Genomic DNA, 113,214 nt, shown 5'->3' on the forward strand with positions numbered 1-113,214 from the left:
GACACCTCTCAGCCCGGGGTCTCCAGCGATGCCGCGCAGCCCAGAGTCTTCTGAACGGGAGCTACGCCCAGAGCCACCTCCGTAGTGGGAGGATTGGGAAGGGGGGGTGTAGCACAGGGACCGTCGTTGACGGTGGCCACCCTCCCTTCCCTCCCTTTAAGTTTGGGGTTGTTTTTGTGGTGGTTTTGTTTTTGAGGTGCATTCGGGGTCTGCACCTTTGGGGGGTACTGTCACGTCCTGACCAGTAAAAGGGGTTATTTGTAATTGTAGTTTGGTCAGGGCGTGGCAGGGGGTGTTTGTTTTGTGTGTTTTGGGGGTTTTGGTTTAGGTTCTATGTTTAAATCTAGTTTTCTATTTCTATGTTGGGTTTTTGGTAGGACCTCCAATTAGAGACAGCTGGTTGTCGTTGTCTCTAATTGGAGGCCATATTTAGTTGAGGTTTGTTTCACTTGTGTTTTGTGGATGGTTATTTCCTGTATAGTCTGTGCACCTTATGGGACTGTTTCGTCGTTTGTTTCTTTTGTTTAAGTGTTGTTTCTAATAAATTAAGAAGATGAGCACTTTACCCGCTGCGCCTTGATCCTATCCTTACGACGCTTATGACACTGTTGACCAGGGCCTTAACCTCTGGGTAATAGCTTATTGTTGGATACATGTGAGACCCAATAATCTATCAAAAGTCATAAAAGTAATTATTCTGAGATCCTAGAGGAAATTACTTGTAGGTAAGAGATACACATAGAAGTAATTGAATCAGAGTTTTAAAATGCACATAGAATAAGAAGATAATTATTTGTGTGTGAAATAGATATATTGACCAGTCAAGAGTCGCAAGAAACGTCATAAAAATAAATATTATTTATGGTCGTATACGTGTGAGATCTAAATAATGTATCAGGATTCATACAAATAATTATTCTGAAATTCTAGGAAAGATTAACGGTAGGTATTTTTCAAAAGAGGTTAAGGATAATAACGGTAGAAAGCACACACATTGAAGTTAATAGCAAGTACATTTACACATTGAGGTTAATAGCAAGTATATATATTTTGTGAGAAGAAGCATAATAACTGTGATAGTAATTAAACGAACATGGGTAGTAAATCCTCTAAGGGGATCCCGGTATTAACCGGAGATGAGCGTTTTATGCTGGGAAAAAGATAAAAGAAACATCTATTTTGGCCCGAAATGGAGGAAGAAGTACGAATTTGATGGATGTTTAAATATAGAAAAACTGGAATCAATGATTAAACAAATAAAGAGGGTCTGTGGGGATAACATAGAGAAGCAATGAACAGAAGGCCTCGATACCGCTCGTGTTTGGCTGGCTGAAGCTAGAAAAAGAGCGGAGGGGGCCAAGAGAAAGGGAGCTACTAAGGAGGAAGAATTAGGTTGCCAGGAGCAGACAGAGAGGACTCCCACGGCTCCCACAGAGACACCACCTAAGCCCAAATTGTACCCCTCCCTGGCAGACCAGCGGTGGTGGGAAAACCTAGATAACGAGGTGGTGGTAGTGAGATGGAGGCAATCACACCAGGTGCCGCCGTCCCGTTACCCCCTCCCCCATATGCTAGTCCTCAGGGAGCCGAGGGAGGTAGAGAGGAAGAGATACAGAAAGGAGGACAGGATTTAGCAACTTTATTGAGAAAGTGGATAGACACAGACAAAGGGAGAAAGATGGGAACTAAGGGAAGAGAGCATGTTCGTGGTGCTGCACGACCCAGAGCCCTCAGTAGACTCGTTTCCCATAACCAAAGTCCGGATAGGGACAGACAAGAGGAAAGTGAGGATGATTCTGAATGGATAGAGGAGAAGGAGAGGACAGACGGTCAGTACCCTCTGATAGCCTTACCTAACCCCCGAGCTGGGGATGACGGACAGGGGCCGACACTAGAGGTATATAGAGCATGGACTCAGAGGGATGTAGCAAGGGCAGTAGAAGGGGTAGGACATCCCAAGACAGGAATGGATGGGTTCAAGAGAGATTTGGAGGCTCTGGCAGCCAGCTTTAAACTTAACACGGGTGAAGTAGAGCGAGCAGTAAGACAGCTGGTGGGAAAAGATTGGGCAGAAGTTCGGGGAAATTGGGTACCAGGACATGGTGATTTGGTAGTAGTGCCCTGGGCGATAGATGGACAGTATGTTGAGAAAATCACACAGCGGTGTAATAATCTGAGGGAACACTATCACCGATATGCAGATTTCTCCAAGGTCCACGAGTGTAAACAAGAAGACAGTGAGAGTATAAGTCAATACTTAGAGATATTAAAAGACGTGTTCAACGCAAAAAGTGGGTTAATAGAACCCCCGGTAGTGGATGGATTTGATGCTCCATATTATCAGCAATTAAAAATTGCTTTCCTCAGTGGAATGCGTCCCGAGATAAGCCGTGCCATCAAACAGAACCTCGTAGGGTGGGGGCTAGCAGATCTGAGGGAAGTAAAGAGATATGCAGTCCACTATGAGCAGCACGGGAAAAGTGAGAGAGAAAAGAAGGAACGGATGGGAGTAGAGTATTTGATGGCCACTCTAGGAGAGATTGCAGGGAAGGGTAGAGGTGACAGGGGAGGAAAGAATAGCAAGGCAGGAGAGAAAGGGGGAAATAGATGTTACAATTGTGGCGAGACAGGACATTTTGCTAGAGAATGTGAGGAGCCGTGTAAACACCGCAATAAAGTAGGCCATAATCACCGAGACTGTAAAAATAACAAAGACAGGAGAGGCAAGAGAGGGGGTGTTGGCAAATACAGAGAGAAGAAGGTCAGGCGCCCACATCCAGACTCAGAGGAGGATGAGGAAAATGAGGCATGACTAAGTAGGGGGAGCAGGGGAGTAGACTCTAGTGAGATGAAGGAGGATTTTCAGGATTTGGTTATAAACAGTGATTGTGAAGTTTTTGAAATGGCTACGATTGATTTGGCATTACAACAGGAACAGAAACCCTATTTAACATTAACAGTAATGGGAAAGAAAATTACATTTCTGTGTGATACTGGAGCTTGTCGTACAGCAATCTGTGCAGACGATGCTCCCAATAGGGTAAAGTGTAATGGGGAACAGATAATAGTATGGTCAGCATCAGGACATCAATTCATGGAACGGCTATCTGCTCCTGTAACACTGAAACATGAGGCATCTGGGGGAGAAGCCACTGTCCCAGTTCTAATATCCAAGCTATGCCCTGTCAACTTGTTAGGTCGAGATGTAATGACTAAACTGAATGTGGCCGTCACTCCCACTGAGAGGGGAATGAAGGCATACATTGTCAGAGACAATATGATCGTCTGTGGGGACGGGGAACCATGTTATTGGTACAGTCAAGATTTGCGGGGGGGGATGACGGATATTCCTAAAACCTTGATGGAACTCTCAGACAAAGTAGTACCAGGACTCATTAACCTGTTGGGGCTAGGGGGCAGTATTTGCACGGCTGGATAAAAAAATGTACCCGATTTAATCTGGTTACTAATCCTGCCCAGTAACTAGAATATGCATATACTTATTATATATGGATAGAAAACACTCTAAAGTTTCTAAAACTGTTTGAATGGTGTCTGTGAGTATAACAGAACTCATTTGGCAGGCCAAAACCTGAGAAGATTCATGCAGGAAGTGGATACCTGATGTGTTGTATTACCTTCAAACCTATGCCATTGAAACACACCGGGGCTGAGGAATCATTTTGGCACTTCCTATTGCTTCCACTAGATGTCAACAGTCTTTACAAAGTGGTTTGAGTATTCTGGAGGGAGATCTGACCGAACGAGAGCCATGGAACGATGATGGCCCATTAGACACCTGGCGCGCGAGTTCATGTTGGGTACCCTCGTTCCAATACGTTATAAAAGAGAATGCATTCGTCCACCTTGAATATTATTTATGTTCTGGTTAAAAAGGCACTAATGATTTATGCTATACAACGTTTGACATGTTTGAACGAACGTAAATATATTTTTTCCCCTCGTTCATGAAGTGAAGTCCGGCGGGCTTAGATCATGTGCTAACAAGACGGAGATTTTTGGACATAAATGATGAGCTTTTTTGAACAAAACTACATTCGTTGTGGACCTGTGATACCTGGAAGTGACTTCTGATGAAGAGAATCAAAGGTAATGGATTATTTACAATAGTATATTCGATTTTAGATCTCCCCAACATGACGGCTAGTCTGTATCGCAACGCGTATTTTTCTGGGCAGCAGTGCTCAGATTATTGCAAAGTGTGATTTCCCAGTAAGGTTATTTTTAAATCTGGCAAGTTGCGATTGCGTTCAAGAGATGTTAATCTATAATTCTTTAAATGACAATATAATATTTTACCAATGTTTTCTAATTTTAATTATTTAATTTGTGGTGCTGACTTGACTGCCGGTTATTGGAGGGAAACGATTTCCTCAACATCAATGCCATAGTAAAACGCTGTTTTTGGATATAAATATGAACTTGATAGAACTAAAAATGCATGCATTGTCTAACATAATGTCCTAGGAGTGTCATCTGATGGAGATTGTAAAAGGTTAGTGCATCATTTTAGCTGGTTTTATGGTTTTGGTGACCTTGTCTTTGAATTGACAAAACATTACACACAACTCTTGTAAATGTACTGTCCTAACATACTCTAAATTTATGCTTTCGCCGTAAAACCTTTTTGAAATCGTAAAACGTGGTTAGATTAAGGAGATGTTTATCTTTCAAAGGGTGTAAAATAGTTGTATGTTTGAAAAATTTGAATTTTGACATTTATTTGGATTCAAATTTGCCGCTCTTGAAATGCACCTGCTGTTGATGGAGTGCACCACGGGTGGGACGCTTGCGTCCCACCTAGTTAAAGTTCTTAAACATGTTTGTAATTTGAACCAATGAGAAGACTGAAAGGGCAAAGCCTTAGACTAAGGGTAGGCTTCCTTAAGTCTATTTTCCTAGAACCATAAGGGTACAATGATTTTTCTTTGTGGAATTGTTCAGATTAGTGATTTTGATCTGATTATGTTATTTGAATATCTTTTGACCAGTAGTAGTATTTTTATACATTATCTAGCTAAGTTTATTTTCACTTAGGTAGTCAGCTCTTGTTGTATGCAGTGTAAAAAAGTTTAACACAACAAGGCTGTGAAATTGATATAATAGTATTATTATATTTTGTTGTTGAATAAGGTTATAATCTTAGCAAGAAAAGTTTAATAATGGTAAGACTTAGATTAAGTATTTAGGACATATTCTGAGCCAACAGGACAGGGATATATGACATCGATGGTGATCCAGGATCATTGAGAGTATCAGATAAACTTACTTAACTATGCAATAATCTTGATATTACTACCATAGACATGTTGATTTTTCTAAAATCCAGGAGTGCAACCAGGGAGACAATGAGACATTTAGTCAATATTTGGAAACAACCCATATTTGATACTGACTGTTATGAGAAAGAGCGACAGACAGATAGAAGGAAGGGCAGACGGAGAAGTCCTCCCCTGCACTGCTGAGACCTTGATGGTTTGGGAGTAGCAGGAGGAGAGCATAAGCCAGGAAGAGAAGATAGAAGTGACACAGAAGGGTTAGATAACAGTTACTGAGTGGAGACCAGCATAGTTAAATTATTAACAGGATTAGATGGCAGAGTGTAAGGCTCTACCGAGAAATGGGGGACAGAAAAAAATACCGTGACAGACAGAAAAAGACAGAATAAGAATAAAAGGGGAAGAGAATTTGGTTCGCTTAGCTTTAGGATATTAATTCATGGAGAGACTATCGGCTCCATTGGTTTAAAAAAATATATATGAAAAGTTAGGAGGAGAGGCATGGATTTTTGTTTTGATTTTAAGTTTATGTTTGGTAAATTCGCTAGGAAGAGATATGATGATTTTGCTGAAAGTAGTTGTTACCCTAACTAAAAGGGGAATGAAAGCTTAGTTGGTTTCAGGCACTAAGGTGTTAGACACTGAACCATTGCCCAGACACTATTCTGCACAGCAGGCTGAAATAGTAGCATTGACTAGAGCCTGCGAAATAAGAAGGGAGAGAACGGTTACTATTTACACAGACAAGCACATAGACATTTAAAACCACACAAAGCAGCACAGATACATCTTAAAGAAGATAAGACACTTGACAGAGAATTGTTACAGGATAGCCGAGAACGAACGCCCCAGGGAGAATTGGACATGTGGAAAATGGAAGGGGCAATCCTACAAGAGAAGGTCTGACATAAGGATAATTTACTAATCTTACCAAAGACACTGTTTAGATATGCGGCAATATTGACACATGGGCGGAGCCAGGTGTCAACAAGGAGGAAGGATGGTAGAGCAGGTAAGGAAACACTGCAGGTTAGGAAAGACTTAGTGGCCTAGAGGATAATTACTTAACCTCTTACATCTAGACGTTCCGCTAGCGGAACACCTGCTCCAATATCCAATGATAGGCGTGGCGCGAATTACAAATTCCTCAAAAATACAAAAACTTCAATTTTACAAACATATGACTATTTACCAGCATTTTAAAGACAAGACTCTCCTTTATCTAACCACACTGTCCGATTTCAAAAAGGCTTTACAGCGAAAGCAAAATGTTAGATTATGTCAGCAGAGTACCCAGCCAGAAATAATCAGACACCCATTTTTCAAGCTAGCATATAATGTCACAAAAAACAAAACCACAGCTAAATGCAGCACTAACCTTTGATGATCTTCATCAGATGACACACCTAGGACATTATGTTATACAATACATGCATGTTTTGTTCAATCAAGTTCATATTTATATCAAAAACCAGCTTTTTACATTAGCATGTGACGTTCAGAACTAGCATACCCCCCGCAAACCTCCGGTGAATTTACTAAATTACTCACGATAAACGTTCACAAAAAACATAACAATTATTTTAAGAATTATAGATACAGAACTCCTTTGTGCAATCGAGGTGTCCGATTTTAAAATAGCTTTTTGGTGAAAGCACATTTTACAATATTCTGAGTAGATAGCCCAGCCATCACGGCTAGCTATTTAGACACCCACCAAGTTTAGCCCTGACCAAACTCCGATTTACTATTACAAAAGTTTGATTACCTTTGGTGTTCTTCGTCAGAATGCACTCCCAGGACTGCTACTTCAATAACAAATGTTGGTTTGGTTCAAAATAATCCATTGTTATATTCAAATAACGGCGTTTTGTTCGTGCGTTCAAGACACTATCCAAAGTGTAAATAAGGGTCACGAGCATGGCGCATTTCGTGACAAAAGATTTCTAAATATTCCATTACCGTACTTCGAAGCATGTCAACCGCTGTTTAAAATCAATTTTTATGCCATTTTTCTCGTAAAAAAGCAATAATATTCTGACCGGGAATCTGCATTTAGGTAAACAGACGAAAGAAAATAAAGCATGGGGTCGACTCGGGCACGAGCCTGAGTCTCACAGTACTGTAACCAGCCACTATCCAAACGCGCTACTTTTTTTCAGCCAGAGCCTGCAAAGCCACGATTCAGCTTTTTGCCGCCTTCTGAGAGCCCATGGGAGCCGTAGGAAGTGTCACGTAACAGCAGAGATCCCCTGTAATGGATAGAGATAATCAAGAAGGGCAAGAAATTGTCAGACAGGGCACTTCCTGCATGGAATCTTCTCAGGTTTTGGCCTGCCAAATGAGTTCTGTTATACTCACAGACACCATTCAAACAGTTTTAGAAACTTTGGAGTATTTTCTATCCAAAGCTAATAATTATATGCATATTCTAGTTTCTGGGCAGGAGTAATAATCAGATTAAATCGGGTACGTTTTTTATCCGGCCGTGAAAATACTGCCCCCTAGCCATAACAGGTTAAAGGTTAGGAAAGACTTAGTGGCCTAGAGGATAATTACTTTAAAAAATGTTTTTGTAGAATATCCATTCCAACATTTGGAAATGGACCTTATTGAACTATTCCGAAGTGAGGGGAAGAAGGGGTGTTCAACAATAATAGATAAGTATAGCAAATGGGTAGAAGCGTTACCAACTTACTTGGTGGACATGAATATGGTAGCTAAAATATTAGGTTAAGATATTATCCCTAGAGTGGGTTTACTAGGATCTATTTCTTTAAATTATGGATGACATTTTAGCTAAACAGGTAGAACAAATAGAATGCCAGCGTTAGGGAGACCAGAACAGGTAGACATAGAAGTTGAAGATATACTAGCAGAGCACATGAGAAGACTGGTTGTTAACCAAACCCGTATGTCCAGGATTTTGTCTCCAACAGGTGAATTACAGGAGAAGGTGATTCAATCAATCCAACCAGGAGACTGGGTGTGGATCCAGTCCCTGAGGAGAAAAGACTGGAAGCAGCCTCGTTGGGAAGGCCCATACCAGGTTCTGTTAAACCACTGCCTTTGCCATTAGAAAAGCTGAGAGAGTCACTTGGGTCCACGTTATCCACTGCAAGAAGGTATGTACACATATGAGCACTGCTGACCACACACAGAGTTAGGAGAAGAACCGAGTACCAACAGGGTCTGGGGGTTACCTCCTTAAAACCTCTTGGGGCTAGGTGGGACGCTAGCGTGCCACCCGTGGTGCACTCCATCAACAGCAGGTGCATTTCAAGAGCGGCAAATTTGAATCCAAATAAATGTCAAAATTCAAATTTTTCAAAAATACAACTATTTTACACCATTTGAAAGATAAACATCTCCTTAATCTAACCACGTTTTACGATTTCAAAAAGGTTTTACGGCGAAAGCATAAATTTAGAGTATGTTAGGACAGTACATTTACAAGAGTTGTGTGTAATGTTTTGTCAAGTCAAAGACAGGGTCACCAAAACCATAAAACCAGCTAAAATGATGCACTAACCTTTTACAATCTCCATCAGATGACACTCCTAGGACATTATGTTAGACAATGCATGCATTTTTAGTTCTATCAAGTTCATATTTATATCCAAAAACAGCGTTTTACTATGGCATTGATGTTGAGGAAATCGTTTCCCTCCAATAACCGGCAGTCAAGTCAACACCACAAATTAAATAATTAAAATTAGAAAACATTGGTAAAATATTATATTGTCATTTAAAGAATTATAGATTTACATCTCTTGAACGCAATCAACTTGCCAGATTTAAAAATAACCTTACTGGGAAATCACACTTTGCAATAATCTGAGCACTGCGCCCAGAAAAATACGCGTTGCGATACAGACTAGACGTCATGTTGGGGAGATCTAAAATCGAAAATACTATGTAAATAATCCATTACCTTTGATTCTCTTCATCAGATGTCACTTCCAGGTATCACAGGTCCATAACGAATGTAGTTTTGTTCAAAAAAGCTCATCATTTATGTCCAAAAATCTCCGTCTCGTTAGCACATGATGTAAGCCAGCCGGACTTCTCGTCATGAACGAGGGGAAAAAATATATTTCCGTTCGTTCAAACATGTCAAACGTTGTATAGCATAAATCATTAGGGCCTTTTTTAACCAGAACATGAATAATATTCAAGGTGGACGAATGCATACTCTTTTATAACGTATTGGAACGAGGGTACCCAACATGAACTCGCGCGCCAGGTGTCTAATGGGACATCATCGTTCCATGGCTCTTGTTCGGTCAGATCTCCCTCCAGAAGACTCAAAACACTTTGTAAAGGCTGGTGACATCTAGTGGAAGCAATAGGAAGTGCCAAAATATTCCTAAGCCCCTGTGTTTTTCAATGGGATAGGTTTAAAGTCAATACAACACATCAGGTATCCACTTCCTGTCAGAAAATGTCTCAGGGTTTTGCCTGCCAAATGAGTTCTGTTATACTCACAGACACCATTCAAACAGTTTTAGAAACTTTAGAGTGTTTTCTATCCATATATAATAAGTATATGCATATTCTAGTTACTGGGTAGGATTAGTAACCAGATTAAATCGGGTACATTTTTTTTATCCAGACGTGCAAATGCTGCCCCCTAGACCCAACAGGTTAACGAAGATTCCCTATCCCGACCGTTCATCACTGTGTGTGCTCCTAGAGGTGTGAGTATGGGGTGGTACCTAGCTGACCGACTAAGGGCAGGAGAGGGTTGGCGGTTTTTGGGAAGAGTAGGGACTCTGAGCTGCATCATAGTCTTGGTAACCTTTCTGATACATCCAGATCCACCACTTTCCGATACTAATCATCCGACACTGTTGTCATTGATAAGAAGTAAAAGATAAACTATATAATACACTGATGAGTGAGTCAAAGAAGATCAAGATGTAGGATTTAAGGTAAACATTAAACAATTCCCTAGGAAAGCAAATAACTTTACAGGGATTGGGTTGGCCAGATTGAAGTACTCGGCCAACCCACCTCGTTCACTTTAACTCCAGATGAGTACCAGTGTTATAGATACAAGAATGGCACCGAGAACTTAGATGATTTTAACCTCTTACATCTAGACGTTCCGCTAGCGGAACACCTGCTCCAATATCCAATGATGGGCGTGGCGCGAAATACAAACTCCTCTAAAATACAAAACCTTCAATTTTTCTAACATATGACTATTTCACAGCATTTTAAAGATAAGACTCTCCTTTATCTAACCACACTGTCCGATTTCAAAAAGGCTTTACAACGAAAGCAAAACATTAGATTATGTCAGCAGAGTACCAAGCCAGAAATAATCAGACACCCATTTTTCAAGCTAGCATATAATGTCACAAAAACCCAGAAGACAGCTAAATGCAGCACTAACCTTTTATGATCTTCATCAGATGACAACCCTAGGACATTATGTTATACAATACATGCATGTTTTGTTCAATCAAGTTCATATTTATATCAAAAACCAGCTTTTTACATTAGCATGTGACGTTCAGAACTAGCAATACCCCGCAAACTTCCGGGGAATTCGCTAACATTTTACTAAATTACTCACGATAAACGTTCACAAAAAGCATAACAATTATTTTAAGAATTATAGATACAGACCTCCTCTATGCACTCGATATGTCCGATTTTAAAATAGCTTTTTGGTGAAAGCACATTTTGCAATATTCTAAGTACATAGCCCAGGCATCACGGGCTAGCTATTTAGACACCCGGCAAGTTTAGCACTCACCAATATCAGCTTTACTATTATAAAAGTTTGATTACCTTTTGTTGTCTTCGTCAGAATGCACTCCCAGGACTGCTACTTCAATAACAAATGTTGGTTTGGTCCAAAATAATCCATCGTTATATCCGAATAGCGGCGTTTTGTTCGTGCGTTCCAGACACTATCCGAAATGGTAAAGAAGGGTCGCGCACATGGCGCAATTCGTGAAAAAAAATTTCTAAATATTCCATTACCGTACTTCGAAGCATGTCAACCGCTGTTTAAAATCAATTTTTACGCCATTTTTCTCGTAGAAAAGCGATAATATTCCGACAGGGAATCTCCTTTTCGGCAAACAGAGGAAAAAATCACAAAGGCGGGGGCGGTCGGGTCACGCGCCTAAGCCCAGAGTCCCTTGATCGGCCACTTGAGAAAGGCGATAATGTGTTTCAGCCTGGGGCTGGGATGACGACATTCTGTTTTTTCCCGGGCTCTGAGCGCCTATGGACGACGTAGGAAGTGTCACGTTAGAGCAGAGATCCTTAGTAAAAGATAGAGATGGAAAAGAAGTTCAAGAAATGGTCAGACAGGCCACTTCCTGTAAAGGAATCTCTCAGGTTTTGACCTGCCATTTGAGTTCTGTTATACTCACAGACACCATTCAAACAGTTTTAGAAACTTTAGGGTGTTTTCTATCCATATGTAATAAGTATATGCATATTCTAGTTACTGGGTAGGAGTGGTAACCAGATTAAATCGGGTATGTTTTTTATCCAGCCGTGAAAATACTGCCCCCTAGCCATAACAGGTTAAGGGCTGAAAGGTAATCGTTAATGTGACTGACTTAGGTTTAGAAGTACAGCAAAGGATGCATACGACAGAAACTACCAAAAAGGGTGGTTAGGAACTTGCGCCCCAGGGTTATTGGTCCAACCAGTTCAAGTTAGTCATCAGAGGCCAGTTATAGAAGGCTAAAGTAGGCACAGGAGGAGTTTTGACCAGGATGGGAGTAGCCTTGTCTAGATGGATGCTATTGGCATCCCCAGGGGAGTTCCAGATGAATATAAAGCTATGAATCAAATAGGTGAAGGCTTTACCACTACATTATTTTGGTGGTTGACAATAAATAAAAATGTGGATTGGATTAATGACATCTATTTTAATCAACAGAGATTCATGAATGAAACCGGGGATGCAGTAAAGGGGTTCTCTGACCAATTATCTGCGACCTCCCTCATGACCTGGTAAAATAGACTGACTCTCGATATGTTATTGGCAGAAAAGGACAGTGTAGGTAGAATGATTGGGTTTCATTGCTGCTCGTACATTCCTGATAACACAGCTTCAGATGGATCAGTGACTAAGGCCCTGGCCGGTTTAACCACATTAGCTCATGAGTTAGCAGAGAACTCTGGGGTGGATACTTCCCTGACAGGGTGGTTTGATAGCATGTTGGGAAATGGAAAAGTATTGTAAGTACTGTATTGTGGACTGCTTTCACCTGTATGAGTGTGTTAGTGCTGTGTGGATGTTGTCTTGTCCCATGTGTGAGAGGTTTAATCACCAGAACTCTAGAGAGATCGTTGACGCAGCAGATGGTGAGATATGGACCGATTCTGAGCTCCGACCAGTGGGATGACGAATACAGGCCTCCAGGCCTGGAAGATGGCTCCGTCTCTTTTAACCACGAGGAGCCAATGTTTGATGAAACTATTTTCAATGTTTAAACTGACTGTTCCTTTCATGATAATTATGATGAAAATCCTGAAACGAAGTGTCATAATTGGATATAGGCCTAGGACAGTCATTGATGAGTATCGGATGTATATACATGTATTGGTTTGGTTAATCCTTGTATCACAATTATGTTTCCATATAGCATTTGATAATCAATGTGTATTATTTAGTCATTTAAGGGTGGAATTATAAGGAAATTATATAATAAAGGTAAATGAATAAAGAATCCCTCCCTGAAACGTAACTGATTAGTAATTAGTAGATATGTAGTATGTGTGATGAATAATTAAAGTACTGAACGAAAGTCCCATAAGGTCTAGTAGAGGCCCGGGAGGATGAGAAATGGGTGTGTGTTAGTGGGCCTAAGGGAACTGTAGACATGTGTGTGTGACCCGACCTGAAGAGGCTTGGAAGAAACAGGGAGTAACCTTCAAGGTCCCGCTAATCTCGGGGGAAAGGAACAGGCAGTGCTGGATAGTGATTAACAGTGGTGAGAAGTCCGGGGAGGGATACTATTCACCTACTTTTCGTGTGTATGGATGTGCGTAGGATATCTATTGTTTGTGTGTAGGTATGTGCGTAAGCGGGGAGGGAGCATAAAATGAACTTCTTTGTGTAATGTACTTCAGAACGTTCTCTGAATAAACTGTACAGACCTTTTGCAGAAAGATGAGTCCTTGCCTAATTATTATTAACCCAGTGTCTTACAAACCTTGGGGATTAGTCAAGGCTTATTGATTGTTAATTATTATCATTGGGATTAGAAAATTCCCGTGACAGCGGCTCACGTAGTCTACTCCCTATTCACAAAGGAGGTGACCAGTTGTGACCAAAATAACCATTGATGTAGTGGTGGCTTGAGAAGGTGTATTCTAAGTTTGCCAAACATTTTCCAAACAGCCTGCACAGCCACGGAAAGACGCCCTGTGTGAAAAATTCTATGACAAAATATTCCACTTTGAATGACCGAAAATTATAAATCCAATATTGGTCTTTCACAGTCAGCTAATCAAAACTGTACTGTGCAAGTAGGCTAATAGAAGGCCTCCTATTAAAATCAATCAATTAGAATGTCCATAACAATGCTTAAACCACATCAGACCACATTGGAGGTCTGGAGAAAATGTACAAAATTTAGATTTTGGATTGTAGTTTCCCTTTAATTCAAGTGTGCAGGCACCTAGCACTGTTGTTTGGTTTCTGTAGTGTTTCTGTAGCAACTGGATTGATGCAAATAATCATGATATCATTCTGCCAGGCTACTTTGTAGCTGGTTAATATTTAATTGAGAAGGTGGGAAAGCCTTTCCATCTACCAGAAGACGGTTAGGCCAATCATTAGCATCACTATATTTTTCCTGTTCCTTAATTGTTTGAAACCTGGACATTTTACTTCATATTATGAGGCATGTTTTACCTTGCTTCAAAGTAGCCTATAGCCAAAATCCCAGCATAGAAACGTGGAGGCAATTATTTTATAAAGACTTCCTTATATGCGCTCTCCTGTTCTATTGGTTTTCAAAAAAACTTTATTTCATTGTCTAGCAGCCTAGTCATATTAGCAACCCATGATATTTGTTGCATCTTTAGATCTCCCCTCTTTCTAAATTTCGAATGGATATTTCCATCTCTGTTCATGAAACCGCTTGCATGTCCAGTGCGCATTTTAAAACAGTATATTCCCGCAAATTGCATTTTGGAACATTTGCACATAGACTTACCACCATGTGCACATTGCTACACTTAAAATGTGAAGAAATTATAGTTAATCAAAATGGTAAGCTAAACATTATGATCCGTTCCATGATAACAATTTTAAAACTTTCCTTCCTTGCAAACAAATTAGAATCCTTCAATTATCAGGTAAGATCTTTCTTATCTATGAAATGTATTCTGGATGTTCATTAGGCTGGTTTTAGAGCAGGTCATAGCACTATCTCGGCTGCATCCCACCTAATAAATGATGTAGTAAACTGTATGGATATGAGACAATACTGCGGTGCCCTCTTTATTGACCTTTCCAAGGCAGTCAACACGGTTGATCATTCACTGTTAGTTCAGAGGCTATCTTCAATTGGCTTACAACAGGCAGCATGTACAGTGACGGAAAAAAGTATTTGATCCCCTGCTGATTTTGTACGTTTGCCCACTGAATGATCAGTCTATAATTTTAATGGTAGGTTTATTTGAACAGTGAGAGACAGAATAACAACAAAAAAATCCAGAAAAACGCATGTCAAAAATGTTATAAATTGATTTGCATTTTAATGAGGGAAATAAGTATTTGACCCCCTCTCAATCAGAAAGATTTCTGGCTCCCAGGTGTCTTTTATACAGGTAACGAGCTGAGATTAGGAGCACACTCTTAACCTGTTAGGGCTAGGGGGCAGTATTGACACGGCTGGATAAAAAACGTACCCGATTTAATCTGGTTACTACTCCTGCCCAGTAACTAGAATATGCATATAATTATTGGCTTTGGATAGAAAACACTCCAAAGTTTCTAAAACTGTTTGAATGGTGTCTGTGAGTATAACAGAACTCAAATGGCAGGTCAAAACCTGAGAGATTCCTTTACAGGAAGTGGCCTGTCTGACCATTTATTGTCTTTCTTTGACATCTCATTCAATTACAAAGGATCTCTGCGGTAACGTGACAATTCCCACGGCTCCAATAGGCTCTCAGAGCCCGGGAAAAAACAGAATGTCGTCATTCCAGCCCCAGGCTGAAACACATTATCGCCTTTCTCAAGTGGCCGATCAAGGGACTGTGGGCTTAGGCGCGTGCACTGGTCTCCCCGTCTTTGTGTTTTTTCCTCTGTTTGCCGAAAAGGAGATTCCCGGTCGGAATATTATCACTTTTTTACGAGATAAATTGCATAAAAATAGATTTTAAACAGCGGTTGACATGCTTCGAGGTACGGTATTGGAATATTTAGACATTTTTTGTCACGAATTGCGCCATGCGCGCGACCCTGATTTACCATTTCGGATAGTGTCTGGGACGCACGAACAAAACGCCGCTATTCGGATATAACGATGGATTATTTTGGACCAAACCAACATTTGTTATTGAAGTGGGAAAACGTACAAAATCAGCAGGGGATCAAATACTTTTTTCCCACACTGTATACAGAGATGACCAGTTTACAGAGCAGTATAGAGTGCAGTGATGTATCTGTATATATAAGGAGCATTGGTGGCAAATCTGATGGCCGAAAGGTAAAGAGCATCTAACCGCTCGAGAGCACCCTTACCTGCCTATCTATAAATTGTGTCTCCATAATCTAGTATTGGTAGGATGGTCATCTGAATCAGGGTTAGTTTAGCAGCTGGGGTGAAAGAGGAGTGATTATTCTAGAGGAAACCAAGTCTAGATTTAACCTTATCAAAGCTGCAGGCTATGTGCTGAGAGAAGGACAGTGTACCGTCTAGCCATACTCCCAAGTACTTGGATGAGGTGACTACCTCAAGCTCTAAACCCTCAGAGGTAGTAATCACACCTGTGGGGAGAGGGGCATTCTTCTTACCAAACCACATGAACTTTGTTTTGCAGGTGTTCAGAACAAGGATAAGGGTAGAGAAAGCCTGTTGGACACTAAGAAAGCTTTGTTGTAGAGCATTTAACACTCAATCCGGGGAGGGGCCAGCTGAGTATTAGACTATCATCTGCATATAAATGGGTGAGAGAGCTTCCTACTACCTGAGCTATGTTGTTGATGTAAATTGAGAAGAGTGTGAGGCCTAGGATCGAGCCTTGGGGTACTCCCTTGGTGACAATGGGTGAGATAACAGATTTTCTGACTTTATACACTGCACTCTTTGAGAGAGGCAAAAACAAACAAAACGTACGCGTGAACGAATTAGACAACAAAATGTTTATTTTGGAAACAAACTTTAGAAGAGGAATTGGATCAGCAAGAAAACAGAATGAGAAGTAACAACATGACAATATTGTCCTTACCAGAACTTTCCAGTTATGTGATCAAACTGATAGAGGAACTTGATGTGGGTATGTCACCAGAGGATTTGGATTGATGCCATAGGATCTGCTTGAAACAGAAAAATCCTAAATACCCATGAATAATACCCATGAACTATCAGACCAAAGTCAACATTCTGAAGGCACAAGGGGGAAAGGAGATCAAAATCCAAGGCCAGACCATTCGATTTTTCCAGGACCTGTCTGCTAAACTGAGAAAGAAACGTAAGGAATACCTGCCAATCAGACAGCCTTATGAGGAAAATGGGATAAAATCTCAACTCCACTTCCTGGCAGTGCTGTGGGTAAGGAAGGGAACGCAAAGGATGGAATTAACAAGCGCTGATGAAGCCTTAATCAAGCTGCAAGAAACCTTTTCCAGTTGAAGGCCTACAAACATTCTGCATAATGGGGAGTGGACAGAGGAGTGGACAGAGTGGAGTTCCCTGCACTGAGAAGAAGACGGAGTGGGAAAAAGCCAGGTAGGTTACATACAGTGATACCTAAGACCTGCTTATTGTATGTTGTGAAAATATTATTTCCCCCCACCCCAATACAATCTATACTCTACTTTCCCCAGACTGTTCTTCTCTATTTACAGTACCAGTCAAAAGTTTAGACATACCTACTCATTCCAGAGTTTTTATTTATTTTACTATTTTCTACATTTGTAGAATAATAGTGAAGACATCAAAACTATGAAATAACACATATGGAATCATGTAGTAACCAATAAAGTGTTGAATAAATCTAAATATATTTTATATTTGAGATTCTTCAAAGTAGCCATCCTTTGCCTTGATGACAGCTTTGCACACTCTTGGCATTCTCTCAACCAGCTTCATGAGGTTGTCACCTGGAATGCATTTCAATTAACAGGTGTGCCTTGTTAAAAGTTAATTTGTGGAATTTCTTTCCTTCTTAATGTGTTTGAGCCAATCAGTTGTGTTGTGACAAGGTAGGGGTGGTATACAGAAAATATCCCTATTTGGTAAAAGACCATGTCCATATTATGGCAAGAACAGCTCAAATAAGTAAAGAGAAACAACAGTCCATCATTACTTTAAGACATGAAGGTCAGTCAATACGGAACATTTCATGAACTTTGAAAGTTTCTTCAAGTGCCGTCGCAAAAACCATCAAGCACTATGATGAAACTGGCCCTCATGAGGACCGCCACAGGAATGGAAGACCCAGAGTTACCTCTGCTGCAGAGGATAAGTTCATTAGTTACCAGCTTCAGATTTCACCCCAAATAAATGCTTCACAGAGTTCAAGTAAGAGACATTTCAACATCAACTGTTCAGAGGAGACTGCGTGAATCAGGCCTTCATGGTCGAATTGCTGCAAAGAAACCACTGCTAAAGGACACCGATAAGAGGAGACTTGCCAAGAAACATGAGCAATGGATATTACATCGGTGGAAATCTGTCCTTTGGTCTGATGAGACCAAATTTGAGATTTTTGGTTACAACCGCTGTGTCTTTGTGAGATGCAGAGTAAGTGAATGGATGATCTCTGCATGTGTGGTTCCCACCGTGAAGAAGAAGAAGAAGAAGGAGGCGTGATTTGTGGGGGTGCTTTGCTGGTGACAGTGTCTGTGATTTATTTAGAACTCAAGGCACACTTAACCAGCATGACTACCACAGCATTCTGCAGCGATACGCTATCCCATCAGGTTTGCGCTTAGTGGGACTATCATTTGTTTTTCAACAGGACAATGACACAAAACACACCTCCAGGCTGTGTAAGGGCTATTTGACCAAGAAGGAGAGTGATGGAGTGCTGCATCAGATGACCTGGCCTCCACAATCACTCAACCTAAACACAATTGAGATGGTTTGGGATGAGTTGGACTGCAGTGTGAAGGAAAAGCAGCCAGCATATGTGGGAACTCCTTCAAGACTGTTGGAAAAGCATTCCTCATGAAGCTGGTTGAGAGAATGCCAAGAGTGTGCAAAGATGTCATCGAGGCAAAGGGTGGCTACTTTGAAGAATCTGAAATATAAAATATATTTTGATTTGTTGAACACTTTTTTGGTTACTACATGATTTCATATGTATTATTTCATAGTGTTGATGTCTTCACTATTATTCTACAATGTAGAGAATAGTACAAATAAAGAAAAACCCTTGAATGAGTAGGTGTGTCCAAACACTCATACACACACCCATCCATAGAACAGTTATTGACATACATGCTATATTTCCCCCTTTGAATTGTCTTATCAGTGTCAATGTAGCCTGTTGGCATTGGCTACTTTTATTGTTACATGTGTGTATATAAATGGATATGTGAGAGAGGTGTGAGGGAGGGTGAATATGAATATGTGTAGGAGGGTGGGAGAGAATGGCTGTGTCGATGCATAGGGTAATGTTGTGTGAGAATGAATGAGAATGGATGTGTTAGTCGATGGATGGATATGTGTCAATTTGTCTGAAAGGAAGGGAGGGTGGGAAAAAATGTGAGGTTGGGACAAGCTTGGCTTCTGTGTATAAGGGTGGGCAAGGATGGGAGTTTTGGAGGTTGGGACAAGCTTGGCATGGGTGGCTAAGGGTGGGCAAGGATGGGAGGTTGGGACAAGCTTGGTTTGGGTGGATAAGGGTGGGCAAGGATGGGAGGTTGGGACAAGCTTGGGATGGGGGGTGGGGAAGATGGATAGGGATAATCTTGGCTTGGGAAAGGAAGGATTTATCTATACTACAATGTAAAATTCTGTGAAATGAATGAGTTCTGGCCAAATTAGAAGAGGATATCAAGTCATTATTATTCCTTGTTTGCCATTATAGCTAAGATCCAATGGTGGTTATTGGTGAGAGTGGAGATTGGCTCTAAGATTGGGGGGGGGGGCTGGGAGTACACCAGACACTTCCCTGAAGTATGAGTGGTGCCTCCACTCACCTCACTTTGTTCTTTCGGTGGACCCACTCTCCCCATGTAGAGCCCCACCAGCCACAATACTTTAATTTAATTGATAAGGTATAATTCATAAGAAGTCCTTTCTTTATGTTTTTTGTCTGTTCCCTGTTAAATGTTTGCTCAGCCTACATGTTCACACGTTCTCTATATGTAATGTATACAATAACTATGTACTCATACTATCATTCTTCTATAGCCACGGGATGTCCAACACACTCATAAGACATGTCTGCTCAAATGTTTTATCTGGTTCTTCAGACAAGGTTAACTTTGATTCTATACAAGTAAAAGCCAACAAAATCCAACTGATTACATGGTGCACAGGCTTCATGATGGAGAAAAAAAAACATAATGTTCTTGAACATTTAAAGAGATTGTCAGCAGATGTGGTTTTCCTGCAAGAGTTACACTTCCAAAAAGGAGAAATTGAACATTTAAAGAGCAGCTGGGTTGGAGAGGCCTATGCTTCCACCTACTGTGGTAACAGCAGAGGTATAGGTATCCAGATGAATAAGAATACACCCTTTTCCCTTATATCCCAGCACATGGACCAAAAAGGACGTTTACTAATTTTGAATTGTACCTTACATGGTGAAAAATACGCATTGATTTCATTGTATGTGGTGTTTTTAGATAGAATTCAATCTATATTAAAACAAACCCAGACATGAATTCTTATTTTAGCAGGCAACATAAATCAGACATTCGGCAAGTTAGACAGACATAGCAATAAAAACGGAAATTCAAGGAGCCTCCTAAGAGGTAGAAATATTGAATCTCTACAAATATTTTACAGGACCCCTGGAGATTCCCAACTACAAAATACTACTCATTTTTTTCTCAAAATAAGAAAAGCTATTCAAGAATTGACTACATTTTTATTTCCAAAAATGCACTCAACAATATACTCGGTTCAAAAATCCATGATAAAGTGATATTGGATCATTCTCCTGTATCATGCTTAAATATACAAACAGAAAATACACCTAACAACAGAATATGGAGAATGAACAGAGCGCAACTTCAAGACCCAAAATGTATTTAAAATATAAATGATATAATTAAAACCTTTACCATTACAAATGTAGACATACAGGACAGAGAAAAGCCGACCCCCAACATAATTTGGGATGCTTTTAATGCGTACATTATAGCAATGATAATCTCATACTCTGCTAAACTTACATCTGAGTTAGAAATTCAAATTAAAGGAAAATATAAATAAATCACTATCTTAGCCCATAAAAAATCTTTACAAGGTAAAGAAGAAAATGCAATTTGTGAAATTAACCAGGAATATGATCTTCTACCTTTGAAGAGAGGTAACAACTACAGGTGCAACTCAAATAAAGCATACTATTTAATGGCAAATAAACCTGGTTAACACCTCGCAGCCATCACAAAAAGAATACACGCCAAACCAGTTATAATTTTAAAAGATAAGGATACAAATGCTTTAATTAGAAACAACAAAGCTATTAATAAAAAATATAGTTTTTATGAATATATATATAAATCAGAATTAAATCAGTTGGATTGGTCCTACAGCCTTCTTAGACTCAATAACCCTGAATCAACTATCAGCAGACAAAGAAAAAATGAAATCACCCAAAAGAAATATAAGACACTGCACAACTACACTACTTCATCCCAAAATGTCAATACCGACTTTTCCCCTATTTGCTCAAATTACTCTCAATTCAGTAGTTTTTGAGTTCCATGTACCAAACTGTTATTTCAGTTATATTAAAATGAGGAAAATCTGGAGTCCACTGAGGATTATAGACCCATAAGTTTAATAAATTAAGACAATAAAATAATAACAAAACTCATAAGCAACAGAATGACAGTCTTGATACATGTTAATAATCAAACAAGAATATGTTTCAATATAATACAATACGCTAAAAAAATCAAGATGTAGATTTAACAATAATGGCTTTTGATGCCGAAAAGGCTTTCGACTGTCTTGAATGGCCTTTTCTACTCACAACTTTGGAAGCCTTCAACTTTTGAACTGAGACAATACATTTCATAAAATACTACATTATCTGATGAAATTGCTTTAGAAAGGGGCACAAGACATGGATGTACTTTCTCCCCCCTCCTGTTTGCACTGGCATTTGAACCGCTTGCTGAAAGAATTAGACAGGACCAAACCTAACAAGTATCAGTATTGGTAAGCATGAATGCCGACGATCTCTTGACATACCTGACTAATATTGAAAACTCAATGCCCCGCTTTGTAAAAAATATTTTCAAAATACCAAAAAATCTCAGGATATAAAATATACGTGGAAAAACTGAAATAATGGCAATAGGAAAAAGAAAAAGAATCACAAAAAAGGACCACAAAAAATATCAAATACTTAGGATACTTAATTAGGGACAACAAACAACAAATATATTAACATAACTTTACTCAACAACATGAAAGCTAATCTAATTAAATGGAACAATCTTCCCATAGATCTTACAGGTAGAATAAACCTCTTTAGAATGGCATGGCTCCCAACATTTTTTTCTTCTTCAGGTAATACCAATTACCCAGCTGAAGACATTCTTTAAAATATCGTTAAATGCACTTAAGAAGAACAGTGGGTACATATTGAAGATGCGCATGTTCATCCCCAGAATCTTTTCACATGTCTGTTTTCAAAGGATGGCGCTAGGAACATGAACAACTTCATAGTTAAGAACATTATAACGATATGGAAGAAAATGAAACGGATTCAACAAGAACCAATATCAATCCCTAAAAACACAACCTGATGGAACAATCCTTGGATAACTTTTCAAGAATTCACCGATAAATTGGTCCACATGGAAAACTAAAGGCATAGAAACGATAAATGACTTAGTAACAAGAAATACATTTATTTACTTTACAGAATTAAAATGCAACTTGGACTGACCAATGTAGACATTTTCATATACATGCAACTTAAAATATCAAGACATTTCGATCTGAAATCTTTGGAAAACAGAGTAATGTTGGGGGAATTCTATTTGAGTCAGAAAATAATATTCATATGACAGGTAAGATATACAAAACCTTGCAGAAAGCATATCCAACTGACAATCTCTTAGAAAAAAACTAATGGAACCAAGACCTAAAAATAACTGATATTGGCACAAGATGGAGGGAGTGTTGGAACAAAACTAATGGAATTACAGTTAACGAAAATGTTTGCTTAATCCAGTATAAATATATGTACAGAATGTCTTATATAAAAGACAAAATTCACAAATTCTACACCACAATGCTAGATAAGTGTCAACAAATCAACATGCTGGGCTCACCCATACTGAGAATGTGTCATCTAATGCGAAATTGGGTTGTTTCCTGCCATTGCATTGTTTCCTGCCATTGCGTTTTTTCCCCGCCATTCGTTCATATCTAATTATCAGCTATGTATCAGCTGTTGTCAAACACATGTGAGTCTGAAAAGACTCAATAATGTGCAGTGAATTTTAGATGAAAAGTATAAAGGAGTTTGTATTCTGGTATTTAAAGCATAAATGTTCAACATTTCACAAAGGCCTACTATAAAATCTATTTTCAGGTACCCAATTAGCCTACTATTTAGAACGCACATATGGGTACTCGGACATGGCACTTGTTTTAGTACCTCGTACTCAAATGAGATTAGTTAACATACAGTGGGGGAAAAAAGTAATTTATCCCCTGCTGATTTTGTACGTTTGCCCACTTACAAAGAAATGATCAGTCTATAATTTTAGTAGTAGGTTTATTTGAACAGTGAGAGACAGAATAACAACAAAAAAATCCAGAAAAACATGTAAAAAAATGTATAAAATGATTTGCATTTTAATGAGGGAAATAAGTATTTGACCCCTCTGCAAAACATTACTTAGTACTTGGTGGCAAAACCCTTGTTGGCAATCACAGAGGTCAGACCTTTCTTGTAGTTGGCTACCAAGTTTGCACACATCTCAGGAGGGATTTGTCCCACTCCTCTTTGCAGATCTTGTCCAAGTCATTAAGGTTTCGAGGCTGACGTTTGGCAACTCGAACCTTCAGCTCCCTCCACAGATTTTCTATGGGATTATGGTCTGGAGACTGGCTAGGCCACTCCAGGACCTTAATGTGCTTCTTCTTGAGCCAGTCCTTTGTTGCCTTGGCCGTGTGTTTTGGGTCATTGTCATAGCGGGAATACCCATCCATGATCCATTTTCAATGCCCTGGCTGAGGGAAGGAGGTTCTCACCCAAGATTTGACGGTACATGGCCCCGTCCATCGTCCGTTTGATGCGGTGAAGTTCTCTTGTCCCCTTAGCAGACAAACAACCCCAAAGCATAATGTTTCCACCTCCATGTTTGACGGTAGAGATGGTGTTCTTTGGGTCATAGGCAGCATTCCTTCTCCTCCAAACACGGCGAGTTGAGTTGATGTCAAAGAGCTCCATTTTGGTCTCATCTGACCACAACACTTTCACCAGTTGTCCTCTGAGTCATTCAGATGTTCATTGGCAAACTTCAGACGGGTATGCATATGTATTCTTGAGCAGGGGGACCTTGCGGGCGCTGCAGGATTTCAGTCCTTCACGGCATAGTGTGTTACCAATTGTTTTCTTGGTGACTATGGTCCCAGCTGCCTTGAGATCATTGACAAGATCCTCCCATGTAGTTCTGGGCTGATTCCTCACCGTTCTCATGATCACTGCAACTCCACGGTGAGATCTTGCATGGAGCCCCAGGCCGAGGGATATTGACAGTTCTTTTGTGTTTCTTCCATTTGTGAATAATCGCACCAACTGTTGTCACCTTCTCACCAAGCTGCTTGGCGATGGTCTTGTAGCCCATTCCAGCCTTGTGTAGGTCTACAATCTTGTCCCTGACATCCTTGGAGAGCTCTTTGGTCTTGGCCATGGTGGAGAGTTTGGAATCTGATTGATTGATTGCTTCTGTGGGCAGGTGTCTTTTTTACAGGTAACAAGCTGCGATTAGGAGCACTCCCTTTAAGAGTGTGATCCTAATCTCAACTCGTTACCTGTATAAAAGACACCTGGGAGCCAGAAATCTTTCTGATTGAGAGGGGGTCAAATATTTATTCCCCTCATTAAAATGCAAATCAATTTACAACATTTCTGACATGCATTTTTCTGGATATTTTTGTTGTTATTCTGTCTCTCACTGTTCAAATAAACCTACCATTAAAATTATAGACTGATCCTTTCTTTGTCAGTGGGCAAACGTACAAAATCAGCAGGGGATCAAATACTTTTTTCCCCCACTGTAAGTGGTATCACTCAGAAAAGTTGAACATTCTTAAACGTTAGGTGCCGAAGCGAAGCTGTGTTTATGCGAGCAAACATGACAAGTTGCTCCGTTTGGTGAACCACCAGAGTTTCGGCTCCCAACATCCATACGAAAATAAAAATGTGGTTGTATAACCAGAGTCAGTGTGCTAGCTTAGCATATAGCTCTGCCTCCCTCAACTTGCCTCTGACTGTCACCAAACTGGAAGTCTTCCGACTAGCTTGGAAAGACAGTACCGTGCAGTATCGAAGAGCCCTCACTGCTGCTCGATCATCCTATTTTTCCAACTTAATTGAGGAAAATAAGAACAATCCGAAATTTCTTTTTGATACTGTCGCAAAGCTAACTAAAAAGCAGCCTTCGCAAATGGAGGATGGCTTTCACTTCAGCAGTAATAAATTTATGAACTTCTTTGAGGAAAAGATCATGATCATTAGAAAGCAAATTACAGACTCCTCTTTAAATCTGGGTATTCCTCCAAAGCTCCATTGTCCTGAGTCTACACAACTCTGCCAGGACCTAGGATCAAGGGAGATACTAAAGTGTTTTAGTACTATATCTCTTGACACAATGATGAAAATAATCATGGCCTCCAAACCCTCAAGCTGCATACTGGACCCTATTCCAACTAAACTACTGAAAGAGCTGCTTCCTGTGCTTGGCCCTCCTATGTTGAACATAATAAACGGCTCTCTATCCACCGGATGTGTACCAAGCTCACTAAAAGTGGCAGTAATAAAGCCTCTCTTGAAAAAGCAGAATCTTGACCCAGAAATTATAAAAAACTATCGGCCTATATCGAATCTTCCATTCCTCTCAAAAATTTTTGAAAAAGCTGTTGCACAGCAACTCACTGCCTTCCTGAAGACAAACAATGTATACGAAACGCTTCAGTCTGGTTTTAGACCCCATCATAGCACTGAGACTGCACTTGTGAAGGTGGTAAATGACCTTTTAATGACGTCAGACCGAGGCTCTGCATCTGTCCTCGTGCTCCTAGATCTTAGTGCCGCTTTTGATACCATCGATCACCACATTCTTTTGGAGAGATTGGAAACCCAAATTGGTCTACATGGACAAGTTCTGGCCTGGTTTAGATCTTATCTGTCGGAAAGATATGGTTTGTCCTCTGACAAATCAATTGTACATTTCGGTGTTCCTCAAGGTTCCGTTTTAGGACCACTATTGTTTTCACTCTATATTTTACCTCTTGGGGATGTCATTCGAAAACATAATGTTAAATTTCACTGCTATGCGGACGACACACAGCTGTACATTTCAATGAAACATGGTGAAGCCCCAAAATTGCCCTCGCTAGAAGCCTGTGTTTCAGACATAAAGAAGTGGATGGCTGCAAACTTTCTACTTTTAAACTCAGACAAAACAGAGATGCTTGTTCTAGGTCCCAAGAAACAAAGAGATCTTCTGTTGAATCTGACAATTAATCTGGATGGTTGTACAGTCGTCTCAAATAAAACTGTGAAGGACCTCGGCGTTACTCTGGACCCTGATCTCTCTTTTGAAGAACATATCAAGACTGTTTCAAGGACAGCTTTTTTCCATCTACGTAACATTGCAAAAATCTGAAACTTTCTGTCCAAAAATGATGCAGAAAAATTAATCCATGCTTTTGTTACTTCTAGGCTGGACTACTGCAATGCTCTACTTTCCGGCTACCCGGATAAAGCACTAAACAAACTTCAGTTAGTGCTAAATACGGCTGCTAGAATCCTGACTAGAACCAAAAAATTTGATCATATTACTCCAGTGCTAGCCTCCCTACACTGGCTTCCTGTTAAGGCAAGGGCTGATTTAAAGGTTTTACTGCTAACCTACAATGCATTACATGGGCTTGCTCCTACCTATCTTTCCGATTTGGTCCTGCCGTACATACCTACACGTACGCTACGGTCACAAGACGCAGGCCTCCTAATTGTCCCTAGAATTTCTAAGCAAACGGCTGGAGGTAGGGCTTTCTCCTATAGAGCTCCATTTTTATGGAATGGTCTGCCTACCAATGTGAGAGACGCAGACTCAGTCTCAACCTTTAAGTCTTTACTGAAGACTTATCTCTTCAGTAGGTCCTATGATTAAGTATAGTCTGGCCCAGGAGTGTGAAGGTGAACGGAAAGGCTGGAGCAACGAACCGCCCTTGCTGTCTCTGCCTTGCCGGTTCCCCTCTTTCCACTGGGATTCTCTGCCTCTAACCCTTTTACAGGGGCTGAGTCACTGGCTTACTGGTGTTCTTCCATGCCGTCCATGGGAGGGGTGCGTCACTTGAGTGGGTTGAGTCACTGACGTGGTCTTCCTGTCTGGGTTGGCGCCCTCCCTTGGGTTGTGCCGTGGCGGAGATCGTTGTGGGCTATACTCGGCCTTGTCTTAGGACGGTAAGTTGGTGGTTGGAGACATCTCTTTAGTGGTGTGGGGGCTGTGCTTTGGCAAAGTGGGTGGGGTTATATCCTGCCTGTTTGGCCCTGTCCGTGGGTATCATCGGATGGGGCCACAGTGTCTTCTGATCCCTCCTGTCTCAGCCTCCAGTATTTATGCTGCAGTAGTTTATGTGTCGGGGGGCTAGGGTCAGTCTGTTACATCTGGAGTATTTCTCTTGTCTTATCCGGTGTCCTGTGTGAATTTAAATATGCTCTCTCTAATTCTCTCTTTCTCTCTTTCTGTCTTTCTCTCGGAGGACCTGAGCCCTAGGACCATGCCTCAGGACTACCTGGTATGATGACTCCTTGCTGTCCCCAGTCCACCTGGCCGTGCTGCTGCTCCAGTTTCAACTATTCTGCCTGCGGCTATGGAACCCTGACCTGTTCACCGGACGTGCTTGTTGCACCCTCGACAACTACTATGATTATTATTATTTGACCATGCTGGTCATTTATGAACATTTTAACATTTTAACATCTTGACCATGTTCTGTTATAATATCCACCCTGCACAGCCAGAAGAGGACTGGCCACCCCTCATAGCCTGGTTCCTCTCTAGGTTTCTTCCTAGGTTTTTGGCCTTTCTAGGGAGTTTTTCCTAGGGAGTTTTTCCTAGCCACCGTGCTTCTTTCACATGCTTTGCTTGCTGTTTGGGGTTTTAGGCTGGGTTTCTGTACAGCACTTTGAGATATCAGCTGATGTACGAAGGGCTATATAAAAATAAATTTGATTTGATTTGTGCTTGATCCTGGGTCCTCTACCTCGTCAACAAACGTGACATTCCGCTTGACAATGTACAAAGCGATTGAGCTATACAAAAGGATTCATTTGGATAGATCCATCTGCGATATTTCAAGCTAGCTGTGGAGTAAGTTTACGGTAAGCTCTTAACTCTGTTACATTCTCCCCCTCTAAACTCGCTCCACAGCCGTCAAGCTGAGCCCAACTGTGGAGCCAGGTAAACAGCACCAGTAAAACCAATGTCAACTGTGCTTTTTTAACATTTAACTAGGAAAGCCAGTTAAGAACAAATTCTTATTTACAATGATGGCCTAGGAACAGCGGGCTGGTTAACTGCCTTGTTCAGGGGCAGAACGACAGATTTTTACCTTGTCAGCTCGGAGATTCGATCTAGCAACCTTTCGGTTACTGGCCCAACACTCTAACCACTAGGACACCTGCCACCCCCTAACAGTAGAGCTTCCGCCGCTGTCCCTGTCCCCATACCAAGGGGAACGTTTTGGTTTTTGCCCTAACACTTACCTTACTTTAAGAGTAAAAACCAAGTATAATAAAAATCTAAATGCATTTTAAGCTAAAAGGCTACAGCAGAAATCTTCTTCCAGCAGTTGACAGGTTCTTCTAGCAAGCTCCAAAAAAGAGTTCTCATCCAAAATCATGCCTCCTTTATACCCTCCATTTTTCTTTCTGCTAACTCACTGTGGCTAACACCTACCCCAATGATGCATCCAGTGGTGAACAAACACCTAATGGGGCCATCGTTCAAAAAGGTGCTTTTTCAGCCCCCTTAACTCCCACCTTTTTCTCACCTAAGCAGGATGTCCGCTTCAACCTCTTAACAGCTCTAACCTAGGGATTTCCAAATCCAACTGACTCCCTTATTATATTTAATTACCTTTAACATTTAAAACAGTCATTTTTAATCATGAACCTTCCTCACTCCACTCAATTCTAATCTTACTCCAACCAAACGTATTACCCCACCCCATTACATCTTAAACATCCACCAACTTAAACATTTCATCATTACAACATTTCATCAGTATAACATTTCATTATCAACATGGTCTAAGGTTCCTCTAAGCTTAACAAACATGCATCGTACCTTAAAGCAAACAACATGACATTTCATTATTACCCTCCTATTGGCCCTAAGGTCTTGTTCCTCTAAGCTAAACAACATTATAAAACTGTTAACCATTTACTGCATTCCTCTAATCACCCTTTAATATCTTCCACTGTATATTTCCCCCTGTTTCCAACCTTTAACATATTTAACCTTTAATCATTATTTTAATAAATGCCAATCCCGATTCATTCATTTTTAAAATATTTTTCTTATTTTCTTTAATCAATACCAAATCCCTCTCAGTGTTCATTCTTCTTTGTGCTCAGTGTGTGTGTGTGAAAGTGAAACTTCTTCGTGAGTGTGTGTGCGTGGGCGTATGCAAGTTGTGTTTTTAAAATGTCACAGAGAGCTAGGCCTTAATCTACTACTCTTGTCAATGTGACTTCAGTAACCAAATGTTGACTCCTAAACTTATTTAGGCGTTTTATAACAAAGGGGTTAAATACTTATTAACTCAAGACATTGCACCTTTTCATTTTTAATTCATTTGTTTAAAAAAAAATTGAACAACATTATTCCACTTTGACATTATGGAGTATTGTGTAGGCCAGTGACAAATAATCTCCATTTAATCAATTTTAAATTCAGGCAAAAAAACCTTTTTTTAAAGTCAAGGGGTGTGAATACTTTCTGAAGGCACTATATAGGTAAAGTATAGGCAACAGGCAACAGGATAGATATAGGCAACAGGATAGACAACAGACAGTAGCAGCAGCGTATGTGGGGAGTGTGAAAGTGTGTGTGGTGTGTGTGGTCAGAATGCATGTGAGTGCGTGTCAGTGTGCATGTGTATATAGTGTGTGTGTGTGTGTGTGTGTGTGTGTGTGTGTGTGTGTGTGTGTGTGTGTGTGTGTGTGTGTGTGTGTGTGTGTGTGTGTGTGTGTGTGTGTGTGTGTGTGTGTGTGTGTGTGTGTGTGTGTGTGTGTGTGTGTATAAAGAGACCAGTGTGTGTGCATAGAGTCATTAGCTATTTAGCAGTATTGTTTAGAAGCCTCATGGCTTGGGGGTGGAAGCTGTTCAGGGTTATGTTGGTTTCAGACTTGGTGCGTACTGCTTGCCGTACGATAGCATAGAGAACATACAGTGTGCTCCAAAATTACTGGCACCCCTGACTGGCAATGCACAAACAATACTTAAAATAATATAAACAATATAATTATAGAGAGAAACTCAAAATACCAACATGTGAGAAATACTGTACTTTATTAATGTTTCAATGGAACCCACCAAAATCATACAATTATTTAATACAAAATACATTTCACCAAAATCAAGGTTTCATAATTATTGGCACTCCTCATTTAGTACTTAGTGCCACCACCTCTGCAGGGATACCAGCATGGTCTTTTCCTGTAATGTTTGACAAGGTTAAGGAACACATTTGGAGGAATTTTGGACCATTCCTCTATGCAGATCCTTTCAAGACCCTTCACATTCTTGGGTTTGCGCTTAACAACAGCCCTCTTCCACTCAGCCCACAGGTTTTCGGTTGGATCGAGGTCCGGCGACTGAGATGGCCATGGCAGAACATTGATTTTGTTGTCACAGAACCATTTCTGTGTGGATCTTGAGGTATGTTTTGGATCATTGTCTTGTTGGAAAGTCCACATACGGCCAAGTCCCAGCCTTCTGGCAGAGGCAACCAGATTGTCAGCCAAAATTGCCTGATACTTGGTGGAATTCATTATGCCATCAATCTTTACTAGTGCTTCTGGACCTCTGGAATTAAAACAGCCCCAAAACATCACTGACCCACCACCATATTTCACCGTGGGTATGAGGTGCCTCTCCTTGTATGTATCGCTGTTTCGACGCCGAACATGCTGATGCTGTATCTGACCAAAAAGTTCAATTTTGGTCTCATCTGACCAGAGCACCTTCTTCCAATCATAATTTAAATGACGTTTGGCAAACTCCAAGCGCTTGCGACTAGGTCTTGGGGTCATTAAGGGCTTTCTTCTGGCAACCATTCCAAAGAGCCTGTGGTTGTGGAGATGGTGTCTGATGGTCCTTTTTTAAACCTGGTGACCCCAAGACGCCACCAAGGCCTGCAATTCTTTCACAGTGATTCTTGGGGATTTTGTTGCTTCTCTCACGATCCTCCTCCCTATCCTGGGGGGAAAAATGCATTTGCGTCCTCTACCCGTGAGGTTTTCAACTGTTCCATATCTTTTGAATGTTTTAATAATTGCCCTGAGGGTGCTCAGTGGTATATTCAATCGTTTGTGGATCTTCTTGTAGCCAGTAACAGATTTATGAAGGTCTATGACCATCTGTCCCTTTTGAACTTTTCTTTTCTTCATGGTGTTGGAAGACAAAGGGATATTGCATGCGTGTTACCTCATTTTTATACCCTAGTGAAAAGGGAAGTGATGTAATGGCTCAATATAGTTCCTTAACACTTAGATAAACTTAAATAAGTGGAATTTAATTCCTGGTTTAATTTTGGTAGATGTTATTTACAATAATATTTAAGGGTGCCATTAATTGTGAAACCTTGATTTGGAGTACATTGATTTTTAATTACATCAAATGATTTTAGTGGGTTCCATTGAAATATTAATAAAGTACAGTATTTTTCACATGTTGGTATTTTGAGTTTCTCTCTATAATTATATTGTTTATATTTTTTAAAGTATTGTTTGTGCATTGCCAGTCAGGGGTGCCAGTAATTTTGGAGCCCACTGTATATGTGTATATTCCCCCTCTAGCTGATACCACAACAGCTCTCAAGGAACTACACTGGACCTTGTGCAAACTGCAAACTGCATATCCTGAAGCCCCATTTATTATAGCTGGGGACTTTAATAAAGCAAATCTGAGAAAAACACTACCGAAGTTATATCAACACATCGCCTGCAGTACTCGCGCTTCAAAAACTATCAACCATTGTTACTCTCCCTCCCGGGATGGCTACGAGGCCATCTCCCGACCTCCCTTCGGCAAATCAGATCACTACTCCATTTTTCTCTTCCCTTCCTATAGGCAGAAACTCAAACAGGAAGTATCCATGCCAAGGTCTTATCAACACTGGTCAGACTAACTGGAATCCATGTTTCAAGAATGTTTTGATCATATGGATTGGAACATGTCACAGGTTGATACTGAAAATAATTTTGACGTATGACTGAGTTCATCAGGAAGTGTATAGGGGATGTTGTTCCTACTGTGACGATTAAAACCTATCCAAACCAAAAAACGTGGATAGATGGCAGCATTCGCTCAAAACTGAAGCTGAAGCACCGCATTTAACCACAGCAAGTTGACTGGGAATATGATTGAATACAAAGAGTCCAGTATTGCCCTCCGTAAGGCAAACAGGCAAAACGTCAGTACAGAGACAAAGTGGAGTCGCAATTCAGCTCAGACACGAGACTTATATGGCAGAGACTCCAGACACTCACAGATTATAAAGGGGAAACCATCCATGTCGAGGACACCAACGTCTTGCTCCCGGGATAAGCTAAACACCTTCTTCGCCCGCTTTGAGGATAACACAGTGCCATCGACACTGTGTTATCCGCTCCCGAGGACTGTGCACACTCGTTCTCCGTGGTCGTCGTGAGTAAGACATTTAAGCGTGTTAACCCTCGCAAGGCTGCATGCCCAGACGGCATCCCTAGCCGCATCCTCAGAGCATGCGCAGACCAGCTGGCTGGAGTGTTATTAGACATGTTCAATCTCTCCCTATCCCAGTCTGCTGTCCCCACATGCTTCAAGATGTCCACCATTGTTCCTGTACCCGAGAAAGCGTAGGTAACCAAACTAAATGACTATCGCCCTGTAGCACTCACTTCTGTCATCATGAAGTGCTTTGAGAGACTAGTCAAGGATCCTATCACCTCTACCTTACCTGTCACCCTAGACCCACTGTAATTTGCATACCGCCCAAATAGATCCACAGATAATGCAATCGCCATTGCACTGCCCTATCCCATCTGGACAAGAGGAATACCTATGTAAGAATGCTGTTCATTGATTACAGCTCAGCCTTCAACACCATAGTACCCTCCAAGCTCATCATTAAGGCACCAGACTCCGAGGGCCCTCACCTCCTCCCTGTAGGCCGTCTCGTCGTTGTTGGTAATCAAGCCTACTACTGTAGTGTCGTCTGCAAACTTGATGATTGAGTTGGAGGCATGCATGGCCACGCAGTTATGGGTGAACAGGGAGTACAGGAGAGGGCTGAGAACGCACCCTTGTGGGGCCCCAGTGTTGAGGATCAGCGGGGTGGAGATGTTGTTTCGGCCCGTCAGAAAGTACAGGACCCAGTTGCACAGGGCGGTGTCGAAAGCCAGGGTTTCGAGCTTAATGACGAGTTTGGAGGGTACTATGGTGTTAAATGCTAAGCTGTAGTCAATGAACAGCATTTTTATATAGGTATTCAGTCACCCGAGCCACGGCCTGTTCACCCCGCTGTCATGCAGAAGGCGAGGTCAGTACAGGTGCATCAAAGCTGGGACCCAGAGACTGAAAAACAGCTTCAATCACAAGGCCATTAGACTGCTAAATAGCCATCACTAGCCGGCCTCCACCCAGTGCCCTGCCCTGAACTTAGCCTCTGTCACTAGCTGGCTACCACCCGGTTGCTCATCCCTGCACCTTAGAGGCTGCTGCCCTATGTACATAGACATGGAACACTGGTTACTTTAATAATGGAACACTTGTCACTTTAATAATGTTTACATACTGTTTTACCCACTTCATATGTATATACTGTATTCTAGTCAAGTCAATCCTATTCAACTATTGCTGTACATATACTATTCTATCCATCTATTCTTCAGATATACTACATATTCTATCCACACACTGTCCATAATGTCTATACGTCCCATTACATATATATATACTCCAGACTTCTCCTAATATTTTTATATTTCTAAATTCCATTCTTTTACTTTTAGATTTGTGTGTATTGTTGTTTATTGTTAGATTTTACTGCAGTGTTGGAGCTAGAATCACAAGCATTTCGTTGCACCCGCGATAACATCTGATAAATACTCAGTGTACGGAGCAATAAAATGTGATTTGATTTGAAGTCAGTGGTAGGGAAGAATGTAGAATATTGTTTGAAAGTTGCTCTTACTAGTTAGGCAGACCTGGGGAAGTTATAACATATTTAGTATTTTATCTGTTATATACCTGTTTGGGGTAGTGGTCATTTGTAATGTGATTCTCTATTTGCCCTCAGTATGCATTTCTTCAACATTCTGAATTCCATTTCGCTGCACCCGCAATAACATCTACCTATTGCTATTCTGCTTTCACACAGCTGACTTGTTTTTTTTCCTTCACTCATTTTCTCGGCAGTGTAGACCTGTGGCTCATAGAGTGGTCTTGGAATGAGGATTAAAAAGCGAACGACATGGCAGCGGTCAGAGACGAGTGTTACCCAGTTATGTTGTCAGAACCGTCTGCAACAAGCGCCCCTCACCCACTGGTGTCTACGCTGAATTCAAGGAGGCAGATGATGCCTTCAGAATCCTTTGAACAACCTTCCATCGATGGCTCATCACCTTTCCCTTCCCTTAGCTTCTATATCTCATTTTCTCATTCATAAATGTTTTGTTTGTATACTGCAATTCTACTGCCAATGTGTACAAGATCAAATACTCCTTACTATACATGCAACACATAGCCTTGAAAAATCCCAATTGACACCTGTGCTATGGATGTATAACAAGACCAAAAACAGTATAATCCTTTCGAATAGTTTTCTGAGTGAAAATAATACATTGTAAACTTTACATTTCCAAATGAGGAATGAACATGTATAAGAGTTTTATTTCACAGATGAAATACATAATAATATACTGACAGTATCTGTAGAAAATTCCATCTGAACTCTCTCTCTGACCCTGGGAGTTTTATGATTAACAAGCTGCATCAAGTAGCTTACCATCCCCCAACCGGAGCCTGACTATTGTTTTGCAATAGAGGGCAATTCACAATGCCGTTGTTAGGGAGGTTACTAGGGAGCCTTCTGGGAGAGTTCCAGAGATAGTCACAAACTCTCCCTTACTCCCTGGGTCAAAGAGAGAGGGTTCAGAGGGGATTCGCTACAATAACAGTGCAGTACAGTAGCATCAGTTAGCTAGATGGTGGTTGGTAGGATAAAATGACTGGATTTGAACAGTAAAATATATAGTAGTAACGCTTACAGTAGGTTGGGTGGGTACATTGCAGTTGAGTCAAGTAAGAGGTAGTTGTTTAAGTGATAATGCCCTCGAAGCCGGTTTTTGGAGGATATATTGGCATGGCCCGAGACAAAGTCGATGGCCAGCAAACCGTGCCAATACAGTATAACCTCCGAACACCGGCTTCGAGTGCATTATCACTTTTATACAACGGGTTACCAACATATTCAAATAATGATTGACATATTTTAATTAAAAAAACGTTATGTTATTTATACTATTTCATCCTTCCACAAGATATAGTCCCGACACAAATCGAGGGTTGTGTCGGGACCCAAGCCAACTGGTCATTCATTCTATCGGTTCGATTGCTAGAGACGCGACCCAGTCGTTCAGTCTTTTTGTTCTATATCTATGGACAGTTGTTCATTCTAAATGTTCCATTGCCATACTGGCTGGCAATGTTCTTATCCCTTGCTTGCTAGCTAGCCAACTACGGTTAACTTACAGTCACTTCAAAAAGTGCAGCAAGAATAACACCAAAGTAGCCGCATTTGCATTTGTTTAAGCTGTTTTCTAGTGACATTTATTTGGATTCATCCATAATAATGAACTAATGAGGTGCAATTTCGCCTGGCATAGAACATTTTCTCACTCGTCAGGACACTGTTGTTCCGACGAGCTAGCCAACAACACAGCTAACACAATCAATTCAAACTGAAGCTGGAAAGACTGCAAACTAGCTGCACTTCGTTTCGTTTAGTTTGAACTTTTTTCAATTGACAACTAAATGTTAGTATAAAAGAAATGTGAGATAATTTCTAAATAGTGGAGATCAAGTTTATAAATTGCTTGGCTGGGCTGATGAGACAGTGGATTGTGCAGTCAGATGGAACAGAATAAACAGACATTTAAACATCTTAGATTTAGCCGGTGGTACTTGTGGAATAGACACCGGCTGAAAATGCAGTTTTAACCAATCAGCATTGAGGATTAGACCCACCCGTTGTATAATGTGGCATAGGTAGTTGCGCAGTAGCAACAGTTGTGTGTGTGTGTGTGTGTGTGTGTGTGTGTGTGTGTGTGTGTGTGTGTGTGTGTGTGTGTGTGTGTGTGTGTGTGTGTGTGTGTGTGTGTGTGTGTGTGTGTGTGTGTGTGATATAAGGAAAAAGACAGCTTCAATCTCGACAAAAGGCAATATTTTATGACCAAGTGTCACGGCTGTCGAAAGGAGAAGAGGACCAAAGTGCAGCGTGTGTGTCGTTCCACATTTTATTTATACTGTGAAACTATGCAATACATAAATACACTGAATGAAAAAGATCAAACTGTGACGCAGAGATGAACACCTACACAACTCAAAATTAATCACCCACAAAACCCAGGTTGAAAAACCCCTACTTAAGTATGATCTCCAATTAGAGACAACGAGGACCAGCTGCTTCTAATTGGAGATCATCCCAAACAAAACCCCAACATAGAAATACAAAACTAGAACCTAAACATAGAAATAGAAAACATAGAGAGAGAAAAAACCTGTCACGCCCCGACCTACTCTACCATAGAAAATAACATCTTTCTATGGTCAGGACGTGACACCAAGTCTCCTGTGAACAACACGCTACACACTCACTTTTGCTCACACACATAACACGCACACTCACATACGCTGCTGCTACTCTGTTTATCATATATGCTGATGCCTAGTCAACTTACCCTTATACATATCTACCTCTGTCACTCCAGTATCCTTGCACATTGTAAATATGGTATTGGAACTGACCCTGTATATAGCTTACCTACTTTCTTGTGTTCTTATTTCTATTTCTCGTGTTTTTGTTCTACCTTACTTTATTTTATAGTACTACATTGATATTGATTACTGCATTGTTGGGATAAAAGCAAGAAAGGAGTTTCACTGTAATTGTGCATGTGACATTAAAAACTTGAAACTTGGGGGCCCCCGAGTGACGCAACGGTCTAAGGCACTGCATCGTACTGTTGTGTCATCAGCAAACTTAATGAGGGTGTTGGAGTCGTGTTTGGCCACACAGTCTTGGTCGAACAGGGAGTACAGGAGGGGACTAAGCACCCACCCCTGAGGGGCCCCAGTGTTGAGGATCAGTGTGGAGACAAGTTGTTGCCTATCCAGGATTCAGTTGCAGAGGGAGGTGTTTAGTCCCTGGGTCCTTAGCTTAGTGATGAGCTTTGTGGGCACTATGGTGTTGAATGCTGAGCTGTAGTCAATGAACAGCATTCTCACATAGGTGTTCCTTTTGTTCAGGTGGGAAAGGGCAGTGTGGAGTGCGATTGAGATTACGTCATCTGTGGATCTGTTGGAGTGGTATGCGAATTGGAGTTGGTCTAGGGTATCCGGGATGATTCTGTTGATGTGAGCCATGACCAGCCTTTCAAAGCATTTCATGGCTACCGACTTGAGTGCTACGGGGCGGTAATCATTTAGGCAGGTTACCTTCGCTTCCTTGGGCACAGGGACTATGGTGGTCTGCTTGAAACATGTAGGTATTACAGACTCGGTCAGGGAGAGGTTGAAAATGTCAGTGAAGACACTTGCCAGTTGGTCCGCGCATGGTTTGAGTAAAAGTCCTGGTAATCCGTCTGGCCCCGCGGATTTGTGGATGTTGACCTGTTCAAAGGTCTTGCTCACATTGGCTATTATCACACAATTGTCTGGAACAGCTGGTGCTCTCATATGCATGCTTCAGTGTTGCTTGCCTTGAAGCGAGCATAAAAGGCATTTAGCTCATCCGGTAAGTTCACGTCACTGGGCAGCTCGCAGCTGGGTTTCCTTTTGTAATCCTTAATAGTTTTCAAGCTCTGCCACATCCAACGAGCGTCAGAGCCGCGTCAGAGCCAGAGTCATGTATTGACGCTTTGCCTGTTTGATGGTTCGTCTGAGGGCATAGCGGGATTTCTTATAAGCATCCGGATTAGTGTCCCACGCCTTGAAATCGGCAGCTCTAGCCTTTAGCTCGATGCGGATGTTGTCTGTAATCCATGGCTTCTGGTTGGATTATGTACGTACGGTCACTGTGGGGATGATGTCGTCAATGCACTTATTGATGAAGCCGATGACTGAGGTGGTATACTCCTCAATGCCTTTGGATGAATCCCAGAACATATTCCAGTCTGTGCTAGCAAAACAGTCCTGTAGCGTAGCATCTGGGTCATCTGACCACTTCCGTATTGAGCGAGTCACTCTCGACCTTCGCCTCTCCCGAGTCCTTACGGGGGTTGCAGCGATGGGACAAGACTGTAACTACTACCAATTGGATACCACGAAATTGGGGAGAAAAAAGGGGTGAACAAATAAATAAATGTTAAAAAAATATAAAAAAGAAGAAGAGACTTGCTTGGGCAAAACAACACGAGCAATGGAACATGTTCCGGGATTCTTCCGATGGCATTGAGGAGTACACCACACCAGTCACTGGCTTTATCAATAAGTGCATCGAGGACGTCGTCCCCACAGTGACTGTACGTACATACCCCAACCAGAAGCCACGGATTACAGGCAACATTCGCACTGAGCTAAAGGGTAGAGCTGCCGCTTTCAAGGTGCAGGACTCTAACCCTTACAAGAAATCCTGCAATTCCCTGCGACGAATCATTAAACAGGCAAAGCGTCAATACAGGGCTAAGATTGAATCATACTACACCGGCTCCGATGCTAGTATTATGTGGCAGGACTTGCAAACTAGACTACAAAGGGAAGCACAGCCGCGAGCTGCCCAGTGACACGAGCCTACCAGACGAGCTAAATCACTTCCATGTTTGCTTTCGAGGCAAACAACACTGAGGCATGCATGAGAGCATCAGGTGTTCCGGATGACTGTGTGATCACGCTCTCCATAGCCGACATGAGTAAGACCTTTAAACAGGTCAACATACACAAGGTTGCGAGGCCAGACGGATCACCAGGATGTGTGCTCCGGGCATGTGCTGATCAACTGGCAGGGGTCTTCACTGACATTTTCAACATGTCCCTGATTGAGTCTGTAATACCAACATGTTTCAAGCAGACCACCATAGTCCCTATGCCCAAGAACACAAAGGCAACCTGCCTAAATGACTACAGACCCGTAGCACTCCGTGTCCATGGCCATGAAGTGCTTTGAAAGGTTGGCAATGGCTCACATCAACACCATTATCCCAGAAACCCTAGACCCACTCCAATTTGCATACCGCCCAAACAGATACGCCGGGGCCCCCTCGATGTCCAGAGGGGGCGGAGGAACCTCCCGCACCTCAGACTCCTGGAGTGGACCAACCACCACCGGCCTGAGGAGAGACACATGGAACGAGGGATTTATGCGGTAATATGGGAGAAGCTGTAACTTGTAGCATACCTCGTTCAGTCTCCTCAGGACTTTGAATGGCCCCACAAACCGCGGACCCAGCTTCCGGCAGGGCAGGCCGAGGGGCAGTTTTCGGGTCGAGAGCCAGACCCGGTCCCCCGGTGTGAACACCGGGGCCTCACTGCGGTGGCGGTCAGCGCTTGCCTTCTGTCACCTCACGGCCCGTTGCAGGTGCACATGGGTGGCGTCCCAGGTCTCCTCCGAGCGCTTAAACCATTCGTTCACCGCAGGAGCTTCGATCTGGCTCTGATGCCAAGGTGCCAGAACCGGCTGATACCCCAGTATGCACTGGAAGGGAGAGAGATTAGTGGAGGAGTGGCGGAGTGAGTTTGGGCCATCTCTGCCCAGGGGATGAACGCCGCCCACTTAGAAAACTGAACCACAACAACCAGGATCGTGGTGTTGCCCTGTGAGGGAGGAAGATTCGTCAGGAAGTCCACCGATAGGTGCGACCACGGCCGTTGTGGAACGGGTAGGGGTTGTAACTTCCCTCTGGGCAGGTGCCTGGGAGCCTTGCACTGGGCGCACACCGAGCAGGAGGAAGCATAAACCCTCACGTCCTTGGCCAAGGTGGGTCACCAGTACTTCCCACTAAGGCAACGCACCGTCCGACCGATGCCAGGGTGACCAGAGGAGGGTGACGTGTGGGCCCAATAGATCAAACGGTTGCGGACAGCAGACGGAACGTACAGGTGCCCAGCTGGACACTGGAGGGGAGTGGGCTCTGTGCGTAACGCCCGCTCGATGTCCACGTCCAGCTCTCACACCATCGGTGCCACCAGGCAAGAGGCCGGAAGTATGGGAGTGTGATCCATGGACCGCTCCTCTGTGTCATACATCCGGGACAGTGGGTCTGCCTTAGCGTTCTGGAAACCTGGTCTGTAGGACAGAGTGAAAACAAAACGGGTAAAGAACACGGCCCACCTTGCCTGGCGAGGGTTCAGTCCCCTCGCCGCCCGGATGTACTCCAGATTGCGGTGGTCAGTCCAGATGAGAAAAGGGTGTTTAGCCCCCTCAAGCCAATGTCTCCACGCCTTCAGAGCCTTGACAACAGCCAACAGCTCCTGGTCCCCCACATCATAGTTTCGCTCCGCCGGGCTGAGCCTCTTCGAAAAGAAAGCACAGGGGCGGAGCTTTGGTGGCGTGCCTGAGCACTGAGAGAGCACAGCTCCTATCCCAGCCATGGACGTGTCCACCTCCACTATGAACGCCAAGGAGGCATCTGGATGAGCCAGCACGGGAGCCGAGGTAAACAGAGCCTTCAGGTGACCAAAAGCCCTGTCCGCCTCTGCCGACCACTGCAGCCGCACCGGTGTCCCTTTCAGCAGTGAGGTAATGGGAGCCGCTACCTGACAAAAACCCCGGATAAACCTCCGGTAGTAGTTGGCAAACACTAGAAACCGCTGCACTTCCTTTACCGTGGTGGGAGTCGGCCAATTACGCACGGATGAAATGCGGTCACTCTCCATCTCCATCCCTGAAGTGGAAATGCGGTACCCTAGGAAAGAGACCGACTGTTGGAAGAACAGACATTTCTCCGCCTTGACGTACAGGTCATGCTCCAACAGTCGACCAAGCACCCTGCGCACCATGGACACATGCTCGGCGCGTGTAGTGGAGTATGTCAGAATGTTGTCGATATACACCACTACACCCTGCCCATGCAGATCCCAGAAAATCTCGTCAAGGTCTGGAAGACCCGTACGGCATGACGAGGTACTCATAGTGCCCTGAGGTGGTACTAAATGCCGTCTTCCACTGGTCCCCCTCCAGGATACGCACCAGGTTGTAAACGCTCCGGAGATCCAATTTTGTGAAGAAGCGTACATTGACTCGATCGCACTGGCGATGAGAGGCAGTGGGTAGCTGTACCTCACAGTGATCTGATTGATACCTCGATAGTCAATACACGGGCGCAGAGCCCCATCCTTCTTCTTCACAAAAAAGAAACTCGAGGAGGCAGGTGAAGTGGAGGGCCGAATGTATCCCTGCCCCAGAGATTCAGAGACATATGTTTCCATAGCCGCCGTCTCCTCCTGTGACAGAGGATGCACGTGACTCCTGGGAAGTGCTACGTCTACCAGGAGATTTATCGCACAATCCCCCCGTCGATGGGGTGGTAATTTAGTCGCCCTCTTCTTACAGAAGGCGAGAGCCAAATCGGCATATTCTGAGGGGATGCGCACGGTGGAGACCTGGTCTGGACTTTCCACCGTAGTCGCACCGATGGAAACCCCTACACACCTCCCTGAGCACTTTTGTGACCACCCCTTGAGAGCCCTCTGTTGCCACGAAATAGTGTGGTCATGACAGGCCAACCAGGGTAGGTCCAGCACCATGGGAAACGCAGGAGAATCAATAAGGAAGAGACTGATTCTCTCCTTGTGACCCTCATGCGTAACCATGTCTAGTGGAGCAGGCGGCCTCCCTAATCAGCCCTGACTCTAATGGTCGACTATCTAGGGCGTGCACAGGGAAGGGCATATCCACAGGAACAAGGGGGATCCCTAAACTATGGGCAAATGAAAGGTCAATCAAATTCCCAGCTGCGCCTGAATCTACGAGCGCCTTATGCTGGGAATGCGGGGAAAACTCCGGAAATTTAATAAACACATACATGTGAGCAACAGGGGGCTCTGGGTGAGCCTGGTGCCGACTCACCTGGGGTGACACGATAGTGCCCTGCCTGCTGCCTCGACTCCCTGAGGAACCCCCCCAGCACCGACCAGCAGTGTGCCCTCTGCGGCCACAGATGGTGCAGGGAATGACCCCTCCTCCGGTCGCCCTAAATGCAGCACCTCCCAGCTCCATGGGCGTCGGATCGGAGGTGCTGGGGGATGGAACTGACGGGCCCCGATCAGGACGTCTGCGGGTGGCCAGCAGTTTGTCCAGCCGGATGGACAGGTCCACCAGCTGGTCCAACGTGAGGGTGATGTCTCGGCAGGCCAACTCCCGACGGACGTCCTCGCGCAGACTGCACAAGTAGTGATCGATCAGGGCCCTGTCATTCCATCCCGCGCTGGCGGCCAGGGTCCGGAAGTCCAAAGCGAAATCCTGCGTGCTCCTCGTCCCCTGCCTCAGGTGGAACAGACGTTCACCCGCCACTCGACCCTCAGGCGGGTGGTCGAAAACTGCCCGAAAACGGTGGGTGAACTCTGCGTAATGGTCCAACGCCGCGTCTCCCTCACTCCATACGGCGTTGGCCCACTCCAGGGCTTTGCCTGAGAGGCAGGAGACGAGGGCGGACACGCTCTCACGTCCCGAAGGAGCCGGGTGGACGGTCGCCAGGTAGAGCTCCAGGTAGAGCTTCGGAGTGCGAGCCAAATCCCGCTGGGACCGGGTGAAGGAGGGGTGGACAGTGGAGCCTGCTGTAGTGGGGCTGGGAGGCGTTTGAAGACCTCCTTCTCTCTCCCATCTATCCATAGTCTGCAGCACCCGATCCATGGCGGTGCCCAGACTTTGTAACATGGTCGCATGCTGCTGGACGCGCTCTTCGACCGCAAAAGGGGGGTTGTCTGCTCCTGCTGACTCCATTCAGTTGAGTAATTCTGTAACGTGTCTGTGTGTAGCTGGTGAGATGAGTCAGGCGCAGGACAGCAGATATGAGTAATGAAAGCAATTTACTCAAATATATCACAATACACGATGTATAAATACAAGGCCACAAATACGGACCGCAATACAATAAACAATTACTCATAAACAAACATGGGGGAACAGAGGGTTAAATAATGAACAAGTAATTGGGGAATTGCTCTCATCCTTTTAGACCTATCTGCTGCCTTTGATACTGTGAACCATCAGATCCTCCACTCCACCCTCTCCGAGTTGGGCATCTCCGGCGCGGCTCACTCTTGGATTGCGTCCTACCTGACAGGTTGCTCCTACCAGGTGGCGTGGCGAGAATCTGTCTCCGCACCACGTGCTCTCACCACTGGTGTCCCCCAGGGCTCAGTTCTAGGCCCTCTCCTATTCTCGCTATACACCAAGTCACTTGGCTCTGTCATATCCTCACATGGTCTCTCCTATCATTCCTACGCAGACGACACACAATTAATCTTCTCCTTTCCCCCTTCTGATAACCAGGTGGCGAATCGCTTCTCTGCATGTCTGGCACACATATCAGTGTGGATGACGGATCACCACCTCAAGCTGAACCTCGGCAAGACGGAGTTGCTCTTCCTCCCGGGGAAGGACTGCCCGTTCCATGATCTCGCCATCACGGTTGACAACTCCATTGTGTCCTCCTCCCAGAGTGCTAAGAGCCTTGGCGTGACCCTGGACAACACCCTGCCGTTCTCCGCTAACATCAAGGCGGTGACCCGATCCTGTAGGTTCATGCTCTACAACATTCGCAGAGTACGATCCTGCCTTACACAGGAAGCGGCGCAGGTCCTAATCCAGGCACTTGTCATCTCCCGTCTGGATTACTGCAACTCGCTGTTGGCTGTGCTCCCTGCCTGTGCCATTAAACCCCTACAACTCATCCAGAATGCCGCAGCCCGTCTGGTGTTCAACCTTCCCAAGTTCTCTCACGTCACCCCGCTCCTCCGAACACTCCACTGGCTTCCAGTTGAAGCTCGCATCTGCTACAAGACCATGGTGCTTGCCTACGGAGCTGTGAGGGGAACGGCACCTCCGTACCTTCAGGCTCTGATCAGTCCCTACACCCAAACAAGGGCACTGCGTTCATCCACCTCTAGCCTGCTGGCCCCCCTACCTCTGCGGAAGCACAGTTCCCACTCAGCCCAGTCAAAACTGTTCGCTGCTCTGGCACCCCAATGGTGGAACAAGCTCCCTCACGACGCCAGGACAGCGGAGTCAATCACCACCTTTCGGAGACACCTGAAACCCCACCTCTTTAAGGAATACCTGGGATAGGATAAAGTAATCCTTCTAACCCCCCTCCCCCCCCCCAAAAAAAATATATAGATGTACTATTGTAAAGTGGTTGTTCCACTGGATATCATAAGGTGAATGCACCAATTTGTAAGTCGCTCTGGATAAGAGCGTCTGCTAAATGACGTAAATGTAAAAATGTAAATTTAATTGAAACCAGGTTTGTAAGACAAAGACAAAACAAATGGAAAATGAAAAGTGGTAATGGCTAGAAGGCCGGTGACGTCGACCGCCGAACGCAGTCCGAACAAGGAGAGGAACCGACTTCGGCGGAAGTCATGACACTGAAACCTTCTATAACATGCAATTTACATCAAAAATACTGATCAGGGTCCTAAATCTGATGTCAACCAGATGTCACCAAGCAGGCACCAACTCACTTCAACATAAATCTCTGATACATTGATTTGGAAAAATATCACCACAAACTCTCTCTCTCACACACACAGAGACACACAGGTGTGATCAACAATAGGATATACATAAGGTTACCCTTGAAAGTTTAAAAGGGCCTGATGCAAAGTGCACATTGGATTAATGTGATACAGATTTCAAAATAATGACTTACTATCTCATAATTATTACTTAGTATATTATTATTATTATGAGTTACTATTTTATAATTATGATTTACTATCTAATAACTCTTAGTCAGATATTTTTTGTGGGGGTGGCGGGAACGGGCTTCCATAACTGCGTCTACTAGCGGTAGGCAAGTGAAGAAATGAAAGCGAAGCAGTCTCGAAATGGATGCAGGTAGTTATAGCTAAGTTTCTGTTTCTTTTTTGGAAGCAATACTTCACGTTTAGTTAGGATTACATTGTTTGGTCATTATATATAAGATATGTAAAACATATCTGAGCATAAACTCAGAAAAAATCACAAAATATCGAAATGTGTTCTAATGGCGAAGTTTTTCCTTGTGCTCTTTCTTACTTCCTGGTTGCAATATATTTTTCCTCAGCCTACCAAACTCACTGACAATGTTGAGATTTGATTTTGGCACGAAGATTGCGCCAAATCGCTCATATGGATTGGCAACATTTTCCTTGGAATAGAGCAATTAAGTGTCGAAATGTCAATGGAAGACAGAGGTGGTCTGCAAAAGTCAAGAGAAATAGAGACAAACTGATTTAATACATTTCCAACCATGGAAATCGATAATGGTGCCGTGAGAGAAGGTGACGTCGAGTAATGTTTTTTTGGTCAATCACAATGTTATATCACTTTTCTATTATGGTTACTATTCATAATTTAACATTTTAACAACTCGACAATGTTGATTTTAGTCATACATCATTTGTTTTAGTTTAGCCTAAAGGATTACAGTATTTACAGTTTGAAGTATCATATCAAGTGCGCATACTGGTCGAAAGAAGTTGACTGCCATTGTAATTCGTTAGCAGCGAGAATAATGTGTTCACATGGGCGAGACATTTCTTTGTTGTTGCATAAATCTTTTTATATTGTTTTTTAACAATATGCTCACCAATGTTAGACCTACCTCAAAATATATGTGTAGAATATAATCAATAAGGTTAAAAATGTAAGACACCTAGTATATAATTAAATAGAATGGAATAGAAAACAATAATTGAATATATCAATATGTTATTTACAAATGCAATATGCATAGAATAGAATATATCAGTATAGTAGTTATAAATACAAGATGCATAGAATAGAAAATAAAATGCATGGCACCTTTTGGTAAAAACAGAACGAGTTTGCAACTCTACAGTAGTCACTTTTTAACCTTGTTCCTGTTGCAACCTCCAGGTGTGTTGGTACCTGTGCTACCAGGTTCGAAAAACTTCGACAACAGCATTCGGCCTCCACTGCAAAACTCGTACATGTACAAGGAGTCTAAGCAGTCTTTCAGATACAACTCTGCTTTCTTGATAAACAATGCTACTCTGCAGGAACGGGTCAGTATTTCACTACGGTACATGGTAAACTTGGCCAACCCTGGCTTACTCCTTGGTCTACGGTATCCCGGCCCTGACTGCCCATAGAGTCCAGTTTATAGTATCTGTGCAATACTTAGTGCAGGATAGTATATGTACTATTTCATGATAATATCTGTGTAATACTTGATAGTACATGTTAGTATATGTACTGTTACATATCTGTGTAATACTTGATAGTATATTTGTGTATTACTTAAGTCATTTTGTGCTGCCCCTTTAGTCGTTAAGTACATATTTACAACATAAAATAATTGAACTTAATATCAGTAGGATGTTGTTTTTATTTAAATGTTTTACTCTTATTATTATCTATCCTGGTGCCTAGTCATTTTCCCCCTACCTATGTACATATCTACCTCAATACCTTGTACCCCTGCACATTGATCTGGTCCTGCTACTCCCTGTATATAGCTCCACATTGATCTGGTACTTCCTGTATATAGCTCCACATTGATTGGTATTGATAAGAATTGATCTGGTCCTGGTACTCCCTGTATATAGCTCCACATTGATCTGGTACTTCCTGTATATAGCTCCACATTGATCTGGTACTTCCTGTATATAGCACCACATTGATCTGGTACTTCCTGTATATAGCTCCACATTGATCTGGTACTTCCTGTATATAGCTCCACATTGATCTGGTACTTCCTGTATGTAGCTCCACATTGATCTGGTACTTCCTGTATGTAGCTCCACATTGATCTGGTACTTCCTGTATGTAGCTCCACATTGATCTGGTACTTCCTGTATGTAGCTCCACATTGATCTGGTACTTCCTGTATATAGCTTCATTCTAGTGTATTTTATTCCTCTTGTGTTACTATTTTAATTTGTGTTATCACTTTTTATTTTTCTAATTTTTAACTCTGCATTGTTGGGAAAGGGCTCGTAAGTAAGCATTTCATGTTAAAGTTTACACCTGTTTTATTCGGTGCATGTGACAAATACAATTTGTATTATATTTGAGATAGGCTAAACTATTGCTTGTTGTTTGACAGTATGAGGCTTTCCGAACAAAGAGGAGAGACATGGGATACTCAGAGGAAGAAATGGAGGAGTCCTATGGCTTCTTGCTGTTTGACGACGAAAATAAGGTAACAAAATAAATATTTCAATGTATATCTCACAATAATGTTTATAGTCATTCATACATCTATTTCTGTAGAAAACGTAAAGTCACACACAATGTATTCTCCCCCCAAAAATGTTTTATGGAGAAACCCATATCTAACTTTGTGTCATAGAAAACAACCTCAAAACATTGTAATCAAGTTACCAATCGCTAATAATCACTCTTCTTCTATTTTAAAGGCAAATAAAGTGGGAGAAACTGGTGTTGTCCCTGGACACAGCACATGTACCACACTTGGAGATCCTTCAAAGGGTAAATGAGCAGCGCCATATTGTGTAAATAACGAGATATCAGACAAGACGCCTGGGTTTCCACAGCATGGGAGTTAAATACACTAGGACAATAACGCCTCCATAAAAACAAGAACAACCTGTCTTGGGTTAAGGCAATATGAGAAAAACTGGTTTGAACTATTTCTACTGAAACCTTTTTCATATCATCGAACAAGGCCTCACCTAAACAATGGAGCATTTCTAAGCTTTTACATTTTAAATATAGAGGCAACTCACACACTACATGACATGGAGTATTCTCTAGCCACAAACTTAAACTAATTCTATTTGAGTGTGGACTATATGGCTAAAGACATGTCAAAACATAAGTAGTGAGATTTAAATACGTTTTCTTACTAGGATAATAACATTTTTACATTTTAGTCATTTAGCAGACGCTCTTATCCAGAACGATTTACAGTAGTGAATGCATACATTTCAATTCATTTCATACATTTTTTTCCCTGTACTGGCCCCCCGTGGGAATCGAACCCACAGCCCTGGTGTAGCAAACACCATTGCAAACACCATGCTCTACCAACGGTTTCAGTACATGTTTGGTCAATTGTCCTTCTGCTTTTGAAAGTGAAACTGCTTTACGTACATGATAGTGTAAAGAGAAAGTGGAAGGAGAGACCAGAAGTGTTTGCTAGGACCAGATATTAGCATTAGTCTATACTTAGGGGCCTGCAGTAAAAATGTTTGAATGATGTAGAAATTAGATTTTACCTCATTGGAATGAGGGAGGATTCTACTTTATCAACAGAATATTATGTTATGAGAGTTTAGCTCTGAACATACATACAATAAAACTCTGGTAAATATCTTTCTTTGTTTGAAGTTAGAATTCCTCAATAGAAATCTCTGTTACTTCAGGTTACATAGTGAGCCAGGCTGTGTTCGGTTGCAGGCCCTAGTGGAGAAGGGGGAGGGTGGTGGAAGATTATCTACAGTTGGACAAAGTCTGCTAGTTTTTTTATCTACTAGGCTCAGATTGCGATAACTGCCATAGTTATGGAGGAAGGAAACAGTGGTCAAAGTCCTTGTGTAGTCTAGTGTTCTGTTTCGTCATGTTCCAAGTTTACAGTTCTAGATGTTTATGAGATCACCATAGAAGAAGCCCTGTAAGAGTTGAAGTGTTTTTTTCTTCTTTCTGTAGCAGTATAATAGTACTTTTTGTCAGCCCTTTTCATTCACGTATTGTTTCTTCACTTGTCACTTGTGTCCTTCAACTCGTTTTTCCTGTTTTGTCACTTGTAGGTTAATCAACATGACACAGGTTTCTTTGGTTAGATTAAATTATAAGGAAAGAGAACATCTAATCACATATCCATAGCATGTGCCTGTGTGCCACAAGACAGTGTTCGCCTGCTGTGCTAAAGCCTAGGCATTAGCTTAGGGAGCCAACAAGTTCATTATGTGCGTGTGGAGCCAATTCTGCCAAACCACCTCAGTTACATTATGCAGTGTTGGAACTGTAAACCACTAAACCTAAAAAAAAAACGTGTGAAGTTTCACAGCCTCTTAAATATTTCTCACTTAATTGTTCTGACACAGATCTTAAACGTCTGCTTACATTCAGATATACAGTACCAGTAAAAAGTTTGGACACGCCTACTCGTTCAAGGGTTTTTCTTTATTATTACTATTTTCTACATTATAGTGAAGATGTCAAAACTATGAAATAACACATATGGAATCATGTAGTAACCAAAAAAAAGTGTTAAACAAATAAAAATATATTTTATATTTGAGATTCTTCAAAGTGGAACACTCACCACCCCATGTTCTTGTTGTTTTGGTTTAATCAGAAAGAGGAGGGGGGATACTGGAACACTCACCACCCCATGTTCTTGTTGTTTTGGTTTAATCAGAAAGAGGAGGGGGGATACTGGAACACTCACCACCCCATGTCCTTGTTGTTTTGGTTTAATCAGAAAGAGGAGGGGGGATACTGGAACACTCACCACCCCATGTTCTTGTTGTTTTGGTTTAATCAGAAAGAGGAGGGGGGATACTGGAACACTCACCACCCCATGTTCTTGTTGTTTTGGTTTAATCAGAAAGAGGAGGGGGGGATACTGGAACACTCACCACCCCATGTTCTTGTTGTTTTGGTTTAATCAGAAAGAGGAGGGGGATACTGGAACACTCACCACCCCATGTTCTTGTTGTTTTGGTTTAATCAGAAAGAGGAGGGGGGATACTGGAACACTCACCACCCCATGTTCTTGTTGTTTTGGTTTAATCAGAAAGAGGAGGGGGGATACTGGAACACTCACCACCCCATGTTCTTGTTGTTTTGGTTTAATCAGAAAGAGGAGGGGGGATACTGGAACACTCACCACCCCATGTCCTTGTTGTTTTGGTTTAATCAGAAAGAGGAGGGGGGGATACTGGAACACTCACCACCCCATGTTCTTGTTGTTTTGGTTTAATCAGAAAGAGGAGGGGGATACTGGAACACTCACCACCCCATGTTCTTGTTGTTTTGGTTTAATCAGAAAGAGGAGGGGGGATACTGGAACACTCACCACCCCATGTTCTTGTTGTTTTGGTTTAATCAGAAAGAGGAGGGGGGATACTGGAACACTCACCACCCCATGTTCTTGTTGTTTTGGTTTAATCAGAAAGAGGAGGGGGGATACTGGAACACTCACCACCCCATGTTCTTGTTGTTTTGGTTTAATCAGAAAGAGGAGGGGGGATACTGGAACACTCACCACCCCATGTTCTTGTTGTTTTGGTTTAATCAGAAAGAGGAGGGGGGATACTGGAACACTCACCACCCCATGTTCTTGTTGTTTTGGTTTAATCAGAAAGAGGAGGGGGGATACTGGAACACTCACCACCCCATGTTCTTGTTGTTTTGGTTTAATCAGAAAGAGGAGGGGGGATACTGGAACACTCACCACCCCATGTCCTTGTTGTTTTGGTTTAATCAGAAAGAGGAGGGGGATACTGGAACACTCACCACCCCATGTTCTTGTTGTTTTGGTTTAATCAGAAAGAGGAGGGGGGATACTGGAACACTCACCACCCCATGTTCTTGTTGTTTTGGTTTAATCAGAAAGAGGAGGGGGGATACCGGAACACTCACCACCCCATGTTCTTGTTGTTTTGGTTTAATCAGAAAGAGGAGGGGGGATACCGGAACACTCACCACCCCATGTTCTTGTTGTTTTGGTTTAATCAGAAAGAGGAGGGGGGATACCGGAACACTCACCACCCCATGTTCTTGTTGTTTTGGTTTAATCAGAAAGAGGAGGGGGGATACTGGAACACTCACCACCCCATGTTCTTGTTGTTTTGGTTTAATCAGAAAGAGGAGGGGGGATACTGGAACACTCACCACCCCATGTTCTTGTTGTGGAAACAGACTTGTCAATGTTGTGAATGTTCTTGTTTAACTCAGGTGTGTACGTGTCCAAGTACTCGGACTGCCTGGACTTAAACCGCTGGTACCACGGGAAGTCTGGGTACATCGCCATCATCAGGCTCACCAAGGTATTTACACAGTAGCAGGGCAATAGGGGTGCTGACTAGAGGAAGTACAACTACGACCGGAAGTTACTTTTTTGTAGCAGGTTATGAGAGCATTTTAAACCGTTACGCTTTTCTTAATCCTTAACCTAAGTCTCATAACCTGCCACGTTAATTCTTGTAACCTACTGCATAAGTTCTCCTAACCTGCTACAAAAAAAACCCCACTTCCGGTCGTAGCTGTACTCTTTCTAGTCAGAACCGGCCACCGGGTCATAATGTTGGGTAACCTCCTTTCCCCCAAAGGTTTCTCTTGAGGTTTCTGCCTCTTAGCCACTGTGCTTCTGCTTCTGTTTGCGGTCTAGGGCCAGGTTACTGTAAAGCAATTTGGGACGACTGCTGATGAATATATTTGGGACGACTGCTTTATAAATATATTTGATTGATTAGTTGAAATGGCCCGCAATTTAATTCTCTCATTTTGTGGGGTTCTACAGGGCAGGGTCAGAGAGGTGACTGAGAACTACACAGTAAACTACACCTCTCCCTCTAATGGGTTTGACTGTCATGTATCAGAGCAGCTCAGTTCTGTGTCAGCCAACACCAGCTCCTTCCTGGCCTTCGAGAGAACACAGGTGAGACTCCTCTCTCCTTCCACCATCATCCCTCCCTCTCACATGGTGTGTTATGTTGCCTTCAATTGTCAAATATGCACTCAGTGTGTCAAAGCAATAAAACAAAAATGTAATTTAGTAAGCTACCTCTAACGAAAAAATTTAATTATGTATTATTCGTCTTTTTGCCACGGGCATTTAGCCAAGTTGATGAAATACACCTGCAGATACAGTAGTGATAAATACAACACAATAGCAAAGCTGACACGATTTGTGTTGGTCTTTGCAGTACTACATGTATGAGCTGCCTGTTGGAGGGCCAGTCCAGCCTCCCAGCCATGTCTGCCCATTCGCTATCGTGGCTTTCTCCTATTGGGATACCAAGACACCCGCATCAGAGGAGGAGGAGAAAAGGTACATTTCCCTCTTTACCCTCATGGGGTTTGTAACAAACGACATTATGCTCAAAAGAAAATATTAGGTGAAAAAGGAATTAAACTGTTATTGTTATGATTAATGAAATGAAAATGTCTCCCTGTCTTTTTAGTGCGGAAGAAAAAACAGGTGAGCAATGAACTGATGGCTACTTATCAATGTGTCTATATCTAGTGTGTTATCCATATGAATTTGACTTGTTGTGTGTATTGTAACACTGCACTGGTGCTTTTGGATACTGTTATGATAATGGTAATGGTATACGATTACAGTCTTTCACTACTATCCGTGGAGGGGCCAGCTCCAAATCAGCTCCCAGATCTACCATGTGGCTCTGAAGTCCAGCACAGGACCCCTAATTCCAGCTAAACTGTAAGTTCAATGCTACCCTGTGAAGGTGTACTGTCTCTCCCTATGATATGACTTTAAAAAATATCTTCTAAATCTATCTCCAATTGACTTGATGTGGGTCGTGTTCAGTAGGGCACACCATGGAAAAACATTAAGCAATGGAAAATGTAAAAACACATTTCAGTACCTCCCCATTTTATTCTGTTTTCATGTGGTACCATAACTTGAGAATGTCACATGAATTACACTTCCTTCCTTTTGGTTGATTGCAGTCCAACAATGATGTCAGTTGACGGAGCAATTCAAATGTCAGATCTGAGGCAGAAATTACCGAAGGCTATATTTGAAACCTGCTTCTCCGGTGAAGGTACAGTCATGTTTAAAACCTTTTAAGGATCCGCCCTTTTTTTCAATTTTTGCTTAAAATGACATACCCGTATCTAACTGCCTGTAGCTCAGGCCCTGAAGCAAGGATATGCATATTCTTGATACCATTTGAAAGGAAACACTTTGAAGTTTGTGGAAATGTGAAAGGAGAATATAACACAGTAGATCTGGTAAAAGATAATACAAAGAATAAACCAACCGTTCTTTTGTATTTTTTTGTACCATCATCTTTGAAATGCAAGAGAAAGGCCATAATGTATTATTCCAGCCCAGGTGCAATTTCGTGTTTGGCCACTAGATGGCAGCAGTATATGTGCAAAGTTTTAGACTGATCCAATGAACCATTGCATTTATGTTCAAAATGTTGTATCAAGACTGCCCAAATGTGCCTAATTTGTTTATTAATAACTTTTCATGTTCAAAATTGTGCACTCTCCTCGAACAATTGCATGGTATTATTTCACTGTAATAGCTAATGTAAATTGCAGTGCGGTTAGATTAACAAGAATTTAAGCTTTCTGCCAATATCAGATATGTCTATGTCCTGGGAAATGTTCTTCTTACTTACAACCTCAAGCTAATCACATTAGCTCAACCGTCCCGTGGAAGGGACACTGATCCCGAAGAATTTGTAAATGTACTCAAAAAGGGGTTTCATTTTGATAGCATTTTGTTTGAGCAGTGTCACCACAAACAAAACCTTCTCAGGAAATGTTTATGTGTTGCTTATCTGAATAAAGATGAAACTGTTTATTTATTCAGCTTTGATAAGTCTGTGTATGGCTCAGTGGTAGAGCATGACGCTTGCAATGTCAGGATTATGGGTTTGACTCCCGGGGCCACCCATACATGAAATGTATGCACGCATGACTGTAAGTCACTTTGGATAAAAGCTTCTGCTAAATGGTATATTTTATTATATTAGCTTTACACAGATTTATTTTTTGTTCTTTACCATGGAATGCTGAATGTCTAAATGATCACCTTTTTTTCAGTATTTTGTATTTTCTTGCAATAACAAACTTTACACACTAGGAGTACTTTATTATATTGAGTTGTACTGTTTTTCAGTGTCTCTGGAAGGAATGGGTTGCAGTCTGTATGAGCTTGCACCCAGTGAGGCTGAAGACATCTCTCTCGCTCAGCTCACACAGGACCTCAAGGAGAAAGACCTGGTGAGCTTTCATTGTTTTTAAATTTGACTCACAGTCTATTTGAAGAACGGAATGCAGTACATTGTTGCCTTGTCAGACTTTGATTCAAATAAATTATATTTTTCTTACTAACAGGCCCTCACAATACAGCTGAATGATAATGGTTTTCTTATACTGTTACATTCATCTCACTTCCTCACATATGAAGGTAAGACAGAACCTGTATACACAACATACTGTATTTAGATATTGTAGATAGATATGTAGCTTCTAACATGACATTATAATTGTATATTTCCAGATACTGGGTCCAGTAAGCCAGAGGTATTGCAGGGGATGTTTGTGTTTCCAGACTGCAGAGCTATACATAGAGGTGTGTGTGTGGGGCCAACTTTAATTTGTGCACACTTATGCCCTTGTATACAGTAGTAATTTTTATCTAATCTTTTGTAATGTATCTTTATGTAATGCCATTTTATTTTTTACCACAGACACCAAGATCTGCTGGAAGAAGCCCTTCCTCTCACCAGAGTGCCTCCAGGTGGTGCCGGCACTGAACTACGCAGAGGCAGAGGTGGAAAAGTGCCTCCCTTCGCCAAGCGGGGAGCTACGTGGTTTACTAGAGCAGCATATTCAGAGCTACGCTTCCCTCATCCACCCTGGGCTTACCATCAGTCCATCCAGGGAGGCCAGCATCTTCCCAGATCAGTTTGATGTTCCTGATGCCCTCAAATACCTCTACTCCGCCCCCAAGTGGACTGAGATGGGATGGAAACGTCTCAAATCTTATTTCCACCAGCCGGGCTCCTTTGAGCTGTCGGTGTCCAGAGCCACGGAGCTTCTGGTGGCAGGGCGAGAGGAGCGAGGAGATGAGCCGGATGATGATGTCTACTACTGTCTGTCATCTCCAGAGGGGTCCCCCATGAGTCCTGCTAGTCTGGGTGGCCCAGAGGAGCAGCAGTCAGGGGGACAGTCCCCAGGAGACACAGCTGACACAGCAGCAGACTTTAGTAAAGCACTTGCTGTGTCAATGGAGGACTTTGAGAAACCTGGTAAGACTATGGAAGACAGTAATGCACCAGACAAAGCAGTAAAGGAAGGAAATAACTTGCTTTCGAAGGAAGTGCAAGAAAGGTTGCCCTCTGATCTTAGCAAGCCTCTAATCCCTGCAGAGGATTTTGGGAAACCTGGCTTGAACAAGGCACACAGTAATGCACCAGGGACAAATTTGCCTCGAAAAGAGGAGCAGGAGGAGCTCCCCTCTGATCTTTCTCAACCTGCTGTGTCAGCAGATGACTCTGAAAAACCTGGGAAGACCAAGGCTGACTGTAATGCACAAGGGGTAAGAATAGAGGATGAAGGGACAAGTTTGAACCCAGAGGAGGTTGAAGTTGATGCACAAGAAAAGGTGCATTCTGATCTTTTACAGCCTGCAGTCTCTGCAGAGGACTTGAGGAAAGCTGACCTGGCAACATTGGGCAAGGCAGACTGTAATGCACCAGAGGTAGGAGTAGCGAATAAAGAGACTAACTTGTACCTGAAGGAGGTGCAAAAGGATATGCCCTCTCGTGTTTCACAGCCTCCAGTCTCTGCAGAGGTCTTGAGGAAACCTAGTCCGGCCCTGGCGACCAAGCCCAACAGCAAGGCACCAGAGGCAGGCGTAGAGGATAAAGTGAGAACTTTGCCTCAGAAGGAGGTGCAAGAGGAGGTTCCCTCTGATCTTTCCCAGCTTGCAGTGTCGCCAAAGGCTTTTGGGATAGCCAGTATGAGAGTGATGAAAAAGGCCACAGAGGTGACAGAGGTTTCAACCTCACCTGCATCAGGTAACCTCCCAACAGTGTTAGTCATCACTGCCACTGAAAGAACTGCAACCGTTTTACCTCACAATGAGAACCTTGACTTGATCAACACAGAGTCCACCACAAATAACTCCTCCAGTTTGCCTTGCGCCAAAGTACAGGATAAGGACGGAAGTGCTCTCAATGGGCAATGTGGCAAGGCCAATCAGCCTTCAAAACCCACAGAGGTCAGTCATTCCTCTATATCTGATTGGAGGAAACGGCCAAGGAAACGTCATAGATTTAGCGGATTGGGTAAAAGGATCTTGAGGTCTACAGTGGCTGACTTTGAAGAGAAAGAAAAAGAGGACATGGAAAGTATGGATTCAAGTGAAGTCTACCTATTAAAAAAGAGAAAGGAACGGATGGATATAATTCAAGTTAACCCATTGCAAAAGGAGGAAAGGATGGATGTAACCCAAGTTCACCCATTGAAAATGCCAAGAGAACTAATGAATTTGATCCAAGATCCCCCATTGAAAAAGAAGGAAAAGATGGATGTGACCCAAGTTCACCAATTGAAAATGCCAAGAGAACTGATGAATTTGATCCAAGATCCCCCATTGAAAAAGAAGGAAAAGATGGATGTGACCCAAGTTCACCAATTGAAAATGCCAAGAGAACTGATAAATTTGATCCAAGATCCCCCATTGAAAAAGAAGGAAAAGATAGATGTGACCCAAGTTCACCCATTGAAAATGCCAAGAGAATTGAGGAATTTGATCCAAGATCCCCCATTGAAAATGAAAAAAAAGGATTTAATCCACTATCACCCATTGAGAAATAAAGAAAGTATGGATTTGATTCATGATGACCATCCATTGAAAAAGAAGACAGAACGGTGGGACTTGAAGGCAATCATCTCCGAATGTGGTAGAATTTTTGTCCCTCACGGTTCAGAAGTTATCGCCAAGGATATAGAATCTTTGAAAATTAAGGGGAAAGTGTTAGATCACAAACAATGTGCTGATGAGATGATGGTTGAAGCTTGTATCAAAGTCCCCCAACCCATAGAAACAGGAGATGGACCTAACCTAGAGTTGAACAAGTCAGATGAGAACAAAGAGTTGCCCATAGGGATGTTAGACAGTAAAGACAGTCTGCATGAGGTCAAAATGGCTGATGTAGGCAAGATGGCCTCTCTGAATCCCTCAGAACTGGTCCTGAACAAAGACACGGATTCTCCTTCCTCAGGAAAACACAAAAAGAAGCGTCAATATGTTGCAATATCCCTGAGTCAACTAAAGACAGTTCTTTCAAGAGGGGGAAAGAGGAGTTCATCCATCAATCCTGCTCCAGAAGATCAAACATCACCCTTGAACAAGAAAAGCAAGGCTGATACTCCTGGCATGGATGAAATGGAAAATGTTAATATCAACAAAGCCAACCCGGACAGAACCACAGGTGCTGTTGAAGTTGCAAAGGAACAGACATTTGGCCTAGACCCAAAGTTTGCATTAGCGTTAGGCTTGACTCCTACGGAGTTGCATAATGACGCACACAAATCTCCAGAAAAAAGTGATATTCCATTAAAGAAAGATATTCAGAGCAGACTGGACCTGGTCCCACCTCAAGCCACATCTGACCAAACGTCTGAGGCGTTGCCTAGCTCCCCTTCAACAACAGTCATCTTAGCGAGTCAGAGGAGACCATTCAAAAAGAAACACGAGCACGCAGACTCCATTAGGAAAAAATGTAAGTTCGTGGTTGTTGTGAACTTCACATGTCATGCAAATAACAAAACATGCAGATGGATTTTCTTTTGTTCTCATTAAACCAAATGCTAAATTAGATAGCAATGTTCTTCATCATTGAGTTGTGATTACAGTTAATGTATGTGCTGAAATGTTGAAATATGCCGAAATAATCCGGATGTCTTGAATTCCTGACGATTCCGTTTCTATATTTCCTTTTTCATCTGAACTGCAAAGCGGCATTCTGAAGTAATGTGCTAATGGCCTCTTGCTTGCCTGGTCCCAGATCAGTTTGTGCCATCCTATGGTCATTGTAACGCACGTGGCAAGACAGCACAAACAGATCTGGGACCTCTTGCTGCCGCCTCTGCCTCATCTTGCTGTGTGTTGTTTGGCTAGCTCCCCTATTGCTGCGGTCCCTCTGTTGAACATAAAGTTACATCTATTACAGATCATGTTTAAATTAGGTTCAGTGGGTTGGCAAGGATATTTCTTACTATTGCAAGAAAAACATTATCAGATTCAAAAAGTAAAAAAATAAAGATCTTTACTAACCAATTTGCATGCAGGGGACTGCTTTACAGCCATGTAGGTATTAATCATCACCATGCGCTACTTTGTGTTTTTGTTTTCATGCCGTTTCTTCTGTCTCCTTTGTGTCTTTTGTTTCTACAGGGTGGTTGCATTATCGCTCACCAGCTTCTTTAGAAAGTGAGAAAGTAGCTATATCCTCCCAACTAGTGACACTTGACCCGGATGTCAGCCGTGTTGTCAGTAGGGGTAGGCCCTGCGAAGGTGCCAGCGCTGTATCATGCCCACCTGCAGATTCTCTGACCCTATTGGCCGATATGGCTCGCAGTACTAGTAATGACAAGGTACTGGAACAACAGTCAGACCCAAAGGCTCTTGAGAAACAAGATGACCACCCAAGTTTGGTGATAAGTGACAACAGTGTCAAAGATGGCGTCTCTCCTCATGATCCAGATGGTGAGCCAGAATTTGTCCTTCCTGCTCTGCTGAAGCACCCTTCTGCTGCTAGGCTTAAACTCCCCCCTCAGTCTCCGTCACCCAAGGGGCTGGTGGTGGGGAGTGGGGAGCGGGTTGTGTTAGTCTCACAAGAACATTCATACTCACTGCCGCCATCCTCTCTACTATTGGGTTTGTCAGGTTCAATCCTTCAAGTCTCCATTTCGGAGGGACTTCAGCAGCATCGCAAGGATATCTTTGCTGACGGAACTCAAACACTACGGGCCTTCCTGTGTCAGCAGAAGGACCAGAACAGGAAGGAACCCGGATTGGCTCCGGAATCCCTGAGCAAAGGAATCGGGTGCAGGCAGAAGTTCCATCGCTTCCGGCAGTTCATTGAAAAAGATGGCTCAGTTCAAGTGACAAGGCTGTGGAAGGAAAACTATAACTTTAATTCAGACAGCAAGTTTACCAACGACCCTAAGGATAAAACAGTTATTAGAGCCCTACATGGGTATGTACTTACAATCACTACCTTAAATACTAATGTCTTCAGTTTGATTCGTTATGCATACAGTAGATAGAAGAAAGGATAACTGAAGAGTTTGCTAGAGACCAAAAGCTGATACTATATTACTATATTACTCACAGTGGTCGACTAATTGTTTGACTGGAATTGCAAATTAAAACTCAGATTTTTCTCTGTCCTTTCCCTTCATCCCTCTTGCACTCCCTCTCTGTACAGCCCATGGGATTTTGACATTAAGGACACAAAGGAACAGGTTCAGCTCATTATCCACATGTGGATAGGTCTTTTCTACAGCAGGTCCACTGCGAGGTTCTGCCAGGCAGACTCAAGTCTAACATGTTTGGGAAAAAAGGATTCTACAGAAGTGGCTCATGGAATGGTACCAGCCCATGTTCAACCTGAGACCAAGACAAGTTCCCCTGCTTATATAGCCCTCTCCAGGATACCAGAACCTGAAGTTTTGGACCTTAGTAACATGGGTAAAAAAGAAGCACAACCATTAAGCCTGGAAGCTGAGGTATTGGACCTTTCAATGAAAACAACCTCAACTGTGCTAGACTCTCTAGACACAGAGTCTAAGCAGAGAATAGATTTAAAAAATCATCCAGTATACCTACCAGCAACTGGCCTGCACAAGGAAACCATCTCTTGTCCAAAACGAAGTACAGGTGTTGAGTTAAAGGTTGGAAAACAAATATATTATATATTTAAACCACATATGTTTTCCAATAAATGTTTTTTTGACGTATTTTTTTTTGCAATGATTAATTGTTTATCCTGGTGTTCTCTTTCTCTACAGGTTTACAGAGACCGTGTGGACAGCGTGATGTCAGAACAATCAAGTGACCTGGGTGATGATGAAGACTATGAAACCAACAACCATGAGAATGACAGCAAGGGTACCCTCCAAAATGGTGTGTCCCCTTACGAAAGAACTTTGGAAAGTGATCGATCGTACATACTTCTGTGTGAACAGGCAGCAAGTGTGTACATTCATCAAGAAAAGCTCCTGGAGACTCAAACTGCTCAGGTTTTGGAGGGCAACAACAAAAAGCTCCTCCAAAAGGAGGAGATGACGGGTGATGGAGAACCAAACGCAGCGCGTCTTAAAACCATGGGCTATAAAGATGTCAATAAGGAGCAACAACTTAAAGATAACGATTCAGTCAAAACAATACCATACACAGAAGTGCAGATGGATGGTGATGCTGCCAATATGGCTGACACAGTTGAGCGTAATGCAAATGAAGCCAGAGATGGGGCTCACGTTGCCATCTCTGATGGCAGTGAGTCAAAAGAGGAGATGCACAAAGTAGATCACAACGTGAAGGATTCTGTTGAAGCCGCAAAACCAGAAGCAGTGCATGCTGGGAAAGATACCACAAACAAGGAAATCACAAAAACACAAACTGCTGTGCATGTTGGGAAGGATTTAATTGATAATGATAAGGCACTCAAAGCAGTGCACAGTGAAAATGTTCCCAGAGATTATGAAAACACCAAAGACCAGGTGCAAACTGCAATGCAGGATGGGAATGATACTAAAGATGAGACCCTAGCAGCGATGATTTGTGGAGAAGATTCAGGAGATAAAGCACCACCTGTGGTGTGTGATGGGAATACATCTGTGGCTGAGGCACTACCAGAGATATCACATACTGAAAATGATTCCCAAAAAGCAACACAGTCAGTGGTGCATGGTGGAAATGATCCGAGAGGTACGACACTACCTGTGAAATGTAATGGCAAGCTGTACATAGACGTAGAACCCACTGTAGTGCATGATATAAATGGTTCCACGGATGAGGAACTACCAATGGGACAGGGTAGGGATGTTTCTGCTGGGACTAGCAGAGTACTGCCAGAGATGCATGGTGAGATTAAATGTAAAGGTGATGTACTGCCCACGCAAGTATTTCCACTATGCGATGGGAACATGCCTTTTGTAGGCGAGTTTGACACACTCATTCAGCCCAATAATGTTTTAGGAGTGGCTAGACATGAAATAGATGAGGCTGATGTAGAAACTAAAGAACAGGAAAAAGAATTGATGCAGGGTCAGAGTAAATCTGATGATGTCACAACTCAAAGTTCCACAACATTCCCGCCAGGGTCCCAACATTCTCAAGACGAGACATTAGAAATACTGACAGGTCAGGTAGAAATACCACCGATTCCCAGTGAAGACATCGCACACACAGATGTTCTACATTCAATAGGTGAGGCATCAGAGATGGCGCAAAGTCAGGTAGAAATTCCATTTTTTGGAGAAGAAATACCATTCATTGGAGTAGAGAAGGATAGCCAGGATATCAATCACACAGAGGTGCATGATACTCACCCAAGTCAGAAAGAGACACGGATCACAGTCTGTGATAGTGCTAATGTGTTATCAGGTGAAATGCTAGCAAAAATAGTTTCAAAGGGAACAGAATCTGTCAGTCGATGCCCAACTGTGGATGAGGTGCTGTATGGTTACATCCCCATTCCTGACATCTGCAGTGCCTCCCTGGCCATCTGCGATGCCGATGGGGTCAGCAAACCCCTCAGCACTGGGCAAGGTTACAGCAGATGCCCAACTCCGACAGAAGACGAGCTACCTTTCGTTCCAGGATTTTCTTATGACCATCACTCACCAAACACTGTTTTGTTGCCCAATGCGAAAGACACCAACAGTCCCAACCTCGATAGTAGTCTTGCGCTCATTGAAAATGAAAAGGATCATCATGAACCAAGTCTTAGTCTCTATAAAGCTAGGGCTGCTACTGGGTTGCACAAGCTGCATAAATCCAGCAACAATAACAAACCAAATAATCTGGAAGCCATTGATAATCAGTTCTCTCAAGTATTGGCTGATCCTCGCAAGAACCCAATCGCCACTAGCACACCTCTCAACACTCCCTCATCTTCTTTAAAGGAAAGAAGCGATTACGATCCATATTCAAATATGCGACTTGCCGCTGTTGAACCAGACCTGCATGCTCATTCAAGTCGCCATTCGCTGCATAGTTTCTCTTACTCGTTTCCCAACACCCACTGTTCCGTAACAGAGAAAGCTGCTTTCTCTGTGCCATCAATCCACCCGGAAGTCCTGTCCAATGAAACAACATTAATTGGGAACTTTAGTGAAATCGCTTTAGAAAGAGAGACTTTCTTGCGTCCTGCCTTAAGTGAGCTCATCCTACAGTCCACCCGTCTGAGTATTCCATCTGGCAGTGGACCTAAAGCAGCTTCTCAGAACTTTTCAGTGCACAGTTTTACTCAGCCCCAGCCAAACAGCCAGCAACCTGCCATGATTGTGAATCTCTCCAAGAGTGAGGACAGCAGAGGACAGTACAACTGGGAAGAAGGACAAACAGATATTGACCCTATGTCTTCAGATGACCTAAAAAGCAAACAAACCGATACCCCTGTCCGCTCAAACACTAATGCTCAGCCTTATAACACACAGTATGCCACAGAGATGAGACAGATTGCAGTTTTGCAAGATTATGAGGATGTTATGGCTGATGAGGATGTTATGGCTGAAAATGAGGCGCCTTCTGTAGATAAAGACAACATTGAATCCAGTTTAAAGACCAATTGGATATCAGATGACAAACATTTAAGAAGTAAATTCCGGTTGAATAAAACAAGACTTGACTTCATCAACTCTTTACGCCAGTCTCAGGAATGGGAGCAAAGGGAATTTTATGGGGTGTTGGACTTCAGCAAGCAAGGCACTTCCTCGTCGGTCACCTTCCAGTCTGAAGTATCAGACAAAATACTTTCCCATATGGAAGAGAACCAACATGAGTGGTTAAAGTATTGTAGGGCTAAGAGGAGTGGCAGCCAGATGGATATGACCAAGGAAGAAGACTCCTCAGTGGCAAAGCCACGCTTAGTTACTGTTTTTGATCGCAAAGGAAACAGAATCACCTATGAAAACTATCCCGTTTTGAAACCTACAGCAAGCATGCACACACGGACAGTTCCTGACTCGAACAGACAGGGCTTGAGCAGTTTTCTGGAGTTCTCCAAGAGGTGGGATGATGCACATAACGCTGATGAATCTGATCTTACTCAGTCATCTATGGATCTGGAGACCCTCATCTTCTCAGAGAGAATGAACCAGATGCTAAAACGTAAGAGTAGTAGCAGCAGCAGGTACAACCGATCGAGACACCGCAGGTCAAACGTAGAAGAAAGAGCTTCCACCAGTAGCCCGGCTGTGACAGTGCACTTTTCCAGTCTACAGGAGGATCAGGAAAGCTCCGAGGAGCACTGGGAGGCGATACCGTCACTTGCAGGACAAAAGATCAGAGTGGAGATGCCTGAAAGGATGGCTATGCCTGAAGAGACAGATGGAGAACCTCAGCATCTTAAGAAACTTTCCTGTACAAAGGGCAGTGAGATGACGCATGTAAAAGTTTCAGATCTGGTTGTGGATAGTTTCAAGGCGTACCATGCTATGATGACTGAGGTCTGCGCAGGCAAAAAATACCCATCCAGAACTGAGAGACTCAAGAGGGAAGAAGCAAAGAGAAACAGTTCGCCAAAGTCTCGAGCTCCAAGCAAAGACTTCTGTGGGCAGATGAAGGAGGACATGTATGACAGCCTGCATGATAATCTGAACTCTGTTGTGAGACAGTCATGTAAGAACAAGTTCAGGTTCTACATACTGGTGACATCATCTGACCCATTCTTCAGAGAGACGAAGGTAAGATGAACGTAAAAACGTTAGCCTATGCAGTGCAAACAGATCTGGGACTAGTCTATGAAAGCCATTAGTACAACAATGAAAGCCAAAATGAATTATTTCGCCGTGTTTAAAAACAAGCATTTTAATTTTGTAGGAGCTGTTAGAAGCAGAGGGCCACATTGCAGTAGAACAGTCTCAATTCTGCCTTGGAAAGGATAGTCCATCGTGCCCTCTACACATCATCTTAAGGAATGAAGATATTGCTGAACACATTTGTGAGGTAAGACTGTTATACCATTGTAGACTTATAAAAAGTATCTCAAACTCCCGGAAAATAATAACCAATCCAGGTTGGAAATCCAACCTTTTGAATCGGTATACTTTGTCATTACATCGTCATTTTGAGATTTCTGTTCTACCCTCAGGTCCCTCACTTGCTTGAGTTGAAGAAGGCTCAGAATGTGTTGTTTGCTGGTATTGACCGTCCTGATGACATCGTGAACCTGACCCACCAAGAACTCTTCGGCAAAGGCGGTTTTGTGGTGTTTGAGGGAGCAGCTCTGCACACACTCAGTCTCAGTATGGACGCTTCTCTATTTGCAAGAGAACATATAAAAAGTGCATTTTCTACATGTCATTATGTTTTTAACAGCGGTTATCTCTACAAGCAACTAGGATGTCCCTAGCCTGGTCCCAGGTCAGTTTGTGTCATCTTGCCAACTCCTATGGCTGATGTTTGGCAAGAAACAGATCTGGGGCCAGGCTATGTCCACTTCCAACATGGCATGGAATGTGCGAGTCGCTGAGTAACTCTCGCTCTCTCTCAGGCAACATGAAGAAAATGTCTGGTTTTCTGGAGGGACTGAGTAAAAAAGGGAAGTGGAAATGGCTGTTGCACTACAGAGACAGCCGGAAGCTTAAAGAGAACGCACGGTAAGCTTATTCTTGCGCTTGTAAGAACCTTTACGATGGCTACTTTAGATGTGTGGTGACGATGACCATATTAGGCTGTTAGGGCGGTGACCATATTACTGCCACACCGGCAGTCACGAGTCATGACCACAGTCAAATTCCATGTGACTGTTTAGTCACGGTAACTAGGCTTCTTCCAGCTCTGATGCTGCTGATGGTCATTAGTAGCCTACCAAACGTACTAACTGCCTGGGACTCAGAACTCTATTCTCCCGCTAATCACTCTTGACATCAATGCAAATGTTTTGAAAATCAAATCAAACACTTCATGATTGCCCATGAGCTCATGTTGTGCAACAATTCTATAGGCTATGCAATTGTGTGAGAAAACAGTTTTGAAGACCTCTTAAAAAGAGGATCTCATCAGCTTTCTATAGGCTAGGCATACTATATTTCTCAACATTCCTAATATTAAGCACATTGCTTCTCTTTACAACAGGAGTATAGCCTACCTGGCTGGCATGAAAATGAACCGTGGGGAAAAGCATCCTCCATTCACTATTTAAGTGCATAGATGAGGTATTTCCCCCTGCCCCGAGACAGGTGCATGTTAATGGTCCATTCTAAATCAAAACAAATTTCACACATATTATTTAGTATATGTGAAGACCAGATGAAATCAAGAATAGTCTGATGGGTGACAATATTACCCTATCACTTGTGAATGATATATAATCACTTGTGAATGATGCCTAGCTTGTGTGTAGTAAGGCAAGAAACTGCGCATGCCTTTTTTTTGGCAACTTTTTCAAATCATAGTCGCACACCTCATGTAGCCTAGCCCATAGGCCTATATGTTTTGTATCACAACTAAAGTGGCCAAATAACTTGTTAAAATTAAGCACATTAATCTGCTTTATAACCAGTGGCATACATAGGCGGTGTGTGATTTTCAAGTCTGGGGAAGATCATTTTCACCATAAAAATGCACCTTTATAATAAAATGTATAATTGCATGTGGTCACTTTAGAGAATGGTGTTTTCCCGCTAATTGATTGCATTTTGGAACATTCACGCTTATAGCCTACTGCCGTGTGCGCATTGCTGCGCTTATAAAGGTGAAGAAATAGCCTAATAGTTTATCAACATTTTAAGCAAAATGTTCTGATCTGTTGTTTCAGTCTCATTGCTTTTGAAAGTTTTTTTTGATGCAAGTAGTTGTATTAATTTGGTATTTAATCGCATCCCACAACTGTCCCAGACTGTTTGGAATGTTTCTCAGACCAATCGAATAGGTCAACTTTATAACTATGGGGGATAGTGGGGCGGCAGATAGCCTAGTGGTTAGAGCGTTGAACTTGTAACCGAAAGGTTGCAAGATTGAATCCCTGAGCTGACAAGGTAAAAATCTGTTGTTCTGCCCCTGAACAAGGCAGTTAACCCACTGTTCCCCGGTTGACCGTCATTGAAAATAAGAATGTGTTATTAACTGACTTGCCTAGTTAAAATAAAAAGGTAAATTGATTTTTTTTTTAGATTGACATAGGCTAGTGCTTTTGCTCTTCGTTAGGCCTACTCTTCTTGTTAGCTGGCAAAAAGTAAACGTGGACAGTTCTAGCATCTTCAATATGCACCTCGGAATTTGATAATATTGATTAGCGCAGTTGCGTCCTCGATGTGTCTTGTCTTCACTTGTAGCCTACTTCAGAGCTGCGATAGATGCCTGTAAGAAGAACCCGATCACGTTACGGGCATTGGCTAATAAGAATTGAGATATCTGAGAACCATGTGAGTGAGAGGTGCGTCGGAACATGCAGCCGGGAGAAGGGAATTATAATTATTATATTCAGCCCAAGGGTACAACGGCCACAAAATGCATGTTTTTATTTCAATTTTATTAGAGGGCATTACGGCCACACTAGGGAGATGCCACCGGGAAATTCGAGGCATTATCAAGTGTGGTGGCTAATTTCTGCATTACCAAATGAGGAGAGTTACAAACACAACAGTCTGAGTTAAACTACATCTTTAATAATTAAGATACTTTTGCAAAAGCACTTGACCTTCAATGATGCCTTTGAAAAGTGATTACACAAAAGTACAAAGATCTTTTATACCCAAGAACCACCCCTTCAACGTACATGACGAACCACAGGAACAGTTCACAAAGGGACCTTATACTTTAGAAAGGAGTATCCACAGCCAGATAGCATTCGCTATAAATTATCGTTCAGTTTGATCCCTAATGACGAGGTTCTAATCTCATCCCTGGTACTTCATAGAACAAAAACACCATTTCATCCAATGGCATATATCAATTGTCAACTCTAGATACTCCCATCTCAAGTAAGTCCCCTCCTGACCCCACTCCTGGACAAGCTCACTGAGGGGAGTGACTTGCGCACAGACATTGTGGAGACAAATAATTGGTTCCCCATTAATCACGCCATCCCTTCACATGGTTTAAGAATAGGTAAAGACACATTCACATATGAAGACAGTGTTTCATTCTAAAACATCTTAATTATCTATATTACCCAACTAATTCTAATTCATCCGCCACACAAGTGCTTGTCAAATTGTGAATGAGAGATTGATGAAGTGTTAACAGCCTGCTCAAAAAACAAAGAGCTCATGCCTTTCATGCAACTCGCATCATGCAGCCTTAGAATCTATTAAAAATCAAAACATATAGCCCAACGTTTGTATCACAACTAAAGTTGCATATATACAGTTGAAGTCGGAAGTTTACATACACTTAGGTTGGAGTCATTAAAACTCGTTTTTCAACCACTCCACAAATCTCTTGTTAACAAACTATAGTTTTGGCAAGTCAGTTAGGACATCTACTTTGTGCATGACACAAGTCATTTTTCCAACAATTGTTTACAGACAGATTATTTCACTTAATCACAATTCCAGTGGGTCAGAAGTTTACATACACTAAGTTGACTGTGCCTTTAAACAGCTTGGAAAATTCCAGAAAATGATGTCATGGCTTTAGAAGCTTCTGATAGGCTAATTGACATAATTTGAGTCAATTGGAGGTGTATCTGTGGATGTATTTCGAGGCCTACCTTCAAACTCAGTGCCTCTTTGCTTGACATCATGGGAAAATCAAAAGAAACCAGCCAAGACCTCAGATATTTTTTTGTAGACCTCCACAAGTCTGGTTCATCCTGAGGAGCAATTTCCAAACACCTGAAGGTACCACGTTCATCTGTACAAACAATAGTACGCAATTATTAACACCATGAGACCACGCAGCCGTCATACCGCTCAGGAAGGAGACACATTCTGTCTCCTAGAGATTAACGTACTTTGGTGTGAAAAGTGCAAATCAATCCCAGAACAACAGCAAAGGACCTTGTGAAGATGCTGGAGGAAAAAGGTACAAAAGTATCTATATCCACAGTAACACGAGTCCTATATCGACATAACCTGAAAGGCCGCTCAGCAAGGAAGAAACCACTGCTCCAAAACCGTCATAAAAAAGCCAGACTACGGTTTGCAACTGCACATGGGGACAAAGATTGTACTTTTTGGAGAAATGTCCTCTGGTCTGATGAAACAAAAATAGAACTGTTTGGCCATAATGACCATCATTATGTTTGGATGAAAAGGGGGAGGCTTGCAAGCCAAAGAACACCATCCCAACCGTGAGGCACGGGGGTGGCATCATCATGTTGTGGGGGTGCTTTACTGCAGGAGGGACTGGTGCACTTCACAAAATAGATGGCATCATGAGCAGGAAAATTATGTGGATATATTGAAGCATCATCTCAAGACATCAGTCAGGAAGTTAAAGCTTGGTCGCAAATGGGTCTTCCAAATGGACAATGACCCCAAGCATACTTCCAAAGTTGTGGCAAAATGGCTTAAGGACAACAAAGTCAAGGTATTGAGTGGCCATCACAAAGCCCTGACCTCAATCCTATAGAAAATTTGTGAGCAGAACTGAAAAAGCATGTGCGAGTAAGGAGGCCTACAAACCTGACTCAGTTACACCAGCTCTGTCAGGAGGAATGGGCCAAAATTCACCCAACCTATTGTGGGGAGCTTGTAGAATGCTACCCGAAACGTTTGACCCAAGTTAAGCAATTTAAAGGCAATGCTACCAAATACTAATTGAGTATATGTAAACTTCTGACCCACTGGGAATGTGATGAAAGAAATAAAAGCTGAAATAAATCCTTCTCTCTACTATTATTCTGACATTTCACATTCTTAAAATAAAGTGGTGATCCTAACTGACCAAAGACAGGGAATTTTTACTAGGATTAAATGTCAGGAACTGTGAAAAGCTGAGATTAAATGTAGTTGGCTAAGGTGTATGTAAACTTCCGACTTCAACTGTAACTCTAAATGAAGCATATAGGAGGATATGTTTCTTTGTTAAACCGCTCAACACAGAATAGCCGCATGTGCGCGCTACCATAAGGACAATATTGTATGCTATTCTGTTCTTCTGAAATAGACTTCATTTTCTTCATGTCATGTTTCTTTATACATGTCTAAAATAAATAATGGATTTATTGTGATGGTGTTGGCTATATTAAATGGATTTAATAGACTTTTTAAAAATGTAGATGTTCCAAAGGTTTGCATCAGTGTGGAAGCCAGGAGATGCTAAAAATGTGTTTGTTAATTAACGGTCAATTACCTTGAGACCGGCAGTTATTTGCTTGACAATCACGGCTGACAAAATTTAATGACCGCCACAGCCCTAGTAATGACTTGATATTTTAGAGAATTAATTCTGTAAATGCCACAGATGTCAGCTCAAGCAGAAATCCCCTTTAAAAGTCGACTGCAGTGCACTAGTCATCAAAGACACTGCGTTTCATTTAATGTCGGCCAAAGTAAATTTTTATATTTTAAAGGGAACTAATCATCCTGTAAAAGATCCTTACTAACCACCAGAATTGTTCATTACACTTTTTATTCTTCTGTTTGCAAAATTGTATTGTTTTACTGTAGTGTGTTGCAATTTTAAATGCACTTTAAAATTAAGGTAGATTTTATTTGATACAGGTCTAGGGCAGGTAGTCAAAGACACTGCATTTAATTTGAATCTTGGACAAAGTCAATTTTATATTTCAAGGTAACAAATGATTCCGTAAAATCCTAACTGCCATAACTGTTCTTACCTCTCTCTACAGGTCTAGTGCGGAAGCACAAGGCAAAAAAATCTTCATGGATGTCTGCCAGGAGGCTGGAATGGTGGAGGTCTTACCCTACCATGAATGTGATGTCATTTCAAGGGAACGACCCAACTACCTCCACTGTCTAGTTCGCCTGCAGGTCCAGAATGTATCTGCTCGTTTACCTGTATTTATAACTGGTGAGATATCAGAATTTCCTATACAGAATTTGTTAAGATTACATGTGTAGCTAATAAATATACTGAACAAAAATATAAAAACACAATTTCTAAGATTTTACTGAGTCAGTTGAAATACATTCATTAGGCTAGATATCACAACTGGGAATACAGATTTGCATCTGTTGGTCACAGATACCTTAAAAAAGGGGGGGGCGAGTAGGGGCGTGGATAAAAAAAAACAGTATCTGGTGTGACCACCATTTGCCTCATGCAGTGCGACACATCTCCTCCGCATAGAGTTGATCAGGCTGTTGATTGTGGAATGTTGTCCCACTCCTCTTCAATGGCTGTGGAAAGTTGCTGTATATTGGCGAGACCTGAAACACGCTGTCGTACACATTGATCCCAGAGCATCCCAAACATGCTTAATGGGTGACATGTCTGGTGAGTATGCAGGCCATGGAAGAACTGAGACATTTTCAGCTTCCAAGAATTGTGTACAGATCCTTGCGACATGAGGCAGTGCATTATCATGCTGAAATATAAGGTGATGGCGACAATGGGCCTCAGGATCTTGTCACGTTGTCTCTGCATTCAAATTTCCATTGATAAAATGCAGTTGTGTTCATTGTCCATAGATTATGCCTGCCCTACCATAACTCCACCATGGGGCACTCTGTTTACAATGTTGACATCAGCAAACCGCTCGCCCACACAACGCCATACACGTGGTCTGCAGTTGTGAGGCAGGTTGGACGTACTGCCAAATTCTTTAAAAAACAAGATTGAGGCGGCTTATGGTAGAGAAATTAACATTCAATTATCTGGCAACACCTCTGATGGACATTCCTACAGTCAGCATGCCAATTGCACGCTCCCTCAACTTGAGACATCTGGCATTGTGTTGTATGACAAAGCTGCACATTTCAGAGTGGCCTTTTATTGTCCACAGAACAAGGTGCACCTGTGTAATGATCATGCTGTTTAATCAGCTTCTTGATATGCCACACCTGTTAGGTAGATGGATTATCTTGGCAAAGGAGAAATGCTCACTAACAGGGATGTAAATCATAATTTTTTACAACATTTGAGAGAAATAAGCTTTTTGTGCATATAGGAAATTTCTGGGATGTTTTATTTCAGCTCATGAATCATGGGACCAACACTTTGCATGTTGCATTTATATTTTTGTTCAATGTGCATGAGGATTCTTAGTCGCAAGAAAGCTTGTTTCTGACATAATTCTTTATTTATTTTGCAGACACAACGGCAGACAAAGCGTTTGCAAAACATGGGATCTTCACAATGAATATTAACTCTTTCCTGCTGATTTCTGAGAGTGACACATGCACTATTTCTTAAGCTGATGGGGAAGCTGTCCACAGAAGTCCTCAGTACATCAAAATGCAATAACATTCTATTTATAAAGCCCTTTTTTTTGTTGTCAAAGTGATTTCAATTAACCCGACCAAGAGGCCAATGAGCAGCGGCAAAGAAATACTCTAAGGAAACCTTCAAACCTCGAGAGGAACCACTCGGAAGGGGGAGGCCCCTTTAAGAAATAAGCATTTGTATTCCAAAATCAACTTTTTAAGGAATTCTTGGGAGTTCTCTCAGAAGTTTAATACATACTGACGATCTAACCCAGATCTAAATCATTGTAGTGTAATAATACAAAAAAAAGATATGTTTATATCAAGGCTAAAAACATTTACTTAGATCAACGTTTTGGTTCCTTTGTGTAAATTGCCTTCAATTCCATGTAGATTTATTTATTCATATTTTTTTTATAACAGGTAGATTGTGTATAGATTAACATCTGCTTCAGGCATTATATTTCATCAATTGTGTATTTATATGTATGTTTGTAAAGACATTTATTGTACTTTTGCGATATAAAGAAATTGAAGTACTGTTCCTCATCTTTTCTTTTCAACATGCAACAAAAAAGAAAGTGACCATGGTTCTTTTCTCCATTCCAGATAAAATACATCTTTATTTCACCAACACAGAATAGTGCCTTATGTAAAAAATACAATTTATATCACATTTATATTGTCTACGTATAAACCCGAATAAAACCAATTATTTGGCGACATTCACATTTGTCAGAAAGTGAAGAAACCTTCATGATGTCACGCAATGTGATCATTGCATGTTTTTAACCAACTGTCAAACAAATTAGCCTACAAAACGCAGCCACCACAAATTGTTCGCTTATTAGTAAAACATTTCATTCTTCTTTTTCTACAAATGTATTTCCATTGTTTTAAAGGGTCATAGATACAGATTCCAACAATACATTTGGATTATAAACCAGTTTGTTAAGATTTGGAGTTGTCTGGACACAAACACGTTGGTTATACTATCACTGATCACCTGCGTCTCCAAAGATGTCATTCTTTGTGCGCTCCATCTCTGCAAAGTCAAACTCAGTGCCCATCGCACGCTCGTAGATGTCCTTGATGTCGTCACAGGTGGTCTCAAAGTGGGTCGTTGCATCATACGTACGTGAAATAAATATCTGCATAGATATCCCAGAAGCATAGAAGGGATAGATACATTTAAAAAAAAATACCTGGTCAAAATGTAAGAAATAAAATGCAGGCCAACATGAGGATTAGGACGAATTCACTCACCTGGCTGTCTTTTCCCATGTCAGTTGGTGCATATTGATCACTGATGCTCACAAACCTGTGAGGAGAGAAGATTTGAACATGGTCAGAAAACATCAACGAATGGAAGATACGTTACCAGGCCAGTGCCGTACATCTTAGTAGTGTGAAAATTATATTTACAGCATTGTGTTTCAGTGGTGTGAGCCCCTGTGCTAGTAGTATAACAGTTCATACCATGGCATTGTTGAATGCTTGTTTCTCATTGGCTTGAAGGGCATTCTAGAGCATGCATTATTTAAGCAATAAGGCCCGAGGTGGTGTGGTATATTGGCCATATACCACAAACCCCCAAGGTGCCTTACTGCTATTATAAACTGTTTACCAATGTAATTAAGAGTAGTAAAAATGTGTTGTCGTACACGTGGTATATGGTCTGATATACCATGGCTGTCAGCCAATCAGCATTCAGGGCTCGAACCACCCAGTTTATAATTCCCTTTATACAACGGGTGGGTCTAATCCTGAATGCTGATTGGTTTAACCCGCATTCCAGCCGGTGTCTATTCCACAAGTTACCACCGGCTAAATCTATGATATTAAAATGCCCATTTACTCTGTTCCATCTGCCTGCACGATCCACTGTCATCAGCCCAGCCAAGCAATTTATAAACTTGATCTCCACTATAAAAAACATCAGATATTATCTCACATTTCTTTTAGACCAACAGTCTTCAACAGCGGAGATTTGTATAAACATTGCTGTCTGTCTCTCCGACATTTGCAACATTGTTTCAATATTCAAAATTGGATCTCCAGCTGTCCCATAGTAATGAACTCATGCAGCGTTTTTCAGCCAGTCAAATCATGAATCAGCTGGCCTTATTTTTTATGGATATATACAAATAAATGTTAATCGAAAAAAGTTACAACGAAACGAAGTGCAGCTAGTTTGCAGTCTTTCCAGCTTCAGTTTGAAGTGATTGTGTTAGCTTTGTTGTTGGCTAGCTCCTCTGAAAGACAAGTGTTCTGACGAGTGAGCACATTTTCTAAGCCAGGCGAAATCGCACCTCATTCATTGTTATGGATGTATGCAAATAAATGTCACTAGAAAACAGCTTGAACAAATGCGGTTACTTTGCCATTCTGGCTGCACTTTTTGACGTGACTAAGTTAGCCGTAGTTGGCTATCTAGCAGTATAGCAATGGAAAATGTATAATGAATGACTGGGTTGCTATTGAACGCAGTTTGGGTCTTTGCGTGTCAAAAAAGTGAAATAAGCTTTTAATTTGACACGTCAAATAACACCGTTATATTATTGAACGTTGTGTGTACTGAATTTGCATGTGCAAGCCAAGCGCCACTCTCAATGCTGTACAAAAAAAGTCAGCAAACACATCGGTTACGAACGATGTGTTTACAATACCACGTTGGTAATGCAAATTCTTGGGTAGCTAGCTTTAGCTTGGTACCTAGCTAGCACCAATACAACCAGCCTGAAAACAATGACCAGTAGAAACAGCAGTCATTTTAATTATTCTTAGCAATGATTTAGGAATCATTGTGAGTAAGTATTATAGCTAGGTAGTCACTTGTTGTTAGCCTATTGAAATGTAACTAGCTAGCCAGCTACTTAACCCCGTTTCCCAAAGCTAAAATGATAAGCAGCCATTTTGCTTCATCTGGCTAGAGAGGCTCGACCGGACCGGGTTATGTGTTGTGAAGCTCAGCCACAATAAGGATTAGGCACAATAGTGGAACTTCAAAATAAAAGTACCTATTTGAAAGTGATGCAGAAGAAGGTTACAAATTGGTGGAATTATGCCATATTTAGACTTGATAATGTTAAACAAGGTTGGAATGTGAGTCTACTCTGTAACACCCACAGAACACACATGTGAAGAGTTTAAGCAAATATTAGTGTTGTAGCTCTTATCGCAGGACTGTGAAATCACGACCCCAGTCAGCCTATTGTGTGTATTGACATTCATATTGCACTGTACAGCTTTACCTAAGGATTGGGGAATCAATGAAATGTTATCAGTCTACTCAATACCCAATATATTTTTTTTACCAACATCCTCCTCAGAGTTATCAGACTCCAAAACATCCACGCAGTATTGTTTTTCCTCAGAAATAGTGTTCCATACACATAGGTTGACGATAAATGTGGCTAGATTCACAGTTGTTTCAGTCCTGCAATAACAGAACACTAATGTTCTCCACCATTAATCAAATAAGAACTGTCTTATAAATTAGGGTTATTTTAGATGATGATGACACCTAGCTATATAGATAGCATGCTAACTATAGCTACTGAAACATGTTTCTATGTTTTTGGGGAAGAACATTGTTTGCATCCTTGAGCTAGCTACCTTTTTTTTATTTTTATGACCAGCACTGTATGTGCGCGAGAACTTTACTAGCATCATAGCATACGTATCGATGAATCGTTGTGACATATGAAATACGAGTGATTGTGTAATCAATGTGTAATAACTACGTAAAAAAATGATAAACGCGTTAAATTATTATGTGACGTGTAGTCATATTCAGCTCCTGATTGGTCAACAATCTTTTTTGACAAGACCCAAACAGTGTTCCATAGGCTGTGTCCATAGATGCAGAACAAAAAGACTGAACGACTGGGTCAGCCGGCTTGGGTTGCAACCCTAGATTTGTGTCTGGACTATATCTTGTGGAATTCATCACAATAACGTCTTTTATGAAAATACAGTATTAGTTAAAAGTTGACACCTACTCATTCCAGGGTTTTTCTTTATTTTTACTATTTTCTACATTGTAGAATAATAGTGAAGACAATGCCAAGAATGTGCAAAGCTGTCATCAAGGCAAAGGGTGGCTACTTTGATGAATCTAAAATATATTTTGATTTGTTTAACACTTTTTTGGTTACTACATGATTCCATATGTGTTACTTCATAGTTTTGATGTCTTCACTATTATTCTACAATGTAGAAAATAATATAAAGAAAAACCCTTAAATGAGTAGGTGTGTCCCAGCGTTTGACTGGTACTGTATGTAAATCATTATTTGAATATGTTGGTAACCCGTTGCATAAAAGTGATAATGCCCTCGAAGCCGGATATATAAATCCTCCAAACACCGGCTTCTCGGGCATTATCACTTAAATAACCCAAGGTACAATTCAATAGTTCATTTATTTATTTTTTCTACATATTGTGTTTGAGCTGCTTTTGGAAGCAAAAGTGGAATTGAAAACATTGTTTTTGTTAAATTCGACTTTCATAATAGCAAGCTAGGACTGATGGTTTGGTTAGCTAAACTAGTAAGTCTGTTTAGTTACCATGGTAACCGCTGTAGCTACCTAGTAAACTTGCTAGCTAGCTGCTTCACATTTTATATGCGTTTTACGGACATCAATGCAACTCTGGAAGGTCAATTCCACTCCACTAGCACGTCGTGGAACACACTTTTCCTTACACTGCATAGCCCCTGGTGATTATCCCTTACATAACAGTATAATAGTTACAGTAGTAAACCAAAAACCGAATTGTATTTGTCACATGCTTCGTAAACAACAGGTGTAGACTAACAGTAGCTGGGTTTCCATCCAATCGGTGACAGATTTTCATGCGAATATTCAAAGATCTGCATAAAGAAAATATTAGCATTTTCCAACAGTGGTGTTTCCACCAAACGGACTTTTTGTTTATATAATACAACACGTCGCACATTTTCTTACTGCACCAGACACATATTTTTGATGTAAAATTGCACAACTAAACATATTTGGCAAAAACATCAACATTACTGATCTTAGATTCATTCTGTGGATTTTGAGGAAGTTAAATTGGCTTCCACATCTAGTGTCTCATGGGGGACAAACATCATTAACCTAACGTGGAAATCGTTCAGGAAACAGACCTCCATGACTGAAATACAAATTGTTCTAATGAGCAACAGAAAAACACGTGCCAATCGGCGTGTTCAGTGGCTCTACATTTTCATTTACCGAATAAAAATGTCAAGTTCAATATGTTTTCATCACATGTTCAACTCTACTTGTAGTTTATCACAAATAGCAAATGTACTATGGTCTTGGTACGTGCGCTCTAGCCAACAGCTCGCAAATACAGTGCAGGTAGGCTGTATGGGTAGACTAGTCTACATGATGAGATGATGGATGAGCGACAATATGTTTATTTGTCAAAAGTCAAGCATCGATCATCAGGTCACCAGAATAAGACCTTCGATATTTATTGGAAAGAATAATCAAGATCACTTTCACCCCCCCTGTGAAGATCATAATTTATATCATCTGTAAACCTAATAAACTACATGGTTTCCCGAGTCCTAATGGGAATACCAAACACCATATTATCGCGTGAAGTTTACTTCGATATGATGGTTATTATAGCAACATTTGCACATAAAGGCATTTCCAACTGCCATTTCTCGCTAATTTAATTATAAAGACACAAAACGTTTCTACCATGTCGAATGAATAAATGACCGGTCAGCATTTATAAAATTGTACCGAAACTTCACAACTGTCGTGGTTTTAATACGGTATGACTTTACTCGCATAAAAACTGCGGATGGAAACGTGGTGACTGAAACGCTTACTTACGGGCCCTAGATAGATCAATACACAGTGTACAAAACATTAGGAACACCTGCACTTTCCATGAACTGACCAGGTGAATCCAGGTGAAAGATTTGATCACTTATTGATGTAATTTGTTAAATCCACTTCAAATCAGTGTAGATGAAGGGGAGGAGACCTGTTAAATAAGGATTTTTAAGCCTGCAGACAATTGACTGTGTGCCAATAAGAGGGGGAATGGGCAAGACAAAATATTTACAGTGCCTTCAGAAAGTATTCACACCCCTTGACTTTTTCCACATTTTGTTGTGTTTACAGGCCGAATTTACAATAGATTAAAATGAAGATATTTTAGGTCACTAGCCTACACACAATACCCCATTATGTCAAAGTGGAATTATGTTTTTTGAAATTTGAACAAATGAAAAAATGAAAAGCTGAAATGTATTGAGTGAATAAGAACTCCACCCCTTTGTTATGGCAAGCCTAAATAAATTCAGGATTAAACATTTGCTTAACAAGTCACATTATAAATTGCATGGACTTTTTGAATGTACCCCACACATAATTGTAAAGTCCCTCAGTCGAGCAGTGAATTTCAAACACAGATTAAACCACAAAGACCAGGGAGATTTTCCAATGCCTCACAAAGGACACCTATTGCTAAATGGGTAAAAAAAAATGTATGTGTATCAATACACCCAACCACTACACCGATACAGGCATCCTTCCTAACTCAGTTGCTGGGGGGGGGGGCTCAGGGATTTCACCATGAGGCCAATGGTGACTTTAAAACAGAGTTTAATGGCTGTGACAGGAGATAACTGAGGATGGATCAACAGGGTAGTTACTCCACAATACTAACCTAAATTACAGAGTGAAAAGGAAGCGTGTACAGGATAAAACTATTCCAAAACATGCCTCCTGTTTGCAACAAGGCACTAAAGTAATACTGCAAAAAAATATGGCAAAAAATGTGGCAAAGCAGTTAACACTTTGTATTCAGGACAAAAAGTTGTGTTGTGTTTGGGGCAAATCCAATACAACACATTACTGAGTATCACTCTCCATATTTTCAAGCATAGTGGCTGATGAATCTTGTTATGGATATGCTTGTAATCATTAAGGACTAGGGAGTTTCAGGATATAACAAGTAAACAGAATGGGAGCTAAGCACTGGCAAAATCTGGTTCAGTATGCTTTCCACCAGATACTGGGAGATAAATTCAACTAATTTGAAAGAGCTTGAAGAATTTTGAAAAATAAAATAAATAACTCCCACATTTTTCACAATCGAGGTGTGGAAAGCTCTTAGAGACTTACCCAGAAAGCTGTAATCGCTGCCAAAAGTTATTCTACAAAAAGTACTGACTCAGGGGTATGAATACTTAAATAAATTAGATATCTATATTTCATGTTCAATAAATTTGCAAACATTTCTAAAAGCATGTTTTCACTTTATCATCATGGGGTATTGTGTCTAGATGGGTAAAAAAAAAGAATCCATTTCATCCATTTAGAATTCAGGCTGTAACAACAAGATGTGGAATAAGTAAAAGGGTATGAATACTTTCAGTATGCGTGTGTTGGTGCGAGTGTGTGGGTAGAGTCCATGACTTAAATGTAAATGTAATGTGTGCTTAGAGTCCGTGCAAGAGTTAGTAAAAAAAAAAATACAAATGTCCATTTAGACATTTGATTACCGTAAATTCCGTAATATAAGCCGCAACTTTTTTCCCAGGCTTTGAACTTCGCGGCTTAAACAATGACGCGGTTAATATATGGATTTTTCCCGCTTTCAAATTTGTGGGTCCTGACAGCGTGGAGCATTGTCAAAAAATCCACTATCATCAACTGATTTCGAAAGGCTGGACTGCTGCGTGTTGAAGAGGGCTCAGCGGGGGATTTGTCTCCGGATGAAAGTGACGAGAGCGACAATGAAAACGATCCAATATCGGATGAAGCAATTCTGAGGCTATTCAACTCCGACACCGAAGGAGATGGTTTCAGTGCACAGGAGGAGGAAGATGGTGACCAATGACTTTCTTGGTAGGCTACTGTTTACTGCTAATTTTTTATTTTTTGTTACAAGCCGTGTTTCGTTAAAGCCTATTTATTTTTGTTACAAGCCGTGCTTCGTTAAAGCCTATTTATTTTTGTTACAAGCCGTGCTTCGTTAAAGCCTATTTATTTTTGTTACAAGCCGTGTTTCGTTAAAGCCTATGTAAAGTTAATTTGTTTCAATGTACCAGTAGGCACCTGCGGCTTATAGACATGTGCGGCTTATTTATGTTCAAAATAAAAAAAAATATTACAAATTCAGCGGGTGCGGCTTATATTCAGGTGCGCTTAATAGTCCGGAAATTACGGTAGCTATTTAGTTGTCTTATTAAGCAGTTGTTTCCAGACTTGGTGCACTGGTACCAGTTGCCGTGCGGTAGCAGAGATTACGGTCTATGGCTTGGGTGACTGGAGTGTGAACATTTTGAGGGCGTTCCTCTGACACCGCCTGGTATAAAGGTCCTGGATGGCAGGGAGCTGACCTCAATCCTATAGAACATTTGTTGGCAGAACCCTAACTGTGTGCGAGCAAGGAGGCCTACAAACCTGACTCAGATACATCAGCCCTGTCAGGAGGAATGGGCCAAAATTCACCCAACTTTATGTGGGAAGCTTGTGGAAGGCTACCCAAAACGTTTGACCCAAGTTAAACAATTTAAAGGCAATGCTACCAAATACTAATTGAGTGTATGTAAACTTCTAACCCACTGGGAATGTGATGAAAGAAATAAAAGCTGAAATAAATCACTCTATTATTCTTCTGACATTTCACATTCTTAAAATAAAGTGGTGATCCTAACTGACCTAAAACAAGGAATTTTTACTAGGATTAAATGTCAGGAATTCTGAATTTTTTTTTTTAAATGTATTTGGCTAAGGTGTATGTAAACTTGCGACTTCAACTGTACATATTCTTACTGTATATATGAGTGTTACAGGGCGATAGTCATTTAGGTAGGTTACCTTGGCGTTCTTGGACACATGGACTATAGTGGTCTACTCAAAACAAGTTGGTATCACAGACCGGGTCAGGGATAGGTTGACAATGTCAGTGAAGACCCTTTACTAGACACTAGAGTAACAGTACAGTAGTATAACAGTGTATCTTATAGTAGAGTACAGTACAGTATAGCAACATAGAATTAAAAGCCTACTTCTGTTCAATGGGCTCCAGGAGATCCAGGGCTGGCTTGAGTTCCTTCTCTGGGTCGTTAGTCTCCACTACGCTGCTGGCGATGGCAACGTACTTGCCCTGCGCTGCCACGTTGTGGGCCGAGGAGATCATACACACGTAGATGTCTGCCACAAAAAAACACAAGAGACCAGTGACATATCATACACCCTCAATTAAGCTCCACTGCCTTGTTTTCAGTAGGGTGTAAAAAGTAGCAAAAGGTTTTGAAAACAGAAAAAAAAGCAAAAACATCTGCGTTTCTTCCACCCTCCCTGTTTCTGTTTTCTTCCGTTTGGTGCCGAATGAACACAGGCGCTGCCATTCAAAAAAGTCACAACTAGTGGCAACTTAATTTCACACACACACAATAATTGATGAAATGCTCATGTACTGCTTATGAATGTGGTATGTATGGGTTATAAATGTGTTACGAAGTCCTTATGTAGGCTAGGTACCCTAATATCCAGGGGTCTCACCATGTTTCCTGTTGACCTGGATCTGAGGGATGATGATCTGGCAGGAGTTGACGTCGCCGGTGTTCTTGATGGGGTGGCTCATGACACAGATGATACGGACCACTTGGCCGACCTTGCTGACTCTGTCCATGATGTAGCTGGGGTCACAGATCAGCTGCTTACAGCGGGCTATCTGGAGAGGAAAGGAGAGATGGTAGTGTTTAGGGTTTATAATTCAGGTGAGGGTGGGTTAGGATAGGTTCTGAGTTAATCAAATCCAATTTTATTGGTCACATACACATGGTTAGCAGATGTTAATGTGAGTGTAGCGAAATGCTTGTGCTTCTAGTTCCGACCGTGCAGTAATATCTAACAAGTAATATAACAATTTCACAACAACTACCTTATACACACAAGTACATTTACATTTACATTTTAGTCATTTAGCAGACACTCTTATCCAGAGCGACTTACAGTAGTGAATGCATACATTTCATACATTTCTTTCTCCATACTGGTTCCCCGTGGGAATCGAACCCACAACCCTGGAATTGCAAACACCATGCTCTACCAACTGAGCCACACGGGACCTTTACACCACAAGTGTAAAGGAATGAATAAGAATATGTACATATAAATATATGGATGAGCGATGGCCATGCGGCATAGGCAAGATGCAGTAGACGGTATTGAGTACAGTATATACATATGAGAAGAGTAATGTAGGGTATGTAAACATTATATAAAAAGTGGCATTGTTTAAAGTGACTAATGATACATTTATTACATCCAATTTTTAATTATTAAAGTGGCTAGAGATTTGAGTCAGTATGTTGGCAGCAGCCACTCAATGTTAGTGATGGCTGTTTAACAGTCTGATGGCCTTGAGATAGAAGCTGTTTTTCAGTCTCTCGGTCCCAGCTTTGATGCACCTGTACTGACCTCGCCTTCTGGATGGTAGCGGGGTGAACAGACAGTGGCTCGGGTGGTTGTTGTCCTTGATTATCTTTTTGGCCTTCCTGTGACATCGGGTGCTGTAGGTGTCCTGGAGGGCAGGTAGTTTGCCCCCGGTGATGCGTTGTGCAGACCTCACCACCCTCTGGAGAGCCTTACGGTTGTGGGCAGAGCAGTTGCCGTACCAGGCGGTGATACAGCCCGCCTGGTACAATCTCTAAATTGTGCAACTGTAAAAGTTTGTGAGTGTTTTCAGTAACAAGACACATTTCTTCAGCCTCCTGAGGTTGAAGAGGCGCTATTGCGCCTTCTTCACCACGCTCTCTGTGTGGGTGGACCATTTCAGTTTGTCCGTGATGTGTACGCCGAGGATTTTTTTTTTTTTTTAAGTCCACCCTCTCCACTGCTGTCCCGTCGATGTGGATAGGGGGGTGCTCCCTCTGCTGTTTCCTGAAGTCCACGATCATCTCCTTTGTTTTGTTGACATTGAGTGTGAGGTTATTTTCCTGACACCACACTCCGAGGGCCCTCACCTCCTCCCAGTAGGCCGTCTCGTCGTTGTTGGTAATCAAGCCTACCACTGTAGTGTCGTCTGCAAACTTGATGATTGAGTTGGAGGCGTGGGTGAACAGGGAGTACAGGAGAGGGCTGAGAACGCACCCTTGTGGGGCCACAGTGTTGAGGATCAGCGGGGTGGAGATGTTGTTTCCTACCCTCACCACCTGGGTGCGGCCGTCAGAAAGTCCAGGACCCAGTTGCACAGGGCGGGGTCGAGAACCAGGGTCTTGAGCTTAATGACGAGATTGGAGGGTACTATGGTGTTAAATGTTGAGCTGTAATCGATGAACAGCATTCTTACATAGATATTCCTCTTGTCCAGTTGGGTTAAGGCAGTGTGATTGCGTCGTCTGTGGACCTATTGGGGCGGTAAGCAAATTGGAGTGGGTCTAGGGTGTCAGGTAGGGCACTTCATGATGACGGAAGTAGGGCACTTCATGATGACGGAAGTAGGGCACTTCATGATGATGGAAGTGAGTGCTATGGGGCGATAGTCGTTTAGCTCAGTTACCTTAGCTTTCTTGGGAACAGGAACAATGGTGGCCCTCTTGAAGCATGTGGGAACAGCAGACTAGGATAGGGATTGATTGAATATGTCCGTAAACACACCAGCCAGCTGGTCTGCGCATGCTCTGAGGACGCGGCTAGGGATGCCGTCTGGGCCGGCAGCCTTGCGAGGGTTGACACGTTTAAATGTTTTACTCACATTGGCTGCGGTGGACGAGAGCCCCAGGTTTTGGTAGCGGGCCTGTCAGCTGCACTTTATTGTCCTCAAAGCGAGCAAAGCAGTTGTTTAGTTTGTCTGGGAGCAAGACTTCGGTGTCCGGGACGGGGCTGGTTTTCGTTTTGTAATCCGTGGTTGACTGTAGACCCTGCCACATACGTCTTGTGTCTGAGCTGTTGAATTGCGACTCTACTTTGTCTCTATACTGACGCTTAGCTTGTTTGATTGCCTTGCGGAGGGAATAGCTACACTGTTTGTATTCGGTCATGTTTCCGGTCGCCTTGATTAAAAGCAGTGGTTCGCGCTTTCAGTTTTGTGCGAATGCTGCCATCAATCCACAGTTTCTGGTTGGGGAAGGTTTTAATAGTCACCGTGGGTACAATATCACCGATGCACTCGCTAATAAACTTGCTCACCGAATCAGCGTATACATCAACGTTGTTGTCTGAGGCTATCCGGAACATATCCCAGTCCATGTGATCGAAGCAATCTTGAAGCGTGGAATCAGATTGGTCGGACCAGCGTTGAACAGACCTGAGCATGGACGTTTCCTGTTTTAGTTTCTGTCTATAGGCTGGGAGCAAGAAAATGGAGTCGTGGTCAGATTTGCCGAAAGGAGGGCGAGGGAGGGCTTTGTATGCGTCGCAGTTGTTAGAGTAACAATGATCCAGAATGCTGCCAACCCAGGTCGCGCATTCGATACGCTGATAAAACTTAGGGAGCCTTGTTTTCAGATTAGCTTTGTTAAAATCCCCAGCTACAATAAATGCAGCCTCGGGATATGTGGTTTCCAGTTTACATAGAGTCCAATGAAGTTCTTTCAGGGCCTGCGAGGTCCATTTCAGCCACACTTGTTGCTGACAGGTATATAAAATTGAGCACACAGCCATGTAATCTCCATAGCCAAACATTGGCAGTAGAATGGCCTTACTGAAGAGCTCAGTCACTTTCAACGTGCCACCGTCATAGGATGCCACCTTTCCAACAAGTCAGTTCGTCAAATTTCTGCCCTGCTAGACCTGCCACAGTCAACTGTAAGTGCTGTTATTGTGAAGTGGAAACGTCTAGGAGCAACAACGGCTCAGCGGCAAAGTGGTAGGCCACACAAGCTCACAGAACGGGACCGCTGAAGCGCGTAGCACGTAAAAATCGTCTGTCCTCGGTTGCAACACTCACTACCGAGTTCCAAACTGTTTGTCGGAAGCTTCATGAATAACATTTCCATGGCCGAGCATTAGCATGCAAGCCTAAGATCACCATGCACAATGCCAAGCATCGGCTGGAGTGGTGTAAAGCGCACCGCCATTGGACTCTGGAGCACTGGAAACACTTTCTCTGGAGTGATGAATCACCCTTCACCATCTGGTAGTCCGACGGACAAATCTGGGTTTGGCGGATGCCAGGAGAACGCTACCTGTCCGAAAGCATAGTGCCAACTGTACATTTTGGTGGAGGAGGAATAATGGTCTGGGGCTGTTTTTCATGGTTTGGGCTAGACCCCTTAGTTCCAGTGAAGGGAAATCTTAACGCTACAGCATACAATGACATTCTAGATGATTCTGTGCTTCCACCGTTGTGGCAACAGTTTGGGGAAGGCCCTTTCATGTTTCAGCATGACAATGCCCCCATGCACAAAGCGACGTCCATACAGAAATGGTTTGTCGAGATTGGTGTGGAAGAACTGGCCTGCACAGAGCCCTTACCTCAACCCCATCGAACACCTTTGGGATGAATTGGAACACCGACTGTGAGCCAGGACTAATTGCCCAATATCAGTGCCCGACCTCACTAATGCTCGTGGCTGAATGTAAGCAAGTCCCCGCAGCAATGTTCCAACATCCAACAGAGAGCATCTGGTCAGCGGGGTGGTGGCACTGGAATCCTCATCTCTCCCAAGTGGACATTCTCTCTTTCTCCCCTGACCCATGCTGTCACAGTCACTAGCCCATTCAAGCTTAACATCCTTATCATTTATCGCCCTCCAGGTTCCCTTGGAGAGTTCATCAATGAGCTTGACGCCTTGATAAGTTCCTTTCCTGAGGATGGCTCACCCCTCACAATTCTGGGTGACTTTAACCTCCCTACGTCTACCTTTGACTCATTTCTCTCTGCCTCCTTCTTTCCACTCCTCTCCTCTTTTGACCTCACCCTCTCACCGTCCCCCCCTACTCACAAGGCAGGCAATACGCTTGACCTCATCTTTACTAGATGCTGTTCTTCTACTAATCTCAATGCAACTCCCCTCCAAGTCTCCGACCACTACCTTGTATCCTTTTCCCTCTCACTCTCCTCCAACACTACTCACTCTGCCCCTACTCAGATGGTATTGCGCCGTCGCAACCTTCGCTCTCTCTCTCCTGCTACTCTCTCCTCTTCCATCCTATCATCTCTTTCCTCTGCTCAATCCTTCTCCAACCAATCTCCTGATTCTGCATCCTCAACCCTCCTCTCCTCCCTTTCTGCATCCTTTGACTCTCTATGTCCCCTATCCTCCCGGCTGGCTCGGTACTCCCCTCCTGCTCCGTGGCTTGACGACTCATTGCGAGCTCACAGAACAGGGCTCCGGGCAGCCAACCAGAAATGGAGGAAAACTAGCCTCCCTGCGGACCTGGCATCTTTTCACTCCCTCCTCTCCACATTTTCTTCCTCTGTTTCTGCTGCTAAAGCCACTTTCTACCACTCTAAATTCCAAGCATCTGCCTCTAACCCTAGGAAGCTCTTTGCCACCTTCTCCTCCCTCCTGAATCCTCCTCCCCCTCCCCTCCTCCCTCTCTGCGGATGACTTTGTCAACCATTTTGAAAAGAAGGTTGACGACATCCGATCCTCGTTTGTTAAGTCAAACAACACCGCTAGTCCTGCTCACATTGCCCTACCCTGTGCTTTGACCTCTTTCTCCCCTCTCTCTCCAGATGAAATCTTGCGACTTGTGACGGCCGGCCGCCCAACAACCTGCCCGCTTGACCCTATCCCCTCCTCTCTTCTCCAGACCATTTCCGGAGACCTTCTCCCTTACCTCGCTCATCAACTCATCCTTGACCGCTGGCTACGTCCCTTCCATCTTCAAGAGAGCGAGAGTTGCACCCCTTCTCAAAAAACCTACACTCGATCCCTCCGATGTCAACAACTACAGACCAGTATCCCTTCTTTCTTTTCTCTCCAAAACTCTTGAGCGTGCCGTCCTTGGCCAGCTCTCTTGCTATCTCTCTCAGAATGACCTTCTTGATCCAAATCAGTCAGGTTTCAAGACTGGTCATTCAACTGAGACTGCTCTTCTCTGTGTCACGGAGGCTCTCCACACTGCTAAAGCTAACTCTCTCTCCTCTACTATCATCCTTCTAGACCTATCTGCTGCCTTTGATACTGTGAACCATCAGATCCTCCTCTCCACCCTCTCCGAGTTGGGCATCTCCGGCGCGGCTCACTCTTGGATTGCGTCCTACCTGACAGGTCGCTCCTACCTGGTGGCGTGACGAGAATCCGTCTCCGCACCACGTGCTCTCACCACTGGTGTCCCCCAGGGCTCAGTTCTAGGCCCTCTCCTATTCTCGCTATACACTAAGTCACTTGGCTCTGTCATATCCTCACATGGTCTCTCCTATCATTGATACGCAGACGACACACAATTAATCTTCTCCTTTCCCCTTCTGATAACCAGGTGGTGAATCGCATCTCTGCATGTCTGGCAGACATATCAGTGTGGATGACGGATCACCACCTCAAGCTGAACCTCGGCAAGACGGAGCTGCTCTTCCTCCCGGGGAAAGACTGCCAGTTCCATGATCTCGCCATCACGGTTGACAACTCCATTGTGTCCTCCTCCCAGAGTGCTAAGAGCCTTGGCGTGACCCTGGATAACACCCTGTCGTTCTCCGCTAACATCAAGGTGGTGACCCGATCCTGTAGGTACATGCTCTACAACATTCGCAGAGTACGACCCTGCCTTACACAGGAAGCGGCGCAGGTCCTAATCCAGGCACTTGTCATCTCCCGTCTGGATTACTGCAACTCGCTGTTGGCGGGGCTCCCTGCCTGTGCCATTAAACCCCTACAACTCATCCAGAACGCCGCAGCCCGTCTGGTGTTCAACCTTCCCAAGTTCTCTCACGTAACCCCGCTCCTCCGCACACTCCACTGGCTTCCAGTTGAAGCTCGCATCAGCTACAAGACCATGGTGCTTGCCTACGGAGCTGTGAGGGGAACGGCACCTCCGTACCTTCAGGCTCTGATCAGTCCCTACACCCAAAGAAGGGCACTGCGTTCATCCACCTCTGGCCTGCTCGCCTCCCTACCTCTGCGGAAGCACAGTTCCCGCTCAGTCCAGTCAAAACTGTTCGCTGCTCTGGCACCCCAATGGTGGAACAAGCTCCCTCACGACGCCAGGACAGTGGAGTCAATCACCACCTTCCGGAGACACCTGAAACCCCACCTCTTTAAGGAATACCTGGGATAGGATTAAGTAATCCTTCTAACCCCCCCCACCCTCCCCCCCAAAAAAGATATAGATGTACTATTGTAAAGTGGTTGTTCCACTGGATATCATAAGGTGAATGCACCAATTTGTAAGTCGCTCTGGATAAGAGCGTCTGCTAAATGACGTAAATGTAATGTAAATGTAGTGGAAAGCCTTCCCAGAAGAGTGGAGGCTGTTATAGCATCAAAAGGGGGACCAACTCCATATTAATGCCGACGAGCAGGTGTCCGCATACACTACATGACCAAAAATATATCTGACCCTATACCACATGTATGAATCCCAAAGATGTTTGTACTGCTCTAATTAAGTTGGTAACCAGTTTCTAATAGCAATAAGGCACCTCGGGGATTTGTGATATATGGCCAATATACCACAGCTAAGGGCTGTATCCAGGCACTCCGCGTTGCATCGTACATAAGAACAGCCCTTAGCCGTGGTATATTGGCCATATATCACACCCCCCTCAGGTCTTATTGCTTAATTATAACATGAGGCAAAAACTCACCTCTCCCTCTGACTTGACCCCCACCACCTTTCCATTCTCCATAACAATCTCCTCTATGGGCTTGTTCAGCATGTAGGTCCCACCATAGATAGCGCTCAACCTAGAGGGAGTGAAGTCAAGTCAAAGACACTGGTGAATAGTGGAGTATGGGATGGGTTAGTTAAGCAACAGGCTAAAAACAGTCAAATCAGGGATGTGATCAGAACCACAGAATTAGAATGAGATTTTATTTATACGATCAGAACAACTGAAATCAGTAGGATATTGGTTTGGGAGTAGGTTAACTTCAGCTCTAGTATGTACTGAAAACGATAGCGTCAGAAAAGCAGGAATTCTTGATTAATCAAGAACAATTACATAATAGCAGGGCGGGGACAAAGTCATCTTACCTGGCAAAGCCTTGTGGCAGCTCCCCCAGGCCGTAGAGAGGGTAGAGGTAAGGACTCTTGCCGTATCTGGCCAGAGACTCACTGTATAGTTTGATCCTATTGATAGTGTTGATGCAGGGCTGATCCAGGTAGCTGAGAGATCACACAAATACTAGATTGTAACACGGTTACTTTGTTAAAATGTTCATGAATAAGCCATCAAAAATGCTTATAAATGTTACATATTTTAGATTTGACACCCCTTGAATTATTTGTACCTGCCTGAACACAGTGGACAGTCGCCCATCCTATTAATTCCCATCATTCAAGTTTCTAATAGTGTAGAAGACAAAAATCGTACTTACCCGAGCTCTCACAATAAATAATACTAAATAAAACACTAAATAAAACTTCAAGAAACATCCACATGTATAGTAACGCTGATACACAAGAAACATCCACATGTATAGTAACGCTGATACACAAGAAACATCCACATGTATAGTAACGCTGATACACAAGAAACATCCACATGTATAGTAACGCTGATACACAAGAAACATCCACACATATAGTATATATAGAAATGGCACCCAATTCCCTATAATTGTATTATTATAATAATAATAATAATAATAATAATAATAATAATAATAATGTGGGTGCTTATATTTGTCCTATTTCAGACTTACTCGTCTGTCCTGTAGAGAGCGAGGGCGTGACCAGTGAAGTCCATCACATCCTGGCCCAGGCTGAACTTCTTGTACAGGTCACGCATCGTCGACTTGTTGGGGTCGACACCCTCCATGGTTTTGGGATCATTCAAGTCGTAGTTGGCAACGAAGATCAAGAAGTTCCTAAACCGCCTCTTCTCGAATATCCCCATCAAACCTGAGGTGTCAGAAAAGTCAGTCAGACAGAAATAGAAAAAGCTGCTATTGTCTGAAATGAGACTAAGAATGTGGTCCTGTGTGGTTGTGGGTTCAATTGTGGATTTAATTCCTGTGGGGGTCGCATACACATACAAAAAAAATGGATGCGCTCAGAAATACTGTAAGTCGCTTGGGATAATAGCTTTGGTTAAGTGGTATAGCTATAGCATAAGTTAATAGAATACGACTTACTAGACTTAACTTTCTCTCCTTGGGGAGCATAGATCATCCACAAATAATCAACTGAGAAGATAGCATATACATACCAACAAATGTATGCACTCACTGTACTGTAAGTTTCTTTGTGCTTAATGGCATAATATTATAGGAATAAGCATCTGAGAATCCCATTGATATACACTGAGTGTACAAAACATTAAGAACACCTTCCAAATATTGCGCTGCACCCCCCGTTATTGTGCTCAGAATAGCCTCAATTTGTCAGGGCATGGACTCCACAAGGTGTTGAAAGCGTTCCACAGGGATGCTGGCCCATGTTGACCACAGTTGTGTCAAGTTGGCTGGATGTTCTTTGGGTCGTGAACGATTCTTGATACACATAGGAAACTGTTGAGCGTGAAAAACCCAGTAGCGTTGCAGTTCTTGACACAAATCGGTACGCATGGCACCTACTACCATACCCCGTTCAAAGGCACTTAAATCGTTTGTCTTGCCCATTCACCCTCTGAATGGCACACATAGACAATCCATGTCTCAATTGTCTCAAGACTTAAAAATCCTTCTTTAACCTGCCTCCTCCCCTTCATCTACACTGATTGAAGTGGATTTAACAAGTGACATCAAGAAGGGATCTTAGCTGTCACCTGGCCAGTCGGTCATGGAAAGAGCAGGTGTTCTTAATGTTTTGTACACTTAGTGTATATACACTCACTGGAGGCCAGTGCCTCTGTCTCAGTGACAGGCACTTTGTAGATGGCTCCCTTCTTGTAGACGAAGCTGCCCTCGATCACCTTGAAGTCCAGGTAACGGGTCACCTGAGTGATCAGCAACATCCTCACCAGCTGACCTGGGTAGAGCCGAGAGGAAAAGAGACCTGGTCATTAGGGCATGCAACAGAAAACATTTCCTATTGGACAAGTCCAGTTAGTCCCTTCCTGTTCCATTCCCTTCCTGTTCCATTCCATTCCCTTCCTGTTCCAGTACCTCCCCCGTGTGTTGGCTAATAAACACAACCCTGCACTCAGTATTATATCTAGAATGCCATATTGCTTTCCTACCATTGGCCATCAGGAACTTTGGGATGAGGTCCACGCTCCAGTCCCGACCTCTTCCCATGGACTCCGGAGGTTTACCTGGAAGGCTGAAGCGCTTGTACAACTGGGGTGGGACAAGAAAAGAAAAAAACAGGAATGATTAAACATTTTATTTGTTATTACTTTTTTATTACTTGTTGTTTTTATTTCTTTACCTACCTATTGTTCACCTAATACCTTTTTTTTGCACTATTGGATAAAGCCTGTAAGTAAGCATTTCACTGTAAGGTCTACACCTGTTGTATTCAGCATTTCACTGTAAGGTCTACTACACCTGTTGTATTCAGCATTTCACTGTAAGGTCTACACCTGTTGTATTCAGCATTTCACTGTAAGGTCTACTACACCTGTTGTATTCAGCATTTCACTGTAAGGTCTACACCTGTTGTATTCAGCATTTCACTGTAAGGTCTACTACACCTGTTGTATTCAGCATTTCACTGTAAGGTCTACACCTGTTGTATTCGGCGCACGTGACAAATATACTTTGATTTGATTTGATTACTTAATTTCTTTGACAGTAAAACAGTGCTGTCAGTTTGAGTAGCTCAAACTCAGCTGTGCCTCAACAATAATAATGAGATGTGACAGCATAGATAACATAACACTTACTCTATGTCTGTGTGACAACATAGATAATAGAACATGTTACATTTACATTACATTTTAGTCATTTAGCAGACGCTCTTATCCAGAGCGATAGTGAAATGCATACATTTCATTTCATGCATTTTTTTTTTTGTACTGGCCCCCCGTGGGAATCGAACCCACAACCCTGGCGTTGCACACACCATGCTGGCGTTGCAAACACCATGCTCTACCAACTGAGCCACAGGGAAGACCTCTAACATGTAACTCTATATTTGTGAGACAACATAGATAATAGAACATGTAGCTCTATATTTGTGTGACAACATAGACAATATAACATGTAACTCTATATTTGTGTGATAGCACCACATGATGTGGGCTGTTTTAGAACCACTGGTGTGTATTCATTAGTTGGATTCCGTTACAAAACATTTGGTTTACTACAAACTGAAAACGTTTTGCAACGGAAACAAGTTTCTATTGGACAAATTCAGGTAGGTCCCTCCCCGTTTGGTTCCGATTGGGTTCTAGAGTAAATGGTAAACGGTTTGCATTGCAAAACATTTGGCAAAGGATGAAACGTTTTGCAACGGAATTCGAACAATGAATACAGCCCAGGTTAATACCCTTTCCACACTACTGATCTGAGTTGAGCCAATTACTGTGCTGGCCTAGTTAAGGATTGACTAAAAGAAAACAGGACAGGCATGATATCATGAAAATGGTCATCTTGTGTGCCTTCGCTTACGTCTTCCAGTGGTGTGATGGAAGCACTCTCTGCTCCATAGTACGAGTTCCTGTCCATATGAAGCACCTTCTTCCCCTTCACTGACATAATGCCAGACAGAATGCATTCCTTTGGAAATAAATAGATAGAAGTCAGATAGGTAAGTTAGTTACACAAAACTAGATGTATAAAGTGGTATTTTATGTTTTAGACAGATGTTTAAAGAACAATGTAAACAGTATAACAGCTAACACCACAACAAGCTAAACTGGCTACTGGTAGCTAGCTAGTGTAGTCAACGTTAGCTAAATTTTACCAAAGATTTTTTATAACTAAACCAAGATAGACCACAGCCTGTCGTTTCCAATGTGAAAACGTGAGCCATAGTGGGCAGAACAAGCAAGGAGGGGTGAAGCGCCAGGCACGTTTGAGCGAAATCCTATTTGCGCGTTCTAGCATCATCTGCATATTTCCGTTAGGGAACGCCTATTCTGTGAAGGGCGCGTTTGCAATAGCTAGTTCCGCCTTTGCATTACTTCTAAACAACAATACTTTTTAAAACGTTCACAAAGGGTAAAGTCTACAAACCTTGGTCCACTCTGTTCATAGCATATTTTAGTTTTGGCTACAGAAAACTGTATTGAGATCAAATGTTTTGTCGATAAGAATTTGCAGAATGTCGGCCAAAATCCCTCTCCTCCCACTGCCGCCAGTGGGCTTCCTCTCACTACCATATTTGGTAGTGAGTGGAAACGCCAAGCGGATGCTTCACATTTATACATCCTGTGAAATATCTGTCTCATTGTTCTATCTGTGATTTTACTCTAGTTGAAAATAACAGGAAATACTAGTTATTGTACGTGAGCTGTCACTTGTTGCAGACTGTGAAAAGTAACACCACACACAGATAACACTACTGAAAAACAAAGCAGACACATTTCTGAAAATAACTTAAAATGGATATCTAACAAAAGAGAAAGCAAGCTAATTTAGCCATGACATTTAGCCTACAGATTAGCCTACACACCTAACTGTGACATGTCATGCATGATCATGCTTCGACTATTGGAAGTTCGTACTATTGCTTTGTCCATTTTCTCACCGTTAAGCCGGTACCGAGAACGATAACATCATAATCTTCATCCATAGCTGAGTGTCCTTCTTTACTTTACTCCTACGGTTATTTCTGTCAGTGAAAATGGAATGGCTGTTTGGTAGTTGAAAAGTTTTCCGGCTGCGCAGCGCAGGTAATGATCCCTGCGAACGTACCTTTCTTCTGTGGGTTGTCCCATGTTTTTGCGCATGTCTAATCGACGGGTTTGTCGGTGGAAACAAGATGGCGGCTCTGACAAGATGTCAAAATTAACCCTCATCGAGCGTTTTGTTCGCGACCTGCATGTATTTCATGCACCATGAAGACCAGGAAGATGTTCTACAGTAGGGATTGACGAAGCCACGACCGTTACTAAAGTCAGCGTGATGTGCGAGAGCTATGCCCGCTCGCTGCTGCGTGTGTCCGTGGCGCAGATCTGCCAAGCGTTGGGCTGGGATGCAGTGCAGCTCACCGCCTGCGACCTGCTTTCCGATGTTCTGCACAGATATATCCAGCAGTTGGCCAGGGGTTGTCATCGATATTCGGAGCTCTGTAAGTACTGTATTTCTGATATGTCTACTTGAAGTGAAAGTGATCTGGCTAGGTATTGAGTCACGTTGTTTATTCCCGGCTCTGTGACCAGCGCTCCCTCCAACCGAGGCCTAACGTTAGCCCTAATAATATACATTTTTAGTAAAGATATCCAAGCTGCTAACCAACTATGTTAGTTAGCCACATAATGTAATCAATGACCAGACTTAGTTATGTTTGCGAGTATACATTTTCTACGTATTGCGTTTATGTAGCTGTTTAGTTAGCTAAATTGTGCATGTTTTGGCCATGTGTATTTGTGTTTCTCTAAAACCGGTCATGCTGTATCCGACATGGTTAGCTCAGATGTCAACACAGGGGAGTGTTCAACATGGCAGAGAAGGAAAACAGTGTGTTATGTCATTTAGAATGGCTTTTAAGAAAATACTGTCCTATAAATGTTGTAGGTTTGTCAATAATTGCACGTCTTTCTCCTGGGGATGAAATTACAGAAAATCGAACTATTTGCAGAAGACATAACAGCTAATGGTTTAGGATATCTTCCTTTTGGCTCAATCAAACCATGATTTAAGAAAGAGGATGATCTGTATGACAAAGGAAATACTGTATGCAGACAAGTCCTGGTATGATATGATCCTTGTTGTCCATTCAGTCTCACCCCTTGGGTTTGACCCTTAGGAAGATGCATGTAAAAGAAGACCTTTCGTTGTGATGTCTCATGCATTCTCCTGTCTGTTCCTAGATGGGAGAACAGACCCAGTGCTGGATGACGTAGGCCAGGCATTTAGGCTGCTGGGGGTGAGTCTATCTGAGCTGGAGGACTATGTCCACAACCTGGAGCCCGTAGGGTTCGCCCAGCAGACGCCCCTCTTCCCCCTCAGCAAGAACAACGTGCTGCAGTTCCCTCAGCCTGGAGTGGGGGTCCGGGGGAACGCAGAGGAGAGGAAGGACTACATTCCAGATTATATGCCACCCTTGGTCTCACTACAGGAAGGTAAGGCTGTAGCATAGTGTTTGTGTTACACAACTTACCTCTATGGAGAACAGCTGTGCATGGAGAATGTTGTGAGATAGGGAGTGATGGGGACAGTATGCTTCTGTATTTGTGTGTTTATGGGGTTTTGTCAAACAGATAATGTTTTTATCTTTGACCTTTAATTCAATGCCAATCCGACCCTGGAAGATTGAGTGATTTGATTTAACTCAGTATTATCTCTCTCAACTGCAGAAGAGGAGGAAGCCCTGGCTGACATGGGCACCTCTGCCGAGGCCATGCAGGTCCCGCTGGATGATACCGACGAGGGTATGGATGATGACGAGGCGGTGAACGATGAGAACCACCCTGTGAAGAGACACCTGGACAGCCCCGACGCCGCCATGGGTATGATGCCGACCTCCAAGAGGCCTCGCATGCACCCTGGCTTCAGCCCCGACTGGAGCATGGAGCCCAGGGAGCCCCTCACCTCCCTCAACCCTCAGCGTGTTCCTCCAGGCATGATGGCCTCCCACTCTCACGAAAGCCTGGGTTCAATGTCTCTGTCCCCTGAGATACCTGGGCCTCCAACGTCGTTCAGACCCCAGCCGGTGACCCCCGGGAGACACTCAGATCATAAGTCACATGGCAGTCAAGGCCGCAAAGGGCCCAAAGGCTCATCCCCCGGCAGGCCACGGACTAAGTCCCCCAAGGGGGTCAACGCTGGTGGGGCTATGTCAGGCAGCCCCATCCGCTCGCCCAAATCTTCCAAGGAAAGGAAAAAGTCCCCTGGCCGGACCAAGAGCCCTAAAAGTCCCAAGAGCCCCAAGATAGGCTCTGGAGCCAAGTCTGGGTCTCACCCCCAGGGCAAGTCGGAGGCTCAGGTCCTTGGCCTACAGAGGCTGCCCCTGTCAGCCCTCAGTGAGAGGATGGGGAAGGAGAATATCCACGTGCAAAGCCTGGAGGACCACGAGCTTGCAGGTTTCGTCTCAGGTAAACTCGTCGAACCTGGCACCGACAACGCCGATATTGATGACTCCATCGACACTGTGATCGCCAGGGCATGCGCCGAGCGGGAGCCTGACCCCTTCGCCTTCTCGTCGGGCTGCGAGTCGGAGAACGATGGCTTCTCTCCCCGGAGGCTCACTATCATGGAGCCAGGAGGAATGCCTAAGCTCTCACTGGGAGCCAACAGCATGGCTAAAGACCTGTCCACGCCACTACACCTCAACGCAGGTGGCGGCCCTGGGAACTGGACCATGGACGACTCCATCAACGAGGTCATACGCAAGGTAAACCAGCGGGATCCCTCGGCAGGACAACCCCAGGAGGAATCGTACCTCTCCTCAGCGTCCGCCTCACCCCCGACGCCAGAGCCCCTCCTCAAGATGTACGAGGAGAAGAACAAGCTTGTCTCCTCGGCTGACATCAAGAAGAAACTGAAGAAGGAGCTCAAGACAAAGATGAAGAAGAAGGAGAAAGGAGAGAAACCGAAAGATAAAGAGAGGGATAAGGGGAAGATGAAAGAGAAGAACAAGGATAAGAACAGGGACAAGAGCAAAGATTCTTTCTCTAAAGAGTCCAAGATGCCATGGAAGGACTTTGGAAACAAGGATGAACTCAGGGAACACTTCCAGGGTCAGATGCCAGGGTTTGGCAGTCCGGATGGCTCCATGATCAAGATCAAGTCCCGTGCTGGAGGGGATGGCAGCGGCAAGAAGGAGAAGGACAAACACAAAGACAAGAAGAAGGACAAGGAGAAGAGCAAGAAGGACAAAGACAAGCGGGAGAAGGGCAAGGACAGACAGAAGATATCCTCCCTCACCCCGTTCAGTTTGGGTGACATGCCTGTCCCGTTCAGCCCGTTGACGTGTCTCCGCATCCCCTCGATGTTGCCCCCTCTTCCCCCCATCCTCCAGGACAAAGATGTGAAGAGCAAAGAGAAGGACAAGAAGAAAGACAAGAAGGAGAAGAAGAAGAAGAAGGATAAAGACAAGGAGAAGGAAAAGGAGGGGAAAAGGAGAAAGAGAGAAAAAGATGAGAAGAAGAAAGAGAAGGAGAAGCGAGAGAAGGAAAAAGAGAAGATCAGACTAGAAAAGGTAACTTGTCTTTTCCGAGTATTGGTTTGTAGTGTAGCGTTTTATAAAATATTAGTGAAGCATCTTACACGCACACAATAAAACGTTGCTCCTTCTTCTTTTTCCACTTTTCCAGGTGAGGGTGGAGACTCCAGTGACTGTCCCGTCTCCTGTCATCCCCAGGCTGACCCTGAGGGTGGGGGCTGGACAGGACAAAATGTAAGTTTCTCAATTCAAGTCAATACAACTTTAATAGTCCATTTAAAGTTAATTCAGAAAGTATTAAGACCCCTTGACTTACCCCAAAATACAGGTAAATCTAAGTAATAAATGGATTAAGAATTTATATACATATATGTCAGAGCGGCATTGGACAGTACCAGTCAAAAGTTTGGACACACCTAGTCATTCATTCAAGGGTTTTTCTTTATTTTTACGGTTTTCTACATTGTAGAATAATAGTGAAGACATCAAAACTATGAAATAACACAAATGGAATTATGTAGTAACCAAAAATGTGTTAAACAAATCAAAATATATTTTAGATTCTTCAAAGTAGCCACCCTTTGCCTTGATGACAGCTTTGCACATTCTTGGCATTCTCTCAACCAGCTTCACCTGGAATGCTTTTCCAACAGTCTTGAAGGAGTTCCCACATATGCTGAGCACTACAAAGGGAAACCCAGCCGCGAGCTGCCCAGTGACGCGAGCCTACCAGATGAGCTAAATGCCTGTTATGCTCGCTTCGAGACAAGCAACACTGAAGTATGGATGAGAGCAACAGCTGTTCCGGACGACTGTGTGATCACTCTCTCCGTAGCCAATGTGAGCGAGACCTTTAAGCAGGTCTACATTCACAAAACCGCAGGGCCAGACGGAATACCAGGACGAACACTACTCAAAGCATGCGCGGACCAACTGGCAAGTGTCTTCACTGACATTTTCAACCTCTCCCTGGCTGAGTCTGTAATACCTACATGTTTCAAACAGACCACCATAGTCCCTGTTCCCAAGAAAGCAAAGGTAACCTGCTTAGATGATTACTGCCCCGTAGCAGAGTCTTTTTGTAGCAGACTCTTTTCGACTACTGCCCCGTAGCACTTTTTTATTTAACTAGGCAAGTCAGTTAAGAACAAATTCTTATTTTCAATGACAGCCTAGGAACAGTGGGTTTAACTGCCTTGTTCAGGGGCAGAACAACAGATTTGTTTTACCTTTTCAGCTCGGGGATTTGATCTTGCAACGTTTCGGTTATTAGTCCAGCGCTCTAACCACTAGGCTACCTGCCGCCCCATTTACGTCGGTAGCCATGAAGTGTTTTGAAAGGCTGGTCATGGCTCACATCAACACCATCATGCCGGAAACCCTAGACCCATGCCAATTAACATACCGCCCCAACTAATCCACAGATGTTGCAATCTCAATTGCACTCCACACTGTCCTTTCCCACCTGGACAAAAGGAACACCTACGTGAGAATTCTGTTCATTGACTACAGATCAGCGTTGGACACCATAGTGCCCACAAAGCTCATCACTAAGCTAAGGACCCTAGCTGGTAAGGGTAGGCAACTACACATTTGTCACGCTGATCCTCAACACTGGGGCCCCTCAGGGGTGCGTGCTTAGTCCCCTCATGTACTCCCTGTTCACCCACGACTATGTGGCCAAGCACAACTCCAACACCATCATTAAGTTTGCTGACGACACAACAGTGTCGGCCTGATCACCGACAACGATGAGACAGCCCAAAGGGAGGAGGTCAGAGACGACAACAACCTCTCCCTCAATGTGAGCAAGACAAAGGAGCTGATCGTGGACTACAGGAAAAGGAGGGCTGAACAGGCCCCTATTAATATCGACTGGGCTGAAGTGGAGCAGGTCGAGAGTTTCAAGTTCCTTGGTGTCCACATCACCAGCGAACTATCATGATCCAAACACACCAAGACAGTCGTGAAAAGGGCACGACAACACCTTTTCCCCCTCAGGAGACTGAAAAGATTTGGCATGGGTCCTGAGATCCTCAAAAGGTTCTACAGCTGCACCATCGAGAGCATCCTGATCGGTTGCATCAATGCCTGGTATAGCAACTGCTCAGCATCTGACCGTAAGGCGCAACAGAGGGTAGTGCGTATGGCCCAGTCCATCACTGGGGCCAAGCTTTCTGACATACAGGACCTATATAATAGGCGGTGTCAGAGGAAGGCCCAAAAAATTGTCTAAGACTCCAGTCATCCAAAATAGACTGTTCTCTCTGCAACCGCACGACAAGCGGTACCGGATCGCAAAGTCTAGGAACCAAAAGGCTCCTTAACAGCTTCTACCCCCATGCCATCAGACTGCTGAACAATTAATTAAATGGCCACCCGGACTATTTACATTGACCCCCCCACCCTTTGTTTTTACACTGCTGCTACTCACTGTTTATTATCTATGCATAGTCACTTTAGAAATTACCTCGACTAACCTGTACCCCCGCACATTGACTCGGTACCCCCAGTATATAGCCTCATTACTAACCTGTACCCCCGCACATTGACTCGGTACCCCCAGTATATAGCCTCATTACTAACCTGTACCCCCGCACATTGACTCGGTACCCCCAGTATATAGCCTCATTACTAACCTGTACCCTCGCTCATTGACTCGGTACCCCCAGTATATAGCCTCATTACTAACCTGTACCCCCGCACATTGACTCGGTACCCCCAGTATATAGCCTCATTACTAACCTGTACCCCCGCACATTGACTCGGTACCCCCAGTATATAGCCTCATTACTAACCTGTACCCCCGCACATTGACTCGGTACCCCCAGTATATAGCCTCATTACTAACCTGTACCCTCGCACATTGACTCTGTACCCCCAGTATATAGCCTCATTATTGTTATATTATTTTCTTGTTACTTTTTTACTTTGGTTTTTGTAAAAAAAACAAACACTTTTAGTTTATTTTGTAAATATTTTCTTAGCTTTGTTTCTTAAACTGCATTGTTGGTTAAGGGCTTGTAAGTAAGTATTTCACGGTAAAGTCTACCTACACCTGTTGTATTCGGTGCATGAACTTGTTGGCTTCTTTTCCTTCACTCTGTGGTCCAACTTATCCTAAACCATCTCAATTGGGTTGAACTCAGGTGATTGTGGAGGCCAGGTCATCGCTGCAGAATGCTGTGGTAGCCATGCTGGTTAAGTGTGCCTTGAATTCTAAATAAATCACCAGCAAGCACCATCACACCTCCTCCATGCTTCACGGTGGCAACCACACATATGGAGATCATGTGTTCACCTACTCGGCGTCTACAAAGACACAGCGGTTGGAACCAAAAATCTCAAATTTGGACTCATCAGAGCAAAGGACAGATATCCACCGTCTAATGTCCATTGCTCGTGTTTCTTGGCAAGTCTCCTCTTATCGGTGTCCTTTAGCAGTGGTTTCTTTGCAGCAATTCGACCATGAAGGCCTGATTCACGCAGTCTCCTCTGAACAGTTGATGTTGAAATGTCTCTTACTTGAACTCTGTGAAGCATTTATTTGGGGTGAAATCTGAAGCTGGTAACTAATGAACTTATCCTCTGCAGCAGAGGTAACTCTGGGTCTTCCATTCCTGTGGCGGTCCTCATGAGGGCCAGTTTCATCATAGTGCTTGATGGTTTTTGCGACGGCACTTGAAGAAACTTTCAAAGTTCTTGAAATGTTCCGTATTGACTGACCTTCATGTCTTAAAGTAATGATGGACTGTTGTTTCTCTTTGCTTATTTGAGCTGTTCTTGCCATAATATGGACTTGGTCTGTTACCAAATAAAGCTATCTTCTGTCTACCACCCCTACCTTGTTACAACACGACTGATTGGCTCAAATGCATTTAAAAGCCAAGAAATTCCACAAATTAACTTTTAAGAAGGCACACGTGTTAATTGAAATGTATTCCAGGTGACTACCTCATGAAGCTGTTTGAGAGAATGCCAAGTGTGTGCAAAGCTGTCATCAAGGCAAAGGGTGACTAATTTGAAGAATCTCAAATATAACATTTATTTTGATTTGTTTAACTCTTTTGGTTACTACATGATTCCATATGTGTTATTTCATAGTTTTGATGTCTTCACTATTATTCTACAATGTAAAAATAAAGAAAACCCTTGAATGAGTAGGTGTGGCCAAACTATTGACTGGTGTATGTAGGTAAATCTGTTTTATGTGGCGCTATTTCTATGCTTCCCGTACGTAAGTCACGTTTTTGTGTCTTTTTACTTTTGATTTTGTACACCAGCTTCAAACATTTGAAAATACAATATCTTTGGTTATTGAAAATAGATTTCACAGCGGTTTAGATGGTACAATGATTATCTACACTATACATTGCTTGTTTTGTCACACATTGAAATTAAGCGCATTATTAGAATTTTAGTAACAAGGAAATGCTGAGCAATTTCTACATATTGCACCTTTTTAACTTAATTTGGCTGTGGCATTCAGCTGCATAAAACATGTATAGCACACACTGACGCAGGAATAATTCTACATAGATGTAGAAAACAAGTGCTGTGGCTGGTCCTATGTGGTTCAGGGCCTGATTCATTTTGACCCGCATGAAGTCATTTCTCATTGGCTCTGTTCTGATGTCTCCTCTCTCTCTCGTCTTCCCTCTTTTTCTCTCTCTCTTTCTGCCTATCTCCAGAGTTATCAGCAAGGTGGTCGTGAATTCCGAGCCGCCGCCACCGCCTAAGATGCCAGCTCCCAAGACCCCCGCCACCAAATTTGGACCCGGCAATCGCCTTCAGCTGCCGCCACCTCCTCCCATCCTCCCTCCAATACCCTCGTTGGCATCTCCTGCATCCCATCTTCCCCCTGACAGCCCTCCCCCTGCCATGCTGTCCCCCGCATCCTCCGGCAAAACATGTGTACGCAGCGTGGTCACTGAAACTGTCAAGACATATGTGGTGAGTGCCACCCCACTTTATTACTCATGTATCTCTCCTGACTATTCTGTCTTCCTGAGGGACCCCCTTAATCACTCATATACATCTCATTTATTTATTTATTATTTATTTCACCTTTATTTAACCAGGTAGGCCAGTTGAGAACAAGTTCTCATTTACAACTGCGACCTGGCCAAGATAAAGCAAAGCAGTGCGACACAAACAACAACACACAGTTACACATGGAATATACAAACATACAGTCAATAACACAATAGAAAAAAAAATATATATATACAGTGTGTGCAAATGTAGTAAGATTAGGGAGGTAAGGCAATAAATAGGCCATGGTGGCGAAATAATTCAAACTTAGCAATGAAACACTGGAGTGATAGATGTGTAGAAGATGAATGTGCAAGTAGAGATACTGGGGTGCAAAGGAGAAAAAAATATATATATATATGAGGTAGTTGGATGGTCTATTTACAGGTGCAATGATCGGTAAGCTACTCTGACAGCTGATGCTTAAAGTTAGTGAGCGAGATATGAGTTTCCAGCTCCATGTCTTTCTACTCCTATGTGTTTGAAATATGTTTTTATTGAAGAAGCACAACTGCAGCATACATAGTCTTGAGCATGTTCTCCATTGCTCTGGATAGTAACAGGTAATAGATATACACTGACTATACCAAACATTAGGAACACCTCACTAATATCGAGTTGCTCCCCCTTTAGCCCTCAGAACAGCCTCAATTCGTCGGGTCATGGATTCTACAAGGTGATGAAAGCGTTCCACAGGGATGCTGGCTCAAGTTGACTCCAATGTTTCCCACAGTTTTGTCAAGTTGGCTGGATGTCCTTTGGGTGATGGACCATTCTTAATACACACGGGAAACTGTTGAGCAGTGTTGCAGTTCTTGACACAAATTGCCTGGCACTTACTACCATACCCCGTTCAAAGGCACTTAAATCTTTTGTTTTGCCCATTCACCCTCTGAATGTCACACTCACAATCCATGTCTCAATTGTCTCAAGGCTTAAAAATCATTCTTAACCTGTCTCCTCCCCTTCATCTACACGGATTGAACTGGATTTAACAAGTCACATCAATAAGGGATCATAACTTTCACCTGAATTCACCTAGGAAAGAGCAGATGTTCTTAATGTTTGGTACACTGTGTACATAGGCATACATAATAAACACGTTTGTTTTATGTGATGCATTGTTCTTATTGTACTCCTGAGTGTCTTGTTGCTGACGTTGTTTTCCCTGTAGGTCTGTGATCAGTGAGGAACCCAGATATTCTACTCCTGAGTGTCTTGTTGCTGACGTTGTTTTCCCTGTAGGTCTGTGATCAGTGGGGAACCCAGATATTCTACTCCTGAGTGTCTTGTTGCTGACGTTGTTTTCCCTGTAGGTCTGTGATCAGTGGGGAAACAAGGTCTGGATCTGTCCAGGCTGTAACAAGCCTGACGACGGTAGTCCCATGATTGGGTGTGATGACTGTGATGACTGGTACCACTGGTAAGAGAGAGGTTTGGATTCATTAATCCAGCCATTAATTCATTTATTTGTTAATTGGTTTGTTCATTCATCCATTGATTAATTGATTCATTTGTTTATTCATTAATTCGTTTACTGTAGAACCATAGTGAGGAACATTGACTAGTTACTGCTGTAGAACCATAGTGAGGAACATTGACTAGTTACTGCTGTAGAACCATAGTGAGGAACATTGACCAGTTACTGCTGTAGAACCATAGTGAGGAACATTGACTAGTTACTGCTGTAGAACTACAGTGAGGAACATTGACTAGTTACTGCTGTAGAACCATAGTGAGGAACATTGACTAGTTACTGCTGTAGAACCATAGTGAGGAACATTGACTAGTTACTGCTGTAGAACCATAGTGAGGAACATTGACTAGTTACTGCTGTAGAACCATAGTGAGGAACATTGACTAGTTACTGCTGTAGAACCATAGTGAGGAACATTGACCAGTTACTGCTGTAGAACCATAGTGAGGAACATTGACTAGTTACTGCTGTAGAACTACAGTGAGGAACATTGACTAGTTACTGCTGTAGAACCATAGTGAGGAACATTGACTAGTTACTGCTGTAGAACCATAGTGAGGAACATTGACTAGTTACTGCTGTAGAACCATAGTGAGGAACATTGACTAGTTACTGCTGTAGAACCATAGTGAGGAACATTGACTAGTTACTGCTGTAGAACTACAGTGAGGAACATTGACTAGTTACTGCTGTAGAACCATAGTGAGGAACATTGACTAGTTATTGCTGTAGAACCATAGTGAGGAACGTTGACTAGTTGGAACCTAAAGAATACAACTTATGCTACGCTGTGGAAAGCTGATCTACTCTTACTGTGTATCTCTTTTTGATCATTCCATCTTCCCTCCTTTTTATCACTCACTGATTCTCCCCCCAGGCCTTGTGTCGGGATGGTCTCGGCTCCTCCCGAGGACCAACAGTGGTTCTGTGTGAAGTGTGCCGGCAAGAAAAAGGACAAAAAACACAAGAAGAGGAAACACAAAGTGCATTGAGAGAGACTATGCAAAACAAAGGTCACTTTGGATTTAGGACTGTTCATTTGCTGGACTGACTGCTTCTTCAAGCCATCCTCTTGGAACACTCCTGGCACTGCTGTAAACAAAGAAAGAAAGAAAGAAAGAAAGGTGGAAAAACATGACAGATGAGACATTCACACCTCCTGATGACTTTAGTGAATGACATGATGAGCTAATGATATGATAGCGCCCGTGTATGACTGTAGGAAACAAAGAAATACAGACTCTTTAACCAGCACATGTCCAACCGCCGTTCTGTGTTCCATGGTTACAGAAGGGAGGGGAAGGAAGCGTAGTAAAGTGTTTTGGGGAGGGGGGTGCTTTTAAGCCTGCGTCCTGGTTCTCTACCCTTCTGTCTGTGGGCACTAGCACTCCACATCATGGATATCTACCCAAGTGTGCACTTGCACAGTCCCTTTCATGGATTGAACAATCTCCTGGAGTGTGCACTTGCAAGTGCACACTTGGGTAGATAATCGGGACGCAGCCTCTGTTGATGTGAGAGCCCAGCGTTCAGGAAGGAATGTTCAGGTGCTCCGATGTCGTCACGGAGATCATGCTTTTCAATCATCATGGCTTCAAACAGATAATTGTTGAGTTCAATGTTGTCAAAGAGAACAGGGTATAGAGAGAAGTCTACATTCATCCATCCCCATATTGTTCTTGTTGTTTCCTTAGTATTGTCATAGCCTGGTCCCAGATCTGTGTGTGCTCTCTTGCCAATTCCGATGGCTATTGTCTTGAGTTGGAGACAGCTAGTGAAGCTAAACCTTTTAATGTGGCTCTATACTCCAGCATTTTGGATTTGAGATCAAATATTTTATATGCGGTGACTACAGAATGTCCTGTTTTATTTGAGGGTATTTTCATACATCTGTTTTACCGTTTTAGAAATGAATGCACTTTATGTATCTAGTCTGCCTATTTGAATTTCGACAAATTCACTTATAGTGTATTACATTTTAGTCAAAAGTTGACTATTTGTTCCCATATTTCTAGCACACAATAACTACATAAAGCTTGTGACGCTACAAGCGAGTTGGATTCAATAGCAGTTTGTTTTGGCTGTGTTTCTGATTATGTTGTCCAATAGAAATCTATGGTAAATAACATATTGTGTCAATTTGGAGTCAATTTTATTGTAAATAAGAATAGAATATTTTACATTAATGTGGATGCTACCATGATTACGGGTTAATCATGACTGAGTCGTGAATAATGAGTGAGAAAGTTATATTCACAAACATCATGCCCCCAAAACATGCTAACCTCTAACCATTAACAAAAACAGGTTAGCATTTTTATAAGGTGTTATGATATTTATATATGCCTCTAACTTTCTCACTCATCATTATTCACGATTCATTCAGGACTATCTGTAATCATGGTAGTATCCACATTAATGTAAAACATTCTATTGTTATTTACAATAAAAGAGACTCCAAAATTACACAGCGTTGTTTACCATTAATTTAATTTCTATTGGACACAACATAACACAAACAAAACAAACTGCAAATGCATCCAACCAGTGTGTAGAGTCAGAAGGTTGATGTAGTCATTGTGTGCTAGGAATATGGGACCAAATACTAAACTTTTGACTAAATGTAACACACTATAAGTTAATTTGTTCAAATACTGTACTTGTAATGACAACTTCAAATGGGGGGACTAAATGCATAAAGTGCTTAGATTTCTAAAGAGTAAAACAGATTTATGAAAATACCCTCAAATAAAAAGTGACATTCTCTACTGTCGCCTCAAACATTTGATCTCAAATCCAAAATGCTGGAGTATAGAGCCAAATTTAAAAGTTTTAGCTTCCCTGTCCAAATAAATACGTAGGGGATTGTATATAGAGGTGACTGCCTTTGTGTGTAAATACCAACTTCCAACCAAGCCACATGCATTTTGTTCTTAGGACTTTTATTCTAATTTGTTAAATCCATTTTCAGATTATTGGTTTTTAACTTGAATGATTTTCTGTAATTTATGTATATATATTTTTTTTTAAATGAAAGTTTGTATTTTTATTTTTCATATAGATTGGGAGACAATCAGTTATACAGTAGCTGTGCTCGTTGTAAAGGTATCTAATTTTGCGGATATTTCATATATTAAAGCCTAACAGTCTGTTAACTACACATAAATGTCATTGCCATCCTAAAAAATGGAAAGAGTAGTTGGTCATCATCTGTACCCAAGTTCTCTGTACGCATCTGTCCTTGTCATGATTCAGGTTGATATCCCACTTCTATCTTCCATCGTACATTTTCTTTTACATTGATTGTTCTGTGTGCAATCCTCACCCTTTTTCCCTAAAATACTTTTTTTTTTTCATTTATTTTGTTTTGATGCATTTAATTCATGAAATACAGTGGAAATATTTTAACAAAACCGAAGTTGAATTTGTTAAATGAATCTGAAATGTTTGGATAAAGAAGCAGTGTGTCATTTTTGCTGTCATTTGGATTTGAATTGTCTGAGGAGTATGGAGTCATAGAGCCCAAAATAAGTAGTTTCCTCTCCCTTGTCCACAGTCCCCTTCCATAAGGAGTTGGCAAGAGATTAAACAGACCGGCACACAGAAGTATTGTGTATAATATTCAAGAAACGGCTCATGTAGAATTTAGCACAGAGCGTTTACGTAGAGCCTAAAGCCTAGTGTAAACTTTACTTAAAGTTGGCAGGTAAAATGCTTTATTATTTGCTGAAGACATGTATGATCCTTCATGTCTTTATAAGACTTAAAAATCCTAGTGTAGGTAGAATGTTTAACAAGTAATGTCTTCCTGGTGTGGTAATACACAGTATTTAGTCCATTTAAAGGTGTCAGGCACTATGCAGCACAGTTACATGTTCCATTACACAGCAATTCTTCAAATTCAACATTTCTCCATATGACCACATGGTGTCATTCTTAATGCAGGTACTGGCAGGTTTCTTCACATGCCACGACGTTGAGAGTGGAGCTCTTATCCAATGTTGGATTCTGGGGCGTGAAGAAGTGGAATTAATTTTGTGCACAGAATGCTGTAGAAACCATGTAGATCGTCTCTGAGGAATAGTTTGACCCCGAGCTGACAAGGTAAAAATGTGTCGTTCTACCCAGTGTTCCCCTGGCGCCGTGGATGTCGATGTAAGGCAGCCCCCCTGAACCTCTCTGATTCACAGGGGTTGGGTTAAATGTGGAAGACACATTTCAGTTGAATAAATTCAGTTGTACAACTGACTAGGTATCACCTTTTCACTTTCTGCAATTTGAACTGTAATGAAAGTCCAGTAGCTTTTATAGTGTCTGTCTTCTAGCCCACATGATGCAACGAACCACAGGTGCCATGGGATTACAATAGACGAGTAAATTGATTTTCTGATTGGACCATAATGAGGCCTATATCATGCAGGGGACTATTTTATTGCTACCCATCTGTCTGTAGGTAAAAATGGCATGTTCTCTTAGCAATGTTTGATTTTAAAAAAGAAAAGAAAAAATGATATATATCTATTTTTGTGCTATCTTGCCAAATCCTATGGTCCTTCACTTCAGAGGTCAAATAACTAGACACGGCAACCCAGTGAATAGGAACTGGGTTCTTGTTTTGCCGTCTTTAATAGGATGAATAGGATGCATGTTAATGTTACATTTCGCTCTCCAGATCTCTCATCCTTTTATGTACAGAATATAACAGTACCTGTGCCAATAATAGGAATAGCAACACCATGCAAGCAGCGAAATCATCACCATAGTAACAGGCAGTATTTTTTTATCTCATTTCTCTCCACGAGTTAGGAGGCAATTGGTTTGTAAGTTGCATCGTGATGACTTTTAAAACCAGAATCTGTAATCTGTACTCCAATGTGTCTAGAATATATTATTAATTGAAACAACCATTGAATAGCTGTAACCATTGCAGATTGCACCTTTAAGGAGATACCTACACTATTACTTTCTTCTGTCTGTCTCTCTGCCTGTCTGTCTGTCTGTGTCTCTCTCTGCCTGTCTCTCTCTCTGTCTGTCTGTCTGTCAGTTTGCCTGTTTGCCTGTCTGTCTGTCTGTCAGTCTGTATGCCTGTTTGCCTGTCTGTCTGCCTGCCTGTCTGTCTGTCTCTCTGCCTGTCTGTATGCCTGCCTGTCTGTCTGTCAGTCTGTATGCCTGTTTGCCTGTCTGTCTGTCTGTTTGCCTGTTTGTCTGTCTGTCTGTCTGTGTTTGTCTGTTTGTCTGTCTGTCTCTGTCAGTCTGTATGCCTGCCTGCCTGTCTCTCTGTCTGTCTGTCTGTCTCTCTGCCTGTCTGTCTGTTTGTCTGTTTGCCTGTTTGCCTGTTTGCCTTTCTGTCTGTCTCTCTGTCAGTCTATATGCCTGTCTGTCTGTCTGTCTGTCTGTCAGTCTGTATGCCTGTCTCTCTGTCAGTCAGTCTGTCTGTCTGCCTGCCTGTCTGTATGACTGCCTGTCTGTATGCTTGTCTGTCTGTCTGTCTGTCTGTCTGTCTGTCTGTCTGTCTGTCTGTCTGTCTGTCTGTCACAACCTGGTACATCTCATGCTGGGGGTTTCATTTTGGTCTATTTTAGGCTGCTTGAGTCAGATGATGTGGGCTCCAAATCTTGTTGAAATCTTCACAGTAAATTGAAATATTTGGCCAGGCAGAAAGCAGAACTGATGCACTATACTGTCATGCTTGGGCTGTGTTGTGTTGTATGGGTGGTGGCTGGGTGGGTGGATAGTGTAGGTGAGTGCTAAAAATGTAATGGTGTATAGAGAGTGTTATGAGATAAAGAGTGAAAGTGTGTGTGTGTGTGTGTGTGTGTGTGTGTGTGCCACAGCTGGCCCTCGATGGGAAGGAGACAGTCTTCTGATGTGAAGAAGTCACAGAGGAAGTGAAACAGGATCTTGGAAAAAGAGAAGTGAAAAGTGTTCTCTTGCAAGATAAGCTCATTTACCAACTGTGCTTTGTACAGATAACTAAAACGTGTTTTCATAGCAGATCTCTGCCAGCTTCATCAGGTTATACAACACCATGCATTCATTGAACAATTGTGTAAATGTGTAAACATTTCCCTCAAATGCCTTTCTTTATAGAAAGTGTGGAATGCTCAGATGTGCTTATAAAAAGCCAGGAAGCATTATACAGTATGTGCAGGGTTTAAGTCAAGTCACTGTTACAGAAAGTGTAAACAGAGGGAGAGAGACCGAAAGAGAGAGACCGAAAGTGGTGTAAACATTTTGTAAACAAGTTTGGCATTTGAAATTGAACTGGACTTATACAAGCTCTTCCCTGCTAATGTAAGAATAATATCAATGTCGAGCATATCCTTTCTTACAAGCAAACCGTATCCTCTCCTGTGTGACATGTGAGACCTTAGGAGATATATTGGAGATGTGTGAGACCTACAGGCATATGGCGACGTCAGGAGAAACAAGGTTATAGGAATGCTTGTGACCTCCTCTCGTGATGACCATGACTGTCTAGTCCTGTTGATCATCTTAGCCAAACGCATCTTATGGTGTTGGGTAGTTAAGATGTCTCTCTCTCTCTCTCTCTCTCTCTCTTTCTTCCTCCACCCCTCCCACATGCTGTTGGGTGTCAAGTCTCATACATTCACAGCTTGTTGCCGGGTCTTGTTGCCGGGTCATCTGTTCCATCATAAATTGTTTATCTGAGGGTGTTTAGACGACCCAATTAAAGCTGGTCATCACAGGGCTTGGACTGGAGGTTCTCATAGACATAGTCACTGGCCAGAAAACGACCAATACCCAGAACCAATACCCTGAACCAATACCCTGAACCAATAGCTATGGATGGAGCTTTCATTTCTACAAAAGAATGGAAAACAAGACACAGACTGACAGAAGTTTCAGAATCTGTTTTCACAATCAGACCCATGTGAAAGTGCATCCACTAATAGAAAGGGAAAGCTGCTGGTAGTTGTTTTAGTTTATCGTTAAAAAAGCCTCCTGCAGTGGATCACCACACAGACTGACCCTGTCACTTTGGGGCATGGTGAGCATGTGAGTGCCTGAGAAACACTGAGAGAGAGAAATTATAAAATATCCTGACCACAAATTAAAATTGGCTATACTTAAACTCTTTAACATCATCCTTAACTCTGGCATCTTCCCCAATATTTGAAACCAATCCACAAAAGTGGAGACAAATTTGACCCCAATACTACAGGGGGATATGCGTCAACAGTAACCTTGGGAAAACCCTCTGCATTATCATTAACAGCAGACTTAGTTAAAACAATGTACTGAGCAAATGTCAAATTGGCTTTTTACCAAATTACCGTATGACAGACCACGTATTCACCCTGCGTACCCTAATTGACAAACAAACAAGAAAACAAAGGCAAAGTTTTCTCATTCTTTGGCATGAGGGCCTGCTATACAAATTGATGGAAAGTGGTGTTGGGGGAAAACATACAACATTATAAAATCCATGTACACAAACAACAAGTGTGCGGTTAAAATTGGCAAAAAACACACTTTTCTTTCCACAGGGCCGTGGTGTGAGACAGGGATGCAGGTTAAGCCCCACACTCTTCAATATATATATCAACAAATTGGTGAGGGCACTAGAACAGTCTGCAGCACCCGGTCTCACCCTACTAGAATCTGAAGTCAAATGTCTACTGTTTGCTGCTGATCTGGCGCGTCTGTCCCCAACCAAGGAGGGCCTACAGCAGCACCTAGATATTCTGCACAGATTCTGTCAGACCTGGGCCCTAACAGTAAATCTCAGTAAGACATAAATAATGTTGTTCCAAAAAAAGGTCCAGTTGCCAGGACCATGAATACAAATTCCATCTAGACACCGTTGCCCTAGAGCACACAAAAACTATACATACCTTGGCCTAAACATCAGCGTCACAGGTAACTTCCACAAAGCTGTGAACGATCTGAGAGACAAGGCAAGAAAGGCCTACGCCATCAAAAGGAATATCAAATTTGACATACCAATTAGGATCTGGCAAAAAATACCTGAATCAGTTGTAGAACCCATTGCCCTTTATGGTTATTAGGTCTGAGGTCTGCTCACCAACCAAGAATTCACAAAATGGGACTCTGCATGCAGAATTCTGCCAAAATATATTCTGTGTACAACGAATAACACCAAATAATGCATGCAGAGTAGAGTTAGGCCGATACCCGCTAATTATCAAAATCCAGAAAAGAGCCGTTAAATTCTACAACCATCTAAAAGGAAGCGATTCCCAAAACGTCTATAACAAAGCCATAACCTACAGCGAGATGAACCTGGAGAAGTGTCCTTTAAGCAAGCTGGTCCTGGGGCTCTGTTCACAAACACAAACACACCCCACAGAGCCCCAGGACAGCAGCACAATTAGACCCAACCAAATCATGAGAAAACAAAAAGATAATTACTTGACACGATGGAAAGAATTCACAAAAAAACAGAGCAAACTAGAATGCTATTTGGCCCTAAACAGAGATACACAGTGTAACTGTAAATGACCCAAAATTAAGGAAAGCTTTGACTATGTACAGACTCAGTGAGCATAGCCTTGCAATTGAGAAAGGCAGACCTGGCTCTCAAGAGAAGACAGGCTATGTGCACACTGCCCACAAAATGAGGTGGAAACTGAGCTGCACTTCCTAACCTCCTGCCAAATGTATGACCATATTAGAGACACATATTTCCCTCAGATTACACAGACCCACAAAGAATTCAAAAATAAATCACATTTTGATAAACTCCCAAATCTACTGGGTAAAATACCCCAGCAGCAATATGTATGACCTGTTGCCACAAGAAAAGGGCAACCAGTGAAGAACAAACACCATTGTAAATACAACCCATATTTATGTTGATTTATTTTCCCTATTTGCACATCATTACAACACTGTATATAGACATAAAATGACATTTGAAATGTCTTTATTCTTTTGGAACTTTCGTGAGTGTAATAATGTTTACTGTAATTTTTTTATTGTTTATTTCACTTTGGTTTATTATCTATTTCACTTGCTTTGGCAATGTAAACATATGTTTCCCATGCCAATGAAACACCTTAAATTGAAATTGAATTGAGTGAGAAAGAGAGCAAGAGAGCAAGACGGGAGAGAGAGAGACTGAAACATGTCTTTCAGTAGCTTAACACAGTCATACTACGGATGTGGTTGACTTTCCTTTCAGATTATATTGACCTTCTAAAAAGTGTTACCTTTATTATGTTATTTCCTGAATTATATAATTTCACTGTTTCTGTAATAGATGCAGCTTTACTTTCAAAATCCCTTACATTAGAATCAAGCCTACTGTTGAACGTGACACTTGGATCAGACCATAGATACTACAGTGTTAGAATGTAACACTTGGATCAGACCATAGATACTACAGTGTTAGAATGTAACACTTGGATCAGACCATAGATACTACAGTGTTAGAATGTAACACTTGGATCAGACCATAGATACTACAGTGTTAGAATGTAACACTTGGATCAGACCATAGATACTACAGTGTTAGAATGTAACACTTGGATCAGACCATAGATACTACAGTGTTAGAATGTAACACTTGGATCAGACCATAGATACTACAGTGTTAGAATGT

At 42.5% G+C, this 113,214-nt stretch overlaps 3 protein-coding genes across 8 annotated transcripts; 2 read left to right on the plus strand and 1 right to left on the minus strand.

Annotated features, from left to right (window-relative positions):
- Window positions 1-45,370: 45,370 nt before the first annotated feature.
- Window positions 45,371-72,344, plus strand: LOC106561663 (uncharacterized). Of its 5 annotated transcripts, none has more exons than XM_014125827.2 (23): window positions 45,382-45,436; window positions 45,645-45,861; window positions 46,460-46,608; window positions 47,652-47,747; window positions 47,965-48,037; window positions 51,473-51,564; window positions 52,038-52,175; window positions 52,444-52,568; window positions 52,702-52,718; window positions 52,862-52,961; window positions 53,213-53,307; window positions 54,399-54,502; window positions 54,617-54,689; window positions 54,783-54,854; window positions 54,973-58,014; window positions 58,689-59,493; window positions 59,725-60,190; window positions 60,308-64,207; window positions 64,344-64,469; window positions 64,615-64,768; window positions 65,017-65,122; window positions 70,264-70,445; window positions 71,689-72,344. In XM_014125827.2, the coding sequence occupies exons 2-23, from the start codon at window positions 45,831-45,833 to the stop codon at window positions 71,787-71,789; spliced, it is 10,047 nt and encodes a 3,348-aa protein (XP_013981302.2). In that variant the 5' UTR covers window positions 45,382-45,436; window positions 45,645-45,830; the 3' UTR covers window positions 71,790-72,344. The 5 variants fall into 5 exon arrangements, with proteins under 5 accessions (XP_013981303.2, XP_013981302.2, XP_045544431.1 ...); XM_045688475.1 differs by lacking the exon at window positions 45,382-45,436 and having other exon boundaries at window positions 45,483-45,861; window positions 60,308-62,568; window positions 62,713-64,207; XM_045688476.1 differs by lacking the exon at window positions 45,382-45,436 and having other exon boundaries at window positions 45,484-45,861; window positions 58,689-59,000; window positions 59,181-59,493.
- A 47-nt stretch (window positions 72,345-72,391) lies between these two features.
- On the minus strand, window positions 72,392-93,650 carry gdi2 (GDP dissociation inhibitor 2). The gene is made up of 11 exons (NM_001139638.1): window positions 93,536-93,650; window positions 92,455-92,562; window positions 91,080-91,179; window positions 90,734-90,868; window positions 89,602-89,800; window positions 88,931-89,062; window positions 88,542-88,641; window positions 81,347-81,518; window positions 80,851-80,995; window positions 73,067-73,121; window positions 72,392-72,951 (listed from the first exon to the last, which is right to left on the minus strand). The coding sequence occupies exons 1-11, from the start codon at window positions 93,578-93,580 to the stop codon at window positions 72,796-72,798; spliced, it is 1,347 nt and encodes a 448-aa protein (NP_001133110.1). The 5' UTR covers window positions 93,581-93,650; the 3' UTR covers window positions 72,392-72,795.
- A 93-nt stretch (window positions 93,651-93,743) lies between these two features.
- LOC106561664 (transcription initiation factor TFIID subunit 3) lies at window positions 93,744-107,095 on the plus strand. 2 transcript variants are annotated; one of them, XM_045688477.1, is made up of 7 exons: window positions 93,744-94,078; window positions 94,821-95,072; window positions 95,307-97,150; window positions 97,266-97,348; window positions 101,806-102,067; window positions 103,465-103,571; window positions 104,503-107,095. In XM_045688477.1, the coding sequence occupies exons 1-7, from the start codon at window positions 93,913-93,915 to the stop codon at window positions 104,615-104,617; spliced, it is 2,829 nt and encodes a 942-aa protein (XP_045544433.1). In that variant the 5' UTR covers window positions 93,744-93,912; the 3' UTR covers window positions 104,618-107,095. The 2 variants fall into 2 exon arrangements, with proteins under 2 accessions (XP_045544433.1, XP_045544434.1); XM_045688478.1 differs by lacking the exons at window positions 103,465-103,571; window positions 104,503-107,095 and adding an exon at window positions 97,768-98,152.
- Window positions 107,096-113,214: the final 6,119 nt, after the last annotated feature.

The sequence above is a fragment of the Salmo salar genome, chromosome ssa10, assembly GCF_905237065.1.
Source record: "Salmo salar chromosome ssa10, Ssal_v3.1, whole genome shotgun sequence".
Taxonomy (NCBI): domain Eukaryota; kingdom Metazoa; phylum Chordata; class Actinopteri; order Salmoniformes; family Salmonidae; genus Salmo; species Salmo salar.

Bases quoted from the DNA above. Each gene is read 5' to 3' on its own strand.
- gdi2 (NM_001139638.1), bottom strand. From the start codon at position 93,580: ATGGATGAAGATTATGATGTTATCGTTCTCGGTACCGGCTTAACG. The intron at 92,563-93,535 runs GTGAGAAAATGG...TTATTTCCAAAG, and splicing joins TTCTCGGTACCGGCTTAACG to GAATGCATTCTGTCTGGCAT. The intron at 81,519-88,541 runs GTGAGTTTTTGC...TTTCCTCTCCAG, and splicing joins GGGTCAAGTCAGAGGGAGAG to ATAGCCCGCTGTAAGCAGCT.
- LOC106561664 (XM_045688477.1), top strand. From the start codon at position 93,913: ATGTGCGAGAGCTATGCCCGCTCGCTGCTGCGTGTGTCCGTGGCGCAG. The intron at 94,079-94,820 runs GTAAGTACTGTA...GTCTGTTCCTAG, and splicing joins TCATCGATATTCGGAGCTCT to ATGGGAGAACAGACCCAGTG. The intron at 103,572-104,502 runs GTAAGAGAGAGG...TTCTCCCCCCAG, and splicing joins TGTGATGACTGGTACCACTG to GCCTTGTGTCGGGATGGTCT.
- LOC106561663 (XM_014125827.2), top strand. From the start codon at position 45,831: ATGGAAATCGATAATGGTGCCGTGAGAGAAG. The intron at 45,862-46,459 runs GTGACGTCGAGT...TGCAACCTCCAG, and splicing joins TAATGGTGCCGTGAGAGAAG to GTGTGTTGGTACCTGTGCTA. The intron at 52,962-53,212 runs GTAAGTTCAATG...GGTTGATTGCAG, and splicing joins CCCCTAATTCCAGCTAAACT to TCCAACAATGATGTCAGTTG.